This window comes from Atractosteus spatula, chromosome 10 (assembly GCF_055471065.1).
Source record: "Atractosteus spatula isolate fAtrSpa1 chromosome 10, fAtrSpa1.hap1, whole genome shotgun sequence".
NCBI lineage: Eukaryota > Metazoa > Chordata > Actinopteri > Semionotiformes > Lepisosteidae > Atractosteus > Atractosteus spatula.
In genome coordinates this window covers 17,913,549-18,031,874 of record NC_142715.1, presented here as the reverse complement: position 1 = coordinate 18,031,874, position 118,326 = coordinate 17,913,549, and the positions used below count along the sequence as shown (strand labels likewise).

Genomic DNA, 118,326 nt, shown 5'->3' with positions numbered 1-118,326 from the left:
ATTACAGTCAGGAAGAAAAAGAAAAATTGAATCTTTTGCAATTGCAATTACAGTAGATCAGATTTATGAAGAAAAAGCTAAAGATGCATTTATACGATCAAGAAGAAAGTGGATGGAAGAAGGGGAAAAAATACTAAATATTTTCATAATTTAGAAAAAAGAAGTTAAAGGTGTTTTTTAGATTGAAGGATTTTGATATTTTATTGTATTGTTTAATAGAAAATTTGGAAAAAGAGCATTTATTTATAGTCAATGTAGTAATCATTCTTGGTAAATTTCACATCCATGAATCCAAATGGTCTAATAATACTCCCCTTTTTAGTACTTTTGAGGTGGAGCTGAAACACGATTTAAATTCTATAAAAAATTTGAGAAATAATAAAGCAAGGAAAACATATGATGTATGTAAAAAATACAAGCTGATCACATAATTTACCTCATTACCTCTGGCAGTTAAATGTTTTTTTTTCTGTTTGTGTCTGTTCTCTTGTACCTGTTTTGATCCTCTGGTTGTATTTGTATTTGTAAATTCTTTATACATTTAATTAAAAAATCTAAAAGAAAGCATGAGAAATGGCTTTTATCTGGTACTTTGCATGTGCCAGATAAGAGTTCAATGTGAAGCGCAGTACAGGCTCGATGGCTTCACATCTCCCATCAATCAAATAAAATTGCAGTAAAACGATATAAATATGACTCTGAAGTACTGGGAAAGATGATTAGTTTGAGCGTGCCTCCCAGGGTCTGCTACGAGGCTGAAGTTGGCTTCTTATTCGCCAGCTTCTTATTTGCGTTTTTCGTTCCACCTTAAATGCTGCTGCTGTGATGTTATGTCGCCTTTCGCCTGTAGATAGCTCTCTTCGATCAGTGCTAATCCGGCTGGAATACTGTAGACATCCTCAGTGAAAGGGAATATCCAAATAAACAGCCACTGTCCAAATTATATTTTTGTATGGAATATATTTTAGAAAATCGCAAACCAATTTTAAAAACTCACCATAACACGGACTTACACTGGTAAAAAGGTGATTGTGCTTTCTGCTTATTGCTTCGGCCCTCCCCCCGATTATAGAAACGTCTCATAATTCTGACACCGAGGTGTGAGAGACAATGTAACAGACTATCAAAATCCTGAAGTACAAGACATTTTAATGCACCATTTTTTAAATATGACCCTCTGATCTTGGCTTGTCAGAATACATTGCAAAAAAGTATGGCACAAATTGCACGAATTGCAATGGCACGAATTGTTGAGAATATCACTGACCTTACCGATATTTGCAAGGAATGTGAGTGTTTTGCACATGTTGAACTACAACACGTAAAAATTGAGCTCCTTAGTCAATATCACCGGGGATGTCCAATAATTACGTACATCAACAGCTTCAAGGAAACTTAGACCACACATTAAGTTTTATCTTCGAATGGAGGGTGGGAGAATTCATTTATACTCTCATTGCTCATTAGCTAAACTATTTTAAAAATATGACGCAGATTTAATCGAGAAACTTGTAATCGCCTTAAAGAGAGTCTTCTTGAAGACGTGCACCAGCTAGCTCTCCACTGTCAATTGACAGGACTTTAGAAGAAACTGTTCTCATACAACCAACATACAAATTACACATCTTAAGGAACATGAAGAGAAATCCGTGAGCTAAATAACATAAAACCGTCGCTGCTAATTATCGCCAAACTGTTTTACATGACTGACCATCTTTCTTTCCTACTTTACAGTGAGCACAATCCTTTCTGTTTCTTCTCGTGTATTTTCCTTGCTATTTTACTGTCTCTTTCCCCCATGTGGAGATGTATCCACAGCAGAAACATTAGGTCGGTTCTTGTTACTCTATCCGATTGAAAGAGCTGTATTAAAGGCACTCCCATTTCTGCAGGAAAGTTATTGCTGCTCCCAACACAATATACTGCAGCCAAATGTGATAGCGATACTGTCACTGCTTGTGGGCCACGTGTTCCTGCTGTTATATTATGTCATGTTCATCCACAACTAGAAACATTAGTGCTGTAGCACAAGCTTTAAATAGGCGCAGTCGATAGAGCTTGAATCTCTTAATCTCAGAACCGTGGGTCCAACCCCCACGTTGGGTCCCTCTGTGTCCATTTGATCCCTCCAATGCTCCTAGCAGGACCTGATGGCGTAACAGTGATCCCCAGTGCCTTATGATCTTTGGCGTAATTCAGCTTTCTTTCCACGTTGGGTCTTGATTCAGATATTGCTTTGAAAGCATCAGGCAAGCAAGAGTTTGTCTAAATGGAGGGAGATCTACACACGAGCAAGTATTAAACACTTCAGCATTTACTTTTCGAATACCACACTTTGTCAAAACACTGCCACTTCATAAGCTAATAAGTAATGGTTTTTGAGCATGCATTGTATTGTTAATGCTGTTATTAAAAAAGCGTAAATTCACATAATGGAATTTGGACAGAGCAAAGTAGTCCAGCCCCTATACAACATTACATACCCACTGATTAGAGTTTAAAACTACAGGAGTAGGGGTAACAATAATGGCAACGATGTGTTTGGAGTTCGGCATTTCTCATTTCTTCTGCAGAAACATCGTATCGGAATGATCTGCCCGAGATAAAAGAGGAATTGCGGCTTTATATCATTTTTCTGAGCACTGCGTTGTTCTGTTCATGCTGAATACACGCTTAAATTTATGTCATTTAATGCATGTGTTACCTTTCCAGGTTTCCTGAAATTCCTCGTATTTGAGCCAGCACTAAAATATTTCATTCGGGTTCGCCCAATACATCGTGGAAACAGCATTTGCAGGGGAATGCTGTCACACATGAAACCTTATTCGGTTCGGAAGTTTGAGAAGTGTATTTCAAAAGGAGTGAATAGAAAATGAAACAGTGGTCACTTTGTAGGCTAGAAAGAAATCCAAGCAGCATAAAACCCGGTGAATTTTAACAATGCAAAACACTCACAAATTGCATTGTGCTGCACCTTTTATAATTCAGTCTTTCACATTTTAATGCATATCTTACCATACATCTTTTCTCAATAGTGTGAGATCTTCAATTTACAAGCCCAACACTTTACCACTTGGCCACCAAACCTGCTGTACCAAGTTGCTTCCCATCAAGGCACCACATTTTTAAAATAAAAAAAACATATAAAAAATAAAATAAATATGATTATTACTGTTGTTCAAATTAATTATTCTGAAATTGATTAAATCGCATGGAGGCAACAACAAAAATACCTTAACGAGGAAATATGGGGCAGAGTGGGATTACAAGTCACACCTTCGAAGAGACTGGAGCTTTAAACCAGCCAATTACCAGTTACCATTCATAACGGCTTTTCAGCACTTGTAGTCTGAGTTTGCGGTGTTATGATGCGTGGAAGCGACTTCTTTGGCACTCTGAATATAGTTCTTCTGTGGAGCAGGCTTCAGACTCTGCTTATAGCGCCTGTGTATTTTATTTTTACCAGAAGACAAATTCCGAATTGTATCTCTCCTGTTTTAGAAGTTTTGAATGGTGTATTTTATACAGCACACAAACAGTATTCTAATTGCAGAATGCAGATCTGTGCAGCAATCGTACTCGATTTGACTGTGTTTCTGAAATACTTTAGCAAACATATTCAGGTTTCCTTGAACCTTTAAAAAAAAAAACTACTTCGCTCAAGAAGACCAAAGACACTGTAGGGATCCTCGCAAGTCACATGTCTCTTCTTGTGCCGAAGCGCACTCATATCTGACCCGTCTGGAATGACCACTGACAGACTTTATCCAGAAGCGACGGCACCACTCCCAGTAGAATGAGAGAGAAATACAGAACGACACGAGGAGTCGAGGGGCTCCCACAATTCATCTTTCCGCACATTACACATTTTTTCACTATCATTTTGACCTTTTCACAATCAGATTTTTTCACATTTAATAAGATCTTTTAAGCAACAACATTTAAGAAAGAAAACAAATGGAACATTTTTTGGAACAATAATAAAAAAAAAACTTTCAATGCCTTGGTTGTGTAAGTGTGCACACCCTTTATAAAGGGGGTTGTAACTGTGCTGAAATGTAACCAGTCACATTCCAGATCATGTACAAAGGTTATTTGCCTTCACCAGACATCAATTGTATTGATTCTGATTAGTCCTAATTTATATCAGTTGATCTCATATAACCATCCGATCTGGGAGAACAAACGTTCAAACTGCACAGCGGAACATGAAGAGAAATCCAACTGCTGATTGTCAGCAAAGAATGTCGTTAAAAATTAGCTGTTTTATGTATCTGGCCACCTCTTTCCTTCCTACTTTGCAGTGAGCACAATTCTTTCAGTTTCTTCTCTTGTATTTTCCTTGCTATTTTACTGTCCCTTTCCCCCATGTGGAGATGGATCCACAACCAGAACCCTGTTTCACCCTGTGTTTGTGCAACATCAGTCTGTGAAGGGAAAGCAAATTGTACAGCTCCAGTGGAGCAATCGGTCAGTGTGTGGTACTTATATAGCAGTGCACAGCAGAGTCATGCCGAGGTTATGAGTTTGAGCCTCACCTGGAGCAGTATAGCATGTCTTTAGCTACTGAAAGCAACTGTCCACTTTAGATGCTGCTACTTATAAGTAATCTTTAACACCTTATCCAGTGGGATTGCAGTCTGTAAGGTATTTGCTGGAGATCCGCTCTAAATTAACATCAAAGTAACAGGTACAGGTTTATTCCACATCACACCCGAAGAAGGGTCCACGTCGTGTTTCCTTCTCTTTTCAGCATGGGATAAACCTATACTTTTTCATTTGCAGCCCACGTATACTGACACAGGTCACTACTTAAATTCCCATCAGCTGTGGACCCCCTGCTGATCTGTACACAGATACTGTATATGTGTGAGGTCTACTGGGACTAAGGGAGCACGATGAAGACTTGAAAAAGCTCTCGCATTAGATTCTGTGTTTTTGTTGTTCCTCAGATTTGTTTTTAATGTTCTTTTTTATTTTCTGTAGTCGTTAGACTACTACTTTTCCTAGGTTCCCGGAAGACTTCTGGCTTTGTGGTTGTTGTGTTTTCGGGTTTCAAGTATTTTTTTCTATTGATAGGACCCCACGCATTACTGTGGGACTACTTAACTTAAGTTATTACATTGTACCTGAAATTACCACATAAACTACTCATCTGTTTTTCTTTTTTTTTAATAAAGGCACAAATTATGTTTTTTTTTTCTTGCGGCTGATTGGTATCTACAAGGGGTCATTGCAACGATCTTGGCTGCTGAAATTTGTCAGCAGCGCTGTACTAAACCTGTTCTCAATTGCAACAATTTTAAAATAACATCTGCTGCCCATTAGATGTTACTGATGTAGGAGACTAACTTAAACCACCTCTTCACAGGGTTTAAGTAGCTCAGTAGTGGAACAGTCAATCTTATTTGAACTGTTCTGAATGTAGTGGAAATAATATAGTCACAATAACGAACATATGCATCACTCCCTTGAAATATTTAGCTAAAATTGTTTTCTAGGCACCACAACTATTCACAATGAATTGTAGCAATACATGTCTTTATTAATAAAAGTGTAATTTATTAATAATTCAGATTAATGTATATCTCTATTTGTAGCTGTATTACAGGTAATGCATGTACAGCCCTTAATATGGGATAGTGAATTTTCAGGTATCCTGGGGAGGGAAGAAAACGGAAATGAAGGAAATACATATTTAAAGGGGGTGTAAGTCTTACATGTGTTTTGTCACATCTGGGTGTTAGCTGAATAGATTTTTGTATTACTTATTGTGATTTGATATATACTTGTATTTCTCAGGAGACAGCAGAAAAATTGGGGACTTTGCGCATACAGAAAATAACTTGAACTGAACAGGCAAATGTAAGGTTATGTTAAATTAAAAAAAACTTTGTCACCTTTTTCAACGTGATTATTTAAGACAGTTGCTCGGAAAAGTATCTCTTCTCGTATCTATGGCTGTTGTCCTACAATAATGGTGGTGAAATAGGAGGAATGTGCAGAAAGAATCGGAGACTCACCCAGTCGATAGAAAGGTTGTGTAGGACCGCGCACACTACAGTGACAGCACTGAGAATCGTGGTTTTAAAACTTCACAACTCCAGGGAGGAGTCGAACCTACAATCTTCTTATCTGAAGTCACTGGCCCTGCGGGTGTGCTTCCTAACTATGAGCTTTGTGCCGCTATTAGTAATACTGTACATTGCTCCGGTCCAATTTTTCTCAATTAGATTCTCGTGTTTCCTACTTGTATTTAGCTACTAGGTCTTTCATTTGGTCTGTTTTAAAAATAGCATCTCTTTAAAACAGACAAACGGTTTTATGTGTCGCGCTGAAATTCACACACGGGGGAAGTCACACGAAAGATAATCGCAGATAAGATATCGCGTTTAAAAAGAAATCCAGAGTGGCAATAGAAAACAAAGCCTTACACACGCAATGCAAGCACTCTACCACTGAACTAAACTCCTGAGAGGCACTTTTGCCTGTGCCTCTTTAATTGTGTTAGGAAGAGTGACATGTCTGCACAGTGTAATTTTTAATGGTCGAAGACAATCAGATGCGAGGAGAATTCAGAACACGAGCCTCTGCTTTATCGTTTACTGAGCTTTCGATGAACGTCTAAGGGTTATCTTCTGTATCACCTTTTCTTCTACATTCATAGGTTTAAGGCAAAAGACAAAAAAATCGTTTTTATTTTCTTGCCAGCTGGTAGTAATTCTGCACTGACAGGGGAGATTAGTATTTTATCTATCGCAACTTGTGTGCAGTTTTTGAAAAACAAGTTGTTCCAGAAATGAACACTTACATTAAACTTAAGGCAGACGCCTGCTGCTGTCCATAATGATAAACTCTACACGACGAGAGAGAAAGAAAGGCACTGGCAGGATTTGAATTCAGGTTCACCAGTTTACTAGACAGGTACCTTAACCAGCTTAGCTGTGGCCCTGGTGGAGGCCTGCCCTTTTACAGCCACTTGGACACACCACTCTGAGACACCTGCGTTCTGTTTGCGCTGAGCCTGCTCGCTGAGCAAGTGACGAGAAATGGCTTTTATCTGTTCAACAGGATGTCAACTACAGCCGGCACTGAAGCACAGCACAGGCTCTGTGGTTTGACATCTTCCAAGGAAAATGTTGAAATCGTAGGTGGAAGATAAAAATTGTCCTTGAGTAGAGCTGAGTGGTTTCTCCCCATGTGTGCATTAGTTTCCTTCAGGTGGTCTAGTTTCTTGCCAGCAGCTATATCACTTTGCAACTCATAACTAACAGCCCACTGAAGCTAAAAAAAGTGTGTGCCTGGCCAGTACTTGGATGGGAGACCTCCTGGGGAACTGGTTGCTGCTGGAAGAGGTGTTAGTGGGGCCAGCAGGGGGTGCTAATACCCCAGTATAGTGATGGGGACACTATACTGTAAACTGGCTCTGTCCTTCAGGTAAGATGTAAAACTGAGGTCCTGACTCTTTGTGGCCATTAAAAATGCCGGGACTTCTTTCAAAAAGAGTAGAGGCCAAAGTAGAGGATATTACTGAGGACTAACTGTCCCTCTGTTCTACAAAGATGTGTTAAATTTCCCATTAGCCTTAACCAATCATGGCCTCCTAATAATCCCCATCTATGATTTGGCTTCATTACTCTGCTCTCCTTCTCACTGAGAGCTGGTGTGTGGTGAGTGTTCTTGTGCACTATGGCTGTGGTTCCACATTGGTGGTGGTGGAGGGGAGTCCCCATTACCTGTAAAGTGCTTTGAGTGGAGTGTCCAGAAAAGTGCTATATAAGTACAAGCAATTATTATATTTTTTTACCACAGTCCAAAAACATTCTGATATTATTTTAGCAAGTTAGTTTAAAAAGGCCTGACCCTTTATGATCGTGAGTTTTACAATGTCAGTCATTCCTGTTTATAGTTTTAGCTTTCCTGTGTTCCAGTTATTTAAATCCAGATGCTTTTGTAACTCTCTGTAGCTATACAATTTCTGTAGGTTTTGGATCACTGATGCTGTACAGTGTCTTCTTGCAGGACCCATGATTTCTCTTGATTTGTAGGGAAATTTAAATAACATTTAGGTTGTATCATGTTGTGTCTATCTTTGTGTACATTGTTTTTTTGTCCTTTGTGTGGATCTACTGATACTTATGATTTGAAACAAACAAGTAACTTTCTTCTTTCTTATGATTTTATCATTGCGAGTGACCAAGGGCTCATTAATTTTTAATGATACCTTTAATGTCATACATTAGAAATGAGCATAACAAAACCAAAGATTATTGCAAAGCAAAACTTTAATAAAACATATTAAAAAATATTCCCATCAAAAGTGGTACATTCAGAACTGTACATCAATCAACAATTTTATTTCCTATATCTGGAATATCAAAAGGTATTAAAAGAAAGGCTGAGCAGAAATGGAATGTTCAAGTCTCAATTTTTCAAAACACAACCTGCAGGACAGTGTGGAAACAGTGGAGTGAAGTGGACTCAGTTCACAGTGTCAGTGTGGAAACAGTGGAGTGAAGTGGACTCAGGTCACAGACAGTCTCAGTGCTCAGAACTGTTGTAAGACTGTGTGACTCTGTTGGTGAAGCTCTTCTGTGTCTAGACCTACAGGAGGAGCTTCTCCCAGACAGCCCTGTCAGTCTCACAGCACCCATCCTCTCCCTGAGACTCGTCCCCAACATCATCGTAGTCAGTCCTGTCAGGGGCAGGGGCTCCTTCTTCAGAGGGCAGTGTGGGCAGGACCCTGTCCACTCCAGGGCCAGCGTGGGGGACACCTGACAGAGAGACACAGACTCATATTTTTACAAATGACTCAGTTATTAACATAATACTGATACAAATAAGTATTATGAAAATGGTGAATATCAGAAATGACTGAGTAGATAAATTAATAATTAAATCATAAAGTCATAATCATAAGCCCCCAACTTGTAAAGATTTTGCCAAATATATTCCCAACAGTTAAATATTTGTTATTAACGACACAACACACACGAAATTACCCACAACATAAACATACAGCACACAATTACAAATTTGCTAACAAGGTGTTTTAGACACCTACATCCTAACCATCCAGAAAATCCTCAAACTGCTACCAAGTATTCAGCTTTTACAGAACACCTACATAAAAGAAAGAGATAAATCAAACCTTCTAAACCAAAGACATTACAACCTACAGTTAAATCTCTCTTTTTGTGAACCCAATTGCTACAAAATGAATGGGAGCCTATCTCCCTGTTCTAAAGATGCTCCCACTAGCCAAGAGAGGCACTTTTAACCAAGGGATTCTCTAAACAAGAAATTAAAGTTTCTAAAAACAACAGAAAGGCAAGCTCTCTTTATGAGGGTCAAAGACTAAACTCCAATCTGGTCTTTCCAGTTGATATGGACAAGTAGTAGAAGCAAGAAATAGCTCTGTCATTCCTGGACAGTTGATTGACAATCATTTACCCAGAACTTAACTAAACTTTATGGTTGCTTTGATCACTGAATCTCACACCTCAACATCTCAGCAAACATCTCCTTGCTTTGCAGCCCCTAGCCATGTAATGTAATTGGAACTGGAATTGGAATTGGAATTGATGACATTACCCAGGTGTACCTAGATTTTTTAAAACACTTACATAGTCACAATAATAATAATTGCTTACATTTATATAGCACTTTTCTGCACACTCCACTCAAAGCGCTTTACAGGCAATGGGGACTCCCCTCCACCACCACCAATGTGCAGCATCCACCTGGATGATGCGACGGCAGCCATAGTGCGCCAGAACGCTCACCACACATCAGCGATCAGTGGGGAGGAGAGCAGCATAATTAAGCCAATTTATAGAGGGGGATTGTTAGGAGGCCATGATTGATAAAGGCCGATGGGAAATTTGGCCAGGACGCCAGGGTACACCCCTACTCTTTTCAAGAAACACCCTGGGATTTTTAATGACCACAGAGAGTCAGGACCTCGGTTTTTACGTCTCATCCGAAGGACAGCGCCTGTTTACAGTATAGTGTCCCCGTCACTACACTGGGGCATTAAGACCCACATGAGCCGCAGAGTTAGCACCCCCTGCTGGCCCCACTAACGCCTCTTCCAGCAGCAACCTTAGTTTTTCCCAGGAGGTCTCCCATCCAGGTACTGACCAGGCTCACACCTGCTTAGCTTCAGTGGGTTGCCAGTTGTGAGTGCAGTGCAGTGAACGGGTATTTTAATTTTCTGTAACAATCAGAAATTATAGCAGTATATTTTGAGAGTACTTGTAGACTTCTAGGAACTAATCAAACATAATAATCTATAGTTTCACACATGTATTCTAACCAAACAATATACAATTTATTGATATAATGATAATTTGCATAACAAAAAATAAGCATAATAGAACATATCTGAGAAGTAATCTGCTTTGATATCAATGGCTATTAGTGGACTAACAGTTATAGTATACAGAATAGATGTTACAATACTGTAGTCAAAAGTGTTTAATAGGATTTTTTTAAATTAAATTGTATCTTTTTGGAAGACTTGATGATTCAGTGTAGAATTCACTTATACTTATGAAGTATCAATGCTCTTAAACCACAGTGAGGAAGACCTAGTCATTTCTGAGCCTAGTAATTCTCTCTGCAGTCAGAGAATAGAATTCCTGGTCTTGGGGAATCTAAAGCTTTGCTCTGTCCAGACCTTACTCCCTCATCATTGATCAGCTGCTGATCAATTTAAATCATCTGATTGGCTGGGTGTGTCAGTAGGTGGGTTTCAATGACACTCTGATCTTTGTGATCTAACTTTGTACAATTCAGGTCTCTCCGCCTTTATTGGCTGTTATTGATCCTTGTAGGACATGACAGAGTGAAGCTACCGCTACTGCAAAATGCCTGATTCCCCCCTGTCTTGGATGAGAGTGCAACAGAGATGGATTACTGGAGGTTATCTTCCCATCCCTGAACTACCTCACCCACACTGAGCCCCCTGGCTGTAGCCCCCTTTACCTGAAGTGGGGTAACCCTCACTGTCCCCCACATCACTGTATCCAGAGGGTGTCTTATCAGAGTGGAGTCTTCCTGTAAACAGAAGAGCAGGTCAGTAATGTCTCTGTCATTCTGACACAAACTGGCCTCTTCATTTCCAGTTAGTGTTTATTTGCAGATATGAAATTAGGTTGAGACTAATTTCTAATGACAAAGGCTACTGTGGGCTGGTACAGGGGTACTGATGAATCTTATTTATTATAACCCACCTGACACAGTGTCTGGACTCTGGGGCACAGTGATGGCATCATCATAGTATTCTGGACCCTCTTCTTTCACAGAGGACATTAGCTCTCCTGAAGCACACAGAGCAATGTGTCACTGTCACTCATCAGAACACTGACTCATCTAAAGAGCAGGACTGCTGGACCTCGTCAGAACACACTGATTAACTAAACATCACGTTACGACTAAAACACCAGACACTTAAGTACAGGAGATCAGGGAACCTGATTTCCTCTCCTATTCATGTCTGTCATACATTTAAAACTAACCCTAGATTTTGAATTAAGATGTTGAGGGACAACAGGGCAGTGACGTACGGATGTATTTGGACAGAGAGCAGTGATGTGAGCCCTATAATCCAAATGTGCCGTGCAGTGCACAGAATCAGACTCTCTGGGATTGGTGCAGTGTTTCTCTATGGGACTGGACTGAAATAACTCACCTGACAAGGCATCTGGGCTCTGAGGTACAGTTACAGCATCATCATAGTACTCTGGGGCCTCTTCCGTCACAGGGGACATCAGCTGTCCTGAACCACAAAGAGTACAGATTCAGTGACGCATATCAGAGCACTGATTTATCTAGAGCACATGACTGCTGGAGCTCCTCAGAACCCACTGATTAACTGAACATCACATTGGAACTTAAACTCCAGACAAGTACAGGAGATCAGGGAACCTGATTTCTAGTCCTATTCACTTCAGTAAGAAATTTAAAACAATTCTTAAAATTTAAAATAAGATGTTGAAGGACAACAGGGCAGAGAAAGGTTGGTTGTATTTGGACAGAGAGTGATTTGAACACTATGTGCAACTGAAGAGGAGCTGGACACTGGCAGCACAGTGACCCAGACTGAGTGTGCAGGGCAGAGATCACAGAGAGAGAGAGAGAGAGAGAGTCAGAGAGTCAGATTCATGTGACTGGTGCAGAATAACACAGACTCCGTATTCAGAAGCTGAGATCAAAGACATAGTAGAGAGAGTCAGACTCACTGAGATTGGTGCAGAGTTTCCCCATGTGACTAGACTGAAGTAACTGACCTGACAAGGCATCTGGGCTCTGAGCTACAGTTACAGCATCATCATAGTACTCTGGGATCTCTTCTTTCAGAGAGGTTATCGAGTCTCCTGAACCACAGAGAGAGACAGAGAATTTACACTTCCGGACTCAGACTTAGTTTGACCATAGAGCTGCAAAGTTATTGTAAAGTGTGATTTTAAATGTTTTGTGGTGTATAGTTAAGCCAGAACTCTAGGGTCGCTGATTTATCTGATCTGAAAGGCAGTTTTTACAGTATGCTGTTCCCCAGTCTCCTTTTCTATCAAAACCAATGAAAGCAGCACCCTGTTTACCACCCCAGTATTGACCAGCTATAGTTTTGCTCAGCATCTGTGATCTGCCGAGATAAGGCTAGTGTGAGGCAACATTGAAGAGCTGGCTTTATAAGGTATCAAACACATGTGGTTCTATTTGTATAATTCAGGATTTTCTACTTAAGTTCTCTAAATGTCAGCCTGGTTTGGGATGAGAGTGAGTACTGGACTGAAGACACCCCCACTCCCACACTGAGCCCCCTGACTCCATCTTCCCTCACCTGGTACTGGGTCTCCCTCACTGTCCTCCACATCGTCATATCCAGAGGGCATCTCATCAGAGAGGAATCTCCCTGTGAACAGGAGGACAGATCAGTAATACCTGCAGTCGGACAGCAGCCTCAGTGTCCTCTACTGGAAGAGAAGCCAGGGTGTGAGTTTGTGTTTATAAGGCAGATCCAGATTCGTGCTGTGTTGATTTTCGTCACTTAGTTTGACACCAGTTGAGAAAAAACCCTACAGGTTTAAAACTAAAAAATACTCTTTTTGTCAGAAACCAGTTGAGTGAGATTTTCTACAAGTGTAAGTCCTCAGATCTTCCTCCGAGGGTGGAGACTAATCACACCTGAAGACTCTCTCCACTCACCTCTCCTGGGGGCGCTGTAGGTTCCCTCTCTGGCCAGTTTGTACTCTATTTCCTCGTAGACGGCATCATGATAGGGGGTGAGTGCTCCCTTAGATAGGGCTGTGTGAGGAAACAGACACTCAGGGTTAACATGCCATGCAGGGAGCAGAGTACAAGATCAAACATTGACTACTAAACCTTCTTTGGACATTAGAGCACCTAAATGTTATGCTTCTGGATTTGCAAATTTCCTGATATCTCCATCTTTAATTGTTGATAATCTTTCTTAAACTTCAAATGGTTTTCTCTACCAGGTTTATTCCTCAAGGGAATTATATAAATATCAGTTCCATGTGAGTGACAGAACTGACCACTAGAGGTCACTATGTGGATGGCGAGTTCCCTCCCTACCTTTCCTCAGCTTCCTATTCTGGATCAGCTGCCCCACTAACAGAGCCAGCACCACGAAGAGCAGAGCCCCCAGCAGCAGGAGGACCAGGGGCGAGGCGGACAGGCCTCCCAGTGGCTGTGTCTGGGGTGTTGTCCTGTTTCTGCCTGAGAGAGGGGGAGACAATGGATGAACAGGGATCAGGAGAGGTGCTCTTGGGCTCATATACACTTTGACACATGTCCTGTTCTCCTCCTGTTCCCATATGTGGGTATCATGGCTTCAGGGTGAACCTAAGATCAATGAAGAAAAGTTAAGGATTCCCAATCTAACCCATCAGGACTGTCAGTAAATCAGTGAGGAAAGAGAGGACACTAACACAAGATCTACACTGGGAATCTAAAAACACTGATCTTCACCCTGAGGGAGGAGAGGAGACACTACAGCTACACTGGGAATCTGAAGAGACAGAATGACAGGAGTTATCAATGACAAGGAGGATTTCTGTTCACCTGTAGCTGTTGCTGGACTGGCTGTTGTCTTTGACAAACCTGTAAAAGAGATAGGAGAACTGTCATTATTTTGCCTTTGGTTTTATAGCAAGTTGAATCCAGAGTGGTCTTAATAAAAAGAAAATCTTTACATTTGTTCCTTGAGGTGAAATCTAGGATTGCAGGATGAATGGTGTCTTGTTCGGAATTAAAGCCTAGTGCTGTTCACACACACACAGGGCTACAAAACATCCCAATCTTGTCACTGATGATCTTAGTTGATTCAGTTAGATATTAAGCAGTGATAGAGTATGGGTAACATCAGTCTAACTTTTCCATTGATCTGCTACCTTGTTTATTTACAGTTCTAAGACTCTCCTCACCTGTACAGGTAACCCCTGCATCTTCCTTGTGTCGACAGTCGCTCTGATTCAGTCCAGAGTGACAGCAGTCCCACAGGTGAAGTTCACTGCCTGTGCAGTTCACCTCGTCCAGCCAGATGGCGCCATTTCCTGGTCCGAATGAGGCCTCTATTGCTGCGCTCACTGCGTCCCCACAGCCCAGCTGTCTGCAGACCACCTGGGCATCCTGCAGGTCCCAGGAGTCATCACAGACTGTCGCCCAGGAGCCCTCATACCACAGCTCCACCCGCCCAGAGCAGTTAGTGCCTCCAACCAGGCGCAGAGCCAGGGGGACTGAAAGACAACAGTGAGGTTACTGAGTGTCATTAGATCTGTGACTGTAGACAAAAGCACAGAGGCTACTGAGTGTCTTTAGCTCAATGACTGTAGTAGAGACTAGTGAGGTATTGAATGACTCTGGAAGAGAGCTGTATGGTTACTGTTCCTCAGCTCACAGCTGCAGTGTCTCTGACTGTTTTACACACTGAACTCACCTGGGCAGTGCTGCTGAAGCTGCTGTTCCTGAGGGGCTGGAGTGCTTCTGTCAGCTTTTTTTCTAGGACCTTCAAAGATTAATAATCATATAAAAACATTATTATTATTATAAAATGAATAACAATGACATTGCTTTCATTTTTATACATGCTTGGATATAAATTAATAAGAATTCAGTTTATGTATTTAAGCACTCCAGATGCAAACCATATCCACAATGTGGAATTCCAGTATGTGGATTATTTTATTTAGTTAACTTACTGAACACAAGATTCTCACATCCTCACATGTCAAACATATCTAGGCACTCTAAATGCAAGCCATATCCACAATGTGGGATTAAATAATCTGAATCATTGTAATTTTAATTCTCTCCCCTACCTGAACACAGGATTCTCACATCCTCCTTGTGTCCACAGTCGTGCTGTCCCCACCCTGCTGAGGGACACTCCCACAGAGACGACTCGTTCCCCAGACAGCCCACCTCATCCAGCCAGATGGGACCAGTTCCCTGGCTGAAGGAGGCCATCATTGGGGCACTGAGGGCCGTCCCACACTGGAGCTGCCTGCACACCACCTGAGAGTCTGCCAGGTCCCAGGAGTCATCACAGACTGTCCCCCAGGAGCTATTATGATAAACCTCCAGCCTCCCAGCACAGTCATCTCCTCCCCCAATCAGCCTGAGGGACAGCTGATCTAGGAGCAGAGAATTAGAGGTCAGGGGTCAGAGGTCAGTGTAGTACTAAGAGATCACCATGACCTGCTGTTACAAGTTGAAGATTATCTCGGCCCACTAGGCACAGCAGATACAGTTCAAGTACAGTGTTTCTTGACTTTTGATTAATTTAATATATACACTTATTGTAACAGACTGTTCATAAGCAGTATATATGTATACAGTGCCTTGCGAAAGTATTCGGCCCCCTTGAACTTTTCAACCTTTTGCCACATTTCAGGCTTCAAACATAAAGATATAAATTTTTTATTTTATGTGAAGAATCACCAACAAGTGGGACACAATTGTGAAGTGGAACGAAATCTATTGGATTTTTGAAACTTTTTTAACTAATAAAAAAAATGAAAAGTGTGGCGTGCAAAATTATTCGGCCCCCTTGCGTTAATACTTTGTAGAGCCACCTTTTGCTGCGATTACAGCTGCAAGTCGCTTGGGGTATGTCTCTATCAGTTTTGCACATCGAGAGACTGAAATTCTTGCCCATTCTTCCTTGCAAAACCGCTCGAGCTCAGTGAGGTTGGATGGAGAGCGTTTGTGAACAGCAGTTTTCAGCTCTTTCCACAGCTTCTCGATTGGATTCAGGTCTGGACTTTGACTTGGCCATTCAAACACCTGGATACGTTTATTTGTGAACCATTCCTTTGTAGATTTTGCTGTATGTTTGGGATCATTGTCTTGTTGGAAGATAAATCTCCGTCCCAGTCTCAGGTCTTTTGCAGACTCCAACAGGTTTTCATCCAGAATGGTCCTGTATTTGGCTGCATCCATCTTCCCCTCAATTTTAACCATCTTCCCTGTCCCTGCTGAAGAAAAGCAGGCCCAAACCATGATGCTGCCACCACCATGTTTGACAGTGGGGATGGTGTGTTGAGGGTGATGAGCTGTGTTGCTTTTACGCCAAACATATCGTTTTGCATTGTGGCCAAAAAGTTCGATTTTGGTTTCATCTGACCAGAGCACCTTCTTCCACATGTTTGGGGTGTCTCCCAGGTGGCTTGTGGCAAACTTTAGACGAGACTTTTTATGGATATCTTTGAGAAATGGCTTTCTTCTTGCCACTCTTCCATAAAGGCCAGATTTGTGCAGTGTAAGACTGATTGTTGTCCTATGGACAGACTCTCCCACCTCAGCTGTAGTTCTCTGCAGTTCATCCAGAGTGATCATGGGCCTCTTGGCTGCATCTCTGATCAGTCTTCTCCTTGTCTGAGCTGAAAGTTTAGAGGGACGGCCAGGTCTTGGTAGATTTGCAGTGGTCTGATACTCCTTCCATTTCAAGATGATCGCTTGCACAGTGCTCCTTGGGATGTTTGAAGCTTGGGAAATCTTTTTGTATCCAAATCCGGCTTTAAACTTCTCCACAACAGTATTACGGACCTGCCTGGTGTGTTCCTTGGTCTTCATGATGCTCTCTGCGCTTTCAACAGAACCTTGAGACTATCACAGAGCAGGTGCATTTATACAGAGACTTGATTACACACAGGTGGATTCTATTTATCACCATCAGTCATTTAGGACAACATTGGATCATTCAGAGATCCTCGCTGAACTTCTGGAGTGAGTTTGCTGCACTGAAAGTAAAGGGGCCGAATAATTTTGCACGCCCCACTTTTCATTTTTTTGTTAGTTAAAAAAGTTTCAAAAATCCAATAGATTTCGTTCCACTTCACAATTGTGTCCCACTTGTTGGTGATTCTTCACATAAAATAAAAAATTTATATCTTTATGTTTGAAGCCTGAAATGTGGCAAAAGGTTGAAAAGTTCAAGGGGGCCGAATACTTTCGCAAGGCACTGTATATATATTATATTATATATATATATTTAATATATACAGTAAGTTTAATATATTCCACATTGTTCATAAACAGTATACCAGATAAGTTATTTTTTCTGACCCACTGTTGGGCATAGAGACAATAGCTCCACCAGTGTCAAATTGCAGTATTCAGATAGATGTGTTTGCCTTAGATCCCAAAGACCCGAGTGTGTTTGTGACACACAGAAAAAACTGCACACACACAGCTGTTGCCTCACTGACTGATCTGGGATTCCGCTGAGCAACAGAGACATCAACACACACTGAGAGCCCTGGAGATACAGAACAGGGGCTAATTCATACCTGGTGTTTTGGAAGAGGGTACAGCTGAAGAAGGGAAGCCTGTGGAACAAACAGAGAGAGAGAAATCAGACTGTGAACCTTGTGTGAGAAGAGCAATTTAACACCAGAAATGAAACTACAAATAAAACAGCACTGATGTGATTAAGACAGTCCTCATTCTCTCTTTACCTGCTCCAGGTGAATCTCTGGTCATATTTGAGTCTGTGAAAGAGAAGGAAGCAGCTCATTTCTGTCCACAGGAGTGATGTTTCACCAGTGGAGTGTCAGCTGCGTGTGGGGCTCAGGTGTACATAACATCTGTAAACCTTGACTTTTTTGAGACTCACTTTCTTTTCAGCCTCCTGTTTAATTGGGCTCTATTAATTAAACTAATTAAGCAGGTCAGATGTTAATTACAGGATACTGAGGTACAGAACTTTCTTTAATCTTTTAGAGCCATTAGTGATATCAATATAAATATAAAACTGATTTTTAGTCTTCAGTGTATTTGTGTATCTATCCATCAGAAAGAAAATAACAACCTAATAACACCTTGAGGGAGTATTTGAGATAGATATGACATGTTAAAAACACACTCACGTTTTAAGGAATATGTGTTTTCATCTTTGCATCTCTTACATAACTGGCAGTGTGTAACAGAGCAGATATTCAATCATGAAAACAGTGTGCTTCTGTGTGTAAGCAGAGGGTGTGTCACTGTGTTTTAAACACACGATTCTCACCAGAGCAGATGACTCCTGCGTCCTGTCCATGAGAGCACCCTGCTCTGCCCCATGAAGAGACAGCGCAGTGTGAGAGACGACTCTCATTGCCCTGGCACTCAAACACATCAGCCCATACTGGTCCACTGCCCTGTCCAAACCTGGCCTGTCCTGGTGCTGCTACAGCCTCCCCACAGCCCAGCTGCTGGCAGAGAGCCCTGGCATCTGTCAGGTCCCAGTACAGGTCACACACTGTCCCCCAGTCCTTGAAGAACCACTGTAACTCCACTCGGCCAGAGCAGGAGTCAGAGCCGTTCGCCAGCCTGAACCCTGTGTATCCTGCAGATAGGAGAGAACTTCAACAGCATGACACCAGGCCACAAGAAATACAACAAAATAAAGTACCAATACAGTGAAAAAAAACTAGCATATCCAGTATATAGTGACTGAGAAACCAAATGCTGGCACATAATAAGAACAGATATTGTGATGCCATAAGGGATTGTTTCCTCAAAAGGTGCTACTTTCCCTGGGGACTTATCTTTCCAAGTTTTCCCCATACGTAAGATAACGATGTGCAGCTCATAGGAGACAATTAGCACCCTGCTCTAGGCCACATAAAACCAAGAAGGACTTGGAGAAGACAAAAAAATTCCACAATAATTGCCTCAGCCTGGCACATATTGAAATAAAGTATCAATAAATTGTCCCCATGATGAAGGTTTTTACTTACATTTTTCATCTCTACAATTCCAGTCTTAGGCCCGAAGAATAGCGTTTGATATTCCTGTAACAGCCCTTCACAGGCTTTTACCTTACTTTTCCGAGCTTCATCGGTGAGCAGCTTTGTTACAATTGAAAAAACTACCTACTACCTGCTACAGATGCAGCCATTCAAAATGGGTGGGGTATTTCGCGGCATACCCCGGTGGGCGTGTCGCGGTATCACGCGGTGTCACGCAGTATCACGTGGTTAATCACGTCATTTGACGTCATGCCGGAAACTATCCGGCGTCACCTTGTAAAACCGCCAGGGGGAGCTTAACCTCTCATGTACAGCATTTGAGCTTTTAATTTTGAACTGTGTATTAAAGCATGTTAATCATCAGTCATTAAAATGTTGGTATATTTTATGAAAGCAAGATTGCTCAGTTGGACAAAAGTACACAACCTACCTTTATCAGAAATATTTATGCATCAAAGCCTTTACCGAAGATATTACTAATAGTATTAATAATGAATGACTTTGGACAAGCTGTATACTCAAAGTATAATTTCTTTAGCACATTTGTACAAGCACTTGGAATCTGTCCATGCCCTACTTTGTCAGGCATTTTGTTTTACTTCAACGGGCATAAAAACTCCCTTGCTTTTAACAGGGCGTTTCATAATTTCTAACTACGAAAATGATTTAAAATGCGACACTTATCATTCAACTAGAGCTCAAAATATCACAAGGATCCTCAAGAGCACAGCAAAGACTGTATTAAAAGATACTTGTATGAGATACATGAGAATCCAGGCTTTTTTTATCAATGCTTTCTTTTCCGTATCCCAGATTTTATGGAACCACTTCAGAAGGGTGTCAGCCAGTCAGATTCCAGGAATCGGTACTTTAAAGGAAAAATACACACCGGTATTCCATTTCTCCGTAACGATTTTAAGCATCGAAGTATTTAACTAGCATGTGAAATAGCGTGTGAAAAAGTGGTAGTTTTAAGCTTTTCTAAACACATATAATTAAACGCATGTTTAATTATATGTGTTTTTTTAATCATAATCAGGCTAATGCAACATAAATTGATACAGTATCTCTGTCTTCTAGGTATCTTAATAAACTTTCAGCATAGCTTTCTACCCATTTAGATTTATATTTCTTGGGATTTTGGGATCAAACGTGGAAGGATTAGATTGTAATCGTTTTTATTTTTCAAATACGTTTTAGAAAAGTGTAATCTATACCTGCCCAGACTGTACGCCTTCCTAAACCCCGCCTTTCACTAGTGTCCTGCTCTTCCCCGCGCACCCCAGCCGGGCGCTCTTCGGCCTGTGCCTGGGATGAATGTATATTTTGATATTTACACCCGGCGCGGCACCGAGGGAGCGTCTGCATTTATAACTTAGTTTTTAAAATTAGTCAAGCAATATGAAGCATCTCCTTTTACTTTTAAGTCCCTTAAATACATTGAGCACAGCTTTCTCACCACTAAGATTACTTTTTGATACTATCCTTACATAAAGCAGAAACTTTCCGATGACATACGGTACAAGTGGAAAGATTACAGATTTTAATCGTCTTTAATTTTGTTACGTTATACGTTTTAGGAACGTTTCATCTAAACAAACACCACAAAACTATTCTCGATTGTATTTCTGAATGTTATGTTACACCTACAGTAGTTCACTGCTTTAAATATATCGAATTAAGAATGTTATGTGTAGCACTTTAGATCTTTTTTTCTGAACCAGGGAAAATCTGATCATGTTTCTCTATAACAATTGTAGCGGCGAGGCTTAATAATAAGGCAGAATTAAGTGTTTCTGAGCTTCCCAAATGAGGCCCCATTTCTCTGTTCATCTCTGTGGTGCAGCCACAGAGAGACCATTAGTGCAGGGTGATTTAAGGTCCTAGGACAGCTCCCAAAGGGGGATGCACTTAGCTAAGTCTGGCTATCAGGATCAATGGTCATCCATTGGCGCCTATCTGTCTAGGGAGTGCCAGTTGGACATCTGGACTGCATTACTAAGTGTCAGGAGTAAGTGACTCATATCTCACCTTGATCAACCAATCAGGGACTGGTAGGGCCGAGTAACCCACGTGGGACTCTGATGCCCATGGAACTTTCAGCCAATCAACGAGCTGAAGTTCCTCCAGGTAAAAACAGGCAACACAGAGATTCAGATTCAGATTCGGGAGATTCAGTAAGATTCAGGAGTGGACTTCTTTGGACTGTTCTAAAGGGAATTCAAAGGAGAATTCCAGGGCAGGACGGCCCAGGAGCAGAAGGCTCCCAAGGGCAGGACATTCTCGCAGCGCGCCTCCTGACCATCCTGAGACTCAGCCCGGACAACCACGGAACGGCCAGTGTGTCCGAGTGCCAGAACTTTCCTTTGTTCTAAGAGTCTAGAGCGGAGGTTGCCAGAGAGTAACCAAAGGATCCACCCGAGGTTAGCAACAGCAGCAGGCCTCGTGAACAGGTCGGAACTGTGGACAGCTGAATCATTATTCAGAACTAGCGCTTCATCAGGAACGAACCGGTCCTCTTCCTGACCTGCTGGAACCCACAGTCATCTTTTCTCCTGTGCACAAACTTTGCTAGTTAAAGCCAACACTAACTAGCCGGTCAGTGAGCATCAGCAGCGCACCGTCGCAAGCCGCACAGCACAGCCTGGCACACAGCCAGAGAGCGCGGATTGGACAGCAACAGCCTGCAACTGTTTCTTTGTGCCCGCAGGAGATCTGAATCCCCAAAGATTGGATGAGTATTCAACTTCAATGCATTACAACTCGAGAATTCAATTGTTATCCCAACCAGTTGATATCAATTTAATTCCTAAGAGTTATGTACTTGTTTTGAGTATCTAATGTAGAAGTTATAACCAAGTTCATTTACGAAACGGTCTTAATGAATGATATACTGAACGTATGTCCTCTTGATATGTGTAACACTTCGTAACTGATTGAATATATACCTTTTGTATTCTGATAACCCTCTCGATAAGATCTGTTAGGTTTATATGCATATTCTATGTATTAATAAATGTATCCTCGTGTATTAGTACCTGTGTGTGTGCGTTGTTTGAGTTATGTCGCATGGTTGGATTCTAAAGCCATCGCAAGAATCAACTTTGTGATTTACTGCTACAATTAATAATTGTCTCAGTAAATGCCCAAACCCTACAGAACTGGTGCCTTCAGAGAGCCACTATGATTACATATTTGGCGTCCCTGAACGGCTATGAAACATTACACAATAATAAAAAACTTTATTTTACATATCACCTTTAAAAGTGGCATCTCAAAGCAATACAGTAGATCGAAAAACAGTTAAAAGGGACCAAAGTAAATACCAGACAAACGCAAATGCGTTTTTAATAAAATGCTTTTATTCATTCAGCAGAGAGAGACACACACACTGGTTTCCATTGACAAAAAGTAATTGTTTTTTTTACATGTTTTGTTTGTGGACAGACTGTCCACAAATGTGAGACTGTCTTTCTCAGACTTACATTCCCGAATGTCCCCCGCCCCGGTCAACAATCCTAGGAAGGCTAGGTGCCTTTTGCCGAAGTCGGGAGACATTAGAGGCTTGCCACACCCGGACTGTTAAACCAACGCATTAGCACGTCAAAGCCCATTGAGGACCCGGGCGCAATAATTGTTTTGTCCCTTGATTTACTTATCTGCATTAAAATTATGGAAATCGAGTTCCTGCTCTGTGCAGACGACCTGGTCCCGCTGTTGCCCACAGAACAGAGGCTGCGCCAGAACCTGGCACTGCTAGAGCAGCACTGTCAGACCTGGGCACCGACAGTCAATCTGGACAAGACCAGAGTTATGGTTTTCCAGAAAAAAAGCCAGACCTCAGGGAAACAGGTACAAATTCACACTTAACAACACGTTAACACCTAACAACGGGAGCAGGGACAAATTAGGCCAGTACCCACTATTGTTAAACATACAGAAAAGGATATTAAAGTATTGAATATTAGTATGGGCTTTAGTATTAGCCATACAGAACATTAAAGTGCCCCTTTTCCATTCAGCGGGTGCCTGAGCCGCTGTGTCCTATCTTCTGACAGTCGCCGTTGTGAATGTCTGTAGAGTGTATCTTATTTTTAGTACTATATTTTTGTATTATATTCCCTATTAATCAAACTCTAAGAGTATGTATCGGCTTGTCCCCTCCTCCCGCCCCTCTCTGTGTACAGTAGAGCCTCCTGTCCAGCCAGCACATGTCCACAGACATTCACAACAGCGACATATCATAAAACGTTTGCACATATAGTTAAATTATTAGTTGTTTTTCAGGAAGTTAAAAAAAACACTTGAACTACTTCTCCAATCTCTCGAAATAAAAAAACTAATAATAATGTAAAATGCCACTGTTTGTTCATGAACAAAGCTATACTGAGATTTCCTTAGATACGCTTAGAAAAATTTGAATCCCCGGCGGAACACATTCCATAAGAATCAGCGCTTTTACAGTATATATCGCCTTTAAAGGTGGCTTCTCAAAACGCTTTACAGGATAAAAACAACAAGAACAGCAACAACAACAATATTGTATTTCATTGCACTTTGAAAACCAAGTAATAACTTAATTATATGTGCAAACGTTTCATATGTTGCTGTTGTGAATGCCTGTGGAGTGTATCTTATTTGCCTTGCGTCCTGGTTATCTTGCGCGCCCTCCCCCCCTCTCTCCCTCAATTCAATTCAATTCAAGGTGTTTTATTAGCATGACAGATGGGTTCAATCAGTGTTGGGTATTTACTTTGCTTTGAGATTCCACTTTTAAAGGTGATATATAAATTTTTGACTAAAATAAATTGAGATCTTATAAATAAGTAGAGCCTCCTGTCCAGCCAGCACATGTCCACAGACATTCACAACAGCGACATATCATAAAACTTTTGCACATATAGTGTGCAAAAATGCACTTTATTTACTAAAAATAAGATACACTCTACAGACATTCACAACGGCGACTGTCAGAAGATAGGACACAGCGGCTCAGGCACCCGCTGAATGGAAAAGGGGCACTTTAATGTTCTGTATGGCTAATACTAAAGCCAATACTAATATTCAATACTTTAATATTCTTTTCTGTATGTTTAACAACAGTGGGTACTGGCCTAATTCGTCCCTGCTCCCGTTGTTAGGTGTTAATGTGTTGTTAAGTGTGAATTTGTACCTGTTTCCCTGAGGTCTGGCTTTTTTTCTGGAAAACCATAACTCTGGTCTTGTCCAGATTGACTGTCGGCGCCCAGGTCTGACAGTGCTGCTCTAGCAGTGCCAGGTTCTGGTGCAGCCTCTGTTCTGTGGGCCACAGCAGGACCAGGTCGTCTGCAAAGAGCAGGAACTCGATTTCCATAATTAATGCAGATCAGTAAATCAAGGGACAAAGCAACTATTGCGCCCGGGTCCTCAATGGGCTTTGACGTGCTAATGCGTTGGTTCAACAGTCCGGGTGTGGCAAGCCTCTAATGTCTCCCGACTTCAGCAAAAGGCACCCGCCTTTCATTGGAAGACAATGAACATTCTAGCCGTACATGTGAATATAGCATAAATACACCAAGGGATTGGGTGAGCTCCCATCACAAAAAAAACTGCGAACCTGCACTACAGCGACCACAGTACAGTATGGAGACCAAGACCTTTTACGGGAAGAGACGGGGTGCTTCTGCCACCCCAGCTTCCAAAGAGCGAAGGGTAAGCAAATACAGCAGACTTCATCTGAAATACGTGATTACAGTGCATATTTCAAGGTATTATCGCCGTTTTGAATTTTAAATTCAATTATAATTATTTCTTCGTAGCCTGTTCTTCAAGAAAACACCGCACGGGCGAAACGATCTTCGAAATCTACCACCAGGACAGTAAAAAAGAAAGCGGTAAGATGGAAAAAAAGAAAAGCTTATTTAGACGTCTGTTCCGCGACTGATGAATACTACTGTGTGACTTTATTTCTTACATGAAATATGATATTTTGCCACAGGCCGTGGGTCTCTGCTCTCGGCCACTGGCCAGGGTGCCAACCTGTAGAAGCAGCACCTGTGTGGAGACATTTCTGCAGCAGCGGGAGCAGTACGATGCATTACTGGGGAGGATTGGGAGGCTAGAGACACTCCTGAAAATGCAGAGGAAGGAGACAGTATGTTCCAGCAGTCAAACAGTTGAGCAGCTGTCTCCTGAAAAGTGCCTCTCCCCGCCGCGCAGGTTGCAATGCCTGGCGGAAGCTCTGCCCCCCGCAGAGCACACACCGCCTCAGGACACTCCATCCCGGCCTCTCCGCTCACCACCGCGCAGGAATTTGTTGATGCTGTCCCCGCCGTCTATCTCCCCCCAGGAAGCACAGCGGAATTCACAGACGCCAGTGGGATGAATAATTCTCCCAGATGTCCAACTGTTACCCATCACCCAGGAGATGGAGGGGGGGTTGTACTTGCAGTGCATCGGCATAGATGGGAAAGCAAGAGCCGACCGCTACGCCGCCCTCGTGTTTCGAAATCTTGTGACTTTTGAAATTTACTGGGGGTGGACCACGTCTGTAAATTTCGATGGGTCCAGAGGCAAAAGTGCCTTGCCTTGCAATCTCCGGGAAACCATTAGTAGCATGGTGAATCGGAGATTCTCAACCCTTACTGCGTGCGACTGGAAAAGAATTTGTGATCGGATCAACGAAATGCTTCGTAGAAGGAGGCTCTCTTTTCCTCTAGTCTAACAGTCTGTCCACAAACAAAACATTCCTGTTAGACAAGAGGAATTGAAAAAAAAACTATTTTGTCAATGGAAACCGGTGTGTGTGTCTCTCTCTGCTGGATGTCCCTCTCACTCTCTGCTGAATGAATAAAAGCATTTTATTAAAAACGCGTTTGCATTTGTCTGGTATTTACTTTGGTCCCTTTTAACTGTTTTTCGATCTACTGTATTGCTTTGAGATGCCACTTTTAAAGGTGATATGTAAAATAAAGTTTTTTATTATTGTTATAGAGAAACATGATCAGATTTTCCCTGGTTCAGAAAAAAAGATCTAAAGTGCTACACATAACTTTCTTAATTCGATGTATTTATAGCAGTGAACTACTGTAGGTGTGACATAACATTCAAAAATACAATCGAGAATAGTTTTGTGGTGTTTGTTTAGATGAAACGTTCCTAAAACGTATAACGTAACAAAATTAAAGACGATTAAAATCTGTAATCTTTCCACTTGTACTGTATGTCATCGGAAAGTTTCTGCTTTGTGTAAGGATGGTATCAAAAAGCAATCTTAAGTGGTGAGAAAGCTGTGCTCAATGTATTTAAGGGACTTAAAAGTAAAAGGAGATGCTTCATATTGCTTGACTAATTTTAAAAACTAAGTTATAAATGCAGACGCTCCCTCGGTGCCGCGCCGGGTGTAAATATCAAAATATACATTCGTCCCGGGCAGAGGCCGAAGAGTGCCCGGCTGGGGTGCGCGGGGAAGAGCAGGACAGGAGTGAAAGGCGAGGTTTAGGAAGGCGTACAGTCTGGGCAGGTATAGATTACACTTTTCTAAAACGTATTTGAAAAATAAAAACGATTACAATCTAATCCTTCCACGTTTGATCCCAAAATCCCAAGAAATATAAATCTAAACGGGTAGAAAGCTATGCTGAAAGTTTATTAAGATACTTAGAAGACAAAGATACTGTATCAATTTATGTTGCATTAGCCTGATTATGATAAAAAAACACATATAATTAAACACACGTTTGAGATTTAAATCAAAACACGATTTAAATCAATATAAATGTTTATATTGTAACGCATACTGTCCAGCCTCCATTTCTCTATAAAAATGTACTCTATTACAGACACACACACAATAGAAGCAGGAAGCAGAAGCAGGGACCGTTGTCAGAAGGGAAGAAGGTGACTATTCATTGTTACCAAAAATGACTTAGAATCGATCATGTTGTGATATTTTGAAATAAAAAAGTCAATTGATTTTCCATAATATCGCTATTCTATTTTTTCGAAGAAATGTTTGTTTAAAGAAAAGTCCAGCACCAGCTGGATTTGAACACACAACCCGTGAGTCGGTAATCGGGCACGCAGACCAGTAGGCTACAAGGGAAGTTGCAAGAAAAGAGAGGTGAAACAGCACTACACAGCCCTGTCGCAGTACACGAATATAATCATATCGTTATTAAATTCTTTAGATACGCGATTCCATATTATATTAGCAGAAAAGCTTAAAACTACCACTTTTTCACACGCTATTTCACATGCTAGTTAAATACTTCGATGCTTAAAATCGTTACGGAGAAATGGAATACCGGTGTGTATTTTTCCTTTAAAGTACCGATTCCTGGAATCTGACTGGCTGACACCCTTCTGAAGTGGTTCCATAAAATCTGGTATACGGAAAAGAAAGCGTTGATAAAAAAGCCTGGATTCACATGTATCTCATACAAGTATCTTTTAATACAGTCTTTGCTGTGCTCTTGAGGATCCTTGTGACATTTTGAACTCTAGTTGAATGATAAGTGTCACATTTTAAATCATTTTCGTAGCTAGAAATTATGAAACGCCCTGTTAAAAGCAAGGGAGTTTTTATGCCCGTTGAAGTAAAACAAAATGCCTGACAAAGTATGGCTTGGACAGATTCCAAGTGCTTGTACAAATGTGCTAAAGAAATTATACTTTGAGTATACAGCTTGTCCAGAGTCATTCATTATTAATACTATTAGTAATATCTTCGGTAAAGCCTTGGATGCATAAATATTTCTGATAAAGGTAGGTTGTGTACTTTTGTCCAACTGAGCAATCTTGCTTTCATAAAATATACCAACATTTTAATGACTGATAATTAACATGCTGTAATACACAGTTCAAAATTAAAAGCTCAAATGTTGTACATGAGAGGTTAAGCTCCCCCTGGCGGTTTTACAAGGTGACGCTGGATAGTTTCCGGCATGACGTCAAATGACGTGATTAACCACGTGATACTGCGTGACACCGCGTGATACCGCGACACGCCCACCGGGGTATGCCGCGAAATACCCCAACCATTTTGAATGGCTGCATCTGTATGTTCACTGAACACAATCCACCCTTCACGAAGAATGCCTGCAGTTTCCCACTTTCGTGTTTCTTCTACTACAAAGTAAATTCATGGGAATGAAGAAATAAGCAAGGGAAAATAATCGCATCGAAGCTTCCAGAGACTGGGCAAAATGAATAATTTATTTTTATATCCAGTCACATGGGCGATGGTGGTTGATTCTTCAACAGGGGAGTACGTTTTTCTACCTCCTTACTCGACTGTCTTTCAATTATGTTTTCTTTGAAACCTTTTTTCATCTTTTAAGTGCTTGTGATTAAATTACGCATAGAAATACAGCAGTACAGTTGATGTTCATGGACCGATGCACACAACTCCAGTGATAAAGCCCTGTCTGTAAATATTGTAGAAGAACGTTAAAGGGCGAAACAACGCTCCAACCACGGGAATGGTAACAAGAAGGATCGTGTTCTTATTTAATATGTGCTTTTGAATTGCCTTCTCAATAAACACAGGCTTTAGAGATGGACAAATAATTTACAGTGGTGTTTGTAAACAAAGATGGAACATGTTATTTCTATACCAGGAAGAAAGGAGCAGACTCTTAAACTTTAAGAGACAGAAACAACACCTCATCACAGCTAACACTAATTAAAACAACATCACAACAGAAGAGTGAAACCTTGAGTGAATCAAATTAGTTTTCATTGGTCGTCTGTGTCTTCATAACTTTGTACTGTAGGTGAGAGAGAGGATTGCGAAAATGTGCGGGTGCTTCTTAGAAGTGTGTTGGTAGTACAGATGACTTCCAAAAAATTGAGCCAGGTTTTAATCCCAGCCAGTGCATCCCCAAACCTTTTCAAGATAATCTGTTATCCGGTAGCACATCTCCTGAAACTAACATTCGAGGTAGGAAGTGTGCTCTTAAACACCAAAACACTCAAAAAGGAAGAAGCAGATCTCTGTACACAAGACAGTAGTGCGATATTAGGATTTCTGAGTTCTTGACGGATTCAGGCTGGTTCTCAGAGGTCCTTGCTCGCCAAATAACTTTACATCTGAGGAAGAGCACCACGGAAAAAAACCCAACTCAACAAGCGAGCGCGTTGGTTGCTCTTGCTCTTAATGCAAGGAGCTGTTTTTTTTTCCCTCTCAATAATCATTATTAACCAAAAACAGCAGCACAGGTAGGTTGCATTTGTGATTATCTCACTTCTCTGCTTCAGCAAGGTCAATAAAAGACTCTGAAAGTAGTAAAGCAAAACTGAACTCAAAATCATATTAGGAATTCTGAGCGATATCTCCATACAGGTAATCCAACAAGAACGTTGAAATCTTTGAATATCATCTCTCTATATATTTCGCTGCTTTTTACCCGGAGTAAAACTATTGGATTGAAGGAATCCTAACCGCTGGGTTAAAATGTATAGTTGTTATTTGGAGAAATCTGTAAACTCGTGATCTTATATGTTTTAAAAGACAGCACAGGAAAAAACGACAGTGCTGATTATTTTCCGGAGACGGAGCACTGATGACCTATCTGAGCTGATTGATAAAGCCCACCCAGTGGACACTCTAGCAGAACGTCAAAAAACATTCACCTTTGTATCCAAGGAAACCACAGGAACAACATCAAGAAGCACAATCAATTCCCCTTTTAAATCTTTCCTGTAAGGTATGCTATGTGAAATCATGAAGTTAATCCTCTGATCTCTTTTGATCACGAACAAAGTATTTCTGATGGAGCGCTATGTTCAAAGATTTAATAAGCTTTACCCCTGCCGACGATTCGGCGTGAAGAATTAAAAGTTTCACAGACAAAAGCAGCTCACCACCACAGCCAATATTACAGTAAATGTACTTGCCGGTACACTATCATCTGCACTCCCTCAAAAGTAATCTCGGCAGATGTTGTTCCCTACATAAAGCTGAACGTGCCAAAGAGAATTTCTGTTGAGAAAACAAAATATTTTTTCTGCCTTGATGTTAAGCCTGTCTTTTAGAAAGTCTATCTCTAAACACCTCCTGCAGCCTAACAAAAAGCGCTTTTACTGATCGTATTGCAGGTAATAAAACATTAACATTTGGCAGCGGTGGGATTCGAACCCACGCCCCCAGAGAGACTGGAGCCTAAAATCCAGCGCCTTAGACCGCTCGGCCACGCTACCTTCTTCCATATCCATCTTCCTCACATTACTGGCTTGGAAAATGCCAGGGACTTCAGCTCTTGTCATCAGATCTAATGATATCATGACATGTGGAAGTGACTGCACCTTCATCTTCCGAGATGCTTTCAATAGCACAAACGCTACTTTCACCGGCACAAACATAGCAATAACGAAGGAGGTGGGTTTCATCCTTTGTGCTGTTTGTAGGGGCGCAACTCTACGGTGATCTACTGACTTGAAGAGCAAAAATCAAAATCCTCTGCTACCACTGTTGCTTTTTTCATAGTTTCTTCAAATCCTTCATTTGAACGTAGATTTTGAAGGATATTGATGATAATACCACATAAATTGTGGTTTTCTTGTGATCGCCAATTTTATTCAAATACCAGCCTTTTTTACAGTTCCTTGCGTGTTTCACAAGGTATAATAGCCCCCCTCGCATCCTCAGCTAACATATTTTAAAATTACAATAGATTATACATGTTTAATCAGACAATTATCAGATTATACATGTAAGCATGCATGTTAACATTTATATTAAAGTTAAAGTAAATATACCAGAATACAGTGCCTTGCGAAAGTATTCGGCCCCCTTGAACTTTTCAACCTTTTGCCACATTTCAGGCTTCAAACATAAAGATATAAATTTTTTATTTTATGTGAAGAATCACCAACAAGTGGGACACAATTGTGAAGTGGAACGAAATCTATTGGATTTTTGAAACTTTTTTAACTAATAAAAAAATGAAAAGTGGGGCGTGCAAAATTATTCGGCCCCCTTGCGTTAATACTTTGTAGAGCCACCTTTTGCTGCGATTACAGCTGCAAGTCGCTTGGGGTATGTCTCTATCAGTTTTGCACATCGAGAGACTGAAATTCTTGCCCATTCTTCCTTGCAAAACCGCTCGAGCTCAGTGAGGTTGGATGGAGAGCGTTTGTGAACAGCAGTTTTCAGCTCTTTCCACAGATTCTCGATTGGATTCAGGTCTGGACTTTGACTTGGCCATTCAAACACCTGGATACGTTTATTTGTGAACCATTCCTTTGTAGATTTTGCTGTATGTTTGGGATCATTGTCTTGTTGGAAGATAAATCTCCGTCCCAGTCTCAGGTCTTTTGCAGACTCCAACAGGTTTTCATCCAGAATGGTCCTGTATTTGGCTGCATCCATCTTCCCCTCAATTTTAACCATCTTCCCTGTCCCTGCTGAAGAAAAGCAGGCCCAAACCATGATGCTGCCACCACCATGTTTGACAGTGGGGATGGTGTGTTGAGGGTGATGAGCTGTGTTGCTTTTACGCCAAACATATCGTTTTGCATTGTGGCCAAAAAGTTCGATTTTGGTTTCATCTGACCAGAGCACCTTCTTCCACATGTTTGGGGTGTCTCCCAGGTGGCTTGTGGCAAACTTTAGACGAGACTTTTTATGGATATCTTTGAGAAATGGCTTTCTTCTTGCCACTCTTCCATAAAGGCCAGATTTGTGCAGTGTAAGACTGATTGTTGTCCTATGGACAGACTCTCCCACCTCAGCTGTAGTTCTCTGCAGTTCATCCAGAGTGATCATGGGCCTCTTGGCTGCATCTCTGATCAGTCTTCTCCTTGTCTGAGCTGAAAGTTTAGAGGGACGGCCAGGTCTTGGTAGATTTGCAGTGGTCTGATACTCCTTCCATTTCAAGATGATCGCTTGCACAGTGCTCCTTGGGATGTTTGAAGCTTGGGAAATCTTTTTGTATCCAAATCCGGCTTTAAACTTCTCCACAACAGTATTACGGACCTGCCTGGTGTGTTCCTTGGTCTTCATGATGCTCTCTGCGCTTTCAACAGAACCTTGAGACTATCACAGAGCAGGTGCATTTATACAGAGACTTGATTACACACAGGTGGATTCTATTTATCACCATCAGTCATTTAGGACAACATTGGATCATTCAGAGATCCTCGCTGAACTTCTGGAGTGAGTTTGCTGCACTGAAAGTAAAGGGGCCGAATAATTTTGCACGCCCCACTTTTCATTTTTTTATTAGTTAAAAAAGTTTCAAAAATCCAATAGATTTCGTTCCACTTCACAATTGTGTCCCACTTGTTGGTGATTCTTCACATAAAATAAAAAATTTATATCTTTATGTTTGAAGCCTGAAATGTGGCAAAAGGTTGAAAAGTTCAAGGGGGCCGAATACTTTCGCAAGGCACTGTACATACGGTGCTAACCCAATAATTCTTGTCAGGTTCTCCAACAAATCTGCGTTGTTATTTTAACATGTTTCAGCTGAGGGTGCAACAGGAGTATAAATGAATTTTCCCGCCAGCCATTCAAAGACCAAATTCCATGAGTGAACATTATTTTCTCAGACGTTGCCGGCATTGGACTTTGCCGGTGGTATTGAATTATGTCCACAACTGTTGTAGTAGTTCCTTCTTGAAGTTCGACACGTGCAAAGCACTCGTAATATCATAGGTGTTAAAGTTCGCTGAGTCTATTCGAGTCATGGTGTGTATCCCTGCCTATCATTGGGAGACGGGTAGCTTTCTTACACTCAGATTCCAATCTTCAATGCTTTGTGTGAGAGCTTACATAACTTTCATTTTCTCACATTTTCTGACGACTGTTCCAAAGGGGCACCCTGTCAATTCCGAATACTTTTCAAAAATCTGCCTGCATGTTTGATTATTGTCATTTCATTTAGAAAAAGTTCAATATTGATCATAACTAAAGAAAATAATGATCACGAACAAAACAGGGATAAAGATGCGAGTCGATCTTGAATTACAGCTGGGTGACACGGGCTTCTGTTCTGATATTGTGGTACGAGAAACAGGAGGAATCGCCAATCTCCTATAGAACATGAGTTGAATCAGGAGACATTTCGTATACTCTTGCATATGTCAATGCCTGACCTACATCGTAAAACTAAATTAAAAACTAACATTAAGTTGTCAGAGACATTCATTTATATACAAACAAGAGACAGACCAAGTAATAATTCTACATTAGTTCAGGTAGTAAACCTGAACTAACTAACTAATAAACCTATTAATAATTCTACATTAACGTGTCCTACACTGATCAGACTAATTGACATGGTCTGATTCAGAGCCTGTGCAGTTCGTGCTAATTACAACAAGGACAGTTCTGATCCCTCATCACCGAACTGAGCACAAGTTCAGCTGTTCTCCAGTTTTGTTACGCATGGTTTTTCATTGCAATTGAGTTCAGAGCTGGAGCTGATCTCCAGACAGTACAGTGTTTTGGGTAAGTTGTCGAAATTCGCATGAGGCTGCAGACAACTTACCCAAAGTGTTTTCTATAGCTTTCAGGTGCAGTTCATTTATATAAAAGAATGTAAGTGGTATAAACTCAACAAGCCAGACGGCAGTCGAACCTATAATTTTCTGACTCGAGGCCTGACGCGTTATTCATTACGTCACTGACCCTGCTATTGTAGGGCTAAAAAAACACGTTTTCTACATTTTTGTCTGTTTAAAAATCACTCTAAAAAAGACAAAGGGTTTGTGTGTCGCGCTAAAATTCCGCTTCATTTCGAACGCAAATAAAAACCGTTTTGTTCCAAGAAATCATACATTTGTCACATTCTTCATACTATACTTCTCTCTTGTATTAGTAAAGCATTTTGATTTAAACTGAACAATATATGAAAGGTTTCATCTATACACTTACACATAATAAGTATACGAATAAATACTCGGAAGAAGCCGCAGCTCAGGTATTAGAGAGATTTAAAATCAGATCGGAGGATTTAGAGTCCAGAGTGCAAACCAACAGCTGACACGGGTCTTTTATAGAACCGTTTTGATTTCCTCTACTTTGTCCCCGTGACGTGATTATCCTGCTCGCAGCCGAGCCCGACACACGTCTGGTTTTTGTCGCTGGGCGCACACCCTGCGGTCCATGCGGGTCCTAATACCCCAGTACAATGACGGGGACACTAAACTGTAAACAGGTGCCGTCCTTCGGCTGAGACGTAAAACCGAGGTCCTGACTCTCTGTGATCATTCAGGAGAATGGTGGTGGTGGAGGGGAGTCCCCATTACCTGTAAAGCGCATTGAGTGGAGTATCCAGAACAGCGCTATATAAGTGTAAGCAATAATGATTATTATAATTATAAAGTAAAATGCAATAAAAAAAATCAAACTTTGATTCAAAATAGATTAATGTAAAAACTGATAAAGCTACTGCTTTTTTCAGGGCTATATCTACTTTTTTTTTTTAAAAAGCGAAGTCTGTCGCGATTGTGAGAGTTAGAGAATGTGTTCCAGCGGGTGCCTTCATATCATGAGCGTCAGTCTCGCCCGTAGCTGCGAGAAGGTTAAAAGCGCACAAGTGATCTGTAGACGATGTTCGGGGAAGAAATAAGTTTTCAGCACAGGGAGTGAGAATGAGCTCAGCCCGGCTCCCAGCAGAATCCATTCTGGTTTTGTTACTGTTAGACTGTGATCTGAGGCTCTTTGGATCGCAACGTAAAAAAAACAATTGCTCACATCGTGTGACTTCCACGACAGGAAGGAAAGATATCACTTTAAAAAATCAGAACTGAAGATTTGGATCCTGGGAATCAACTTAAAAATAAACAGAGTTTAACGACAGGAAATTGATTCCAGTTGTCAGATCACGTATACGCATACCTTAGCTTTGTGCAACAACCTGAAACTTTCAGGTACCATAAATAATATTATTGCTAAACATATGCCATTCTAATCTGCAAGCGACCAGAATATAGAATACAAATTTTTGTATAAAAGTGCATTAAGTCCTGTTCTACACCTGCATGCTTTGGAAGCACTGGCCTACCTGTATCAAAATATCAGATTGTGTTTCTGCAACATTTCGTGCATAGTACGCCATTTTATCTAAAACAGTCACAACGAGGGCTTTACATGCAGTCTGGGGTATTTTCCCCTTTTATATTTTTGCCACTTTATATCGAACCTGTTATACTCCCAGAAGTGCACAGTAGCTTGTACTTAATAAAAATGTACAATTCACCGCTGGTATAAACAGATGTGTGCCGTGTTTGCCTTTGTAAGCATGTGTTTAAAAAATAAGTTCACAATACGATAAAAACACAGAAAGCACAAACTTTATAATACAACGATACAAAATCAATACCAAATCATTATGCCAATTAAGTAACTATCCTTTGAAAACAGAGAACACCTTTATATCTACAAAAATCTTGACATTTGTATGTATTTTTGAATTACAAAGCAGACAGTGTAGTCCCTTAATTCAAAGATCAGATCTTGGCCAAAACAAGACAATCAGACGTGGGCTGAATTCAGAACAGGAGCCTTTGCTTCGTCGATTATTGAGCTTTTGATCAATGACTGAATTAAACAGATTCACTATTTTAACTCTTTGATTAAAATACACAAAAAGCACCTTCCTTCAAGCCAGAGTCGAACCAACAACCTTTCTGTCTTTATTAGAAAGTAGCGTTTGTGCTACATTAATAATATTTTCGTGGAAATAAAGGAGTTGTAAATTTTAAAATTTATATTTGAATCGAAATGTGGTTTTGAGTTAAATATTAGCGTTCATGTAATTAGTTTGTGTTTGTCATTACTATATATATTGCCATGTTACTAGAATTTGTAACTGAAGTTTACTAGTTGTGTTTTTTATGATGATTAGACATTTGAATACAATATTGTATATAATGTATAATTTGAACTACATATTGTTCAGGTGTGAATAATTGTATATTTTATGAATACATTTCTAAAACAAATCATTGGCTTTATTTACTAGTTTCTACACCTATAAAAATCTTTCTTTGATGTATAATAGACATCAAAGAAAGATGTCTATTATACATCAAAGATGAGCAGTGTGTGTCGTGTTCACAGCTGATAACTAGATGATGTCTGGAAGAGGCAAAGGCGGAAAGGGACTCGGGAAAGGAGGTGCTAAGCAACACCGTAAGGTTCTCCTCGACAACATCCAGGGAATCACCAAGCCCGCCATCCGCCGCCTGGCTCGCCATGGGGGAGTGAAGCGGATCTCCGGGCTGAACTACGAGGAGACCCGCGGGGTGCTGAAGGTGTTCCTGGAGAACGTCACCTGCACCAAGCACGCCAAGCACGCCAAGAGGAAGACCGTCACCGCCATGGACATGGTGTACGCGCTGAAGCGCCAGGGCCGCACCCTGTATGGCTTCGGAGGCTAAACAGGAGCGGAGCTTCACTACCGGACCCCGACGTATAAACCCAAGTGACCCAGTAACTGCTCGAGTGTATGGAAGCACACAGCTTTATCAAGATTTCCAAGTGCAAGATCTTTTTATTCATAAAAGACCCTATTTATGTTGTATGAGAAATATTAATATTAATACAGAATCTTTTTTCACCAAATAAATGGGCTTCCTGACTTCAGAAAGCCTTCTAGACAAATACTAAAAGAGAAAAAATTCAATTTGGTAAATGAAATGAAAACACATACCCTACCAAACCTTAAGTACAAGCCATTCAGGATGATAATACAAAACCATTTATAATTCAACAAATAAAACCTGTCAACTGGTAATCACCACTTATCATAAAAAAATAAGTAGCAATACACAGTAGGGGACTCTTGGGTGCAAGTTAAATCCATGCAAGAAGGGGTTTAGTGTCATATTTCCAAATCAGATATGCAAATGAGAGATCTGGCCCAGCCAATCTCAAAGCTCCCTTGGTCTGGAATGGAGCTGCTCCCCTCTTCTAGTTATTCACACTGGAGTTAGGTTACATATTAGCACATTTCATCTAACAGTTGCACCAGAAACAAAAAACGTAAACAAATGACCTGGAATGTGACCACACCTATGAGAATGTAGTTCAACAGATAACTTGTAAACCTTGTCATAAGATTTTTTCTGTTCTACAAAATATACTTTATTCCGCAAAAAAAACATCTCAAAAGGAACATTTCACACATATTAACACTCCATGTAATAAAAAGCAACGGCGGAACGGAGATTGATTGTCTGTTATCAATCTTTGCAAGTGGGGGCGGATTTGTGCAATTAAGAGAGTCCCTCCAAACCTACCACTGGCTATTGTCCTTTAATCCCTGTATAGGGCCCAAAGTCCTTTCCAGCGCTCCCTCGCCGTGGGGATACCCCATTTTGGCGACGTGGCACTTCGTCCTCCTCCTGAGGTCCACCAGGATCCTCTCCTGCATCTCCCTCGCCCCCCACTTTATGTTGTGCCGGATGAGAGTGTTCCTCGCCTTCCACAGTCCTTGTTTTGTGAGGGACAGCAGCAGCCCCCGCAGGTCCTGTGTCCCCTTGTCCAGTCTGGTGGGTGCCAGCCCCCAGCAGAATGTACTGGTAACTGAGCACCGCACCCGTTCCCAGGAGTTGCATAATGTTGTCCATTCTGCCCCACACCACCTTGGCGAAGGGGCAGCTCCAAAACATGTGTTCCTGAGTCTCCTCGACAAAACACGTGTCCCTGGGGCAATGCGGATTCCTGGAGATCGAGTGTCTGTAGAGGACCTTTCTGGTAGCCAGTCTCTTGTGTATAACCATCCAGTTGAGGTCCTTCAGTTGGTTGTCAAGTTCTTTGGGCTGTGTCCTTTCCCAGACTTGTCTGGGAACCTGCAGCCTTTCGTCAGCGACCAAATGCCCCCTCACCTCTTTGTACAGGGCTCTGTGGTTGGTGCAGAGCTCTGGCTGTCTCGTGGCCTCGTACCTCCTGCTCCACTTGACAGCATGAATGTTGAACTCCAGTCGCATCTCTGCCTTGGGCCCAGTGTTTAACCACTGGACCAAGTGCCTCATTGGGACGGAGAGCCACAGCCTGACAAAGTACTGGTACTTGTGGCCGACGGGCTCCCGCAGCGCCCGACAGAGCTTGCAATAGATGATTCAGTCGAGTTTCAGGGGGAAATGTGGGACATCTTGACCCCCTTCCTCGACTGGCTGACACATCCGGTTTCTCGTGATGTACTCGTACTTGCCGCCTCAGACGAAGCCAAAGATCATCCCTTGCAGCGCTCGTCTGAGTCTGGCCGGCAGCGGGTACACCACCGCCAGGTAAACCAAAGCCGGCAGGATGTCTGCTTTCAACACCATCACTTTCCCTGTGTAGGACAGCGACCGCGTTTTCCACAGACCCAGCTTCGCGTTAACCTTGGCAATCCTCTTTGTCCAGTTGTTGGTCTCGTTGTCCTGGCTCTGGAAGGAAACCCCCAGTATTTTGAGGGGCTCCGTGCAGAGCTCGAGACCCTCCGGCGCCGTCGTCCTGTGCTTCCAGGGCCCGAAGAACTTCAGTTTGCTCTTTCGGCGGTTGAGTTTCGACCCCGAGGCTCTGGAGTTTTGCTCCATGACCTGCAGGGCCCTCCTCAACCCCCTGTCCGACCTCAGGAACAGCGTCGTGTCGTCGGCGTACTGGGAGATCTTCAGGGTTTCCCCTGCGCCTCCCGGTATCTCCAGGGTCCCGTCTCACCGTCTCTGCTAAGGGCTCTTGAAGAGCAGGGAGATGATGCCCTCCCTCATGGTGTCTCCGAGTTTCCCCCGGCGGAAGATCTCCTGTGCCACTTCCACCAGATCTGCCGCCAGGGTGTCCCAGAAGCAGGTGTAGAATTCCTTGGGGAGTCCATCCGGCCCTGGCACCTTGCCATTCTCCATGGAAAAGAGCGCTGCCTTCAGCTCCTCGGCTGCGATCGGACCCTCCAAGTCCTCCCTCACCTCCTCCGGTACTCGTGCCTTCAGCTCCTCCAGAAAAGCATCGCCTGCCTCCACCTCCGTCTGCTTTTCTGAAAAGAGCTCCGTGTAGAAAATGGTGGCTTTCTCAGTTGTCTCTGGAGTCGTGCAGCTTCCTTCCTCTCCCTGGCCACCTTCCGTCTGCAGTACGTCTGCGCCAGGGTTCGGGTCCTGTCTTTCACCGACTCCCACCATTCCACCATAGAGCTGTAGCCGTCTCTCAGATCGACCCAGCTCGCGTAGTCTTTACGGAACAGTGCCTTGAAGTCGTCTTCCTCCAGTATCTCCTGGTTCAGCTTCCATACCCACGACCGAATGCCGGCAGGTTGGTGTTAGCCACCACCGTCAAGCGCTCGTGGTTGGAATACCACTCCGGGGACACCGTCGCCGACTCCAGGGAGCAGGTTGTGTACAGAAAGATGTAGTCCAGGCGGCTGCACACTCCCCGGGAGTTTTTCCATGTCATTCCGGCGTCGTTAGGGCGGCACCGTCTGAAACCGTCTACCAGGGAGAACTGCTTGAGTAGCGACTCCAGCTCTGCCGAGCTAGCGTCGCTCCCCTTCTCCCGGTCGACGTTGAAGTCCCTGCCAAGCACCACCTGTCTGTTGGTGGTGCAGCAGCTGGCCAGGTCAGCAAACACTTCCTTCAGGATAGAGGGTTCTGTTGGAGCATAGACGTTAATTGCTCTCAACTTCTGCCCCCTCCAGTCGATGTCTGTGACCAGGATCCGGCCCTGCACCACCGAGAAGGAGGAAACCAGCGTCATCTCTGGGTTTCCGAGGAGGATTACCACTCCGGAAGAGTGGACCCCTCCTACGCTCCAGCATGATTCTCCCTTCGTCCATTCCCTGGTGAATGTCAGCTTTTCGCTTTCATCCTTCAGGTGGACCTCCTGTAAGAAACAAACTGAGAAAGACTTTGAGGCCAGATCATGAAAGACTCCCCGTCTTTTCAACGGGTCTATTAGCCCTCTCACGTTAGTTGTTAAAAAGGTAAGTTTTACAATCATGATTAAACAAGTGAAAGTTGAACCTCCTCTCTTTGTGCTTACAGTGGAAAACTTGGGAGTCTACATCTGGGCACTGTTTAGCCTAGATGTAACTCCTCTCATTCAGGTCCTGGGGGGAATATGCTGGGCTCCCTCCAGGTCTCGCTGGGGACTGAAAGGTAAACATGCTGGACAGGTCCAGCCCTACCATCAGTCCCGGCTCCAGGGCGGCTTCAAAGTAATCCTCGTCTTCCTTGAGGATACTCTCCACCACCGCTTCGGGAAGGCTTTTTTCTTCCCTTTCTCCAGGAGTTTCGGGGACCTCCAGTTGCTCCTGGGCCTTGGGGGAGGGGGGCTCCACTTCCTGTGCTGCCTCTTCGTGTTGTTCATGGGCCTCGGGGGAGGGGGTTCCGACTTCCTGGGCTGCCTCTTCCTGTTGTCCCTGGGCCTCGGGGGAGGGGGGTTCTGTTTCCTGGGCTGTCACTTCCTGTCGTCTTTGGGCCTCGGGGGGGAGGGTTTCCATTTCCTGGGCTGCCTCCTCCGGTTGTTCCTGGGCCTCGGGGGAAGAAAGATCCGTTTCCTCGTCCTAGAGGTTCTCCCTTACCACTCTTTTCTTTTGTCCTTCCGAAGGTGGATCCGCCCTGCATCTCTTCTCCCGCTTTCTCTTTTATTAGGGCCCTTTCTCCGGTCAGCCATTTTGTCCGTCGTCCTGGCAGCCATCTTGTGGCACTGGTGCGGCTGGGGGTGTGGCCTCGGCAGTTTCAGTTCTCTGCGGGGGAGGTGCGGGTTCTTTGTTCTCACTTCTCTCCCTTTGTCTTGAGACCGGTTTCTGCCGGCCGGCTTCCACCACCTGCGCAAACGAAGGTTTGCTTACCTTGCATTGGTGAAGGAGGTGTCCCTCGGAGCTGCATCCGTTGCACTTTTTGGCTGCCCGGCAGGTTTTTGCCAGGTACCCCTCTTTTTTACAGTTGTGACATCTGACGATGTCACACGTGTTCTCCTTGTGGCATCCTGGGGTAGTAAAGGTACCCCCTGTCGGCTCCGATGTTGAAGCGGGCCGGGGGGTGCTGGAAACCGTCGACGCCCTCTGGGTCCTCTTTCAGGAGGACTCGGTACTGGCGTTTGCCGTACCAGACGCCGCAACTGTCCCTGATCTCCGTCGGTTTGCCCACCACAGTTACATACCTCCCTAGGTACGCTGTTACCAGTTCCATTGGTTCGTAGGGGTTGTATGTGAGGACTGTGATGGTCCTCTGGTTTGTCTTTCTCATAGGCTCCGGCCTGAAATCAGAGAAACCGGGGTGCTTACCTTTTTCTCTGATCATTTTCGTTGCCTTTTCATATGAGGCGTCCGTGGCCATGTAGGCCTCCATGTATCTCTCTGCCTTGTTGTCTTGCAGGCAGTAGAGATCTCCAGCCACCAACTGCAGGATCCCTCTCAGGAACGTAATGAAAAAGGATTTCGCAGTTGGCATCGTCTCTGTTTTCTTGGTCCAGTGGAACCGGATCAGTGTCTTCTTGTCTGCCATCTGGAAGGAGAAAAAAGAAAAAAGGAGAGAAATTGAGAGAGCAAGGTCCTGTGGAGAGGAGGGTTTAGCTGCTAAAGGAGCAGCGAGGGAACCCTGGCCTTTGTCCTTGTGGGCAAAGCCCAGCTAGGTGCAGGCGCAGGAGGAGAGAGAGAGGGAGCGGACAGTGCTTCCGAGTCTCGAGGAAGAAAGTAAGAACTGCGGGCAGGCCACGAGTACCTACTCCCCGCCAAGAGGCCAAGGAGGCAGAGAGAGAAGAGAGAGGGAGCAGATAGCTCTTCCGAGTCTCGAGGAAGAAAGCAAGCACTGCGGGCAGGCCACGAGTACCTACTCCCAGCCAAGAGGCCAAGGAGGCGGAGCAAGAGAAAGGGGGAGGGGAGAGGAGAGAGCAGAGAGAGAGAACGTTGCTGCCGGATCCCACCCAGCTCAGCTGCTGCTTGGCCTTAACCCCCTAGGTTCAACCTAGGGCGATACCAGCTCAAGCACTCTTCAGGATCTTCGATCGCCTTCTAGAACTTTGGAAAGACAGGAACTGCGGGCATGCCACTTGAACTTGACCTTAGCCAAAAGGCCGATAAAATTGGATTCCAGCTCACTGGCCCTGCAAAACTTAGTTCAAGACTTTAAACTCTCAGACACATATAGATGTATATATCCCACAACAGCAGGATATACATGGTCAGGGAGGAATAGCAGCTCCAGAATTGACTATTGCTTTGTCTCAGAGAGAGTGAAAGTTGTTGGGGTCACTCTTCAGCCTGTCTTCTTCTCAGATCACCAAGCTTTAGGGTGTAGAGTGGAACTCCAGGGCGGGACTGTCTTTGGCCCAGGCCTCTGAAAACTCAACACAAAGCTGCTAGAGAACGACGGGGTAGTATCCCGCTACAAGGAGAAACTATCACAGTGGCTGTCCTTGCAGTGTCTGTATGGGTCAGTAGGAGAGTGGTGGGAGGAGGTGAAGGTGAGGACAAGGGCCTTTTTCATGGCTGAGGGAAGGAAGGCTGCCACACGGAGAGGAGTGTTAGCCAGGAAACAGAGGCAGCTGCAGCATCTCTACACGATGCTGCACAGTGGCTTCAATGTGCTCAAGACATCACCCTTTTAAAAAAGGACATCCGGAGTATAGCGGAAGAAAGTAGTTGAGGAGTGCGGTTAAGAAGCTGAGTGCAGTTCTTGGAAGAAAATGAGAAGTGTACTCGCTTCTTTTTCAGGAAAGTGGTAGGCTCCAAGTCTGTCATGGAAAGTGTAGTTGATGAGGAGGGAAGAGAGAGAACAGAGCCGAGTGCTATCCTCTCCTGCATCGAGGCCTTCTACTCAAGACTGTACAGAGGTAAAGGATGAAGAAATTCATTTTTTTACCTCAAAGCTAGAAAACGTTTTGAGTGAAGAAGATAGGGAAGTACTTGAGAGGGATTTGACAGTAGAAGAGCTGAGACAGGCTATGGAGAGCTTACAGAAGGGGAAAACTCCGGGTGCTGACGGGCTCCCTAAGGAATTTTATTGCACCTTTTGGGATCTGCTTCAGGATCCGCTAATGCTCCTTTTCGAGGAAAGCTATGACAGAATTGCTGCCTGACTCCTTAAGAGAAGGCACTATCTCTCTCTTGTTTAAGAAAGGAGCAAAGAATGACATAAAGAACTGGAGACCCCTCAGCCTGTTAGGCGTGGACACTAAGATCCTGTCCAAAGCCCTTTTCCTGTGCCTACAAAATGTAGTGACCTCACTGGTAGGGAAAGAACAGACTTGTGCGATAGCAGGATGCCTGATGAGCGACAACCTGGCCTTGTTGAGGGATGTCTGTCTGTACTCAGAGGACCGCTCCCTCCCTCTGTGCATTTTAGGTGTAGACCTAGAAAAGGCCTTTGACCACCTAAACCGGCAGTACTTAACATCGGTACTTGAGCACATGAAGTTTGGCCCCATCATGAGAAAGTGGATTAACCTCCGCAAAAATTAACAAATCTAAGAGTGAGATTTTTTATCAGAACTGGAGGGAGCCAAAAGAAGGACATGATCTCAGGCTGCAAGAGAAGAGAATTAAGGTCCTGGGGGTGTATTTTGGAGAAGAGATGGGAACAGTAAATTGGCAGAACAAATTGCCAATCTTAAACAAAAAACTGACGCAATGGAAGGACCGAGACCTCACCATGACAGGGAAGGTGCTGGTCATCAAAGCCCAGCTCTTGCCTATCTTGAATTTTCTGGCTTCTACCTTCCCAATCCCACACCGTGTTGCGGCGATGCTGAGGAGATGGATGTTTCATTTTCTATGGGGTGGGAAGCAGGAAAGACTCAGAAGGGAAATAATGTACAGGCCGCTACTCTCAGGGGGGAAGTCTGTCCCAGATATTGCTACGAAGCTGCTGTGCATTTTCCTGGCCTTTGTGCTGAGAGGCTTTGCAACAGCACCTGAAGCGCGTACCTGGACTTATTTTGCCAGGCTCCGGGTAGGTAGGGAGGTGTTCAGAGTGTGGGGTGTCAGACCCAAGCTGGATGTCCCACTCTCTGACACATGCCCTGCAATTTATGGGACAGTTAAAAGTTTTCTAAGATCTCACCCAATTGGCCATATTCCCCTCCGAGATGTCAGCGTCCAAAAACTGGAAGATTTCGTTGCACCGCAGAAGAATAGGCAGACCCCTGTGGGCATTTTAACATCAGCCCAAACAAGGAAGGTGTGGAAACACACATCCTCTAAGTTTCTGTGCAACATTCACAGAGATTTAGCCTGGAGTGTCGTCCACCAGTGCTTACCGGTCCGAACTTTCTTGTACCGTAGAGGCCTCACCCCCAGCCCTCGCTGTTTAGGGTGGGCTGCGGCGAGGAGGAGACTGTGACCCATCTCCTGTGGTCCTGCTTTTTTGCTAAGGCCTTCTGGGCACAGTTTGAAGATTGGTTGCAAGCTCTCTCGCTCCAATTTACCCTGACCGCTGCTTTCGTCATATACGGCATCTCTCCTGTCAAACTTCCTCCTGACGTGTTTGACAGGATCTGGGCCGTGGTGAACAGTGGGAAAGACGCCCTGTGGAGAGTGAGGAACATGGGGCTGTTCAAAGGCATCGAGGTCCCAGTCAAGGCAGAAGGTAGCCTGGCCCTGTTCATCACCCGAGAGAACTATTACCTCAGAGATCTGTGGAGAGAAGGGAGGGAGAAAGCAGAATATCTGTGGGAAATAGAGAGCATAGGTCAATATCTCAAGAAACTGTGAAAAACATTATCATGTTTAAGTAAAGAATGTGATTTGCACCAGAAAAAAAGAAAATTGTTGCTATGTAACTGGTACCGTGTCAAAATGTAATGAGATGTGATCATATATCTTGTTTTAAGTATTTATATTAATGTAAACCTTTCTAATTTGTGATGTCCTGTATTTTTTTATGAAAAGAAAATAAAGTTCTTAAAAAATCGGTTCACCCAGGGCGAGGCTCGGCCATTGCACTCCGGCTGTGCTGACCCCTGCGAATTCCCCAAATGTGGGAATCTCGACTGCATAATTTCTGGTAGTGGGGGACTGCGTTCGCGCTCTCCCCTGATGTGCTTGGTCCAATATCAGATAGGGAAGAGTTACGACACCACGAGCTGCGATAGGATCCCAGTTCGAAAGGAGTCGATGCCACTGCTGGTTCCCGGTTTCTTTTAGTTAGAGGTCCGGAGAAGCATTTCAAGCTGGTTACACTACTCCTTAAGGACATTCGTTCCCTTTTCAAAGTCAGTCGTTTTGCTGTAGTCTGCATTATTTAGGCTGATTATCGAGGTTAGCCTTTATCTGGTCATGGGGGCCGCGGTACTGTATGCTAATTCTCAAGACAGTTTCACCCGTTTTCTGATTGCTAGGTTCTGTACCAGTGCAGACATGTCAAACAGTGAATGGCTGTACCTCTATTGTATCCGTGCTCAATGAATGAAATCAGTAATAAATGAATATACAGATGCAGCCATTCAAAGTGTGCGTCACAGACACGTACCGCAGGTGACGTCGCTCAGTATGACGCAAGATGACGCGCGGCACCGCAGTAAGTGATTGGTTGACCGACAGGGGCACTCGTGGTCCGTTGGTCTGTCGTAGAAAGACTTACAGTAAAAACGTCTTTGCTGTGCCCGTTGTAGATATTGAATTTACCAATGAAGGGAAATCTTAGTAGCTGAGCATAAAAAGAATAGGAGCATACTGTAACGCGTGTGAAGGCCATAAACGATATTAATTTTGGAACATAAACATACAGTATATAGCTGGTCTTGGTACTTTAAAGAAAAAAATACACACCAGTATTCCATTTCTCCCTAAACATTTTAAGCTTTGAAGTCTTTAACTAATGTGATACCGGAGTCAACAAGCATACTTTTAGAATTTGATTAAAAGGGAATATAATATGGAATCGCGTATCTAAGGAATTTAATAATGGTATTCGTGTGCTGCGACAGGGCTGTGTAGGGCTGTTTCGCCTGCCTGGTCATGCGAGCTGTGTTGTAGCCGACTGGTCTAGGTGCGTGCCTAGCAACTGGTAGGTTGTGTGTTCAAATCCAGCTGGTACCGGACTTTTCTTTTAACAAACATTTCTTCGAAAAAATAGAATAGCGATATTATGGACAATCAATTGACTTTTATATTTCAAAATATCGCAACATGATCGATATTTGCGATATTTTGAACATATCTTCCCTTCTGACAGCGGTTCCTCCTTCTATTGTGTGTGTGTGTGCAACAGAGTAATTTTTTATAGAGAAATGGAGGCTGGACAGTATGCGTTACAATATAAACATTTATATTGATTTAAATCGTGTTCTGATTTAAATCGCAAACGCGTGTTTAATTATGTGTTTTTTAATCATAATCAGGCTAATGCATTCCTACATTTTCTGTATGAACCAGCTTAGAGGTTCATACAGAAAGACAGCTTGTGTTTAAATTGAGTGTAAGGTAATTTATGCTTCTAAAGTCATGGTCAGCATTTATTATCGTACTGTGCTGTAAACTTTTTCTGTGCCTAGTCACATTATTTTATAGCGTTTTTATTGCGTTATTAAATCTGGTGGCGCTGTGTGTTACAGTAGTTTCGTGACTCCCATGTCACATGGTCTGTGATTGAATCCCATAGAACTATGACTTATTTTTTTAACAAACATTTCTTTGAAAAAATGAAACGTTTCCCTTGGTCAGAGATTAAATAAAACCTCACTCGCACCAAACAAATTTATATTTCTAAATATCACAAAATATGTTCATTGTCTTCCAATCGAGTCGAGTTGACATTGGAAGCCTGCCACACCCGGACTCTTAAACCAACGCATTAGCACGTCAAAGCCCATCGAGGGTATTGAGCCAGTATTGGCTTTAGTATTCCCCCCCTCTCCCCTCAATTCAATTCAATTCAAGGTGTTTTATTTGCATGACAGATGGGTACAAGCAGTGTTGGGTATGTATATTGTAACGCTTACGGCAGACAGGCACTGTGTAAGAGCCGGCACACCAGAGCAGCGCACCGAGGGAGCGTCTGCATTTCTAACTTAGTTTTTAAAATTAGTCAAGCAATATGAAGCATCCCCTTTTACTTTGTGCCTGAGCATAAAAAGAATAGGAGCATACTGCAACGCGTGTGAAGTCCATAAACGATATTAATTTTGGAACTTAAACATACAGTATATGGCTGGTATCGGTACTTTAAAGAAAACATACACACCAGTATTCCATTTCTCCCTAAACATTTTAAGCATCGAAGTCTTTAACTACCGCGATACCGGAGTCAACAAGCATACTTTTAGAATTTGATTAAAAGGGAATATAATATGGAATCGCGTATCTCAAGAAATTAATAACGATATAATTATATTCATGTTGCAAAAGAACTGCAACGGACATAAAAACTCCCTTGCTTTTAATAGAGCGCTCCATAATTTCTAACTACGAAAATGCCAAGTGAAAGGATTTGTAAACATATTTTGTTAAAGCAAGTCAGTTTTTTCCGCAACACATAAAAGACATTTTTCCAAGAAAGTTTAGCCTTTGTCACTAATGAAACCACTAAATAAAGACATAAATATAGAAATCTTAAGATTTGTTTTATTTAATGTTGGTAGCAGGATGAACTGTCAGAGTGTATATTTTGTCGCAGAGTTGCTGCAAGATGTTAACAGTGAAAAAGGTATTTAGAAATTAGTTATTTCAAGATGAAAATTTTCAGAATAATTGCAAATCTAGCAGGATAGAGAAAGCACAGAAAACTGGCAGTTAGATTGATCAGATTAGTATGAAAAGTCATTTAGCAAAGGGAATTAGAAGAGTGACAAACTAGTATACTTTAGATCTTTTTTTTCTGAACCAGGGACAATCTGATCATGTTTCCCTATAACAATAATAAAAAACTTTATTTGATATATCACCATTAAAGGTGGCATCTCAAAGCAATACAGTAGATGTAAAAACAGATAAAAGGACCACAGATTACAAAGTAAATGCATATAAGAAAGACAAGCAGGTAGAGGTGCTACCAAAATTAGAAAATGAAGCAGATACAGACACTAAGTCTTCTGAAAAGAAAGGTTCTGAGGTTAGATTTAAAGTGGCCCTGGTGTGTGTGTGTTTGTGTCTGTCCTGTGATGGACTGGCGCTATGTCCAGGGTGTATTCTGCCTTGTGTCCGTCGCTTCATTCATGTGCATCCAACACACAGTTCAACGCTAGCAACTACACAAAATCTAAAATATGAGCTCTACTTGCCACTTACAGTACCAACAGTACCAGCTAACTTTAGTAGTGACATTTTCATGGATCTTTTTAACAATAAAATTTACAACATCAGACTTCAGACACAATTAAACAGGCCTCAAAAAAGTGTTTATATAGAATAAGTGATTTATGAGCAATCTAATTTCTTGTTCGTTTAAAACAGTGAAATGTCAGCTGTAAAAGATCGCACCAGAAACAGCACTCACTCTGCCTGTCATAGACGTTCAGGAAAGGCTGAATGAAGTCATGTCAAGTACAATAATTCGGAGAACAATAATACCAGTTGTAGGACAGTATATAAGGAGGATAAGGATTTTGAAGTTGACTCGAAATCTGATAGGTAACCAGTGCAAGGACTTGAAAACAGGTGTAATGCATCCCTGATAGGATTCTTGCTGTCATATTCTGAACATATTGAAGATTGCTCAGTGTGGATATAATTTCCCCAGTGAACAGGATGTGCATTTATTAATTCTAGAAAAAAAGCCTTTCTTGATTTCTCTAGTTCTTAGTTTCTCTAGTTCCCTTTAAAATAAACTATTATTCCACAATGCAGAGTATTACATGGCCAGTATTTACACATGATATTTGTGATTTAAAGAAATTAACACAAGCAGCTTTTGGAGATTTAAGTGTTGGCTGAGTTATTGCAGGATAAAAGACTAGAGATGTTGGCAAGAAGAAGATAGTTTGGGGAAAGCTGAGGAATACACTTATAACAAGAACACTTCCTAATGGGGTTAGGCATACTTTTGATGAAGATGATGAAGTTAACAGACTATATGTTTACATAGATACTGAAATAAGGATTGTATTTTAGATTATGTGTAGTTGCTGGCATTGAACTGTGTGTTGGATGCACATGAATTGAAGGAATGGGCAAACATAGCTGATGCGGATCCACAGAGCCAGCATATTAAGATGTTTATAATTAGAGGCAATTTGTTTAAATAACTAGGTATGGATACTGATGTGCAAGAGAGGTGGAAAGGCTGTTTCCTTAAGCCAGCAGTAAAAAATATTTTATTCTCAGTGAGATGCTGCCATTTCATAGTGGGTTTCTAACACTGTGTATAGTTCCATCCACACAGTGCCTTTACTTCCATTTCTAATCTCTTTATCCAGTACAGAGGATTTGGAGCCTATCCCAGTAAGCAACGGACACAAGGCAGAATACACCCTGGACATAGCGCCAGTCCATCACAGGACAGACAGACACAAACACACACAGACCAGGGCCAGGTTTCCCATAAACTAATTAACTTACCAGTATGTTTTGGAGTGCGAGAGGGAGTCATATCACACATATGGAGAAAAACCATGTAACCCAGAGAGAACATGTAAACCCCACACACACAGGATGGCAGGAATTGAACCTAGGACCCCAGTGCTGCAAGATAGCAATGCTAACCACTTTGCCACCATTATAAATGGATGGATATCTTAGTTATCTTTCTAGTTCACAGGTTTGCATGCATAATTTAATTTTGAAAGCCACTGAGACATCAGGTACTACTGTTGTATTTATGAAAAAGAAACAAAACAAAAAACATACTAACAACTGTGCCATCCTACGCCTTAGCTAATACATTTTATTATTCATAAACAGTTAACATTGTTAGCAAAATATTTTGAATTATATTTAACCCTATTTTTTCTTTAGTTTTGTATTTAACTTATTATATGATAGTCAGACTTAATGTATATTTGAACAATGAAAATATATTTTTACAAGATTTTACATTAAGCACTTAAAATTAATATGGTTAATAATAGTAAACTGTAACATGCTGTAACAAGATCGGTTAAACAGCGAAGAAAATGCTTTCAGAGAAAATGTTTCAGGTGTGAAGAACATAGATCTCCAATGCAATTTCAACCAAACCTGTTCCCACACACCCTGCCCCCACTACCATTAGAATATACACAAAGCACTCAAATCTTTCGAGCTAATGATCAGGTGACCCGAGAGAGAGCGAGAGAAACACCAAGGGGTATCACCAAGGGTATTAATAATACGATCTATAGTTGAAATCTGAGCCTAAATAAAAAGAAAAAGCAAGTGATTAGGTTTATGAGCAATCTAATTACTTATTCGTTTAAAACGCTATATAAAATAAAGTTTATTATTAATTTGCTGCACAGAGCGGTGAATATTGTTATGCATAAGACAAAGATAACGATCCTGATCAGTTTAGAAATCTGTGTACGCTGTAAGGTTTTTACTTCTTAAACTTTTAAAGTACACGTTTTGAATAGAAAGAAATCCTCTTCCTGTTACAGTATGTATAGCAAACTAGCACGTCTTTTTTCTCCAATCAGAGGGGTGTCAGATGGTGTCAGCCAATCACCATTCTGCGTTGGGTAGCAACGGGTGACTGTTCTCAGGCGGAAGATGTAAACAGCTTAATGTTCGTGTTAAATAATTTTTTAAAATTCAATTAAACGGGCACAATTAAGACATTAAATATACATATACATACTGTATACAGTACAGTTTGCATACGGTAATATGTTACGCGATTAAAAAATAAATAAATAAAACTGGAAGGTTCAGCACCAGCTGGATTCGAGCACACACCCTGCCCGTTGGCAGGCACGCACCTAGACCAGTCGGCTACAGTCAGCTCGCATGAGCAGGCAGGCGAAACAGCCCTACACAGCCCTGCCGCAGTACATGGATATACTCATACCGTTATTAAATTCTTGAGATACGCGATTCCATATTATATTCCCTTTTAATCAAATTCTAAAAGTATGCTTGTTGACTCCGGTATCACGTTAGTTAAAGACTTCGAAGCTTACAATGTTTAGGGAGAAATGGAATACCGGTGTGTATTTTTCCTTGTGATATTTTAAGCTCTAGTTGAATGATAGGTGTCGCATTTTAAATCATTTTCGTAGTTAGAAATTATGAAACGCCCTGTTAAAAGCAAGGAAGTTTTTATGCCCGTTGAAGTAAAACAAAATGCCTGACAAAGTATGGCTTGGACAGATTCCAAGTGCTTGTACAAATGTGCTAAAGAAATTATACTTTGAGTATACAGCTTGTCCAAAGTCATCCATTATTAATACTATTAGTAATATCTCCGGTAAAGGCTTTGATGCATAAATATTTCTGATAAAGGTAGGTTGTGTACTTTTGTCCAACTGAGCAATCTTGCTTTCATAAAATATACCAACATTTTAATGACTGAAGATTAACATGCTGTAATACACTGTTCAAAATTAAAGGCTCAAATGCTGTACATGAGAGGTTAAGCTCCCCCTGGCGGTTTTACAAGGTGACGCCGGATAGTTTCCGGCAGAGCGTCAAATGACGCGCGATTAACACGTCACACTGCGTGACACTGCGAGATGCCGCGCCACGCCCACCGGGGTATGCCGCAAAATAACGCACGCATTTTGAATGGCTGCATCTGTATGTATAGTTATACGAAAAACAAGTGGTTTATCGACTCATCTTCATTTGCAGATTTAGAGGCAGCTTCGATATTCGTTTTACAAATGTTTTTTTTTTTTATATGGGTCACACACATGCCATAGCAACAAAACATCTCTAGAGATGAGGCTATAGATCACCTTTCCATCCTCCTGGTTTTCCTCCCAAAGCCTACGGTACCAATGGCGACCCCTGCTGGCCGAGAGAGCAAAAGCTTGCAGCACCTGGTATTCCCAGGCAGTCTCCCATTCAAGTACTAACCAGACCCAACCCTGCTTAGCTTCCAAGATCAAACAAGATCGGGCACATTCAGGGTGGTGTGGCCACAAGTGAAAGCCATGGCGCCTGACTCGCTACTTGAAGCTGTGTGCGGCTGGAGCTCCGTGCCCCCCGAGTGGGACTGAAGGATCGTTCGTGTGCAACTCTTTGGAAAGGAGCTTCTTTCCAAATCGCATTGCGTACCTGGATGTTGGCGAATGTGCTCCCTTGTGTTGGCTTGTCCCGCACTGGAGGAGAACCAACAAACTGCTCGGGGGAGCACAAGGCAAGTCTTCACAAGACAAAAACCTCCAGTGCACAGCACTCCAAACATTTCTGGGCTGTCGCGTGTTTATTTCAGCACATAAAGCGCACCAGTCCAACACGTCAGCCGGGCGCGCGGCGCCTCCGCCCTCTTGTGGCCTTGCGGCATCAGAGCAAGAGGCTCCTTCTCGCTGTCTTTCTGCTGTGTTGCAGAGCCCCGAGAGAGAACCTGGAGCGCACACTTTGTGGGGGGTGAGGGACCGCGTTCGCGCTCTGCCCCCGGTCTCTTGTGCGAGTACTAAATCTCACGGCTCCAGCCAGCGGCCAGGAGACAAGTATAGTATCGCGGGACAGGGGGGCCTCGTCATTGATTGTTACATATGAGACAGGGATTAGGAAGAGACCCCGACTGATTGGTAAAGGGGAACACTAACACCAGAGTGACACCCCGACGTCTCTTTTTGAGAGACGCACTGGCATTTCTTAATGGCCAAGGAGGGTCGGGACCTCGGTTTTACGCCTCCCCCGAAGGACGGTGCCTGTTTGTGCAGCAGAGTGTCGCCATCAGGATGCTGGGGCATAAGAAAGCCACACAGACCGCAGGGTGAGCGCTCCCTACTGGTCCCAGTCACACCTCTTGCAGGAGCAGCAGCAACCTGAGCTTTTCCGGGGGGAATCTCCCATCCGGGTGCCGGCTAGGCTCACACCTGCTGGGCTGCTGTGGGTGAGCCCATTCGAGAGTCGCAGGGTGAGATCTAGTCACCGGGGAGAAACGATACAAGCGAAGGATTACTCGGCTCCCAGCACTTGAAAAGACCGACAAATGACTCGTTCCCGCCAGAGCTGAATGTACCTGCATGTGTCGTGTCGTCTTCTTCCCCCGCCCCGCTGTGTTTGCTGTATTGTCTTTGAAGCCGGCCCCCGAGACGAGACGGGCTGTTCCTGTGCCCCAATTAACACTTTACAGGTGCCATTCCCCGGCATTGTGGCCATTGTCGGTGGTCACACGCGATAAGATAAGGTGGAGGAGAGCGGGGCATGCCCAGCGCCAGACATTCAAGGAGGGGGCTGTGCAAGGTGAGGTGAGGTGCGACATGCCGGAGCCCCGACGCTGCTAATGCGGAGCACTTGTTGAACTGGCATTGAAAGGACGTGTGCGCACGGAGCGAGCCTTCCCTGCGGCGGAGCGTGGAAACTTTCTCCCCGCGCTGCAGGAGTTGTGTGCACTGCAGCGGTGCCGAGAGAACAGCACAGAAGGCAGCAGGCTCTGGAGAGCGGGTAAGAGACGGAGCCTTGTGGGCAGGCAAGCAGGCCCGTTTTTTGGAAATTGCTGAAAAGGCTCCGGTGTTTGTTCGGTGTGTGGCAATTCACATCTCTAAAGATCTAACCTGGACTTTGAACACTGACTCTATCATGAAGAAGGCTCAGCAGCGCCTTTATTTCTTGAGGTGCCTCAAGCGATGGGGGATGCCAATACATGTGATGGTGAACCGCTGCACCATCGAGAGCGTCCTCACCAACGGGATCACCGTGTGGTATGGCAACACCTCTTCTCGAGAAAGAAAGGCACTGCAGAGAATGGTCAATATGGCCCAGAAGATCATCGGCTGCGGTCTCACCGAGATTAAACAGCTCTATGAGGATCGCTGCCGTGGTAGAATTCTGGCCATCACAGAGGACAGTCACCACCCCGCGCATGAGCTCTTCACCCCACTGCCCTCAGGCAAGAGATATAAGAGCATACGGACACTTACCACTAGATTCTTCAATAGCTTCTACCCACAAGCAGTGAGACTGGCGAACACATTTAGCCATCCCCCTCGGACCACACCTACACCATCACCATCTACCTCTTTATGATTTCTTATCTATTGCACATCTCCAGTCATTGTTTACACGTCTGTATTGTTTACATTCAAACTGTCTACATGTTTACTTGCACATTGTCTATTGTTTGTTTGTACATTGTCTTGATGCACTGTTTGCACTTTGTCTTGTTTTTTACACTTGTTTTACAATCGAGAGACTTTCTGTAAGTAAGAATTCCATTGTACCAGTACCAGTTACATATGGCAATAAAGTTCAAGCTCAATTTCAAGTTCAAGTTCAAGGCGCACGACGCGAGCTTGCATAGTGATCTGCTGGTCTGGTGTTATGCGAATGAGGCCGAATTGCGTCCCGGGACATGCTGCGAATGCGCAATGGCGACTGCAGATGTGTAGGAAACGGCGCGCTCGTTTTCTCGTTTTGCCCACACTTTTGAGTGTTTTGTGGCATGTGAGTGTGCGAAAGAGTGGGCCCAGCAGGAGGCGGTGGCGTGCGGAGCGAGGAGCGGGCCTAGGCTGCGCGATTTGTCCTGTGGGTGCGGGCCGCTTGCAGGGGCTTGTACAACTCATACTTACCTGGCAGGGGAGATACCTTGATCAGCCTGTAGGTGGAGTAGTTAGATTGTTTTCTTGTTTTGTGGAAGCAGTGTTTGTTTTGCAGTTTACGAAATGGCAACCTTTGGATCCCACAAGAATGCTGTGCGTTTTGAGCTTTTGGATGATCTCTTCATGGATCGTATGCAGTTCAGCAGAAAAGTGTTGCAGAAGGAACTTGGCTTTGAACCTCGGCACTTGGATTTCATCTTCGCTCTCCCAGGTCAGAAAGCATTTGAGGTTGTATTTTGCTACCTATCCTCTGTTTAAACAATGTGTGGATGTGTTTGAGTTAAAAAGAGGGAAAGTTCCTGCACTTGAGAAGATCAACTTGCAGCCCCTGACACAGAGAGAGAGGAAAATGGTGCATGTTGTTATGTTCTCGGAACTGGCAAAGAGGGAGGACATTCACACCTGGCTTAACCAGTACTGCACCGTCCACCATGGAACTGAGGTTAGAGATGTTGACGGTGTAAAAACAGGAGCAAAGAAATTCGAGGTTCGCTTGCTACCGGACAACGTAAATGGAGGCTTAAGGCACCTGCCCTCTACAATCCGGCTGGGCGCCTGCAATGGCTATGTTTTTCATGTGGGACAGCCAAAGGTGTGTCGGCGCTGTGGTTGTGTGGGTCAGCTGGCATCGTCCTGCACTGTGAAATGCTGCAAGACCTGCGACAAACAGGGACATTTAGCCTCTGACTGTTCAATGCTGCCAAAGTGCAATTTATGTGGCTCGGAAGGACATGTTTTTAAGAATTTCCCTCACGCCTACGCCAATAAACTCAAAATGAGAAAGGATGAGGCAGTGCTTGTTTCAGCCAAACTGTCCCGAAAAGCCAAAGCAAATGACAAGTCAAACAAAGAACTTGACGTGGGAGGAAGGGTGGAGCTACTCAAAGCACTCTCTCCCCTATTGTTATGTAGCACAGACGTGATAGTGGGAGGAGATTTTAATTGAATCTTAGAGCACACAGATAGGCAGTCTAGCTCTCCGATAAAATTGGACTCCAGCTCACTGGCCCTGCAAAACTTAGTTCAAGACTTTAAACTCTCAGACACATATAGATGTATATATCCCACAACAGCAGGATATACATGGTCAGGGAGGAATAGCAGCTCCAGAATTGACTATTGCTTTGTCTCAGAGAGAGTGAAAGTTGTTGGGGTCACTCTTCAGCCTGTCTTCTTCTCAGATCATCAGGCTTTAAGGTGTAGAGTGGAACTCCAGGGCGGGACTGTCTTTGGCCCAGGCCTCTGGAAACTCAACACAAAGCTGCTAGAGAACGAGGGGGTAGTATCCCGCTACAAGGAGAAACTATCACAGTGGCTGTCCTTGCAGTGTCTGTACGGGTCAGTAGGAGAGTGGTGGGAGGAGGTGAAGGTGAGGACAAAGGCCTTTTTCATTGCTGAGGGAAGGAAGGCTGCTGCCAGACGGAGAGGAGTGCTAGCCAGGAAACAGAGGCAGCTGCAACGTCTCTACACGAGACAGTGGCTTCGATGTGCTCGAGGATATCACCCTTTTAAAAAAGGATGTCCGGAGCATAGCGGAAGAAAGTAGTCGAGGAGTGCTGTTAAGAAGCTGAGTGCAGTTCTTGGAAGAAAATGAGAAGTGTACTCGCTTCTTTTTCAGGAAAGTGGTAGGCTCCAAGTCTGTCATGGAAAGTGTAGTTGCTGAGGAGGGAAGAGAGAGTACAGAGCTGAGTGCTATCATCTCCTGCATCGAGGCCTTCTTGTCACGGACGTCCAAGAGTACTAACCATGGGGAGCAGGAGGGCGGAAAAAGACCCATATGCGTAGCGGCGAGACGGGAAAAAGGCCCGGGCTAATTAGTGCAAAGAGTTCAGGAATGCCGTATAGAAACCTGTGCCCTCAGGGAGCGGACGTGGGGTGCCCTGGTGCTAGGCGGGTCTCAGGACATCCGAACGTCAGTGCTGAGCGAGGACAGAGTGCAAGACCCGGAAATATTTAGCCCAAGGGAAAGAGAGGGACAGGAAGGACAGCAGACCAGAAACTAGGGACAGGACAGAGAAGGACCGCCCTCTGGCTGCAGAGGGCGTGACACTTCTGCTCAAGACTGTACAGCTCTACAGAGGTAAAGGATGAAGAAATTCATTTTTTTACCTCAAAGCTAGAAAACGTTTTGATTGAAGAAGATAGGGAAGTTCTTGAGGGGGATTTGACAGTAGAAGAGCTGAGAGGCTATGGAGAGCTTACAGAAGGGGAAAACTCCGGGTGCTGACAGGCTCCCTAAAGGGGCGTCTGCTTTTACTACTTGCACGAATGAAGGCAAAAAAAAGCCAATCGATGTGAACGAACGGCACTTTACAGAGGAGTACTGCCTGACTGGATCGTTGATGAACGACAGAGGCCACTCCGACCTCTTCTTGGGTTTCTTCAATTACTTAATAAGGATCTTCTTCACATTCGCCCATGCAGGGGAAGCCAGTTACACCAAAGCAAACGCAGGAAAGTGCAATTCAAGCAGAGACCAGGAGGGACTTGTTTACACCGAGAGTGGTCGGAGAATGGAACAATGCGCCCAGCCCTGTTGCTGGAGCCGATTCTTGATGAGATCTTGGGCTCACTAAGAAGCCCCCGCTGGATGCTAATCTTTCTGTTGTTCTTGCAGGTCCTGCGCTGCTTTTGAGCCGACAGAGCTTGTCCTGGTCTGTCGGCATAGCCCAATTGCAAATGATCGGCTCCGTGTACAGAAGGAACGTGCGTTTGGTACAGGAGTGCATGAAGGCACAGGAAATACATTGGGAACAAATGACCGGTGGCTCAATACCTCTGTGAAGTACAGGAGCGTGCAAAACGAGGCTGTTTCTGCCCGGTCTCGACCCGGGGACCTTTTGCATGTTAGGCGAACGTGACAGCCGCTACACTACGGAAACCTGCAGGGACTGCTGCTGGTGTCTCGCTTGCGTTTCGGGCTGAGAAAGGGAAGCGTCACTTTAGGCAGGGGGCGCTGGATAGAGGAACAAAGGGCGCGATGAAACAAAATGCCGAAACCCGGGATCCAACCAGGGACCTTTAGATCTTCAGTCTAACGCTCTCCCAGCTGAGCTATTTCGGCGGTGCACAGAGCGCACAGCCACCTGCTCCAGCCTTCCTGTGTTGCGGCATGAGCGCACCAAGAGGAGCGGGAGAGTGTTGCAGAAACGTCATTCAGAAGGAAAGCCACCCAGCTGCGCCCTCTGAGCTCTGTCCAGCGCATCTTCCTCGCATGGACTCCTTCCTGCGACGGGCAGGAAACAATTAGCAAGAACAGAACAACACCCCATGGGTGTCTCATGACCACACCTTAGGTTGTGACACGTGCAGGTGTGAGGGGTTGCCGGGCTACTCTGGAGCAGAGCTTGGGCGGAGGGGGGGCGGGAAAGCAGACAAAGAGGTGACACCTCAAGGTCTGCACGATCACAGCTCTCCGCCGCCCCAGGCTTCCGCTCGATAAGCTACTGGACACACCCGCCCCTCCTCACACAGACCGTGGAAAAGCCCCCGAGTGGGAGGGCTCTCTCTTCCTCCCAGGAGTTCTTGGACACGACGCACAGACAGAGCGCGGGGAGACGCCGCCTGCAAACACGGCTCCAGGCAGGACTCCGCTCCGCAGGAGCCGCAGAGCAGAGCAGAGGAGATGGGGGCAGCTTAGCTCCTGTGCAGAGACCTGAGCTGTTGTTGCTGCGGAAGCTGTCTTTTCTGTTCTCGGGGTAGGAGTGAATGTTGAGTTGCCCTTAGAAATGAAGCAGAGCACTTCAACGGCACGGGTGTGTGTGTGTGCGCCCTGGTGATTCTGGGAGACAGATCGAACCTGGGCTAAAAGAGAGGAGGCTTAGCCCTCTTCCATTTGCTACTTCAAAGTTGTACAACCCATTTGTATCTGCTAGGCGGCGCAGTCGTCGTGCACAAAGAACGCTTTGATAAGCGTCAAAGGCAAGTCATTCCGAGTTGGTCGTTTGTGTTTTCCGTTCAGACGCGAAATGCTGAAATGATCTCTCGGCTCCTCGGTTGTCATTTCTGCTCCGTAAAGGAATCACAGCACGCGTCGCCTTCCAGCACGCTGGGTCGGGACATGATGCCGGGGGTCGGAAAGTGCGATGTCTTCCTTGTTAGTATAGTGGCAAGTATCCCCGCCTGTCACGCGGGAGACCGGGGTTCGATTCCCCGATGGGGAGTAGCTTTTCTTTTACCTCCTTAGAGAAAGGACTGCCTTTCACTTCTCTGTTTTCTTTCACAGCGTCGTGCACCTTTTCATTGCTCTCGCTTTCAGAGCCTCCGCACGGCACACGACTCGACATCAGGAAGCACATTGAAGTGAAAGCAGGGAGCGCTGCGACATGCACTGTGCAGATCCCGCCACACTAAGAGGTGAGTGGGTCTGTTCGATGCACAAAGAACGCTTTGATAAGCGTCAAAGGCAAGTCATTCCGAGTTGGTCGTTTGTGTTTTCCGTTCAGACGCGAAATGCTGAAATGATCTCTCGGCTCCTCGGTTGTCATTTCTGCTCCGTAAAGGAATCACAGCACGCGTCGGCTTCCAGCACGGTGGGTCGGGACACGATGCCGGGGGTCGGAGAGAGCGATGTCTTCCTCGTTAGTATAGGACCTGTCACGCGGACCTGTCACCTGTCCCCACCTGTCACGCGGGAGACCGGGGTACATCAGGACGCGCATTGAAGTGAAAGCAGGATGCGCTGCGACATGCACTGTGCAGATCCCGCCACACTAAGAGGTGAGTGGGTCTGTTCGATCACAGCGCTAGGCGAATCCCCAATCCCCTTTTGTGCGTGGCGACAAAAGAAGTCTGTTTCTGCCCGGTTTCGAACCGGGGACCTTTTGCGTGTGAGGCGAACGTGATAACCACTACACTATGGAAACGGTGGTAAGATGTGCCCAGCGGCCCAGTGCTGAGCTTCGCCAATGCGATTCAGCTGCTTCCAGTGCCTTTATTGGAGTGCGCTGATGGACCGTGCTCTCTCTCCAGAGACCAGCACGCCTGTCATGGACGGAGCAGGAAAGGCGGCGCCACATTCTACAGCCCTCTCCACGCAATCGACGAAATCGGGCTACTGAAGTGGAGAAAATCGCCTCTCCAGAAAGTGCAAATATCATCTTGGAGAGTATAAATCCTATTGCCGAAGGTCAGCCCTGTCTACCAGAGTAACCTCCCACCTCCTGCAGCGATGATCAGCTCGTCTCACACGCGAGAAGTTTCGGCTGGAAACAAGCGCCCCCTCTTCTCGCACGTTTTGCACGTTCGAGTAGTTTTAATGCGGCTCCTTCGTACACGGTGCTGATCTTTTGGAAAGCAGGAGGCAAAACTGACACGTTCCCATACCGGGAGTCGAACCCGGGCCACCTGGGTGAAAACCAGGAATCCTAACCGCTAGACCATATGGGAGCACACAACCCCGCTGTTCCGGGCATCATGCAAGCAAACTACATAAATAAGAGAAAACACGCAAGAGAGTTGTCACTCAGAGTGTCGAAGGGTCGATGTATACTGGGACTCAGTTGAAATGCAACGTCAGGACTTTTCCGAATTATGTCACACGAAGAGAGCACAGCCTTTTCCGCCCTGCCACGTGTGTATCGGTAACTCGCCGTGATCGTATAGTGGTCAGTACTTTGCGTTGTGGCCGCAACAACCCCGGTTCGAATCCGGGTCACGGCAGAATAGGGGCGTCTGCTTTTACTACTTGCACGAATGAAGGCAAAAAAAAGCCAATCGATGTGAACGAACGGCGCTTTACAGAGGAGTACTGCCTGACTGGATCGTTGATGAACGACAGAGGCCACTCCGACCTCTTCTCGGGTTTTTTCAATGACTTACTAAGGATCTTCTTCACATTCGCCCATGCAGGGGAAGCCAGTTACACCAAAGCAAACGTAGGAAAGTGCAATTCAAGCAGAGACCAGGAGGGACTTGTTTACACCGAGAGTGGTCGGAGAATGGAACAATGCGCCCAGCCCTGTTGCTGGAGCCGATTCTTGATGAGATCTTGGGCTCACTAAGAAGCCCCCGCTGGATGCTAATCTTTCTGTTGTTCTTGCAGGTCCTGCGCTGCTTTTGAGCCGACAGAGCTCATCCTGGTCTGTCGGCAGAGCCCAATTGCAAATGATCGGCTCCGCGTACAGAAGGAACGTGCGTTTGGTACAAGAGTGCATGAAGGCACTGGAAATACATTGGGAACAAATGACTAGTGGTTCAAGACCTCTGTGAAGTGCAGGAGCGTGCAAGAAGAGGCTGTTTTCACCCGGTCTCGAACCTGGGACCTTTCGCATGTTAGGCGAACGTGATAACCACTACACTACGGAAATCTGTAGGGTTTGCTGCTGGTGTATCGCTTGCGTTTCGGGCTGAGAAAGGGACGCGTCATTTTAGGCAGGGGGCGCTGGAGAGAGGAACAAAGGGAGCGATGAAACAAAATGCCGAAACCCGGGATCGAGCCAGGGACCTTTAGAACATACTCTCACGAATCGTTAGAATACGTGCGTTTGATCATCAATTGCGTAACAACCACATTCGTTCGACTTGAGCCATCAAGCTCATAGTTTTCAAATCTTGAAAGCTGTCAGTGAGCACATCATAGTCTGCAGTACGCCCCGTAACTTGAGTACTTCAACAGAAAGAAGAGCAGACAGCTCCATAAATATGCGAGGCGCAGAGAGTGCAAGGCGAGCCGTACACGTTTCGGTGGCTGAGAGAGGGCAGTTTTTGCTTCTGCATTTCCCAAGTAAGGACGCATGACAACAAGCGATCGCGGTGCTCATTTACGACATAGTGGTGATGAGTTTTCAGTACGTGTTCTTTTGAACGAGCAATGAGGTTGCTGCCTTGGACAGCTGACTGCACGCTCTCATTATGCCACGTGATGAGTATTCACCAGGCTCGTTCAGTCATTAGTCACATTCCATCGTTTGCCATAAGCAGATGCTGCAAGGTGATGTGGATATCAGTTCCCAGTCTTGTGGACGAGGACAAAAAGAGCACACAAGGGCTCATCCAGGAGTTAAACCCAGGACCTCCCGCACCCTAAGCGAGAATCATACCCCTAAACCAATGAGCCACGGCAGCACTTTCCATTTTATTCTGTCAGCGAGCTTGAGGACGGGGGAGAGGCTTCATTCGCTCGTCCAGTCAGACCTTCATCAATAAGTCAAGAAAGCCGCAATTACACGACTGCCTTGCAGACAAAGGGCAGTGAACTGCACCCGGTAAGAGTGGAACAAGCGGCACTAGGCAACACCGAGGCATAACCCCCACGAGGGGGTTTAGCTTGCATGGTACAGCGCTCGCTTTGCATGCGAGAGGTAGCGGGATCATTTCCCCCGTCCTCCAGGTGTGTGCTTAGAGCTTGATGTGCCGAAAGGTGTCCTTTAGCCTGTGGTCACGCCTTGCGTGGAGAGCGTCATGCAGCTGTCAATCATTTCGCAGCCACGCTCCCTCTTCATCTTCTCTCTGCCTTAAGCGTCTCCGCCACTCTCTCTTGACATTTCATGTCAGCATGTCAGAAGTCCGAGTGACGTTTTTAATGGCTGAGTGAGGGCACGATGCTGAAGCAGAGAGGCCACTTCAGCCAGAGAGACTTGTGCTAGGTGAGATCTGAAAGACGGACTCGCAACAGAAACAGACCAAAAAAGTATCGGTGAGATCAAAAGGCAAATGCAACATCCAGCAGAGGGCGTCTAAAGATTAGGGAACGGGCGACTGAAATCCATATGAGGCAAACTTTCCGGCTGTGTACTGCAGCTGGCCTCGTTGGCGTAGTTGGTAGCGCGTCAGTCTCATCATCTGAAGGTCCTGAGTTTGATCCTCACACGGGGCAGGGCTGCTTCCTCTCTTGCTCTTTTCAAACACTTGCGGCAACTGTTCGCTCATAACCACGTCTGGAATGCGTGACCTTTACACGGGGGAGAACAACACCGCATCCCTTTTCTAAAGAACATTCACATTCAGAAATAAGTCAAGAAATTTGCCATTACTTTCGCTCGCGCTGCTGTCAGCCTGCCCATGTTGCCAAAGAAAGATTCACTCGGCGTCAACATGACAGTACAGTACCACACTCCGTAAGCAAGAACTTCAGTGTTTGCAGTCACCCGATATGCCGATAGTCAAAGGAGCACAAAACACAAAGCGTCAAAAGACAAGATGAGTTGATGGAAAGAACGTTGAATTGATGAGCACAAAAGTTCAGCTCGTACAATAGGCAACGAAGGTCCCGGCGTCATCATCGCACTTGCAAGGACTGCCTTGCAGACTAAGGGCAGTGGGAGGTTGCTGTTTTGAGATGGAGGCATTGGGATGGTGGGCCGAGATCTATTCTTCTTAAGGAATTCTTCATCGTGAAAGATCGGTCCACAGGTCATCCAAAGAACTTACAAATTTTTTGGACTCAGGGAATCACGTGCTTCCGGAAGGGAGTGAAGTGCTCAAACACATGACATGCCCCCTTGATCTCACATGCACAATTCTGCTGCAACATGCACAGCTACCGTCCACACCAGGCAGTGGGGCTTCAGCAGAATTTGCTACGCCACCTGCAATTACATATCCAGCTGCACACATATACATGGCCCCTCTGTCCTTTTCAGGATCTCAAAAAAAAGCATAGCGTGGTTTTCCTGCAACCTGATTGACCGCATCTCCCTCAGAATGTGCCCCGTTGCATTCATTGCTGAAGCAGGACGGAGGCTAACGGACATGCCAGAACAGTTAGGCTCAGCAATCTCTCCAAAATATTGTGGTTGTAGTGGAAGAAATATGGTTTAAATTGTACCTTGGTATTTCAAACTCTCTTTAGAATGTTATCCATTTCTATTTTATTTTGACAGGAACTGGCTAATGACACTAGATGAAAAGAGAAGAAAGAAAACACAACGTTTCGGCCGTGGAGCCTTCTTCAGGTGTGAGGGCTCCACGGCTGAAATGTTGTGTTTTCTTTCTTCTCTTTTAAGCATGGAATAGACCTATTACTTGTTCCTTTGCAGCCTACGCATGCTGACACAGCTCCCCACCTGAACTGCTAATGATGCCTGGTAGTTTGTGGTACTTGGTTATTGTCTTATGTTTGCTCAAACTGCATATGTGTGATTGCATATTTTTGGGTATTTTCATATGTCAATATTTAATTCACTGACATTCCTGTATGCTTGGAAGAAAGGTAGATTGGATTTGGCACAGGACGCCTGCCCATATTTGTTGATCATTGTTGGGCTGGAAAAACAATGATAAAAAGTGTATGAAAAAAGCTCTCTCCAATACTTCCCTTCTCTTCGCCATGGTTACACTGCCCGTTCTTTCTGTCTTTTGTCCTTCTACAAAGATTCCAGGGCTCTTTTTCCACCATAATATCAGAAGCCAAAAAATAACCATCTAATGTGTAAACAGCATTTGTAATGTTGGTAGCTGGAAGAGGTTAAGTATGTTTGCAAGACCTAGTTGATTACACCACAGACTTACTTTGTTGTTGTCAGTTTTTTTTACTCTTTTAAAGGCTGTAGGTGGGGTGTGATGGACTGTACCACTATCATAGAAGATTTTTTCAGGACACATCGCAGTTCCATAGTAGAATTTATCAATAGTAGAATTCCATAGGACATTATTTACCAACATATTACCCAGTGTGAGACTCTGCCAGTAAACCTCAGAGTATTGAGTTCTCCACTGATAAAGATGGCTGTCTGAAGTCATGAAATCCACTGCTGGGATGCCTGAGAGACAGTAATTGAATCTTGGCTGGAATTAGGCTTTCTATTAGTGTTGATCTTTGGGAATTATGTGGTAAAAAGGGAAAACTCCTTTACTTTAGTCACTTTGAATGTTCAAATGTACAGAACCTGCAAAACTAAGCAATGAAAAAAATCCATCAGCACTCTCATGATAGCATAACTCATAGTATCTGCTGTTGTGTAACAATACACACTTTCAATTTTCTTATCGCCTGTCTCCAGAGAGAATGTTGTTAGTGCTGATGACCTTGAATTAGACCTTGTTGACTCTGTAAAACAATCTTCCTCTGCTTAGATTTTCACTCAGATTGATTTTGTTCTCAGATTATTCCTGGCAGCACTGAGTTTCTAGGAAATGAAAAGTGAAAGAAAAAGTACAGAAGATCAGCCCTTGAATATACAACATTGTGCAGTGAGATTGTTAAATGTATTAGCTGCTATCCTGTGCTAGAGCCTGTCGTGGTAAGCAGTGGATGACAGGATCTAGCACAGATACTAATGAAACACTGTTAATGAAAGATAAAACACTTGAGTCTTATTTTAGTTTTCCATTTCCCTTTCATTTGTGATGTACTGTACAACAGGCCACAGAACATGCACAAAAACAGATATGCACACATTCACACCAGGCAATGACAGTCTGCCCAGTCAGAATCTGAGCTGAGGTATCAGAATTCTGAATTCCCTGAATTCTGTCATGGATCATCCACAATAAGGGCAATGTTTGAACACGAGGATCCCCAGGAGAGAGCCTAGTAACATAAATCTTGGAGCAAAAGCAGATGATTAACTTCATAGTTTGTGTGGTTGAGCCAAAGTTGAGCATGAGGATATGTGAGTCACCATTCTTAGAAATGGATCCAACTTCAAACAGGCGTCAAAAGTAAGAGTATACAGTGCTGGGGCAATGACACTTCAATGATCAGAAGGATAACAAGAGTTTTAATGCATTGAAATTGATTTTCTGGTGATGCACACTGTCATGGAACTATTAATTTTTTAAGGATCACTTACTGACGTCAGACAGCTGCCAATTCTCCAGACTGGAAGGATGAACAGTTTATCCCCCTAGGTACCATATTTCCATATTTCGAAGCATTGGAATAATACATGTCATACAGCAACATAAAAACAGGAAGACAAGTATCACAGCCCCTATAATCGGTGTTAGTAACTTAAAAGAAAAACATTCCCCCTGGCCCAAACAGTGATTCTAACCAGGAGAGAAAAGCCGGTGTATCTTTTATGCCTCTCTCTTTATTCACCTTGTCTTTTAGTTCTTTCAAATGCTGAATAGCGAGCGTAAGATTTCCGTAATCATCGTCATTAGCCGGAATATATGTACAACAGGAGTCTCCTACTAAAGCATAGACTCCTCCAGATGCTGCATTTTGAAGGTCCAGCACGAACCTGTTCTGAAGTGCCATTAATCTAACTCCCCTTAATTCTTGTTTGATAGCGTCTAAGCCTTCTAACGTGATATTTATAAAGGAGTACATTTCATAAAAAGTCGCATGGGTGAGGCTGTAGAATGAGGCATTAAAGCACATATATAACAAGATGCATTAAATTTCTTTAACTTTACAGTATGATTTATAAATTTATACCACAAAGTATTCATATCCCCCTCATTATCAGTTTCATTCAGCCAGTTTGTATACAAAGAGGCTTCGTGTTTAGATTCTTCCTCTTTTGGGGTGGTGACAGGCTTCTACATAAAAAGGAAAAAGGCTGTGCACATCAGTCCCAAGCAGGTTATCCCCATCTGTCCTTGTGGAGACATCACTCCTGCGCTTTGCTCAGTTCGTTTGTGACCTTTTTACAGTGGGAAGCATGAATCCAGGGCACCATTTCTGTGACCTTCACAGCAGTGGCAGTGGTCAGCAGCACCTGGTACAGCCCCCTCCACCTGAGTGAACACCATTTCTTTTTCCTGAAGTCTTTCACCAGAATCCAGTCTCCTTATTCACTCATTAGTTCTTACAGCACAGGTAAATCCCTGTGGGCTGGAGCCCAGCATAATCTTAGGCTTTTTTAGTCAACATTGGTCAACAGATTGGTCAACAACTGAGTAATAACTCTTAGAAAAATCTACACATTGTTCCCCTGCCTCAGCTGTGACGTTTTGCAGAACAATTGTAGCTGAAGTTGTAAAATTTCTCTTTGTTCCGTTCCTGCAAAACATCTTATTATGAACAAACAAACCACAATAATCATTTGCATCTAGGGGAATCACTCCCAAGGGTAACCCCCCTTAAAACTATATTGTTCTACCCATCAGGTTCTGCCACTAGATAAGAGAACCTTTTCCATGAAATCATTTTTTGACCTTCATGATCCCTTCAGGGCGTACAATTAGCACAGAAGCAGCAGCTTTAGTCCACATGTTTTTCAAACAGGATATTAACGATATGATCATAACGAATAATACCAGACCCACAAATATGTATTGAACCAGAGACCCTCTCCATGTTCCTAGCACAGACTGTAGCCATGCACCAATGCCCGAATCATCTGGATTATAATTATGATATATATTTTTCTTCATAATAGATGTGCTTTGCTAAGTCCCAACAACCTACAATACTACAATAGAGAATTAGCAAATTCAACAATCCATTAGCTAAATTCGTCCCTCCAGGAAGTTTCATTGATTGGCCCGTGATGATATCAAACAGGCTCTGTTACACAGTTCTGTTTGATCCAGCCCGCATCCCATGGCATTCCTTCAGTCTGATGTCTAGTCGATCTTTCAGAGATCTGTTCCTTCATTCCACTGTTCCAGCAGACTGAGGGTGATCTCAGTCCATCTCACCCCGAACAACGCAGCCACAGCCTGACACACCTTCCCTGTGAAGTGTGTTCCTTGATCATAATACAGGGGGCAGGGCAGTGCCCACCGAGGGCTTATCTCTGTTATCAAGTGTTTGGTAGACACAGAGGCAGTGGCAGCAACCCACTGGGAAAACAGATTATAAGAGCGCAGGTTTCCCTTTACAATTTTCAATTTCCCAGGTTTGAAAGGTTCCTCAGGAGCAGGCCTTTTGAGCTGTTGCACCCGCACCTGAACTGTAGTTGAGTTCCTTTGATAAACATTACATCCAGATACCACATAAGTGGTTACTGCTTCCAACCCGGTTCTCACCCAGTTTTGGGTAACCGGCACACCATTTGACTCCCACCTGGGTGTCCAACAGAGTGCATTTGTCGGGCTATAAAGGGCATTAGGCTGTGAGGGCATGCAGGGCGTCTGGTGTGCTGTCAGCTCCACACCCCATCATCATGCAGCCCCACAATGTTTTCTAACCATGTCCATTTCTCTGCTTCACAGAGGTCTCAGACTACTGTTCTACAAGTATTGCTCACCTGACAGTTGCATCTGCAAAGTTGTTCCCTCGAGTTACTGGAAACATTTCTTTATTATGTGATTTACACATTACCACAGCTACTTCAGTCAGTAGCTGCAAAGCTTCTAACAGTTCAGAGATAAACCCAGCATTCTTAACTGGAGTCCCTGCCGTGTTGAGAAAATCCCTATGCCTCCACCACCATCCAAAATTGTGGCATGCACCAAATGTATATATAGAGTCTATATACATATGCAGCCATTCAAAACAAGCGGGGTATGCTGCAGTATAACACGGTGGGCGTGTCACAGTATACCGCATCATACCGTATGCAAATTAGATTATGTTAATAGTATCTGGAATCACCTTGTAAAACTGCCAGGTGGAGCTAATAAAGGTTAACCTCTCCTGTACAGCATTTGAGCTGTCACCAGAAAACGTTGGTTTCGAATCCCGATCACTGCTGAGGGACAATCTTTATTCAATTTCGAATTTAAATTGTATACTCTTTTCACTTTTAAATTTAAACAGTGTATTACAGCATGTTAATCATTAGACATTAAAAAGGCAGTATATTTTATAAAAGCAAGATTGTTCTGTTGGACAAAAGTACACAACCTACCACCTTTATCTTAACTTTTTTAATTATGCAGGAATATTTTATGCATCAAAGTCTTTACTGAAGATATTACTAATAGTATTAATAATGAATGACCTTGGACAAGCTGTAAGCTCAAAGTATTACCCTGGTCCACATTCTTTGTAACCGTCTTTGTAAACGAAAATAGTTTATTTTTTCATTGACAAAAAGTAACACCACAGCATTTAGTTGATCCGATCACACATTCGTTTCCAATCATACAAAATAATTCTTGAGAATCTCCGATTCACCATGCCTTTCACATGCTCATAAACGATATTAATTTAGGAACATAAACATATTACTGTATGTAAACTGTACTGTATATTGCTGGTCTTGGTAGTTTAAAGAAAAAATACACACCAGTATTCCATTTCTCCCTAAACATTTTAAGCATCAAAGTCTTACATGTTGTTATTTGGGAAACGTTTTTACGTGCTCCTTCTGACCATATTAAGATTATATACTTTGTGAAAAGTGATAGTCTTTTAACCTTTTCTGTGAATTCGCTTGTTATCTAACAAATGCATACTTTTAGAATTTGATTAACAGGGAATATAATATGGAATTGTGTATCTAAACAAATTAATAACGATATAATTATATTCATGTACTGTCTGGCGGAATAAACTGAAGAGGTTAGTTAATGCGACACGGAATTATTAAGAATTATCACCTATTTTTACACTTGAGAACAAATGAGAACATTCCACTCAGTGGGTGGTGCATTGTTATCTCAATCTCCTGCTAATTCGTTTTACGCCACTGGACGACAGGAGAATGTGACTGTACTGTATCTGTACAGAATGTGTGTTTCAATCAATACAGTAATTGATTAAAATCGCAATCACGTGTTTAATTAAATGCTTTTTTGATTCACAATCTGAAAATGAAAACCGCGGTAAAGTCACCTTGAATTAAAAAAAAACGATTTTGGCACGCCTGTAGCATTTTCACGAAACCTCCTAGAGTTGTGAGAACACTTGCTTTGTGTATAAAGTACATTGCGTATGTTTTCACAGCCTTCACTTTGTCGTTTTTATGCCATTTTTTTGACCACACACGAATATTCCTATGCCCGTATCTTCGCAAGGAAATCAGTGCGAATTTTAATACTAATTAAATGACCGCGGGCACTTTCCACCCCCTTTACATTCTCAGAGTAGAACAGACTAACCTTCTAATAAAAGACGGTCCACCCCCCACCCCCCACGGACAGGAAAAGTGCCCACAGGCACTTAAACTTAATATGGTCAGTAACAGTAAACAGTAACACGGTCAGAAGGAGCACGTACAAACGTTTCCGAAATAACCACATGTAAGACTCTGATGCTTAAAATATTTAGGGAGAAAGTGGAATACTGGTGTGTATTTTTTCTTTAAACTACCAATACCAGCCATATACAGTCTGTAGCGTAGGGATTTCTATATGTCTTTATTTAGTGGTTACATTAGTGACAAAGGCTAAACTTTTAGGTTCAGTAACGCGTACGTCGTATGGCATACATGTTTGTTTTGGGTTTTGCTTGTTCACATATCTCTTCTTTTTATAAAACGACATGGTTGAAAACTGTTCCAGAGCCACTGTTGTTTCATCAGTGAAAAGTACATCATGAAATGCCTCTCCCTGTTCAATCCACTGGAAAAACGAAAAGGAGCATAAAGCGTCTGATGGTCATAAATGATATTCATTTAGGAACAGCATCAGAGATATGTTTTTAACTGCACTGCATCGGAGAGAATACCATAGTGTGTTTTTTTTTACTCCCTGACGGAAACTGGCTTCCATAAGAATCAGTATGGCTCAGAGATTAAATAAAACTTCACTCGCACCAAACAAATTTATATTTCTAAATATCACAACATGATCGAATTAAATTCATTTTAATAACAATGAATAGTCACCTATGCGTTACAATATAAACATTTATATTGATTTAAATCGCCTTTATTTAAAACCCATAAATAAAGCTGATACTGTTTAGACTTTTAATTATTTAAAACTGTATTACAGCAGCACAATGCATAATGCAACATAAATCGCTATCTTTGTCTTCTGTGTAATAATGTTCACCTCTCTGTCCAGCAAATTAACAATAGTATTAATAGTGAACTTTATTGTATATGGCGCCTTTAAAGATGGCTCCTCAAAGCGCTTTACAGGTTAAAGACAATAACAACAATACTGTTAGGCTGGGCAAACGATTTTTTTTTTAAGAAATACAAAATGAGATATAATGATGTGTTCCGGCTTAGACATTAACGAAGAGCATAACACGTGGCGGCGTAGCGGTCGGCTCTGGCTTTCCCATCTACTGTATTACCAATGCACTGCAAATACAACCCCCCTCTCTGCGGGAGTGCTGGCTGTGACGAATTAAACCAGTTTCACAGGTATTTTCAAAGAAGAAGGGGGCGAGATTTCCAGCGAAAGACACCTCCCCCTTCAAAAACCCAGTAAGTACAGTACTTACTAGTTAAGAAAGCTAGGCTCCTTAATGAAATCGCTTTAACATGCTAATGCGTTGGTGTAACAGTCCGGGCGTGGCAAGCTTCTAATGTCAACTCGACTACGGCGAAAAGAACCCTTCTTTCATTGGAAGACAATGAACATATTCTAGCCCTAAATGAATTAACAGCAAACATGGTTTACATAAAAGACATATGCATAAGACAAAGATAACGATCCTGATCAGTTTAGAAATCTGTGTACGCTGTAAGGTTTTTACTTCTTAATAGAAAGAAATCCTCTTCCTGGTACAGTATGTATAGCAAACCAGCACATCTTTTTTCTCCAATCAGAGGGGTGTCAGATGGTGTCAGCCAATCACCATTCTGAAGCCCTACCATAATCTCTGGTATGGGGAGACCCCAGAATTCTGTCCCATAGTTTAGATAGATGATAGATACTTTTATTGATCCCGTGAGGGAAATAAAGTAAATCATTTTCATTTTAGGAAATTATTAAACGCTCGGTTAAAAGCAAAGGAGATTGTCTGTTATAGTGGACATAAAAACAAGACTTCGCTGGCATTATATCCTAGAAGACACAGACCGGCGCCAGACCGGGAGAATGCCCGCAGCGTAAAAGAAAATGCCTGATGAACTAGGGATTGGACAGTTTCCAAGTACTTGTACAATCGAAGGAAATGTTCAAATAAATGTGCAAAAGAAATAAACAAAATAATCATTTATTTCTTTATCATATTGGCTAGCTAATGTCCTCTCTTTGCTAGTTAGTGGCTGTGTTTCTGCGTTGGGTAGCAACAGGTGACTGTTCTCAGGCGGAAGATGTAAACAGCTTAATTTTCGTGTTAAATAATTTTTTAAAATTAAAATTCATCCTATACAGCAATCGCATATTTGGGTACCGTTTCATAAAACTTTCATACTTAAAATGTTTAGGGAGAAATGGAAGACTGGTGTGTATTTTTTCTTTAAACTACCAAGACCAGCCATACACAGTACAGTTTACGTACATACAGTAATGTTTATGTTCCTAAATTAATATCGTTTATGACCTTCAGATGCGTTATGCTCCTCTTCTTTTTATGCTCAGCTACTAAAATTTCCCTTTAGTGGTAAAATTCCATATAAATATTCAAAACTAAGTGGATTAAAATGTGCACAGTAAAGAGATTAAATGATTAAATCTTTTCACTACCAACCAATGCACCACGAGTGCCCCTGTCGGTCATTTTGGCCAGCCAATCACTTACCGCGGTGCCCTGCAGTGGCTTGTGGGTAGTTTACTGTACCGTGGGTTTGTACTGTGCATTTTGAATGCTTGCATCTGTACTTTAATGCCCTCGCCCGGTGGTGAGGAGGAAGCCCACCTAGGCTCTCATAGTACCGCGGAGCAGGCTTGGAGTTGTAGCCGGGGGGAGTCTGAGGGTCAGCACGATGATATGTATCTGCATATGTAAATATTGTGATAGTAGTTTTAGTGTCCTGTATAGCTCTATAAGTGTATAGCCCGAAGTTAACGAGTTACCACCCTAGCCATGTGTAAGTGTTCTGTCGGTCTCCTCCTGTGTGTATAGCCTGTGTTTGGTTTTTGTGTGGTTTTGTTTGGAGAATAAGGCCGTCGCTTGGTTTACTATCAAGTCTCCACTTGTCCTTTGTCCCGACGGAACCTGAAAAATGTTACATTGGTGTCAGAGCGGGCAGAATGGACAAACCGTGGAAGACATTAACTGATTCTGTCAAGCGCCTGCTAACCCTAAAAGAGACCGAACCCACGGGCAGCGCACATACAGAGCCTGAGCAACTCCTGGGTGCGACAGGTGGCCACCGCCCTTTCCAGGGCTACCCAGTAGTGGTCCCGCTGGTAGAATTGGGGCGACTGCCCACTACTCCCGCCCAGTGGATGCCCCAGAGAGAAGATGCCCTCCCTGCCGGAGCCGGCCAGCTATTCCCACACCCGCCAGCGCGGGTGCGACCTGGTCGCTACGACGGGGAAGCGCCTTGGGAAACCTACAAGGCGCAGTTCCAGCACGCGGCCCGGACGAATGGCTGGAACCGGGCAGAGATGGGCGGCCACCTGGCGGCGGCGCTGAAAGGAGTGGCCTGCCAGGTGCTCCTGGATGTCCCAGAGGAGGACTGAGGTGAATATGCGGCGCTGGCAGCAGCTCTCCGGCTGGGCCCGGTCGCCACTGATGTCATGTTCCTTGTCCGCCGAGGATACCCGGCTTTCCCCCGGGAGGCGCAGCGGGAGATGGCTCTTCAGGCCTTTCTCAAGGCCCTCTTACCCGAGGAGCTGTGCCGGCCTCGCTGGAGCAGGCCTTGGCCCTTGCTAAACGGGCTGAGGCCGTGTTCGGGGTGGCTGGAAGCGCCAGCAGACGCAGTGCACCCTGCCGGCTGACCGAGGTGGCGACGGAGGAGTCCAGTGAGGGGGAAGAGGAGCCAGCCTGCACAGCGACCCCCACGGAACAGCCCTGCAAGCTGTTTTGCCAACGCTGCAGGAAGAGGGTACACCGGGCCCCAGAGCCTCGCACACCTAGATCGGCTTTGGGAAACGGGAATGGGGCGGCTCAGCACGGGGATGGCCACCCTTGGAACACCTCAACCCCCGCTCCGGAGAGCACTGTGAAGACCGGCGCCCTGCACGCCACCGTGGGGCGAGTCGGCTGTAGCCGGGGCCTATACCTCCACTGCCGAATCGAGGACCAACCCTGCCTGGCCCTGCTCGATACCGGTTCATCGGTAACCCTACTCTGGCCTGGCGTCCTCCCCGACACCGAGGGAACTAACCCTCCAGGATGGGAGGCCTCCGGCCTGCTGCTAAGGACTGTGACGGGACAGCTCGCTGCAGTCCGGGGGAAACAGGTGCTTGCCTTCCGTCTGGGTACAGCGATGGTGCGCCTGCTACCTTGCACCCATCCAGGAGGACTGCATCCTGGGGCTGGACCTGCTGCAGTGAGTGGAGGCCAGCGTGGACTTGGACCGGCAGGAGTTGGTGTGGCAGGGGGAGTGACTTCACCTGGTGGAGGGCAGGTCCGGCGAAGGCCGAGGGACACGGGCTTACCGGAGATGGGAGAAAAAGAGGCAGTGGCGGTGGCAGTCGCCGGGGCGGAATGGGTCTGCGAGCCGGGGAGCGAGTGTGCCGGATCCTGCCCCGGGGGGGCCTGACAAGTCGGCGGTGGTGGGGGCCGAGCGTTGCGTGGAAGCGAGGCGCGCCGTTGAGGACCTCTACCACCGCCGAGGAAAAGATCCGGGAGATGGCCGCAGCGGGAAGTTCTGCGTGAACTACTGCAAGCTGAACGAGGTCACCCGGAAAGATTCCTACCCCCTGCCAAAGACAGACAACGCCTTGGATCACTGGGTCGACCTGGTTCAGCTCCATGGACCTCCGCTGCGTTTTCTGGCAGGTACCGCTTGCTCCCGATGCTCGCTCGAAGACGGCCTTTTCCATCGGCCAGGGCCTCTGGCACTTTACTGTCATTCCCTTTGGCCTGTGCAATGCCCCGGCGATTTTCAAGAGGCTGATGGAGAGGGTGCTGGCATCGGTCCTGTGGAACCAGTGTGTGCTGTATCTGGACGATCTGCTGGTTCATGCCCAGGGTTTCGACCAGGCCTTGACGAACCTCCAGGCAGTGCTGGCCTGCATCCGCCGTGCTGGCCTGAGGCTCAACCACCACAAGTGAGAGCTCCTGCGGCGGGAGGGGACCTTCCTCGGACATGTTGTTGGACCGCGACGGGTGGCTACAGACCCAGGTAAGGTCGCCGCAGTGAGGGGATGGCTGACTCCCCGCACCGTCGCAGAGCTGCACAGCTTTCTGGGGTTGGCTTTGTATTACCGGAGGTTTGTCCGGGACTTTGCCAGCATCGCTTCCCCACTGCACTGCCTCACCAACAAGGGCCGCCGTTTCGACTTGGACCCGGGCTGCGAGACGGCTTTCAGCCGGTTACGTGAAGCTCTGGTGGGGGCCCCCGTGCTAGCCTACCCCGATCCATGGTTACCATATATCCTGGATACCGACGCGAGTGACTCGGGGGTGGGCGCGGTGTTGGCGCAGGAGGGGCCAGATGGGGAGCGTGTAGTTGCCTACTACAGTTGGGCTTTGAATAAGGCTTAACGGAACTACTGGTTGGAGTACCGAAAACTTGAAAAAGCTCTCGCAGTTAAATTCTGTTTTTCTTGTTCCCCAGATATGTTTTTAATGTTCTTTTTCTTTTTCTTTTGAAGTTGTTTCATTTGTTTGTTTGTTTTACAGTTTTCAGTGGGTTTTGTAATGTTGTATAGGGGCTGGATTACTTTGTTCCATCCAAATTCCATTATGTGAATTTATGCTTTTTAAAAATACAAGGCATGCTCAAAAAACGTTACTTATTAGCTTAAGAAGCGGATGTTTTGACAAACTGTGGTATTCGAACAGTAAATGCTGAAGTGTTTAATACTTGCTTGAGAGCAGGTCTCCCTCGATTTAGATAAACTCTTGTTCGGCTGATGATTTCAGATCAAAATCTGAATCAAGTGGAAAGAAAGCTGAATTACGCAAAGGTCATATAAAGCACTGGGTATCACTGTTACACCATCAGGTCATGCTAGGAGGATTGGGGGGATCAAATTGACACAGAGGGACTCAATGTGGGAGCTGAACCCACAGTTCTGAGATTAAGAGATTCATGCTCTATCGACTGCGCCTATATAACTCTTGTGCTACAGCAGTAATGTTTCTGGGTGTGGATGAACATGACATAATAGGCTAACAGCTGGAACACGTGGCCCACAGGCAGTGATAGTATCACTATCACATTTGGCTGCAGTATATTGTGTTGAGAGCAGCAATAACTTTCCTGCAGAGATGGGAGTGCCTTTAATACAGCTCCTTCAATTGGACAGAGTAACAGGAACCGACCTAAAGTTTCGGCTGTGAATCCATCTCTACATGGGGAAAAGAGACAGTAAAATAGCGATGAAGAAACAGAAAGAATTGTGCTTGCTGCAAAGTAGGAAAGAGGTGGTCAGACACATAAAACAGCTTGGTGATAATTTGCAGCGACAGTTTTATGTTATTTAGTACACGGATTTCTCTTCATGTTCCTTAAGATGTGTAATTTGTATGATGGTTGTATGAGAACAGTTTCTTCTAAAGTCCTGTCAATTGACAGTGGAGAGCTAGCTGGTGCACATCTTCAAGAAGACTCTCTTTAAGGCGATTAGAAGTTTCTCGAACAAATCCGTGTCATATTTTTAAAATAATTTAGCTAATGAGCAACGAGAGTATAAATGAATTCTCCCACCCTCCAGTCAAAGATAAAACTCCATGTGCGAGTCTAAGTTTCCTTGAAGCTACTGATGTTCGTCATTATTGGACATTCCCGGTGATATTGACTAAGGAGCTCAATTTTTACGTGTTGTAGTTCAACACGTGCAACATTCGTATCCCCTGCAAATATCGACAAGGTCAGTGATATTTTCAACAATGTGTGCCATTGCAATTCATGCAATTCGTGCCATACTTTTTCCCAATGTATTCTGACATGCCAAGATCAGAGGGTCATATTTAAAAAACTGGTGCATTAAAAGTTTTGGTACTTCAGGATTTTGATAGTCTGTTACATTGTCTTTCACACGTCGGTGTCAGAACATTGAAATTGTAGCCATTTCTCATGCTTTCTCTCAGTGTCGGGGATGCAATTGCGTGTAAAGGAGGCGACTTGAAAACGAAACGTGCAATCACCTTACAGAGGGTCTTCACGACGGGGTGCGTCAGCTAGTTCTCCATTATTGTCAATTTACTGGACTTCTGAAGAAACCTATCTACAGCGAAGATACTAACTGAACAGTTTAATGCACATGAAGAGAAATCTGTGTGCTGATTGACTCAAAAAACGTCGCTGCAAATAATCTGCCAGGCTGATTTACTTGTCTGACAACCTCCCTCCGTCCCCCTTTGCTGTTAGCACAATTCTTTCAGTTTCTTTTCTTGCATTTTCCTTGCTATTTTAGTGTTCCCAATGTATAGATGGATCGAGTTTAGATACTCTTAGGTATTTGATGGAGATAAATTAACATCAAACGAACAAGTAAGGTTTACTTCGAGTCACAATCAAATAAGGCTCCACAGCTGAAACAGTGTGTTTCTTTCTCTTTTCAGCATGGAATAAACCTATACTTTTCCCTTTGCAGCCCACGCATGCTGACGCAGCTCCCTACTTAAGTTACTATCAGCTGTGTACCTCCGGTTGACCTGTACACAAATATATGAGAGAGGTCTACTGAGACGAGAGGAGCACTGAAGACTTGATAAAGCTCTCGCATTAGATTCTGTGTTTATGTTGTTCCCCAGATTTGTTTTTAATGTTCTTTTTCTTTTGAAGTTGTTGCATTTGGTTATTTTTTTATAGTTGCCAGACTACTACAGGGATTTACCTAGGTTCCCGAAGACTTCTCGTTTTGTGTTTGTTGTGTTTTCGGGTTACAACTATTTTTTTTTCTGTTGATAGGATCCCATGCATTACTATGGGACTAGTTAACTTTAGTTCATACATTGTACCTGAAATTACCACATAAACTACTACTCGGTAGTAAAAAAAAAAGGCAAAACTAATGTTTGTTTCACCTTGCTGCTGATTGGTAGCTACAACGGGTCGGTTGCAACAAACTGGCTGCTGAAATTTGTCAGCAACTCTGTACCAAACCTGTTCTCAATTGCAAAAAAACTAAAATAACAGCTGCTGCCCATTAGATGTTACTAGAGTAGGAGACTAAGCGGACTAAGCGGAACAATAGATTACATTGGAACTGTCCTGAATGTAGTGGAAATATTATCGTCATTAAGTAATGAACAATTGCTTTCCGGACACTACAATTATTCACAAGGAATTTTATCAATACATATTTTATTAATAAAAGTGTAATATCTTAATAATGAAGTTTAATGTTATCTGTATTAGTAGCTGTATTACAGGTAATGCATGCACAGACTTTATTATGCTATAATGAATTTTCAGGTATCCCGGGGAGAGAACTGAAATGAAGGAAATACATATTTAAAGGGGTGTAAGTCTTAAATATGTTCTGTCACATAGGGGTGTTAATTGAATAGATTTGTTGTATTATTTAATATGATTTGACTCTACACTTGTGTTTCTCAGGAGACAGCATTAATATTGGGGATTTGCGGATACAGATGATAAGTTGTACTATACAGGCAAATGTACGGTTACCTTAATGAAAAAAAACTCTTATCATAACCCTTTTCAACATTATTATTCAAGACAGTCTTTCAGAACAGTATTCTCGTATTAGTGGCTATAGTCTAATGATAATGGTGGTGAAACAGACGAAATGTGCAGAAAGAATTGGAGATGGAACAGGAGACTCATCCAGTCGATAGAAAGCTTGAGTAGGACTGCACAGACACCGTGCCAGTGCTTAGTAGTGTCATTTAAAAATAATACGTGGTTTAACAATATCAACTGCTCTTCTGTGAGCTCAGTTCCACTATTAGTAATACATTGCCCACATTTTCAAATTAGATACATGTGTTTTCTACGTGTATGTAATTGGTACTTTTTTTGTTTTAACTGATTTAAAATATAATCTTTATAAAACAGACAAAGGGTTTATGTGTCGCGCTGAAATTCACACACAAGTAAGGAAGGATATCGCGCTTAGGAAGAAATCCAGAGTGAAGACGCCGGCGATTGAAAACAACCACATACAGCCTGTATGTGCTTTACCACTGAACTAAATTTCCGACAACTACTTTATCTGCAGCACTTTCTTTTAGGAAGAGTGAGGAGTCTACAAGCCTAGAAAATGTTAGAAGAATTCAGAACAAGAGGCTCTGCTTCACCGTTTACTCAGCTTTCGTTGGACAACTAAGTGAACGACAAATTTTCACTTTTTGATTAAAAAACATAAAAAACACCTTTCTTCCAGCCAGATTCAAACCAGAGAACAAAGAGTTCCCAGCTGTTTCCACTATATTCCTCCGCTCTTACAACTGAGTTATCGAAAACACAGGAAGCCCACCTTTTGTCTTACATAAAGCACAATGTAGTGCAGCGGTCCAATTTATTTAAATCCCAGTTCGAAATCAAATCTCATTCCCATAGTCCTGTTTAGTTTGAATTTAAGCAGTTGTAGCAGCAATGCTTGGTAATAAGACAGAATTAAGCGTTGCTGTGCTTTCCTAAATGAGGCCCCATCTCACTCTCCATCTCTGTGGTGCAACCACAGAGAAAGTATTCATGCAGGCTGATTTAAGATGTTTTCTTTTGATAAGGGACAGCTCCCAAACGGGGATGCACTTAGCTAAGCCTGGCTATCATGATAAATGGTCATCCATTGGCGCCTATCTGTCTAGGGAGTGCCAAATGGACATCTGGACTGCATTCCTAAGTGTCAGGAGTAAGTGACTCGTATCTCACCTTGATCAACCAATCAGAGACTGGCAGGGAGTGGTAACACCACGTGGGTCTCCAATGCCCACCAAACTCTCAACCAATCAGAACACATCTGTGTCTTGGTCAAAAAGGGAGCGCAACCTCAGGTCGGGGCTCTCCTTGGCCATTTTCGCGCATCCTCAGAGACAATCACGTGACAAAGGCTGTTGTCTGCAAAGGGACTTGGACTTTGTTCTAAGCGCGAGGCTGAGGATCCCGTATGTACTCAGAATTCTACCAACGTGAATGCTCCACTTGATCAAGGGCAGCCTACAGTTGGACCCTCGTCGACAACCTGAATAGCTTATTCAGAAGCAGCGCTGGACCGGGAACGAACCAGCTTCTTCCCGGGCAAAAGAGTGACTTGTGAGGACTCGCAGTCACACTCTGTGCATAGAGACTTTCTACTAGCCAACCGGACTGCTGGTAGATCCCCTCGGAGCAACGTCTGCCCTGCGCGCCGCAGTCAGATTCCTCCGCCCGTCCTACTCCGAGCTGCACCTCGACTGGTTGGCCGGTAGCCAGAGGACGCCGGGACAACGCCCATTGGACAACCGCTGGAACAAAGGCTGTAACAGAGCCTGTCAGCTGGTTTGGTGTTCATGCCGGGAGATTTCAAATCCATACACAGTGGATAAGTAAACCCCATGTTCTACACTGCGTCTCGAGAATTCAATTGTACCTCAACACAAGTTGTTATCAATTTAATTCATGAGTAATGTATTTACTTCCGAGTTTAGAGTAACAGTGGCTAATAACACTGATTAGCGATTTGGTAACCGAACGATATATATTGACATATATTCTCTGTTGTGTATCTCTTTGTGTTTGCATCTCTTCGAGATTATATACCTTGTATATTGATAACCCTCACAGTAAGGTCTGCCGCTTGTATCCAGGCAGACTAGTATATGTTTGGTGCACAATTTATGTTAATAAATGTATCTCGTGTATTGAACCCGTGTGTGTGCATTGTTAGTTGTTCTGATGATTGATTTGATTGATTTTCTAAAAGCCACAACGAACCACCTCGTGATTACTGCTACAATTAATAATTGTCTCAGTAAAACCATCAAACCACTACATTTCTTGGCTTCCCTGGGTGAGCTCGTTTAGAATGAAATGAGAATCAATCACACAGAATAACTGATGCTGCTGTGAGTTTAAGTTCAGCACAGCACCGCGGCTTCTATACGCGAATACCGGGTGTGCTGATAACTGCGTAAAGAAATCCCCCTGTTTTCTAGCGTTTAGTGTAACGTGTGTTGATTGGAAATCCATCTGCTCGGGTGTTTAGATTCCATACTGTATTTTGGTAACAGGAAAAAAAGGGTAATACTCTTAAAGTTTCTCTGACGTAATGACAATGGCTGCTAAAATGTCTGAAGTGGAGTCGCTTATAAGTACTATTTCTAGAGACGACAATCCTGGTTACTGGAGCGGTATCGAAAAGTTGAACTTTGATGATATTGAGAAGCTGCAGTTAGATTTAGTAGCTAAGGTAGCAAACCAGCTTAACACAGGAGGGTCTGTGAACGCAGTTCAGGTCCTGTCGAGTTTCGCCTTAAATCTAGCTAAACAGCTGGAACTGTCTTTGTCCGACCTGACAAAGTTTCAAAAGCTTCAGGGTAAGCTAGAAAGATATAAGGCGGAGCGAGTTGAGTTGTTGGATATAATCAGAGAAAAAAGAGTGAAAAATGAGGAAAGTGAAGACCGACTCAGGGAAGTTTTAGGTAAATTAGATGACCTGTCTGTTAGAGAAACTGCGGCTGAGGTAGCTAGGAGAGACCTGGAAGCGAGCTTGAAAGAAAAAGAAATTGAGAGTTTAAATGAGCTCAGCCAGGAAAGGCAAAAGGAGTTAGATGCTGCCGTACTGGAAGCAAAACAGGCTAGATCCCACTTGCATGCCAGCCCACCTAGCAGCCCGGAGCGCTCACCCAGCGCGCCGGGAGGAGGTTTCTCCCGGCCAGGGTCTGTGGTCGGATCGGCATGGGGGAGATCGCCGAGTCCTGCGCGAGATGCAAGGGCGATTCAATTCAGGCATAGACCCCCTGCTCCTGATCACGGCCGTCTACCTGCCCGCGGAGAAACCGTAAAAATTAACCTCCACTCCCTGAGGCAGTTAGCCAAAGATGTAGAAAGCTTTGACCCGTCAGCGTCAGGGAATAATGTGGAGACCTACGTCGATGAGCTGAGATATACTTTGCAGTTTATGCCCGAAGCATCCGAACAGGAAAAGGCTATGTTAGTAAGGAAAACTACCAGTCGAGCGGTCCACGAGTGGATGTCTAGACAAGGACCGGAGGTCTGTAATAGCTTTGAGGAGCTGTGTCAGGCAATGATCGGAGAATTTTCGGCTTTTATCGATCCCATATCTGCCGTGGTGCTGCAGGGAAGGCAAGGGCTCAGGCAGAGCCTATCATAAGGCTGGACGAAGGGAGTCGACTGCAGCCCGCCTGGCCAGGCTTGAACAAGCCCTGCTTGAGAGATCAGGACAGGGTAAACCTTCCGCACCGACTGCCGGAAGCGTGAATGAGCTGAGGGGGACCACACCCCTCCTCACTGGAGGAGGCGGGGATCTGCCCCAAGCCCCTCCCTCAGTCTGAATGGGTGGGAGGTTTCCTGCCTGGAGGAAGGCTGTGACTCTGAGTTGGGCGCTGACCTTAGGGAATCTCAGCCAGAAAGGCAAAGCAAGGCGTATTTATATCAAGGTTTCTCTTGAAAACGTCTTAGATAGAGAAGCACTGATTGACACTGGGGCTAAAATTAGTTTGATGTCAGCCGATCTACTCAGCGAGCTCAAACGAGTAGCGAAAGGAAAAGGCATCAGACTTAAGGTAGAACTGTGTAAGATAGATATTTCCAGCTATACCCAGGATCATGCCAGGATCACACACCGAGTGTGGGTGGCACTTAGGTTCGGGCCAATGAACGTAGTGCATCCTGTTTACATCTCTAGGTTTAAAACAGAGCCATTACTCATTGGCCAAGACCTGCTTGACAGGCTGGAGCCTCTGGTGGACTGCCAGCGTGGAAAATTGCGGGCTCAGGTCAAAAACCCTTAGCCTGTTGTACAGCGAAAAGGGGGGTTCAGTGGTTATGCTGTGCTCACACAGTGCCCACTGAACACTATAGCTGAGTTGGAGGTTCCTCCTGGTTCCTCTGGACGAGAAATAAATGTCTCTTCTTGCTTTCCAAAACTACAGGGAAGTCCTGCCCAGGCCAGCACTCCCACGGTCTCCCAACTACAAGAGCAGTGCTCCGAGCAGCTGCTTGACCCGCCAGGTAAAGCACACCCCTTTTTCATCCCTGAAGAAGAGTGGATCTCCCTGTCCAGTAATGAATGGGAGTCCTTTCTGTGCATCCTGGCACCTCAGGGGGACCAGGACTACCACCCTGTGGTGGTGGGAGGGGTCCAGGTGGCAGAAGTGCAGGTTGATGATGTAATTCTTAGCCTCAGCTCTGAGAAGACCATAATCAGTGAAGGTCTGTTCGAGGACCTGACGCGAAGCCGTCAGGTGACCCTGGTGACGCATTCACAGGTTCTGTGGTGGGCCCCCCCACCTCATAGGTCCATTTGGAGCAAAGGAAGCTGTGTAGCTTCCATCTCCATCGGAAAAAGGAAGTTTGCTCACTACTTCCAGGAAGCACCTCAGCTGACCCATTCAGTCTGTATTGGTGCAGACCTGTTGGTTTGACTGGGCGCCCAGCTGGACACAGTAAACAGTGTGCTGTGGACACGGGTGAACCCAGATGCTCACTCTCTAAGCAGCGACCCCGAGAACATTCGGTCAGGTCAGACGATTCCTCAGGCCTGCCAGGTACTAAACGATTCGGACCTGATCGTTCCTGCGTCGACAGCAGGGTTTCCGGTACGCCTAGTCCTAAAGAAGGGACAGAGAACGGACGCTGAGATGGTTTTCTTCCAACCATCAGCTCAGTTTAACAGACTGAACCTAGCAGTCTGTGGTACCCCCAGACTGGAACGGAATGGCCGAGCCACCTGCCTGTTGGTGCAGAACATAGCAAAACAAGATGTCAAAATCCCTGCTCGCACTGACACGGGACTGGTAATTGACAATGGTTTCTATGATTTCGAACTGGCCATCCCAGTACTGGGGCAGCTCCCTGGTCCCTTGGCCAGGGAGGGGGTAACCAAGCAGGTGTAGTACACCTACCCCCGGCGGATGATTGCAATTATGCCAATAGAGGGATTCTGCAACCAGGAGGTGTGCAGAGTGGACCTTAGCGATAAGGATGAGATGGTTGTGTACACAGTGCACGCAGGTGTTCCGACGGACCACTCAGCCGAGAGTGCGACCCGGGATACCGCCATGCCGTCAAAAGCGGGGTTCCTAGAGCAGGTACAGGAACAGGTTGGTAAGGCAGATGCCCTGGAAACGGAAAGCCAGCATCAGCAGCTGCGTCAGATCTTCCAGAATTTCCAGGAAGTGTTGACTGAGGGTGACGGATTTGCACACAGTGCGCATTCCCACGGCCCCTGGCGCCCGCCCAACCTATGTCAGGCAGTATCGCATTCCCCTCACGGCATACGAGTCCATAAAGCAGACGTTGGATGCTCTACTAGAGCGTCAGATCATAAGGGAGTGTAACTGCACTTACTACTCCCCACTGTGGCCGGTGCTGAAACCCAGTGGTAAGTGTCGTCTGACCATTGACTACCGGCAGCTGAATAAACAGGTTCCTTTGTCACGATGGCCAATGATCTACCTAGATCAGGAGTTAGCCAAGGTGACAACAGCGAAATATTTTACCACAGTGGATGTGGCCAATGGGTTCTGGACCCTTAAGGTAGAACCGACAGACCAGTACAAACTGGCCTTTTCCTTTGGAAACAGGCAGTTCACCTGGAATCGATGCCCCTTTGCGTACTCCAACTCCCCAGCGGAGTTCAACATATTTCTGCACAAAGCCATGAGTGATGCAGCCGCCAGGGGCAACCTGGTCTATGTGGACGATATTCTGATGCGGAGTCAGACCTGGGAAGAACACATGGCCGAGATCAGGCATGTGTTGACCCAGTTCTCCTGTGCAGGGGCCAAACTGTCCCTGGCTAAGGGACAGTGGTGTAGGACCCAAGTGGAGTACGTGGGACTATTGGTTGGAGCCCAAGGCATACAGCCACAGTCCAGCAGAGTCCAAGCTATCCAGAATATGAAGTCGCCCACTAACCTGTCTGATCTGCGCAGCTTTCTGGGAGTATGTAATTATTCCCGGCAGTTCATTGAGGATTACGCTGAAATAGCAAGGCCCCTCCACAAGCTGTTGCAGAAAGACGTGCCCTTTGAGTGGGGGCCTTCCCCAGAACAGGCTGTGATGGAGCTGAAGCGCAGACTCGGTATTGCGCCGTGCTTGGCCTACCCTGAGAAAAATAAGGTCTTCTACCTTGAAGCAGGGTTCTCAGAGCACTGCCTTGGGGCTGCTCTGAGTCAGGAATATGACCAAGAGCGAAGGGTGGTGGTGTATGCCAGTCGAGCCCTGAGCCCAGTGGAGCAAAAGTTCTTGGACTGCGAGAAGGCCTTGTTGTCTACGGTCTGGACGGTAGAACACTTCCGTAGTTATGTTGGGGGACAAAAGATCATCATCGAAACCTGCCACCAACCTGTGACATTCCTGCATAGCCAGAGACTGAAAGCGGGCAGGGTGTCAAATAGCAGGATTGTGGCATGGATGATGGCCCTACAAGGCTATGAGATAGAGGTAAGTTATGCACAGAGCAAGAAAATGTACCTGGGACAGGGCCTGGCTTTGGGCCAAGTGTGTCACGGCTGTGACACTGACATGGAAGCTCCAGAAACAATTCCCGCTGCTGAGCTACTGAACAATCATCGGTACTACGATGAGAACGTGGGCCAGGGCTTACCCATGGCCTATGTTGACGGTTGCTCTTTTCGCCACAAACAGCAGGTGCTAGCAGGGGTAGGAGTAGTCTGGCAAGACAATACTCCCTGTGGGCCGACCCGCTATAAGCTAGGACCAAAGACTAGTCAGTATGCGGAAGTAGCTGGGGTGCTGATCACCCTCCAGCAGGCCCTGACACATGGCCTTAAACAATTTGTCATCTGTAGTGACTCGAACTACGCCCGACATAGCTTCGTGTCCCATCTTCCGTATTGGAAGGGTAACGGCATGAAAAATGCCCGGGGCAAGGAAGTTAAGAACAAAGAGTTGTTCCTGGCCAGTGACAAGCTCACAACCGAGGCTGGAATGATGGTTTACTGGAGGAAGGTGAAGGGACACTCCCAGGTAAAGGGACCCGACAAAGACGGGAATGATGAGGCCGACTGGCTGGCCAAATCTGGCGCCTTAGAGGGTGAACCCTGGCAGTTCCAGCAGGAATGGCTACCCCCAGAAACCGTGGCTGAGGTCAAGGCGGTCACCCGAAGCAGGGCTAGACAGGATGTCGGAGCTGACCCTCAATCTGTAGTGCTTGGGTCACAGGGTTTTAACACCGATCTTGCGGAAATGCAGAAACAGGACCCAGCAATTGGGCAAATGTATCAGCATATCGCTGACCCAGTGCGTCAACCTCTTTCGGAGCAGGTGCTGAGCCAGTCTCCGGAGTTGAAGGAACTGGCAGAGGTGAAAGACAACCTAAAAATTATAAAGGGGTTGTTGGTTTGTGTACCAGTTGCACAAGGTGTCCCAAAGTGGGTAGTTCCCCGCTGCCATCGCGGGGTCATGATCCAACACGCTCATGACGAGCCCCGTGGGGGCCACCGGGGAATCAAGGCCACGTACGACACTATCCAGCAGGTGGCATTCTGGCCTCACATGGGCCAAGACATCGCCGCGTATGTAAAGGGGTGTCTGACGTGTAGCCAGTTCCAACCATCATGGCCCTTGCACCGTGCACCACTCCAGAAAAAGGGCATGACATTCCCCTGGTCCAATCTACAAATGGATTGGGTGGGGCCGCTGGTGAGGTCATCCAGAGGGAACAAATATTTCCTCACTGTTACGTGTGCATTCACAAAATGGATTGAGTGCCTCCCAGCACCCAACGACACGGCAGAGACAACTGCAGTGCTGTTGGTGAACCATGTGTTCAGTCGATGGGGACTCCCCCTGACCGTGGACTCGGATCGGGGAACCCATTTCACAGCTACAGTAATGGCAACCCTGTGGAATATGCTTGGGTCAAGGCCCAGTTGCATATCTCCTACCACCCTCAATCCTCGGGCCAGGCAGAAAGGGCAAACCGAACGGTGGTTAGTATGCTCAAAAAGTTTGTCTCCACCAGCAGTAGGGACTGGGACATTAAGCTGCCCCTGGTTCTGATGGCCATCCGAGCCACGCCCCATTGCTCTACGGGGGTCCCACCTTTTGAGATGATGACAGGTCGGAAGATGACTCTTCCCCTACACTGTCTTTATGGGGTGGAGGACCTGAGCACAACGGGGGCTGCTACGGCCCATCAGTATGTGTCAGACCTGCGAGCACATCTGCAGGCAACCTTTGCTTTTGCCCAGAACAATCTGGGAAGGAGTGCAGAGGGTAGGAAAGCATACTATGACCGAAAGGCAGTTAACCAGGAACTCCAAGTAGGAGACAAGGTCCTGTACTTCCAATTTACCAAACCCACAGGGGTGGCCCGGAAGTTCTTACCCAGTTGGACAGGACCCCACGAGATTGTCGATAAGGTATCACCGGTAGCTTATCGAATTCGGACTGAAAAAGGAAGGCAATCTCTGGTCTACAAGTGGGTGCATCGCAACCACCTCCGGTTGTATCGCCCACCTCAAATGGCGCCGGAGGACACAGAATAGGGTTAAAAATCTAAACCCGATCAAGAGGGGGGTGCCCCTTTGTAGCTGCAGGTAGTTAGGTACTGTAGTGTAGGTCCTCCTAGGAAAATATATTCAAAATTATAGTGGAACTGTACCATGTGCCTCATCTGTGTTCCAGAATGGGAATCCTAAAACTGCCACGGCTGGTCCTGACAGTGCTGTGGATCGCCTCGACACAGCCCCTTGAAGTTGTGGAACCCGGTCCTCCTACCGGCATAGTCCTGCAGGACGCTCCCGGATTGTTGTTAACAAATTGCAGAACATATACTCAGCGAGTGTATGTACGGCTGGACCCACATGATGTGTTTCGGAAGCACATCAACATGAACAGTAGGGTGTCCTATCATGGTAGGCAGTGGGCTGGGGATACTGTATGGCATGCCCAGCTAGACACTATACACATGCTCCGCCAGCTGAGGAAGGCAACAGTCACCCAGGAGGAGATGACAGGCCTCAGCCGCCCAAAAAGGTTCTTGGGGGGTCTGATTGCTGCGGCCTCCGCCGTGGGTTCGCTATTTTCAGCGGGTCTGTTTGCTGCTAACACTGTCACCCTGACCACCCTGAGAAGGCAGGTGTCTGGGTTACGTAAGGAAATGCCAGAAATTTATGACAAGCTGTATCAACAGCAGCAGCGGCTGGAAAGCCTAGGGAAAACCTTACAGGGCACAATTTTAGCAGTAAACCTTCATGCAGCAGTGTTAAATAACACCCTCCACACCGTGGGCAGGATTGTCGACGTGTTACAGTGGGACTACGCTTATGTGCAACAGGTCAGAATGCTGATGCAGGATCTGCTTAGGGAGCTTAGTGCCACGGTAACTAGCCTAGCCATGGGACAGATTCCAACCTACTTGGTTCCACTGTCCTTAGTAGAAGAAGTACTGAAGACAACCACTTCCGAGATGGTGCAGCTATTGCAAGTACATCTTGCATACAGTCTAGGCAGTGCCATTCCCATACATGTCAACCCCGAAGCCAAGGAAATAGGTTTCCTGTTGAACCTTCCCATCGTGAGTAGCAAGGATATCTATAGACTCAAGTCTATATCGAACGTTGGCTTCTGGAGGGGGGACATGCATGTGACGTTGACCACCCCACCGCTCGTAGCTTACCAGGAGGATGATCCGAATTTGTACCTTGTTCCAAACCTGGAACTGTGTATATCAACCAAGGATATCCACTGGGTATGCCCAAGTAAGCCATTCCTTAGGGACACAACTCAGAGGTTGTGTGGTATCAGAAAGGGGGCTGCCACTGAAAAGTCTAAAGCCACAGTGACGAGCAAAAGTGAGGTTAACGAACCCCAGGTTGAGCAGGTGGGAAAGAAATGGCTGGTCAGCACACCACAGTTAACGGTTACAATAACCTATGACAGACATGATACATCTACCGAAGTGCAGCTACCCAACCAAACAGTTTTTCTACAAGTTCCTGAAGGAGCTATAGTGCATCTCAACGATTTAGCACTATATCATCTGGAGTCAGAACTGTATGATACGGAACTCGAGATTGTGGACGCTTTCAGAGGACACAGCGTTGACTTGGATGAGAGAATCCAAGAGACAGTAAGCCTTGAGGGTGTACAGTTAGTCGAATTTGTTCTCAACGACACAAACTTAAAAACTACGCTGGTAGGTCCCAAGCACAGTCGTTGTGGATCCTCTGGGGCGCTGGGAACAGTAAACGTGGTCATCTTGACACTGCTGCTGGGTAGCTGGATCATGGCTGGGGTAATGTGTTGGATGCTGTTCTCTTGTATCAAAGCCTTGCGGGGTAGTTTGAATGAGACAAAGGGAGCAATGGTGTATCACCGAAATCAGGTAACCACTCCCAAACGTCTGCCTGCTGCAGAGCTGTCCGATACTGATAGTGAACTGCCGGAAGTTTAAGGTCTAGGGCTAATGATGATGCCCGATGCCTCATTTCTATGTACCTTATAACTGAGAGCAGGTATACGCAATGTTCTTTCCAACACTATTTCCTGTACAAATTCTCGAGAGTTAATATGAGTATTGGGTGGTAGAATCCACCCTGGCACAACAGACATCACTTAACTCTGTTTTTGTTTTGAAGGCAACAACGCCTCAGGACTTCGTGACCTTCAAAAAGGGGGGATATGTAGCGGCAATGCTTGTTAATAAGAGAGAATTAAGCGTTGGTACGCTGTCCTAAAGGAGGCCCCATCTCACCCTCCATCTCTGTGGTGCAGCCACAGAGAAAGTATTCATGCAGGCTGATTTAAGATGTTTTCTTTTGATAAGGAACAAGCTCCCAGACGGGGATGCGCTTAGCTAAGCCTGGCTATCATGATCAATGGTCATCCATTGGCGCCTATCAGTCTAGGGAGTGCCGAATGGACATCTGGACTGCATTCCTAAGTGTCAAGAGTAAGTGACTTATATCTCATCTTGACCAACCAATCAGGGACTGGCAGGGCGTGGTAATACCACGTGGGTCTCCAATGCCTGCCAAACTCTCAACCAATCAGCACACATCTGGGTCTTGGTCAAAAAGGAAGCGCAAGCTCAGATCGGGGCTCTCCTTGGCCATTTTCGCGCATCCTCAGAGACAATCACGTGACAACTGCTGTTGTCTGCAAAAGGACTTGGACTTTGTTCTAAGCGCGAGGCCGAGGATCCCATACGTACTCAGAATTCTACCAACGTGAATGCTCCGCTTGATCAACGGCAGCCTACAGTTGGACCCTCGTCGACAACCTGAATAGCTTATTCAGAAGCAGTGCTGGACCGGGAACGAACCAGCTTCTTCCCAGGCAAAAGAGTGACTTGTGAGGACTCGCGGTCACACTCTGTGCATAGAGACTTTCTACTAGCCAGTCGGACTGCTGGTAGATCCCCTCCGAGCAACGACTGCCCTGCGCTCCGCAGTCAGATTCCTCCGCCCGTCCTACTCCGAGCTGCACCTTCACTGGTTGGCCGGTAGCCAGAGGACGCCGACACAATGCCCATTGGACAACCGCTGGAACAGAGGCTGCAACAGAGCCTGTCAGCTGGTTTGGTGTTCGTGCCAGGAGATTCCAAATCCATACACAGTGGATAAGTAAACCCCATGTTCTACATTGGGTCTCGAGAATTCAATTGTACCTCAACACAAGTTGTTATCAATTTAATTCATGAGTAATGTATTTACTTCCGAGTTTGAAGTAACAGTGGGTAATAACACTGATTAGCGATTTGGTGACCGAACGATATATATTGACATATATTCTCTGTTGTGTATCTCTTTGTGTTTGCATCTCTTCGAGATTATATACCTTGTATATTGATAACCCTCACAGTAAGGTCTGCCGCTCGTATCCAGGCAGACTAGTATATCTTTGGTGCACAATGTATATTAATAAATGTATCTCGTGTATTGAACCCGTGTGTGTGCGTTGTTAGTTGTTCTGACGATTGATTTTCTAAAAGCTATAACGAACAACCACGTGATTACTGTTACAATTAATAATTGTCTCAGTAAGCCCATCAAACCACTACACATGTCTTTATTAATAAAAGTGTAATTTATTTATAATTCAGATTAATGTATATCTTTATTTGTAGCTGTATTACCGGTAATGCATGTATAGCCGTTAATATGGGATAGTGAATTTTCAGGTATCCTGGGGAGGGAAGAAAACGGAAATGAAGGAAATACATATTTAAAGGGGTTGTAAGTCTTACATGTGTTTTGTCACATCTGGGTGTTAGCTGAATAGATTTTTGTATTACTTATTGTGATTTGATATATACTTGTATTTCTCAGGAGACAGCAGAAAAATTGAGGAATTTGCGCGTACAGAAAATAACTTGAACTGAACAGGCAAATGTAAGGTTATGTTAAATTAAAAAAAAAACTTTTTCAACGTGATTATTGACATTTGCTCGGAAAAGTATCTCTTCTCGTATCTATGGTTGTTGTCCTACAATAATGGTGGTGAAATAGGTGGAATGTGCAGAAAGAATCGAACAGAAGACTCACCCAGTCGATAGAAAGGTTGTGTAGGACCGCGCACACTACAGTGACAGCACTGAGAATCGTGGTTTTAAAACTTCACAACTCCAGGGAGGAGTCGAACCTACAATCTTCTTATCTGAAGTCACTGGCCCTGCGGGTGTGCTTCCTAACTATGAGCTTTGTGCCGCTATTAGTAATACTGTACATTGCTCCGGTCCAATTTTTCTCAATTAGATTCTCGTGTTTCCTACTTGTATTTAGCTACTAGGTCTTTCATTTGGTCTGTTTTAAAAATAGCATCTCTTTAAAACAGACAAACGGTTTTATGTGTCGCGCTGAAATTCACACACGGGGGAAGTCACAGGAAAGATAATCGCAGATAAGATATCGCGTTTAAAAAGAAATCCAGAGTGGCAATAGAAGGGCAGGATTTGAATTCAGGTTCACCAGTTTACTAGACAGGTACTTTAACCAGCTAAGCTGTGGCCCTGGTGGAGGCCTGCCCTTTTACAGCCACTTGGACACACCACTCTGAGACACCTGTGTTCTGTTTGCGCTGAGCCTGCTCGCTGAGCAAGTGACGAGAAATGGCTTTTATCTGGTAATTTCATGTCCAAGGAACTCAATATGCTTTTTATGTTCAACAGGATGTCCACTACAGCCGGCACTGAAGCGCAGCACAGGCTCTGTGGTTTGACATCTCCAAGGAAAATGTTGAAATCGTAGGTGGGAGATAAAAATTGTCCTTGAGTAGAGCTGAGTGGTTTCTCCCCATGTGTGCATTAGTTTCCTTCAGGTGGTCTAGTTTCTTGCCAGCAGCCATATCACTTTGCAACTCGTAACTAACAACCTACTGAAGCTAAAAACGTGGGTGCCTGGCCAGTACCTGGATGGGAGACCTCCTGGGGAAAAAAAAAACTGGTTGCTGCTGGATGAGGTGTTAGTGGGGCCAGCAGGGGGTGCTAATACCCCAGTATAGTGATGGGGACACTATACTGTAAACTGGCTCTGTCCTTCAGGTAGGATGTAAAACTGAGGTCCTGACTCTTTGTGGCCATTAAAAATGCCGGGACTTCTTTCAAAAAGAGTAGAGGCCAAAGTAGAGGATATTACTGAGGACTAACTGTCCCTCTGTTCTACAAAGATGTGTCAAATTTCCCATTGGCCTTAACCAATCATGGCCTCCTAATAATCCCCATCTATGATTTAGCTTCATTACTCTGCTCTCCTTCTCACTGAGAGCTGGTGTGTGGTGAGTGTTCTTGTGCACTATGGCTGTGGTTCCACATTGGTGGTGGTGGAGGGGAGTCCCCATTACCTGTAAAGTGCTTTGAGTGGAGTGTCCAGAAAAGTGCTATATAAGTACAAGCAATTATTAATTATATTTTTTTACCACAGTCCAAAAACATTCTGATATTATTTTAGCAAGTTAGCTTAAAAAGGCCTGAACCTTTATGACCATGAGTTTTACAATGTCAGTCATTCCTGTTTATAGTTTTAGCTTTCCTGTGTTCCAGTTATTTAAATCCAGATGCTTTTGTAACTCACTGTAGCTATACAATTTCTGTAGGTTTAGGATTAGTGATGCTATACAGTGTCTTCTTGCAGGACCCTTGATTTCTCTTGATTTGTAGGGAAATTTAAATAACATTTAGGTTGTATCATGTTGTGTCTATCTTTGTGTACATTGTTTTTTTGTCCTTTGTGTAGATCTACTGATACTTATGATTTGAAACAAACAAGTAACTTTCTTCTTTCTTATGATTTTATCATTGCGAGTGACCAAGGGCTCCTTAATTTTTAATGATACCTTTAATGTCATACATTAGAAATGAGCATAACAAAACCAAAGATTATTGCAAAGCAAAACTTTAATAAAATGTATCAAAAAATATTCCCATCAAAAGTGGTACATTCAGAACTGTACATCAATCAACAATTTTATTTCCTATATCTGGAACATCAAAAGGTATTAAAAGAAAGGCTGAGCAGAAATGGAATGTTCAAGTCTCAATTTTGCAAAACACAACCTGCAGGACAGTGTGGAAACAGTGGAGTGAAGTGGAATCAGGTCACAGACAGTGTCAGTGTGGAAACAGTGGAGTGAAGTGGACTCAGGTCACAGACAGTGTCAGTGTGGAAACAGTGGAGTGACGTGGACTCAGGTCACAGTGTGAGTGTGGAAACAGTGGAGTGAAGTGGACTCAGGTCACAGACAGTCTCAGTGCTCAGAACTGTTGTAAGACTGTGTGACTCTGTTGGTGAAGCTCTTCTGTGTCTAGACCTACAGGAGGAGCTTCTCCCAGACAGCCCTGTCAGTCTCACAGCACCCATCCTCTCCCTGAGACTCATCCCCAACATCATCGTAGTCAGTCCTGTCAGGGGCAGGGGCTCCTTCTTCAGAGGGCAGTGTGGGCAGGACCCTGTCCACTCCAGGGCCAGCGTGGGGGACACCTGACAGAGAGACACAGACTCATATTTTTAAAAATGACTCAGTTATTAACATAATATTGATACAAATAAGTATTATGAAAATGGTGAATATCAGAAATGACTGAGTAGATAAATTAATAATTAAATCATAAAGTCATAATCATAAGCCTCCAACTTGTAAAGATTTTGCCAAATATATTCCCAATAGTTAAATATTTGTTATTAACGACGCAACACACACGAAATTACACACGACATAAACATACAGCACACAATTACAAATTTGCTAACAAGGTGTTTTAGACACGTACATCCTAACCATCCAGAAAATCCTCAAACTGCTACCAAGTATTCAGCTTTTACAGAACACCTATATAAAAGAAAGAGAAACCAAACCTTCTAAACCTAAGACATTACAACCTACAGTTAAATTTCTCTTTGTGAACCCAATTGCTACAAAATGAATGGGAACCTATCTCCCTGTTCTAAAGATGCTCCCACTAGCCAGGAGAGGCACTTTTTAACCAAGGGATTCTCTAAACAAGAAATTAAAGTTTCTAAAAACAACAGAAAGGCAAGCTCTCTTTATGAGGGTCAAAGACTAAACTCCAATCTGGTCTTTCCAGTTGATCTGGACAAGTAGTAGAAGCAAGAAGTAGCTCTCGCCTTCTATCATTCCTGGACGGTTGATTGACAATCATTTACCCAGAAATTAACTAAACTTTATGGTTGCTTTGATCACTGAATCTCACACCTCAACATCTCAGCAAACATCTCCTTGCTTTGCAGCCCCTAGCCATGTACTGTAATTGGAATTGGAATTGGAATTGATGACATTACCCAGGTGTACCTAGGTTTTTTAAAACACTTACATAATCAAAATAGTGTAGTGAATGGGGATTTTAATTTTCTGTAACAATCAGAAATTATAGCAGTATATTTTGAGAGTACTTGTAGACTTTTAGGAACTAATTAAACATAATAATCAATATTCTCACACATGTATTCTAACCAAACAATATACAATTTATTGATATAATCATAGTTTGCATAACAAAAAATAAGCATAATAGAACATATCTGAGAAGTAATCTGCTTTGATATCAATGGCTATTAGTGGACTTACAGTTATAGTATACAGAATAGATGTTACAATATTGTAGTCAAAAGTGTTTAAAAGGATTTGTTTAATTAAATTGTATCTTTTTTGGAAAAAATGATGATTCAGTGTAGAATTCACTTATACTTATGAAGTATCAATGCTCTAAAATCACAGTGAAGAAGACCTAGTAATTTCTGAGCCTAGTAATTGTCTCTGCAATCAGAGAATAGAATTCCTGGTCTTGGGGAATCTAAAGCTTTGCTCTGTCCAGACCTTACTCCCTCATCATTGTTCAGATGCTGATCAATTTAAATCATCTGATTGGCTGGGTGTGTCAGTAGGTGGGTTTCAATGACACTCTGATCTTTGTGGTCTAACTTTGTACAATTCAGGTCTCTCAGCCTTTATTGGCTGTTATTGATCCTTGTAGGACATGACAGAGTGAAGCTACCGCAACTGCAAAATGCCTGATTCCCCCCTGTCTTGGATGGGAGTGGCACAGAGATGGATTACTGGAGGTTATCTTCCCATCCCTGAACTACCTCACCCACACTGAGCCCCCTGGCTGTAGCCCCCTTTACCTGAAGTGGGGTAACCCTCACTGTCCCCCACATCACTGTATCCAGAGGGTGTCTTATCAGGGAGGAGTCTTCCTGTAAACAGAAGAGGAGGTCATTAATATCTCTGTCATTCTGACACAAACTGGCCTCTTCATTTCCAGTTAGTGTTTATTTGCAGATATGAAATTAGGTTGAGACTAATTTCTAATGACAAAGGCTACTGTGGGCTGGTACAGGGGGTACTCCTTAGTCTTATTTATAATAACTCACCTGACACAGTGTCTGGACTCTGGGGCACAGTTACAGCATCATCATAGTACTCTGGAGCCTCTTCTTTCACAAAGGACATCATCTCTCCTAAAGCACACAGAGCACAATGTCACTATCAGTCATCAGAACACTGACTCATCTAAAGCGCAGGACTGCTGGAGCTCATCAGAACACACTGATTTATTGAACATCATGTTACAAGTAAAATACCAGACTAAATACAGGAGATCAGGGAACCTGATTTCCTCTCCTATTCATGTCTGTCATAAATTTAAAATGAATCCTAGATTTTGGACTAAGATGTTGAGGGACAACAGGGCAGTGACGTACGGATGTATTTGGACAGAGAACAGTGATGTGAGCCCTGTAATCCAGACTCTGTGTGATGAGCTGTGCAGTGCACAGTGAGAGGAGAGAGAATCAGGCTCACTGGGATTGGTGCAGTGTTCCTTTATGGGACTGGACTGAAATAACCCACCTGACAAGCCATCTGGGCTCTGAGGTACAGTTACAGCATCATCATAGTACTCTGGGGCCTCTTCTGTCACAGGGGACATCAGCTCTCCTGAACCACAAAGAGCACAGATTCAGTGACACATATCAGAGAACTGAGTTATCTAGAGCACCGGACTGCTGGAGCTCCTCAGAACACACTGATTAACTGAACATCACATTGGAACTAAAACTCCAGACTAAATACAGGAGATCAGGGAACCTGATTTCTAATTCTATTCAATTCAGTAATAAATTAAAACTCCAGAAAATTCCTGAATTTTAAAATAAGATGTTGAAGGACAACAGGGCAGAGAAAGATTGGTTGTATTTGGACAGAGAGAGTGGTGATGTGGACACTATGAGCAACTGAAGAGGAGTTGGACACTGGCAGCACAGTGACACAGACTGAGTATGCAGGGCAGAGATCACAGAGAGATAGAGTCAGACTCATGAGACTGGTGCAGAATAACACAGACTCCATATTCAGAGGCTGAGATCAAAGAGAGAGTCAGACTCACTGAGATTGGTGCAGAGTTTCCCCATTTGACTGGACTGAAATAACCCACCTGACAAGGCATCTGAGGTTTGAAGTACTGTTACTGCATCATCATAGTACTCTGGGATCTCTTCTTTCAGAGAGATTATCGACTCTTCTGAACCACACAGAGAGACAGAGAATTTACACTTCAGGACTCAGACTTAGTTTGACCATAGAGCTGCAAAGTTATTTTAAAGTGTGATTTTAAATATTTTGTAGTGTATAGTTAAGCCAGAACTCTAGGGTCGCTGATTAATCTGATCTGAAAGGCAGTTTTTACAGCATGCTATTTTCTATCAAAACCAATTAGAGCAGCACCCTGTTTACCACCTCAGTATTGACCAGGTCAATACTAGTTTTGCTCAGCATCTGTGATCTGCCAAGATAAGATTAGTTTGAGACAACACTGAAGAGCTGGCTTTATAAGGTATCAAACACATGTGGTTATATTTATATAATTCAGGATTTCCTACATAAGTTCTCTAAATGTCAGCCTGTTCTGAGGTGAGAGTGCATACTGGACTGAAGAACCCCTCACTCACACACTGAGCCCCTTGACTCCACCTCCCCTCACCTGGCACTGGGTCTCCCTCACTGTCCTCCACATCGTCGTATCCAGAGGGCAGCTCATCAGAGAGGAATCTCCCTGTGAACAGGAGGACAGATCAATATTACCTGTAGTCAGACAGCAGCCTCACTGTCATCCACTGGGGGAGAAGCCAGGGTGTGAGTTTGTGTTTATAAGGCAGATCCAGAATCGTGTTGGGTTGATTTTCTTCACTTAGTTTGACGCCAGTTGAGAAAGAAAACTATACAGGTTTAAAACTAAAAAATACTTTTTTATAAGGCAGCCCAGGGATAGTGATGTGATCATTTTCTTTATCTACCTTAACACACCTCTTGAGAAAACCAGTCAGAAACCAGGATGGTTAGATTTTCTACAAGTTTTAAGTCCTCAGATCTTCCTCAGAGGGTGGAGATCAATCACACCTGAAGACTCTCTCCACTCACCTCTCCTGGGGGCGCTGTAGGTTCCCTCTCTGGCCAGTTTGTACTCTATTTCCTCGTAGACGGCATCATGATAGGGGGCGAGTGCTCCCTTAGATAGGGCTGTGTGAGGAAACAGACACTCAGGGTTAACATGCAGGGAGCAGAGTACAAGATCAAACATTGACTACTAAACCTTCTTTGGACATTACAGCACATAAATGTTATGCTTCTGGATTTGCAAATTTCCTGATCTCTCCATCTGTAATTGTTGATAATCTTTTTTCAACTTTAAATGGTTTTCTCTACCAGGTTTATTCCTCAAGGTAATTATGTAAATATCAGTTCCATGTGAGTGACAGAACTGACCACTAGAGGTCACTATGTGGATGGAGAGTTCCCTCCCTACCTTTCCTCAGATTCCTGTTCTGGATCAGCTGCCCCACTAACAGGGCCAGCACCACGAAGAGCAGAGCCCCCAGCAGCAGGAGGACCAGGGGCGAGGCAGACAGGCCTCCCAGTGGCTGTGTCTGGGGTGTTGTCCTGGTTCTGCCTGAGAGATGGGGAGAAAATGGATGAACAGGGATCAGGAGAGGTGCTCTTGGGCTCATATACACTTCGACACATGTCCTGTTCTCCTCCTGTTCCGATATGTGGCTATCATGGCTTCAGGGTTAATCCAAGATCACCGAAGAATAGTTAAGGATTCCCAATCTAACCCATCAGGACTGTCACTAAATCAGTGAGGAAAGAGAGGACACTAGCACAAGATCTACACTGGGAATCTGAAAACACTGATCTTCACCCTGAGAGAGGAGAGGAGACACTACAACAACACAAGGAATCTGAAAACACTGATCTTCACACTCAAAGAGGAGAGGAGACACTACAGCTACACTGGGAATCTGAAGAGACACTGATCTTCACCCTGAGAGAGGAGAGGAGACACTACAGATACACTGGGAATCTGAAGAGACAGAAAGACAGGAGTTATCAATGACAAAGGAAGATTTCTGTTCACCTGTAGCTGTTGCTGGACTGGCTGTTGTCTCTGACAAACCTGTAAAACAGATAGGAGAACTGTCATTATTTTGCCTTTGGTTTTAAAGCAAGTTGAATCCAGAGTGGTCTTAATAATAAAAAAAAATCTTTACATTTGTTCCTTGAGGTCAAATCTAGGATTGCAGGATGAATGGTGTCTTGTTCAGAATTAAAGCCTAGTGCTGTTCACACACACAGGGCTACACAACATCCCGATCTTGTGACTGATGATCTTAGTTGGATTAGTTAGATATTAAGCAGTGATAAAGTATGGGTGACATCAGTCTAACTTCTCCATTGATCTGCTACCTTGTTCATCTACAGTTCTAAGACTCTCCTCACCTGTACAGGTAACCCCTGCATCCTCCTTGTGTCGACAGTCGCTCTGATTCAGTCCAGAGTGACAGCAGTCCCACAGGTGAAGTTCACTGCCTGTGCAGTTCACCTCGTCCAGCCAGATGGTGCCATTTCCTGGTCTGAATGAGGCCTCTATTGCTGCTCTCACTGCATCCCCACAGCCCAGCTGTCTGCAGACCACCTGGGCATCCTGCAGGTCCCAGGAGTCGTCACAGACTGTCCCCCAGGAGCCCTCATACCGCAGCTCCACCCGGCCAGAGCAGTTAGTGCCTCCAACCAGGCGCAGAGCCAGTGGGACTGAAAGTCAACAGAAAGGTTACCGAGTGTCATTAGATCTGTGACTGTAGACGAGAGCAGAGAGGTTACTGAGTGTCTTCAGCTCAGTGACTGTAGTAGAGATTAGTGAGGTTCCTGTTCCTCAGCTCAGGGCTGCAGTGTCTCTGACTGTTTTACACACTGAACTCACCTGGGCAGTACAGCTGAGGCTGCTCTTCCTGAGGGGCTGGAGTGCTTCTGTCAGCTTCTTTTCTAGGACCTTCAAAGATTAATAATCATATAAAAACATTATTATTATTATAAAATGAATAACAATGACATTGCTTTCATTTTTATACATGCTTGGATATAAATTAATAAGAATTCAGTTTAAAGCTTTTGTCTGTTCTAAATATGGCAAAACACTAATTCACAGAGCATTACTCTTCACCCTGTACCTGAGCAGGTGATGTTAGCCACTTCCCGGTCTGTGCAGTCATTCTGACCCCAGGGGGAGGAAGGACACTGCCACAGGGTGGAGTCGTGTTTGCGACAGGAGATAAAGTCCAGCCATTTGGGATCAGGCCTCAGCCTGGAGTTTGTCTCTCTGATGGTGCCCTTGTCTCCACAACCCAGCTGTTTACAGATCACTGCAGCTGTGGTGTCTGTCATGCCGTTGGCACAGATGCTGCCCCAGGTGCCATTGTAGTAAACCTCTGCCTGTCCTGAACATCCTGCAGACAGCCTCAGGAGAGTGTGATCTGTCAAGACAGCAGGGAAAGTCAAAGGAAACAAACCCTGACAAGACAGCCCAACGTCTCATTCTGAACTGGTAAGAAACAACCAGCAAACAATGTGGACAGCAACCAGTCTCATTTCCTGTACTAATCCAGTTATAACTGACTCACGTCATGAAATAAGGACAGCTGTACAATCACACAGTTGACATGAAGGTGACAGGTGTGTGTAGTGCTGTTCATTCAGAATCTGGACAGTGCATCACACAGAGCTTTAAAATCCCATTACATGATCAGGTTCTGAACCAAAACGTCATTCTGATCAACTTGGCTATTCAGCAGCAGCACAACTAAGAGACTGAGTATGAAAGCAGAACGCGTGGTTCAGGGTGAGCGGTGCAGCGCTGTGAGTGGAGAAAACGAGGCTCAGGGTGACATTAACACCAAGTGGTTCATCAGGATCTGACAGGAAGATTCTTTGAACAAATCAAAATAAAACATTTGAGGCAGAAAATCATGAAAGATAATGGCCAAGACAAATACACCCAAACAGACAACAGGTCTAATTGATGTGAGAAGTTTAAAGTTTGGACCCTAGATTTTACTGAAGGACTGAGATGAATTTATCCCCATTCACTAGTGGAGGGGAATTTATCTTGAGTGCCAGAGTTTCTTTCTCTCTTTATTTATTTTCGCTGGGATGTGAATATGTGCATTCCCAGCTGTATCATTAATATAAACACCTGAAGAAGGCTCCACGGCCGAAATGTTGTGTTTTCTCTCTTCTTTTTTTCAGCATGGAATAAACCTATTACTAGTTCCTTTGCAACCTACGCATGCTGACGCAGCTACCCACCTGAACTCATCAATATAAATATTTATTTTAAAATTAATTCTGCATCCAGCTCATGTACTGTATTTAAGCACTCCAGATGCAAACCATATCCACAATGTGGAATTCCAGTATGTGGATTATTTTATTTAGTTAACTTACTGAACACAAGATTCTCACAAGTCAAACATATCTAGGCACTCTAGATGCAAGCCATATCCACAATGTGGGATTAAATAATCTGAATCATTGTAATTTTAATTATCTCCCCTACCTGAACACAGGATTCTCACATCCTCCTTGTGTCCACAGTCGTGCTGTCCCCACCCTGCTGAGGGACACTCCCACAGAGACGACTCGTTCCCCAGACAGCCCACCTCGTCCAGCCAGATGGGACCAGTTCCCTGGCTGAAGGAGGCCATCATTGGGGCACTGAGGGCCGTCGCACACTGGAGCTGCCTGCACAACACCTGAGAGTCTGCCAGGTCCCAGGAGTCATCGCAGACTGTCCCCCAGGAGCTATTATGATAAACCTCCAGCCTCCCAGCACAGTCATCTCCTCCACCAACCAGCCTGAGGGACAGCTGATCTAGGAGCAGAGAATTAGAGGTCAGGGGTCAGAGGTCAGTGTAGTACTAAGAGATCACCATGACCTGCTGTTACAAGTTGAAGATTATCTCGGCCCACTAGGCACAGCAGATACAGTTCAAGTACAGTGTTTCTTGACTTTTGATTAATTTAATATATACACTTATTGTAACAGATTGTTCATAAGCAGTATATATGTATATATATTATTATATTATATATATATTTAATATATATAGTAAGTTTAATATATTCCACATTGTTCATAAACAGTATACCAGATAAGTTATTTTTCCTGACCCACTGTTGGGCATAGAGACAATAGCTCCACCAGTGTCAAATTGCAGTATTCAGATAGACCTGAGTGTGTTTGTGACACACAGAAAAAACTGCACACACACAGCTGTTGCCTCACTGACTGATCTGGGATTCCGCTGAGCAACAGAGACATCAACACACACTGAGAGCCCTAGATACAGAACAGGGGCTAATTCATACCTGGTGTTTTGGAAGAGGGTACAGCTGAAGTAGGGAAGCCTGTGGAACAAACAGAGAGAGAGAAATCAGACTGTGAACCTTGTGTGAGAGGAGCAATTTAACACCAGAAATGAAACTACAAATAAAACAGCACTGATGTGATTAAGACAGTCCTCATTCTCTCTTTACCTGCTCCAGGTGAATCTTTGGTCATATTTGAGTCTGTGAAAGAGAAGAAAGGAGCTCATTTCTGTCCACAGGAGTGATGTTTCACCAGTGGAGTGTCAGCTGTGTGTGGGGCTCAGGTGTACATAACATCTGTAAACTTTGACTTTCTGAGACTCACTTTCTTTTCAGGCTCCTGTTTAGTTGGGCTCTATTAATTAAACTAATTAAGCAGGTCAGATGTTAATTACAGGATACTGAGGTACAGAACTTTCTTTAATCTTTAAGAGCCATCAGTGATATCAACATAAATATAAAACTGATTTTTAGTCCTCAGTGTATTTGTGTATCTATCCATCAGAAAGAAAATGACAATCTAATAACCCCTTGAGGGAATATTTGAGTTAGATATGACATGTTTAAAACACACTCACGTTTTAAGGAATATGTGTTTTCATCTTTGCATCTCTTACATAACTGGCAGTGTGTAACAGAGCAGATATTCAGTCAATCATGAAAACAGTGTGCTTCTGTGTGTAAGCAGAGGGAGTGTCACTTTGTTTTAAACACACGATTCTCACCAGAGCAGATGACTCCTGCGTCCTGTCCATGAGAGCACCCTGCTCTGCCCCATGAAGAGACAGCGCAGTGTGAGAGACGACTCTCATTGCCCTTGCACTCAAACACATCAGCCCATACTGGTCCACTGCCCTGTCCAAACCTGGCCTGTCCTGGTGCTGCTACAGCCTCCCCACAGCCCAGCTGCTGGCAGAGAGCCCTGGCATCTGTCAGGTCCCAGTACAGGTCACACACTGTCCCCCAGTCCTTGAAGAACCACTGTAACTCCACTCGGCCAGAGCAGGAGTCAGAGCCGTTCGCCAGCCTGAACCCTGTGTATCCTGCAGATAGGAGAGAACTTCACCAGCATGACACCACTGCAGGCCACAAGAAATACAACAAAATAAAGTATCAATACAGTGAAAAAAACTAGCATATCCAGTATATAGTGACTGAGAAACCAATTGCAGGCATATAATAAGAACGGATATTGTGATGCCATAAGGGATTGTTTCCTCAAAAGGTGCTACTTTCCCTGGGGACTTATCTTTCCAAGTTTTCCCCATACGTAAGATAACGATGTGCAGCTCATAGGAGACAATTAGCACCCTGCTCTAGGCCACATAAAACCAAGAAGGACTTGGAGAAGACAAAAAAATTCCACAATAATTGCCTCAGCCTGGCACATATTGAAATAAAGTATCAATAAATTGTCCCCATGATGAAGGTTTTTACTTACATTTTTCATCTCTACAATTCCAGTCTTAGGCCCGAAGAATAGCGTTTGATATTCCTGTAACAGCCCTTGTCATCACAGGCTGTTTACCTTACTTTTCCGAGCTTCATCGGTGAGCAGCTTTGTTACAATTGAAAAAACTACCTACTACCTGCTAACTGTACTTTTTTCCCCACACAGTCTGAGAGCTGAAGGATAGGTTGCTGCTATTAAAACAGGCTTTGGCACAGCACAGGCTGATAAGTTTTCTCATCCTCAAGGCTGAAGGAAAGTTTTGGTAGATGTACATTTCAGAAACCAGCCCAGGCAGAAAGCACCATCCCCTCAGTTGTTACACTAAACCACCTGTGTTATTTTCTTCCCCTAGCAGTTTCCACACCGGGCGCTGATGGGAACACCGACACAGCCACAGGGACTGTCCTACGGTCATATACTGTAAGTTCCAGCCAATAAATCACTGTTTTAAATTAAGTCTGGTGTGTGGGGTGTGTGCTTGGGACCCTGCCTAGAACCTGCCGATTGCGTGCTGCCCCACTCGGCACTCCTCCCCCACTCTCCCCTGGAGATCACTCAGTCTACAGCAGAAATCACCCAATCAAAATATGTGTCATTTACGACTCTATAACGATTGTTTCCATGAAGGACAGTGATGTGACTCTCTTACCTGTACAAGTCAGACCCACAGCTCTGCTCTGGGAGCAGCTGTGCTCTGGCCTGGCTGCAGTGGGGCAGTGCTGTAGTTTGGACTCTTGTCCTGTACACTGGAACTGCTCTGACCCGACTGCACCCTGGCCCTGTCCGAAATGAGCCCCTCTGTGTATCACTGAAGGAGCCCCACAGTCCAGGTCACGACAGACGACCTCTGCATCCTGCCAGTCAAAGTCAGAGTCACACACTGAGGTCCAGGTCTTCTTGAGATTCACCTCCACTCTCCCAGAGCAGAGACTGTGTCCGTTCACCAGCCTCAGGAAACCTGCAATAGAGAACTACAGGCTGTCAGTCTGAGCAGGTAATCTCTCATAGTGCAGCTCATTGCTCACTGTCGCTGAACCTGGTGTCTGTGAAAATTAAACTTACTACCCTATGAAAATAAATTACCTTCGTGTGAAAAATAGATATCATTGATTCTCAATTTAAATCTTGACTTCTTATTGTTCCATCCATAAATAGATTTACACCTATGATTAGGCGTAGAAAATTACATTTTATAAATGCATATACTATTACAATCAATTGTACAATAATGCAAAGTGCTTTCAATAAGAATATAGATAATAGGACAGATATAGATAAGAAAGTAGATAATAGGATATAAAAATTAAATGAAAGAGAGGAGTGTTGGAAGAAAATCTGAAAGGTCAACGTCAAATAGTTAAACCAAAAAATATTTTGTGGCTGAATGTTTTAACTGAATGTAAAATTGATTAATTTCTTCCAGAAATAATGTAGATACATGTTAATCTAATAATTTTAGATGTATATTAAGATCAAAGAGGCTAAATCACCAATCTCCACCTCCACCTCCACCTGTTCTCTAAAATGTGTCTCTGAAGAAAGTCAGTGCATTATTAGCTGTACACTGGGGCAAATAAAACTCACAGACACCAAATTGATCAGTCTGTGGAACATTACAAAGTACCCAAATTATCACTATCATTCCAGCTGCTCAACATGCCCATAACTATTACTACAGCGCTAACAGTAGTGCTACATGTTGCACAAAGACTGCTGTGAAATCAATCAAAACAGAAAGTGATAACAAATCCATCCATGAATTCTGCTTCTTCCAATTCAGTGGAGCCAGAGGTATGGAACTAATAACTACAGAAGAAATGGCTGATCATTATCATCTAATTCACAAAAGAAGAGCAGTGTGTCACTCCAGGCGTTATAAACCCAAGGAACAGAGATCTCACATCCTGGCACTGCTGGAGCAGGACAGTCTGACCTGGGCACTGACAGATACTCTGGACAAGACCAGGACTGTCACAGCCTGGCACTGCTGGAGCAGGACTGTCTGACCTGGGCACTGACACACACACTGGACAAGACTAGGACTTTCACAGCCTGGCATTGCTGGAGCAGGACTGTCTGACCTGGGCACTGACAGACACTCTGGACAAGACCAGGACTGTCACAGCCTGGCACTGCTGGAGCAGGACTGTCTGACCTGGGCACTGACACACACTCTGGACAAGACCAGGACTGTCACAGCCTGACACTGCTGGAGCAGGACTGTCTGACCTGGGCACTGACACACACTCTGGACAAGACCAGGACTGTCACAGTCTGGCACTGCTGGAGCAGGACTGTCTGACATGGGCACTGACACACACTCTGGACAAGACCAGGACTGTCACAGTCTGGCACTGCTGGAGCAGGACTGTCTGACCTGGGCACTGACAGACACTCAGGACAAGACCAGGACTGTCACAGCCTGGCACTGCTGGAGCAGGACTGTCTGACCTGGGCACTGACAGACACTCTGGACAAGACCAGGACTGTCACAGCCTGGCACTGCTGGAGCAGGACTGTCTGACCTGGGCACTGACAGACACTCTGGACAAGACCAGGACTGTCACAGCCTGGCACTGCTGGAGCAGGACTGTCTGACCTGGGCACTGACAGACACTCTGGACAAGACCAGGACTGTCACAGCCTGGCACTGCTGGAGCAGGACTGTCTGACCTGGGCACTGACACACACTCTGGACAAGACCAGGACTGTCACAGCCTGGCACTGCTGGAGCAGGACTGTCTGACCTGGGCACTGACACACACTCTGGACAATACCAGGACTGTCACAGCCTGGCACTGCTGGAGCAGGACTGTCTGACCTGGGCACTGACAGACAGTCTGGACAAGACCAGGACTGTCACAGCCTGGCACTGCTGGAGCAGGACTGTCTGACCTGGGCACTGACAGACAGTCTGGACAAGACCAGGACTGTCACAGCCTGGCACTGCTGGAGCAGGACTGTCTGACCTGGGCACTGACAGACGCTCTGGACACATCCAGGGTTGTCCTTCTCCACATGAAAGCAGATCTCAGAGAATGACACACTCTCATGGAGTTCAGCTCCACGTACACACAGCTGGGTCTAGCAGACAGCTCCTGGCTATGTTAGGGATTCGGTAAGAGAAACCGAAACCAGTGAATGAACCCACTTGCAGGAGCTGATAAAGCCTAGCTGTGATCCGAAGAAAGCCGTAGTCGAAGAAACGAGCCGAGAGTCCAGGGGAAGCCAGAGATCCAAACAGGGAACGAGTTAGCGAAGCCAAACCGTGATCCGAAACCGTAGACAATAGAGCAATCCGGGAGTCCAGGGGAAGCCAGATATTCAAAACAGAGAGTGAGTACCGAAGCCAAGCCGTGATCGGAAAACCGTCATCAAAGGGGGAAAAACCGTAATCCGAAAACCAAGAAAGACACAAAGCAGAAGAAGGAGTAGCGCAACTAGGAAGCTCGAAAGGAAAACCAATACTGAGCCAAGAGGTAGGAAAAGACAGGTGTTTAAGTACAGGATGAGACGGGGGTGTGGTGGTGAATAAGTAAACTGATAGGTAGACTGATGAAGTAAGGCTACGCCTTCTTCTGCCTCCTCCGTTGCCGGGAGGCAGGGATCGTAACAGGCTACAGTGCATCACAAGAAAATACATGACCATCAGTGCCTTAAAGAAGTCAAAATATGGCAGAGCAGTTTAGATGTTAGTGGTCTAGTCTGAAATATCAAACCTGAAATCATTAATTTACATAAATGAGCCAACAGAACTGTTTCTTCTCTATTTATATCCAAAGCTGCATTGTTTTCTTGAATTCTTAAATTCTGGGCTCATCAGAATCAGACCGACAGTCCCTCCACCACCAAGGATCAGCCCTTTGGACAGCTGGTAGTGCAGCTGAACTCCACTACAGCACTGAGCCCCACAAGACCATTATAAGACACCTGAGACTGTCCAGATCCACTGACACTGACACCAACATACCATTTAAACACACCTGAGACTGACCAGATCCACTGACACTGACACCAACATACCATTTAAACACACCTGAGACTGACCAGATCCACTGACACTGACACCAATATACCATTAAAACACACCTGAAACTGACCAGATCCACTGACACTGACACCAACATACCATTAAAACACACTTGAGACTGACCAGATCCACTGACACTGACACCAACATACCATTTAAACACACCTGAGACTGACCAGATCCACTGACACTGACACCAACATACCATTTAAACACACTTGAGACTGACCAGATCCACTGACACTGACACCAAAATACCATTAAAACACACTTGAGACTGACCAGATCCACTGACACTGACACCAAAATACCATTAAAACACACCTGAGACTGACCAGATCCACTGACACTGACACCAACATACCATTAAAACACACCTGAAACTGACCAGATCCACTGACACTGGCACCAACATACCATTAAAACACACCTGAAACTGACCAGATCCACTGACACTGACACTAACATACCATTAAAACACACCTGAGACTGACCAGATCCACTGACACTGACACCAACATACCATTAAAACACACCTGAGACTGACCAGATCCACTGACACTGACACCAACATACCATTAAAACACACCTGAAACTGACCAGATCCACTGACACTGGCACCAACATACCATTAAAACACACCTGAAACTGACCAGATCCACTGACACTGACACCATCATACCATTTAAACACACCTGAGACTGACCAGATCCACTGACACTGGCACCAACATACCATTAAAACACACCTGAAACTGACCAGATCCACTGACACTGACACCAACATACCATTTAAACACACCTGAGACTGACCAGATCCACTGACACTGACACCAAAATACCATTAAAACACACTTGAGACTGACCAGATCCACTGACACTGACACCAAAATACCATTAAAACACACCTGAGACTGACCAGATCCACTGACACTGACACCAAAATACCATTAAAACACACTTGAGACTGACCAGATCCACTGACACTGACACCAACATACCATTTAAACACACCTGAGACTGACCAGATCCACTGACACTGACACCAACATACCATTTAAACACACCTGAGACTGACCAGATCCACTGACACTGACACCAAAATACCATTAAAACACACTTGAGACTGACCAGATCCACTGACACTGACACCAAAATACCATTAAAACACACCTGAGACTGACCAGATCCACTGACACTGACACCAAAATACCATTAAAACACACTTGAGACTGACCAGATCCACTGACACTGACACCAAAATACCATTAAAACACACCTGAGACTGACCAGATCCACTGACACTGACACCAACATACCATTAAAACACACCTGAGACTGACCAGATCCACTGACACTGGCACCAACATACCATTAAAACACACCTGAAACTGACCAGATCCACTGACACTGACACCAACATACCATTTAAACACACCTGAGACTGACCAGATCCACTGTCACTGACACCAACATACCATTAAAACACACCTGAGACTGACCAGATCCACTGACACTGACACCAACATACTATTTAAATACACCTGAAACTGACCAGATCCACTGACACTGACACCAACATACCATTAAAACACACCTGAGACTGACCAGATCCACTGACACTGACACCAACATACCATTAAAACACACCTGAAACTGACCAGATCCACTGACACTGACACCAAAACACCATTAAATCACCTGAAAATGAAAAGGCATTTCACCCAACAGCACAGTGGAACCACAGTAGATTGTCACTTCACCAGTGCTAAAACAGTAAAGGCGCAGTGAAGTAGATACAGACTCACTGAGCACAGCCTGCCTATTTAAACAGAACATCACCGAAGTGCCTGGAGACAGAGGATGAGCTACAGGCTCAGTGAGACTGCATAAACACAGAGGAAACACAGAAACAAGACACACTAATCAAATTAAATATATTATGTTTATAACATATATTGCTTTGAATTATTATTATCATCATATTATCAATACTAGATTTGAATTAATTTAATTTTAATTAAATGGATCATGATGATGGACTCTAGATCAGTGGAGGAGTTTTCATTGTCCTCAGTGCTGGAGTCTGGAGACAGTCTGTGTCTCTTACCTGAACACCTTACTCCAGCATCATAGTCATGAGGAACGCTATACTGTTTCATTTCTTGTTTTTCACAGTCCCTCACATCAGACTCTGACCCACTGCACTTGACCCCACCCAGCAGGACTGATCCAGACCCTGGTCCGAAGTGAGAGCTCTTTGGTGCTGAAACAGCAGATCCACAGCCCAGCTGTCTGCACACCACTGCAGCATCATTGAGATCCCAGCCACTGTGATAAACTGTCCCCCACTCTCCTTTATACTGGATCTCCAGTGTCCCTTCACAGGGACTGGCACCATGCACCAGCCTCACATCAACACTGCCTGTAGAGAGAGAGGAACAAAACTTATCGTCATGTCTACTGGATATTTTATTTTAAGACATTTTAGAAACACACCAGCTTTTTTTATTTTGTTTTACCTGTTTGATTGGATTGCTAGTCTCTCCCATGGGGAACAAGAGACAGTGGAGTGACAGGAAGTCCACCAGCAGCCATCTCACGTCTCCCTCCACACACCTGTGTCCAGATCCTGTTATATATCTCTCTGTCCATATCACTGTGTGACTGCAGAGGGCTGTTCCACTGTGGTCAGTACAGAGGACAGTGGCTGTAATGACGGTGTTCCTGTGTTTCTGGGAGCTGTGGGCAGTATAGTGGACAGTGGCTGTAATGACTGTGTTCCTGTGTTTGTGGGAGCTGTGGGCAGTATAGTGGACAGTGGCTGTAATGACGGTGTTCCTGTGTTTGTAGAAGCTGTGGTCAGTACAGTGGACAGTGGCTGTAATGACTGTGTTCCTGTGTTTCTGGAAGCTGTGGGCAGTATAGTGGACAGTGGCTGTAATGACTGTGTTCCTGTGTTTCTGGGAGCTGTGGTCAGTACAGTGGACAGTGGCTGTAATGACGGTGTTCCTGTGTTTGTAGAAGCTGTGGTCAGTACAGTGGATAGTGGCTGTAATGACTGTGTTCCTGTGTTTCTGGGAGCTGTGGGCAGTACAGTGGACAGTGGCTAATGAACTGTGTTCCTGTGTTTCTAGAAGCTGTGGTCAGTATAGTGGTCAGTGGCTGTAATGACTGTGTTCCTGTGTTTCTGGAAGCTGTGGTCAGTACAGTGGACAGTAGCTGTAATGACTGTGTTCCTGTGTTTCTGGGAGCTGTGGTCAGTATAGTGGTCAGTGGCTGTAATGACTGTGTTCCTGTGTTTCTAGAAGCTGTGGTCAGTATAGTAGTCAGTGGCTGTAATGACTGTGTTCCTGTGTTTCTGGAAGCTGTGGTCAGTACAGTGGACAGTAGCTGTAATGATCGTGTTCCTGTGTTTGTCAGAAGGCTGAATCACTGAAACCAGGTTTGGTGTATCTGGTGTATCTGGGTCTCAGACCCCACATGTACTTAACAGTGCACACTGACTGCATGTCTGTATCAATTAAGACATTTAAACACTAATAAGTCTTTTCAACATTCTACTTTGAAAATAAGTTATAATAAAAATAAAAATATTTTCTTAATAGATGGGTGCTTCACAAGCTGAAATATGTGAAGTGTAATGCTGCAGAAAGATGGAAAATCTGCAGCAGGAGATATAATTGAAACCCAGGCGCAGGACTTTGAGCTCTTTCAGAGTTTGAATGATCAGGGAGTAACAGATCGAATGCAGGCTGCTGGGCTGAATGAAAAAGGTGAACAGAAAGAAAAAATAAAGAGGGACACCCGTCTCCCAGCTGAAATAAAGAAAAGAAAGGCTGGAGAGTCAGCGAGGAAAAGGAAAGAATTAAAACAGAGAAAATATTTCAGGATCGAAGAGCAGGAGTAGTGAGAAATTAAAATAACCGAGTGATAAACTTGACTATGAGAGGAATGCGATCGCTAGGTTCACAAGGTTTAGCTCTAATGATGGAGATTCGGTGTTCTGAACAGTTTCAAATAAAGAGGTGATTAGTGTGACTGGGAGCCTGAATGAAAGACTGAAGGTTTAATTGAAAGACGTCCTGACCCAGTCTGAATGACAGGGTGAACGCTCGAGGGAATGTTTCTGTTGACGCGAGTCAGTCCCAGCCCAGACTGTACGTGAAGTGTGTATACTTACTGTCCAGCGCACATTTACAGTAACTAGATTTGTTCTTTTTGATTAAATTTTCAATCACCTTCAGTTTGGAGTGTGAAATATTTTTTTCCATTACACACTATATGCTACAATTCATTTAAGTACTACTTTTTATTCATTTATTTTTTTGCTATGCTTACATGATAAATATGTGAACAATGTGTTTTAGCTTTTACCTCTCAAGATCTTAGTACATAATTCACAGATTGAATTATAGTTGCACTTAATAATATATTCTAGAATCACAGTGCACAGGTTGTTTTTATTACTCTTTTTTTTTAAATTCCATAATGTAAGAAAAATTATCCCTATCATTAGTTATCTAAGACTTACAAACAACAATTCATTTAGCTGTGAAGTATCAGTCAAATGCAGAATAAACATGGAAAAATAATTAAACCTTTCTCTCTTCAAAATGAAGGACTTCCGGGTCAAATACACATTTCTTCCAACATAATAGACACATTTCTCAAATAAAACTCCAGTCTGAACAGATCCCAAACTTTTGTTTAAAGTTGAAAAAACTACAAGATTTGCCTCAGGACTCCTGTGTTGTTACTGAAACTGGACATCGTTGTCTAAAAGCACCCAGTATGGATTCAGGTCAGAAAACTACAACACACTGCAATACAAATACCTATCACCTGAATGTGACTGTTATAACAAATAAACACAACTATATGTCTTGTCCTCAATAGTGTTACAGTGTTAGATCCTTCTGTAATATAATTACCATAGTATCTAAAACTACTGTAATCATTCTCAAAAATAACCATGGATCAAAAATATTTTAATACATTTACCTTCAGTACTCTTATTTGTATTAGCACATTCACCTGCAATAGTTACTAATATTATTTGTTAATCGGAAACGTGCCTTAAATATACTTTTATCTCTGATCACCTGTCTGTAATAGTTCTTTGCACTAAAATTGTCACCTTCTCTCAAAATACTCTATTTTTTAATAACATTTCCATAATGTTATAATGTTATCATTATTAATGTTACTTTAATAATACAGTAAATACAAAATGTGTCAATAGTAATAATACTGGAGTCTCAATAATATTCTAGTATTTAATAACACACTTATCTCAGTTAAAATATTAGTCAAAAAATACTCCAGTGTTTAATAACACATCAGTTAATTACTTTAATAAAACATATTAATTCATCAGTGTGTAAAATAAAATATCTGTCCGATCAATACAACAGTGTTTAAAAACACACTGATCTCTGTTAATACACTAGTCTGTTTTTATACCTGTTAGAGAGGGCAGAATTGAGCACAATGAAATAAACAACCCCTGGTAAATATTTTGAAGACGTTGTATTATTGTTAAAACATTTGTATTCCTTTTTGTTTGCAAATGGGAACATTTCCACAAGTCCTAGCACATGACCCAAATTACAGCCCAAATTTTGTATTTTATTATTATGGTAATAGATAAGGGATTGTCAAGTTGTACAACATTTTTGATAAGGTTGCTAAATATCTACAATATTAATAGTTATAATAATTATATGTTAGTACTTAAAAAACATTATCCTTAGTCTGTGTTGTGTGTAATAGTGCATAACTGCATATAAAACTATTAATACAGCATTAATAGAAAATAGTTTAAAAAACATATAAGCTGAATTAATATTATGATTAATTGTCGAGGTGAAATTCTTGTTAATACTGCAAAATGTTTATTATTTTTCCTTATTTAAAGCACCAGAATAAAATCAATTATAATTTTAAGGAATATCCATAAAGCTGAGTTTTAAATTAAACAGAAAAGCACTTCTGCATGCTGTGGTCACTACGGTGGGCAGTGGCTGTAATGACTGTAGAACCTCAGATGGCTGGTCCTGGGTTCCAGGAGACTGTGGTCACTATACTGGACACTGTACTAACTCTGTGGCTTCCAAGTCCTGGGACCAGTGTTTCTGTGTTAGTGGGACCTGTGGTCACAACAGTGGTCAGAGGCTGACAGGTACTTCACATGTTGTACTGAAATGTGTGTGAGGTGTATATTCCCATTGTCTGTATGTGAATTGTTGACAATGATTTTCTAGCCTTTACCTGCCAACATCTAAACTTAACACATGATCATCAGATTAAATTATATTAAAGAACAACATTTTTCAAAAATACCAGACAGGTTTAACATGTAGGCACAGATACATTTATTATGATGTTGTCCTGAGCAACTGCTCAAAAATCTAAACTTGAGTCCTGTGATTACGAATTAATTTTTAAATATTGCATTTGTATGATAACATGTAATTAAATATTTAATATGTATTACTCATACTTATATAATTGCATTTGATAATAATTTCAGATTTCGAATGTAGTCAAAAACAATAAAGCATTCTTATTAAAACTTCACAATTTACAAAAAAACCCTGTCATTAGATAACTAACCTAAAAACACAAATTAAATTATTTAGCTGTTAAATAATAGACAAATCCTGTATAAACACAAAACACAACTACCATTTTTTGTTTCCTCCTGTAATGCCACAATGTCTTGTAGTTGTTAAATTATTAATGTTACACCTCAGTTTCTGATGAGACCCCAGTTAATAATAATACACCTACAATACTAAGAATTTCCACAATTTTGTTAATATTTTTCATTTTATAGCTTATAAACCAATAATGAATGTAACTTTTATCAGCCTGTGCTTTTCAATGTGAAAACAAGCAGACCTGGTCTTTATGAACCAGGTTATACATACAGTATACAGATTTTATTTTCACATAAATATAAAAATACAAGAGCTAATTGTCCTATGACTGAAAAGGTTTTACATTTTCAAAATGTAATTGTATGTCTTTAAAATGAAGAATTCACATTCATAACTTCCTATCATATTGGAACACATATTCTTATAACACCTAGAGGAACTACTTGTTTTCACAGCAACTGAACATCACACAGTTTAACGATAGAAACCTGGACTGTCTGAATACACCAAAGATATAATGGCAGCATTAAAACTCCAGTCTTAATTCTCTAGCATAAACACTTTGGTTGGTGGTGACAACACATTTACTGTATATCTATTAATACATCAGTCTGTAATAATTTAATATCAGTCTCAATAATAATTCACTATTTAAAAACACGTGTATCTCTATTAATGCAGCAGTCTGTAATAAGACAATACAGAGGAGTCAGAACTGAACACAATAAAACAATAAACAACCCAGGGTATTTCTGAATCATCCTGTATAATATGATATTATTCTAGAAACATTTTTTATTGCTCACACGTTTTTTGTTTTCGAGTAAATGAAGACTTTTTCACATGTCACAGCATATCACTCAAATTACCACTTATATATAAAGTTTATTATTACAGTAACGAGTAAGTTAAATAACTTTTTAAAGATTTTATACACTCCATATTTTCACAAATTATCAATAGAGGGTGATAATGGCCAGCTTCTGCTCTATCCATCTATAACATTATTATTATATAATGTTTAGAAATCTTAAGAATTTTTTTTAAAAATCCAATAAAAATTAAAAGCAACTAATTATATTTAGACACAGCTAATTATATTTCCTTACTTACAGACCAAGATAAAATACAGTTATAATATTTTTGATGAATACCCACAAAGCTGAATGTAAAATAAACATTTAAAAAATGTTCAACCCACTTATTGCTCCATTTACATCAAAACTTTACTTAATTTAATTCCAGTTGTTGTCTGTCTGTCTGGACAGGAGAAGACTGGACACTTACCGGCTGAGCTGTGCAGCACCAGGACAGCGAGAGAGAAGATGGACAGGCAGCTCTCCATTGTCATCAGGACAGAGCGCAGCTGAGACCCCTGTCTTCACCCCTGAGCCCACAGGGCAACAGAGCTGCTGCTCCGCACCCCAGACCCCCAATAACAAAACAGCCCCCAGCCCCGCCAATCACACACAGCACTGCCTTTTCCGACTGACAGCAGGAACCTCTCACACAGGCGGGACGGCCAATCAGACAGGGCCCTTTCAGTCTTCTCCATATATATCAGAGACACATCACTGTTTCCTCTCCCTGAAGACACTCCCACCAGCGCGGAGGAGAGGAGAGACAGGAGCAACTCTGTGTCTCACTGGAGGAAACACAGATACAGATACAGACAGCAGGGCTGCAGGTGCTGCAGGGGCAGGAAGAGATCAGATATTAAACTAAAAAAATTGTAGACAAGTATTATATTTTTAAATCAGTATCAAGATAATCAATTATGTATATATGGTCCTGTAATTCTTGCTGTCTGTATCAGGAAGTGTCTAGAATGTAGTCCTGTCTTGCTGTCGGTGTCAGGCAGTGTCCAGTGACTGGTGTCCTGAATATGGTCCTGTCTTGCTGTCTGTGTCAGGCAGTGTCTAGTGACTGGTGTCCTGAATATGGTCCTGTCTTGCTGTCGGTGTCAGGCAGTGTCCAATGACTGGTGTCCTGCAGTGAGTCACAGAGTTCTTGTGTCTCCAGACAGTAATGTCTTCTGGTCATGGTCAAGGGCAGTGTGAGGAGAGCCTGTGATCAAGGTGGCAGTGAGGTCATTCAGGTCAGCACAGGAATACAGAGACAAGGTGGACTGACTAAGAACTGGCTGTCCTGTGACTGTGATCAATAATTTAAATGAAAAAAAAAGCCCAGCAGTGATTGTCCCCTCTGTACTGAGCCTGGTGGATAGCAGCTCTTCCAGTTAAGTCCCTCAGACCCTGAGTCTGTCCTTCTGCATCTCCAGTCCACACAGATGTTCCAGCCACTCCAGCTGTGGCCCCAGTGTCTCTCTGTGTGGAGCTGACTGTGAGACTGAGACTCTCTAACAGCACAGTGGAGCTGAACTGATACTTATACACTAATACACCCCCAGGCTGAACAGAGTGAGGACTCAGGTCACCTCCTCCTCCTTATTCTTATAGGTAGTAGAAGCAGTAGCAGTAGGAGGAGCAGTAAAATATTAATAGTAGGTATTAATAGTAATAGTGGATAGCAGCAGTATCAGTGGCAGCACTAGTAGTAGCTGTAGTAACAGTAGTAGAAGCATTAGCAGTAGTAACAGTAGTAGTATTGGTAGTTATGCTATATTTTAACTCTTTAGTTCAACAATATAGCGTCTGTGTTGCAGCTTCAGCAGAAGAGTAGGAGACAGTTTCAAAGTTGGAAAAACAGCTAAATGAAAAATCAGTCCTTGTTACAACACCCAGCGAGAACACAGCCCACCTCCTCCTTATTAATAGTAGTAGAAGTAGCAGTGGCAGCAGTAGTAACAGTAACAGTAGTACCTGCAGCGGTAGTAACAGTGGTACTAGTAGCTTTAGTAGCATTAGTAGTAGCAGTAAAATATTACTAGTTGCAGTTGTATCAGTAGCAGCGATAGTAGGAGCTGTGATTTAAGGCACCAATTAAAACAATTCCTACAATGACATGACAACATATTTTTAGAAAGGGACATATTATCTTCAGTAAAACTGCACTTCTCTTCACTTCCCTGTCTTTAGGAAATGGGCCTGTTTCGTCAGAGCTTTACTGGAACTGCAGGTCAGACTGTGCAGTGAGTCTGTGGTTTGTGCTGTGATGTTCAGTGCAGTGTGATGACGCAGCTGAGAGCTGAACTGTACAGAGACACACAGGAGAGTCCAGTGTTCAGAGCTCTAGTGCTGTACAGAGACACACACAGGGAGTCCAGTCAGAGCTCTATTACTGTACAGTGAGGCACACAGGGGAGCCCAGTGTTCAGAGCACTACAGGGTGACAGGTCTTCTCCCTACACAGCTGTCTCAGTGTCTCTCAGGGCTGAACAGGACGGGCTGTTCTTATCAGAATGGAGGCTGACTCTCAGAGCCCCAGTGTCAATATGAGGAGAAGCTCTCAGACCTGACTGCTGCCAGAGCCTCTGAGCCTGAGTGGCCATGAGCCCTGAGCTCCTCAGCAGCTGAGAAAAGCCTCCTGTCTCCTGTGCTCACAGTGTGGTTGAACACCTGCACTGTCTTTCTGCTCCTTCTCCCTCTCTCCACCTTCCTGTCTCTCTCGCTGTGTGTGCTCTTATCTGTCCATCTCTCTTTCTCCTCTTCTCTCACTCTGACAATCTGTGCAGAGTATCTGAAGGGGATGTTACATCACTTGGCAAAAGAAAAAAAATTCTCAGAAGCAGAATAAATAAAAAAAACTCTTCACAGTCAGATTCACAGCTCAGACTCACACACAGAGCTCTGGGTCCCTCAGTACTTTACCCAAACTCCTTCCTCCTGAACAGACAAAAGCTCATCTCCATACTGTTCTCTATCCTGATAATCCAGAACCAGAGGACATCGAGACAATCAGTGCTGCTACATGAATAATATCAGACAGAACAGCCTGGACTCAGGTCACATCTCCCCCTTTTCTCCTTCCTCCCAGCCCTCTTAAGAGACAGAGAAGAGCTCCTGGTTCTCCTCTCTGTGAACTGGGCTCAGAGGTCACTGATCTGGCAGCTGTGGGCTCTGTTCCAGGGCAGAAGCAAGAAGCTTCTATTAACCCTTTCCAGGACCTCCAGTATTACTGTCCTGATTCACTGTCTTTACTGTAAGTCAGCCTCCAATCCTCTGTCAGAAGTGTTTGACTGACAATTGAGCAATATGTGATTATCTTTTATTATTATTTTTACTGATTTAATGAACAGCAGTATTGCCACTGTTATAAGTGTATTATGATTCTCAGCAGCAGCAGACTGATGGTCGAGTCTACAATAGACCAGTTGACCAGTCTGTAGCTCTGAGCAGTGGGACTCAGATCACACAGAAGACCT

General features: G+C 44.1%; 3 protein-coding genes, 4 non-coding genes and 1 pseudogene across 7 annotated transcripts; 3 read left to right on the top strand and 5 right to left on the bottom strand.

The window, feature by feature from the left end:
• Positions 1-8,604: 8,604 nt before the first annotated feature.
• LOC148825586 (antigen WC1.1-like) lies at positions 8,605-18,012 on the bottom strand. Its single transcript, XM_088926328.1, has 12 exons — positions 17,988-18,012; positions 17,820-17,858; positions 15,348-15,662; positions 14,686-14,765; positions 14,454-14,634; positions 13,603-13,746; positions 13,213-13,311; positions 12,848-12,919; positions 11,696-11,782; positions 11,238-11,324; positions 10,990-11,061; positions 8,605-8,774 (listed from the first exon to the last, which is right to left on the bottom strand). The coding sequence occupies exons 1-12, from the start codon at positions 18,010-18,012 to the stop codon at positions 8,605-8,607; spliced, it is 1,371 nt and encodes a 456-aa protein (XP_088782454.1).
• A 30-nt stretch (positions 18,013-18,042) lies between these two features.
• On the bottom strand, positions 18,043-115,347 carry LOC148825579 (scavenger receptor cysteine-rich type 1 protein M130-like). Its single transcript, XM_088926327.1, has 11 exons — positions 115,290-115,347; positions 103,958-104,266; positions 102,721-102,898; positions 101,878-101,894; positions 101,339-101,358; positions 101,044-101,239; positions 99,659-99,961; positions 98,931-99,242; positions 68,931-68,939; positions 18,660-18,850; positions 18,043-18,048 (listed from the first exon to the last, which is right to left on the bottom strand). The coding sequence occupies exons 1-11, from the start codon at positions 115,345-115,347 to the stop codon at positions 18,043-18,045; spliced, it is 1,599 nt and encodes a 532-aa protein (XP_088782453.1).
• Positions 36,330-36,635, top strand: LOC148825585 (histone H4-like). Its single transcript, XM_088926241.1, has one exon. It carries the CDS (start codon positions 36,330-36,332, stop codon positions 36,633-36,635), a length of 306 nt encoding a protein of 101 aa, XP_088782367.1.
• On the bottom strand, positions 36,823-36,878 carry LOC148825584 (U7 small nuclear RNA). Its single transcript, XR_016093295.1, has one exon. It is a non-coding gene; the product is annotated as a U7 small nuclear RNA (small nuclear RNA).
• On the top strand, positions 45,040-45,202 carry LOC148825583 (U1 spliceosomal RNA). Its single transcript, XR_016092139.1, has one exon. It is a non-coding gene; the product is annotated as a U1 spliceosomal RNA (small nuclear RNA).
• LOC148825582 (5S ribosomal RNA) lies at positions 52,048-52,166 on the bottom strand (annotated as a pseudogene).
• Positions 60,106-60,177, bottom strand: trnae-uuc (transfer RNA glutamic acid (anticodon UUC)). Its single transcript has one exon. It is a non-coding gene; the product is annotated as a tRNA-Glu (tRNA).
• trnam-cau (transfer RNA methionine (anticodon CAU)) lies at positions 62,533-62,605 on the top strand. Its single transcript has one exon. It is a non-coding gene; the product is annotated as a tRNA-Met (tRNA).
• Positions 115,348-118,326: the final 2,979 nt, after the last annotated feature.

Bases quoted from the DNA above. Each gene is read 5' to 3' on its own strand.
- LOC148825586 (XM_088926328.1), bottom strand. From the start codon at position 18,012: ATGACCAGAGATTCACCTGGAGCAG. The intron at 14,766-15,347 runs GTAGGGGAGAGA...GTTGTCTTTCAG, and splicing joins TGTGAGAATCCTGTGTTCAG to TCCCCCTGGCTCTGCGCCTG. The intron at 11,062-11,237 runs GTGGGTTATAAT...TTCTGTTTACAG, and splicing joins GAGTCCAGACACTGTGTCAG to GAAGACTCCACTCTGATAAG.
- LOC148825585 (XM_088926241.1), top strand. From the start codon at position 36,330: ATGTCTGGAAGAGGCAAAGGCGGAAAGGGACTCGGGAAAGGAGGTGCT.
- LOC148825579 (XM_088926327.1), bottom strand. From the start codon at position 115,347: ATGGAGAGCTGCCTGTCCATCTTCTCTCTCGCTGTCCTGGTGCTGCAC. The intron at 104,267-115,289 runs GTAAGTGTCCAG...TCTCTATTGCAG, and splicing joins GGTGCTGCACAGCTCAGCCG to GTTTCCTGAGGCTGGTGAAC. The intron at 101,240-101,338 runs GTTGGTGGAGGA...GCAGACTCTCAG, and splicing joins ATCAGCTGTCCCTCAGGCTG to GTGTTGTGCAGGCAGCTCCA.